General features: G+C 38.9%; 5 protein-coding genes across 13 annotated transcripts; 3 read left to right on the plus strand and 2 right to left on the minus strand.

Moving 5' to 3' along the window:
- Window positions 1-12456: 12456 nt before the first annotated feature.
- mettl25 (methyltransferase like 25) lies at window positions 12457-35002 on the minus strand. Of its 2 annotated transcripts, XM_036563835.1 has the most exons (12): window positions 34702-35002; window positions 33228-33392; window positions 33017-33135; window positions 32099-32776; window positions 28867-29014; window positions 22714-22808; window positions 22508-22537; window positions 21850-21923; window positions 19889-19982; window positions 18030-18104; window positions 15225-15296; window positions 12457-12614 (listed from the first exon to the last, which is right to left on the minus strand). In XM_036563835.1, the coding sequence occupies exons 1-12, from the start codon at window positions 34916-34918 to the stop codon at window positions 12516-12518; spliced, it is 1866 nt and encodes a 621-aa protein (XP_036419728.1). In that variant the 5' UTR covers window positions 34919-35002; the 3' UTR covers window positions 12457-12515. The 2 variants fall into 2 exon arrangements, with proteins under 2 accessions (XP_036419728.1, XP_036419729.1); XM_036563836.1 differs by lacking the exons at window positions 12457-12614; window positions 15225-15296; window positions 18030-18104; window positions 19889-19982 and adding an exon at window positions 21268-21421.
- Window positions 35003-35229: 227 nt separating this feature from the next.
- On the plus strand, window positions 35230-41762 carry ccdc59 (coiled-coil domain containing 59). Of its 2 annotated transcripts, none has more exons than XM_036563833.1 (4): window positions 35230-35451; window positions 38003-38348; window positions 39574-39685; window positions 40796-41762. In XM_036563833.1, exons 1-4 carry the CDS (start codon window positions 35307-35309, stop codon window positions 40958-40960), a joined length of 768 nt encoding a protein of 255 aa, XP_036419726.1. In that variant the 5' UTR covers window positions 35230-35306; the 3' UTR covers window positions 40961-41762. The 2 variants fall into 2 exon arrangements, with proteins under 2 accessions (XP_036419726.1, XP_036419727.1); XM_036563834.1 differs by having other exon boundaries at window positions 39577-39685.
- A 2933-nt stretch (window positions 41763-44695) lies between these two features.
- Window positions 44696-60523, plus strand: cracr2ab (calcium release activated channel regulator 2Ab). Of its 5 annotated transcripts, none has more exons than XM_036563790.1 (19): window positions 44696-45066; window positions 45413-45491; window positions 45976-46339; window positions 47973-48084; window positions 48320-48494; window positions 48593-48739; window positions 50621-50711; window positions 51436-51531; window positions 52254-52441; window positions 52563-52634; window positions 52714-52759; window positions 52861-52949; window positions 53097-53347; window positions 53432-53550; window positions 54028-54166; window positions 55199-55280; window positions 57799-58015; window positions 58243-58319; window positions 59492-60523. In XM_036563790.1, exons 3-19 carry the CDS (start codon window positions 46130-46132, stop codon window positions 59577-59579), a joined length of 2199 nt encoding a protein of 732 aa, XP_036419683.1. In that variant the 5' UTR covers window positions 44696-45066; window positions 45413-45491; window positions 45976-46129; the 3' UTR covers window positions 59580-60523. The 5 variants fall into 5 exon arrangements, with proteins under 5 accessions (XP_036419683.1, XP_036419684.1, XP_036419680.1 ...); XM_036563791.1 differs by having other exon boundaries at window positions 45976-46092; window positions 46177-46339; window positions 53097-53550; XM_036563787.1 differs by having other exon boundaries at window positions 53097-53550.
- A 37-nt stretch (window positions 60524-60560) lies between these two features.
- On the minus strand, window positions 60561-76708 carry prmt8b (protein arginine methyltransferase 8b). Of its 2 annotated transcripts, none has more exons than XM_036563793.1 (10): window positions 76568-76708; window positions 74053-74313; window positions 70917-71072; window positions 68869-68932; window positions 66238-66380; window positions 65783-65870; window positions 64503-64618; window positions 61915-62065; window positions 61630-61751; window positions 60561-61408 (listed from the first exon to the last, which is right to left on the minus strand). In XM_036563793.1, the coding sequence occupies exons 1-10, from the start codon at window positions 76634-76636 to the stop codon at window positions 61325-61327; spliced, it is 1254 nt and encodes a 417-aa protein (XP_036419686.1). In that variant the 5' UTR covers window positions 76637-76708; the 3' UTR covers window positions 60561-61324. The 2 variants fall into 2 exon arrangements, with proteins under 2 accessions (XP_036419686.1, XP_036419685.1); XM_036563792.1 differs by having other exon boundaries at window positions 74053-74316.
- Window positions 76709-86704: 9996 nt separating this feature from the next.
- On the plus strand, window positions 86705-120530 carry tspan11 (tetraspanin 11). Of its 2 annotated transcripts, XM_036563814.1 has the most exons (9): window positions 86705-86870; window positions 93095-93198; window positions 97942-98133; window positions 101985-102059; window positions 103826-103930; window positions 104774-104932; window positions 107977-108063; window positions 111656-111780; window positions 117198-120530. In XM_036563814.1, the coding sequence occupies exons 2-8, from the start codon at window positions 93112-93114 to the stop codon at window positions 111731-111733; spliced, it is 783 nt and encodes a 260-aa protein (XP_036419707.1). In that variant the 5' UTR covers window positions 86705-86870; window positions 93095-93111; the 3' UTR covers window positions 111734-111780; window positions 117198-120530. The 2 variants fall into 2 exon arrangements, with proteins under 2 accessions (XP_036419707.1, XP_036419708.1); XM_036563815.1 differs by lacking the exon at window positions 111656-111780 and having other exon boundaries at window positions 86707-86870.
- The last annotated feature ends 23649 nt before the right edge of the window (window positions 120531-144179 follow it).

A 144179-nucleotide genomic window follows, 5' to 3' on the forward strand; every position in this document is an offset into this window, starting at 1 on the left:
TTCACATGTGGGTAGGGCTTGTGCAGCCTATGTAACCCTCTGTAACTAAAGAGTAATAGAAAGACAATAAACATTATGGCACACAGTGACCACCTGACCCTGTAAAATCAATAAATTGAAATGGTGTGTTGCACATTCATTTCCTTCAACTGAAAATGACAATCTGTGTGAACCATGACTGTGTGAATTCCACATTTCATTGTTTATACCAATGAGCCATTTAAGCATTAACTTGTTTCATTGCCTGAACTAACAAAACCTTTAAGAATCATCTTTTTAAAAAATGTGTAGGGGAGGGCAATCCTATTCATTTTCTTTTTGATCTGTTACTAAGTTATACTGAGAATATCACAGTACCAATATATAGACAAGCCTCTTAAATCACAGAGTTGCTCCAACTTTACTTGTCTTCCAGGTCTCTGAGGTCTTCAGATGTACTGTTCATTGCTCCATGGTCTCAGCAGAAGCCCAAGGCGACCGGGCCTTGAGGGAAACCTAACTATTTAAACTATGATTTTTAAAACTGAGAGAGAGAGAGAGAGAGAGAGAGAGAGAGAGAGAAGAGAGAAGTGGACAGAGAGAAGAAGAAAGAGAGGGAGAGAGAAAGAGACAGAGGAGGAGAATATAGAGAGAAATACAGAGACAAAGAGAACAGAGACAGAGATGGGGAGAAGTAGAGAGAGAGCAAGAAAGATAAAAGAGTCTAAGAGACATAGGAGAAGCAGAGACAGACAGAAAGAGAGAAACACAAAAAAGACAGAGAAAGAGAGATGGGAGAGATAGAGAAAGAGAAAGAAGTAGAGAGTAAAAGAAACAGAGGAAGAAAGAGAGAGAGGAAAAAGAGAGGTAGAGAGAGGAAGAAAGAGCAAAATATAGACAGAGGAGACAGAGAGAAAGAGAGAAAGAAGGTGGCAAATATATAGAGAGAAACACAAAACGAAGAGAGAGAGAGAGTCAAACTTGAAAGAGAGAAAAAGAGAGAGAAGTACAGAGAGAGGAAGTAGAGAGAAGTGAACAGCGAGAAGAAGAAAGAGAGGGAGAGAGGAAGAAGAAAAAGAAAATGTGCAAATATATAGAGGGAAACAAAAGAGAGAGAGAGAGAGAGACAGATGAGGTGGGTAGATATAGACAAACAGACGGGAGGAAGAGTGACTGCGAGAGGAAGAAAGAGAGAGAGAGAGAGAGTGAGAGATAGAGACGGCGGGGGTAATAAAATGTCTTCACACTCTTTGGTGAGACATGATCCATGTGAGTCTAAAACTGTTGTGCAGCCCCATCGCGGACCAGCTGGACCACAACCTGTTCTGTGTGCACGTACACGTGTGTGTGTGTGTGTGTGTGTGTGTGTGTGTGTGTGTGTGTGAATGCACACAAGTGGGAAAAAAGGGAAAAACAGATGGTGCAAAATCAGAGAAAGCATGTACTCTCGTCCTTCTCATGAGCCATTCTTTGACCTCAAACTTCTGACCTTTCACTGTTATTCCCTTGGGAAGCTGAAGTGTTGTTTCAATGATCCAAGCCATTTAGGTTGTGCTTCCTGACCTGCTCTATCTCTGTGTACAGTCATGACAGGTGAATAAGCTGTTTATTAAAGTAAAGCAGATGATCTGGACATCCTGAAATGTAAAGACATAATATATAACTTGAATATAAATTTAAATTCGAAACTAATTTAGAAACATTCAGTTTGTTTTTTCACTTTTTACATGCCTGGGAGCTGCCGGCAGGTTCAGGGCTTCCATCCTTCACCTCTATAATTATTACTCAGTGAGTCTGTATTGTTTCTATGTAATTACTGAATAATAAGCCTTAGTCTGGGAATGTAAGGGTTTAATCAGAAAAAAACAACCGAAGTTCTTTTGCTCTGTAACTTACGAAATAGGAAATAAATGATGTGAGTGGGTTTTGCCAGTAACTACGAATTATTTGCGTCATTCATTTATCACAACAGTTTTTAATGTACTAAAATTAACAAAGAACAAAAGCGGCAACAGCACAAATAATATATTAATCCAATAGTAATACATTAATGTCCTGACATTTTAACTTTCTTTTTGTCTATGTGTCCTCTGAGCCTCTGAGCTTCCCTGACATCACAAGAGAGGTTTTATCACTTCATATGAAAATTCAGTCTTTTGGTCACATGGGATTACAGATTTGTAAAAATACAGCAAAAAATCCTAATCTGATTTTGGATTAAAGTATGTAATTTGCATTCCATTAAAAAATTCTAATACCTTTGAAATTTGAATTGCAAAATTGACGCAACACTTGCAAACCATTCCAAAACACATTCTGTGGCATTTTTGATTGTTGTACTAAACTGAGTTGTTGGACATAAATATAATAAACATTACCATGAAAATGTGTCACTATTACTTATACTGATATGCTAAATGTTAATAGAGCAATTAGAACTGATACAAATGGCAGGATATTAGGTTTTGTTTTGAGGGAACAGTAAGTATTTCTGAGTAACTGAGAGTTACTTAACATTATTATCTTAGCTTATCTATATAACATTGCTCCTATGATCCACTTGCTAATAGCCAACATGATATGCTTTCAGGTATTAAAGCAGCAAGGGTGATTTTAGGGATCAAAGAAAGCAAGGTGGGTGATGCAAGAGGCTGTCAGACATGGGATAAGAACAGCTTTAATGAAGAATGGACCAAATGAAATGACCCAAAATGTCTTGGAAAAAACTCTGGTTCCATTGACTTACATTAAAAGCAAAGTGTTTTTTCCTTTTACTGTAAAGTTACCATTTTGGAGATACAAGGTTTTCTTCCAACAACGATATATATATATATATATATATGTGTGTATATAAAAATAACTGACCACAGTTGGTCTTCTGACTATTTGCTCTTATATCATTTGTGAGGAGGTTCTTTTATTTAACCCCTCTAACTCCTCCAACCTCATGTGCCTCACCCCCACCCCCCAAGAAGGTCCTGTTCAACCCCTCCAATTTTCAGCCCAAAGTTACGCCCTTGTGTTCAGTAGAGGGAAGACTTCTTCAGACTGCAGTGTGGCCTAATAACCTAAAGCATGAACGATTAGAAAGAAAATAAATAGCTAGATAAAAAAAATAACCTAATAGATCATAATAGATAAATTGCATGATGCTGCAGTTTCAGCTGGCATGTAATGAGCTGCTATTACTAATTTCCATATATTTTTCATCTGAAGTGGTGTTTTCCATACAGGCTGATAAATGTCGTACAGGAAACTATAAATCATAATCAGTAGTGACGCGCTTTGAACCACTCCCAGTCAAAAATAGCACCATCTCATTCAAGCCAGTGTAAAATCAGTTAAGCTCAACCTTGTAAAAACAGCTAATAGCAGGCGACCCTGAAACTGCCCTGTGATAAGAGACCAAGACAGAAAATCAGTGTCTGGCCTTATCTCCCAACATGTGAGAAATGGCACACATGAAAACTATTGCGGGCACTGTTTGGCACCCTGGCTCATCTATTCTTCCTCTGAATCCTTCCCTTCGTCCTTTTTTTCCCCTGGTTCTTTTTTCCTGATTACTCAAAATGGTTTGTTGTTCTTCATTAATCATCGAAGCATGCCAGAGCGACTCTTTCAAATAGAGCAGAATTTATGGCTGTGTGTTTGGAGCCCTGAGCTTTCATAGCTGTCAGACAGATATGTGTTTGAACTACACAGCCTTTAATCATGGAATAATGGTATCCGTCGACTGATTATGGTGAGAGCAAACCATTTAGCGATCAGCACCACTAGCACCTATGCATGTTTAGAACAGATGACCAGGTTTCATTTGAAGGCCTTTGCCTTAGATTCTGCTACAGGTGTCAAGGCTTGTGTTTTGAAAGAGAATTGAATGGCCAAGTAAGGAGCTCTGATGTGAGAATTTTTTTGTAGAATAGAGCTGCTTTTCTATGGAATTCACATAGATCATTCATTTTTTCCTGGAATTTCTTATGAATACTATTAATACTGTTCTATCTAGTGTATTGAATTATGCAAGTTGTGTTGGTTGCCATAGTAATTTTACATCCTTTGTCCTGTGTGAATAGTCTAGAATAGGGTTTTCAGAATAAACGCTGAGTACCCAGACGATCCATCTAATACAGCTACTTTAAGGTGCACCCATGACTGACTTTAGCTTATAGAGCAGGGGTCTCGAACACCAGTCCTTATCGGCTGGTGTCCAGCACAGTTCAAACACACTCACTAAATCAGGTGTGTTTGAGCAGAGGAATCACCAAACTGTGCCGGACTCCAGACGCTGGATTGTAGAGCTTGTTCCACAGAAAGGCATTACCAATAGAATGTGACACTCTGGAGCAGCCACACATGAGCCTAAGGTTTCCAAGCATTGGGGAACTGTGTACTCTTGAGTGATTGAGCTCCATCCAATACATTTGGAATGCGTTGGAGAGGCATTTATGATCCAGAACTAATCATCCAACATCAGCAGTATGTGATCTCACTAATGTTCTCGTGGCTGAATGCAATCATATCCTCATAGCAATGTTCCAACATCTAATGAAAATCCTTCCCAGAGGAGTAGAGGCTGCTCTTGCAGCAAAAAGGGACAAACTCCCTATTAATACCCTTGATTTCAGAAGAAACATTGAAAGAGCAGATGTTTCCAACGTTTGGAAATATAGTGCAGTAGAAATGCTATATTTTAATCCAGAAAGCATTTATGAACATTTCACTTCTTGATTTTCTCTTTTCAACCAATCTTTCTCATTATAAAAATTGAGGAATCAGTAAAATCCAACAAATTATTGAAAAGCTCAGTAATGATTAACAGATCCTGTTCAGCCTGCTACTGATTTATAACACTTTTCCCCTAAGCTTAAATTCAGCAGGGTATAAATTAGTATAACTTTATTGAACAATGTGATATATTTTTATTTGTAGGCGTTTTGCCAGTGCTGCAGTGTAATAAAAGGGCAGAATGAAACATGGAAATAATTTAACTAGTGTTCTGCAAACAATCCATATCTGCTTTCTACACAAACAATATCTATATGACTGGAAAACTCTGACATGAAAAATATTTAGATTTGAAACAGGATGATGTTTGTCCACAGTGCAGTGCAATCATAGTGATTATTATTATTATTCTTTCGAAAAGTGCACAAGATAGGGTTCTGCTGTCCATCAACGAGAGGAAACTGGATCAAACCTGATTGTGGAAAATAAACAGGCTGAAAAATCGTGCTGAAGTGTTAAGTAGACCATTGACATTATAATGATTCATCAGTAAACTGTAACTTTGCCAAATGGAATTTTGAAGGTTGAACAGTACAGTTGTATGTAAGTCTGGGTATCCCTGGCTAAAGTACATATTTTTAAGTGAAATTACATAAACACAACCTCTGCAGTAAACTACTAAAAGGACATTTTCTGCAGGTGTTATTGCAAAGTTACTTTATATTTCCTGCAGGATGGTTTAGTTGACACAAGAGTGGTAGTGCACTGTTCTACTATGCAGTGTTGCTTGCACAAAAAAAGATCTGCTTGGAAGAGTCATCAAAAGGAAACCTTACCTGTGACCTCATAACAAAACATTGGAAGTTTGCAAAACAACATCTAGATGAACCAGAGACATTCTGGAAACAGGTGCATTGGACTGATGACATAAAAATGGAAGCATTGGCTACAACCACCAAATTTATGATTAGAGAAAAAAGGAGCAGCATGTGATGAAAAGAACACCTTGTCAACTGTTAGCATGGGGGTGTATCTGCTATACTTTGGGGTTGTGTGGCAGCCAGTGGCACATGAAACATTGCATGGGTAAATGGAAAAATGGATTCCACTAAATATCAGCAAATTCTGAAAGCAAATGTGAAAGTCAGTCAAGAAACTGGTGCTGAAAACAGGCTGGCATCTACAACAGGACAAGAATCCAAAACATCCAAAATCCACCATGAACTGAAGCTGAAGCTTTAGAAATGTTCCTCACAGCCCCCTGAGTTGAACATCATTGCAAATCCATGGGTGGACCTTTAACATGCTGTGCATGTAAGACAGCCTGCGAATAATACAGAACTAGAAGTCTTCTGAAAAGAGTGGGTGAAAATTCACTAAAACAAAAAAGAAAAGAAAGGTTTGCACCTAATCCACCTTAGAGAAGATAGCAAGATTACAGTAAACCGTGTTATTCTCGTTTCTGAGGGGGAGTGTTTATGTGGTGATTTTGCTGTTCACACACTGGACGGGTGATTGCTTTCAGATGGAACTCGTCATGGCTCCGTAGGGACCGGTGGGGTGTGTGCATACGGTGTGTGAGTGTGTGTGAGGGGATTTGTAAATAGCCTTTGCCTAACATCCCTGCATCCTGTTTGGCCTCACTGATGATGGGTCATTGATGGAAAAGATAAATCGCACCTCTCCTTCCTTCCAACTTCCCTCCTTTTCCCTCTCATTCCCATACGGTGCCTTTTTAAAGTCCTGATGCCTGATAAGAAGTTACACGGCTCCTCTAGACTTCCTCCTCCTCTGGTTCCTTCGGCCGGAAGCTTGACTGGCCGCAGTCTCTCCTGCTCTGTCCGGCTCCCCCACAGCGCTGCACAGAGCCAACCAATCAGACCACACAAGGCAATGACCACAATGTTTTTAAAAGTTTTAAATAAACATTATGAAGAAGTAGTGGTTCAACAAAAATCGAATTTACCCAATTTTCCTCTTATCCCGATTGTATTTGATCATATTAGATGTATTTGATGTCTGAAGTTTGCTTCTTTAGTCTTGTACTGAAGCAACACTCAAAGATATCAAAAGGGACTCTTTGAAGTGATGCGATAAAAGGACACTTTTGCATTCCTAAAGCAGTAGTTCTCAGAGTGGTCCTCAGGGACAATAAGAAGCTAAGAAGGACTACAATTTTGCTTGATCCCAACTCCCATAGGTATAGAGCAAAAACAGACTATCTGGGGGTCCCTAAGTGTGAGGACAACTTTTAAAATTTTTATTATTTATTTATTTCCTGGGAGAACCTCCACATACTCTTTTGGGCAACATAACTGACCTCAGGATAGCTGTGTTTTGCCCATAGACTTAACTGTCCACTATGTTTAGCTGTGCATGAGATGCTATGCTACATGACTTTGACTTCTTGACATGTACAGATAGGCAACAGGCTAATATAGCTAGGATTTGAATGTGAGAGTTTATGAAGGCAATTAATGGATTAAAAAATCTGTCTTGTTTTTGTTTATTTGTTTTTTCTTCCATTATGAGCCCAATCCCAAAAAAGTTGGGACAGTAGGAAAAATGTGAATATAAACTGACTGTGTTACATCATCTTTCCTTTTAACAATGTTCAGTAATCGTGTGGGAACTGAGGACACCAATTGCTGTAGATTTGAAAATGGAATTTTTCTCATTTTTCATTGATATAACACTTCAGCTGCTCAACAGCCTGTTGTCATATACTGCACTTCATAATACCCACATGTTTTCAATGGGAGACAGGTGTGCACCTCAGGTAGGCCAGTCTAGCACCTGCACTCTCTAACTGCGAAGCCATGTTGTTGTAACACAGGCAGAATATGGTTTCCATTGTCTTGCTGAAACAAGCAGGGACGTCGTCTAGATGGCAGCATACACTCTCAGAAATAAAGGTTTGAAACTGTCACTGGGGTGGAACCCTCCAGGGTACATCTCAGCACCTTTAGTCAAGGAACATAACTATACTATAATCCATTGAAATGATATTTTCTAAGTTGTACTGACTCCACACACCCCACCTCGTCTCCAGGCTTTATATTGCTCTGTTTTAAAAAATTAGGTTAAGGTACAAATACTTACTTTACAACTGGACCCTAAAACCACTGTTGTACCTTTGAGGGTACATTTACATTGTTTGTACCTTGATGAATGAAAAATGTACCTGAACAGAGCCTTTATTTTTAACAGTGTATGTTGCTCTAAAATGTGTACGTACCCTTCATGAACACTGACCTTGTCTGAGGCGAGCAAGACCTCCAGTTCCTTAAATGATCATCTAGGTTTTGTGAATATCCTGGATGAGACTTCGTTGTGCTCTTGGAGGAAATTTGGTGGACTGGCCATTTTCACCACTATTCCAATTTTTCTCCATTTGGTGAAATTCAGGTTTACTGAGGTTCACTGGAGTCTTAGAGCTTTAGAAATGACTTTGTAAACCTGTCCAGACTGGTATACTTCCAATCACTATTAGTTTAACTGATCTCAATGATCCACTAAATTTGGTTAATTGGTAGATTGAGCCATTTAAACACTGTATTTTGTGTTTACTTGGGTTCTTTTTTTGTCTTATATTAAATTTTGTTTGAAAATCTGAAACAATTAAGTGGACAAATATGTAAAAAACAGAAGAAATCAGAGGGAGGCAAATACTTTTTTCTGTTAGACCACAGGTAACTAGAGACAGTGGGTAAACAGGACTAATGTTGTAAATAATCCAGTTAGGATGGTGGCTGCTGCTTTGGAAAAGGAAATCAGCTCTTTGTTTTTGACTAAAAATGGAAATGAGTTATTTTCTGCTCCAAGCGGAATTCATGTGTGGTGCAGGACAGTCCGAGTGATGACAGAGAAGCATTAGCCTCTTTCCCTCTCCTCTCTGCTTCCTAAAGAGCCTTCCTCTCACTCTCCAAACACAAATTGAGAAAGATGAAGGAGATGGAAGAGCGAGTGCCTTTCCCATCGCTTTGCTATTTCAGTCACTGAGATTCTGTAGATTGCATTATAACATCATATCCTGGGCATGCTCGTCATACCCATTTTAGCCACGGTCCAGGAAACGGTACCACAGCCCTGCTGCTGGATGGCATTGACTTTGAACACATTGAAGTGCTTGTCCATGTGTGACAGACAGACATACATGTGCAAGGACTTGGCAGAGTGCGCACAGGCCCAAGATAGAACAACAGGATATGAATAAAGCCGTCTCAGTGTGATTTGCTGGAAGTGAGCAGTGAGAACGAGCACAGACGTCCTGAAGAGCGGGCAGAGTTTGGATGGTGCAGGTGTGATGTGTCAGAACTGAGCAGTAGTCAAGGTCTTTCTCAGCGTAGGCGTCCCACAGAGGCAGATACAGTATCTCTTTCTGTTCCATTCTCTCACTTTTGCGTCCGAGGGGCTTGTTGACAGATGTGTGAGCACGCAGAGCTTCAGCCAGCACTATAGCATGACAAATCATTATGATGATGGAAGCAGTGCGAGTCATCAAGGACAATAACAGCACGTAGTACAACGGCCAACGACCGACAGTGCATACACAGGCCAACAGCCATCAACACATGCACAGACCATTGACACTCAGAGCATATACAGCACTGTCTTAGCTCAGTCAAGCAAGCTGTTTAAAACTGTTTATCTGGGCAGTAGGTGTGTTTTTGATTGTAAGATAGCTGTACAGTACTGACAGTATGCATAACAAAGGGGAATTCCACCAAATCTTCTATATTTCTGCACTAATTAAATGGTTAAGATGAAAACAGTTATTCAGAGTGGATTGTTAACAGCGATGCTGATAGGAACCTGAACCTGAACATCTGGAGTGTTTAATGCTTCTAAAAGCTCCCTCACAGAAAGTTATTACAATGACGTAGCTATGAATACACTGCCTGATGCCTGAAACATTTTATGACAGTTTTGGGAAGACTTTGGCCTAAAATGCACTCGTTAAAATCCCTTCATGTCAGAGTGGTACACACAGGATGTTGTGAGGCCAAATAATACCCAAACTATTTTTTTCCCAGATTTACCACTATTTTACCCTCAACATTACATATAAAAACTCAGAAGACATGCATAGGTTCACTGGTCATTCCGGATAGCAAATAAAATGGCTTTATTTGTGTTGTAAACATCGTGACCCCTAGATCCTATCACCACCACTATAAAGACATCCAAGATCTATCAAATCACTCTGAATGACGTTGTTTATATCTCAATAGCAGGATTATGCAGAAATGTTGAAAAATGAGTAAATCATTCCATTTTAATGATCATTTTTGAAGACAATACTTAAAGTGACTCAAATACAATGAGATTTTCTGATATAAATTTGTGAATCAGACATAAATTGTAACTTTTTTCACAGTTCCATTAAAAACAACCCACTATGCTCTAAACACCACAAAAGTAAATAAAAAACTTTTCAGTACCTCAACTGAAACCACTTACATTTTTCACAATTTACAACTCATTTGTGTGAGCATTTAAATATATTTATCTTGTAATAAAATTGCTTGTTTTGTCTTAATGATGCTTACACCAGGCTCTTGTTTTGGCAATTAGACTTGGTCCAAAAAAGACAAAGGCTGCAAAGTGAATGTTGGCATTCCTTTTTCACTCCAGTATGAATCAACACTAATGAATGTAATGAAAAGTAACAAGAGTTCCTTATTTTTAAAGAAAAATTTATTGATATCCTCTTAGATGAGAAGACATTTGATTTGCTTTCTCTTTAATGCTTCCAACCATTGCAAGGACTTGGAATTTTAAAGGTAAGCCTAACTGTTACGACATATAAGCCTCAATTTTGTATACATGTCCCATAAGCTACTGAAATATGTTATGCAAACTAGACAGAACACATAATTTATTATGAAAAACAGACAAATTTCTTACTACTTGCATGTTACCATTTTTGTTGCAGCACCAAATAGTTGTTTTCTCTTTTCCACTGAGCAAGAAACAGCAAGCTGAAGATTAAATTTAACTCGAGCATTCAGCCTTTCCAAATCTACCTAGAGGGTGACATTACCCAAGAGAAAAACATTCTGTCTTGTTTCCTGCAGGGCAGGAAAAAGTCCAGTGCAAGCATATGACACGTCACAATGTGACCTACTAGTAGAGAATGTCTGCCTATTTATGATTTTTTTAATAAACAAAACATTTCCATTCCATCAGATTTTAATTGTGTTGGACATGTACACTGTTTTTAGGCGTACAAGGTTTAATTGCCAGGGTTCTCTTTAATTAATGAAGGATTTAGAAGCCAAATCAGATAACGGACTGTAGCTACAAATACTGTGGTGTCTTGAGAAGAAGTCTGGAAGTAGTTAACACACAGACAAACTTAAGTTCACAAGTTATTGTATTATTGTTTGTTTGTTTTCATTCTGCTAATGTTTTTCCAAGGGAACAAACATCTACTGTTCAGATAAACAGCTTTAAATTTAAATTTCTCAGGTGATTTCTACACACTAGGCCTACTGTATGTGTTTCTTTTTTGTTGATTGAAATCACACAATAGTCTGGCCCCTTCTCATTTCCATTTCAGTCACTAATAACGCAAGCACAGCCTTTATGGGTTTTATGATGCATTACTTCTAAATCAAGTAAGCTACATGATCCATATCATACCAATATGATAACGTCACACAGGCATCACTTTATATTTAACACAAGCCCGCTAACATATGGCCTCGTTATCTAGCAGTTAGACACAGACCTGCCAGTAGTGTTAAAACCTCCTTCACTCACCCTCTCTGACACCAATCACGAGGGGTGACGGGTATATATATAAAAATAATTAGGTAATGAATAGTTGTAGCATGTGCTTCCGACCCTGCACTGTAATGAAGATCCATGGAGCTGTGATGACTCATATAGGTCAATACAGTGACCTCCTTCGGGAGCTTATTTAAGTTATTAATAAGTCTGAATGTGAGGTATGTAAACAGTGCTCTGCATGCCTGAGTTAACTAAGAGTCGAGCTGGTAATTAACATTGATGAACCGGTAAATAAGCGACGCTTAATCACAGCTTGAGTGCAACTTTTGTTTGCGAGCTTTTTGTTTCCAAGCACACAGTATCCATGTGAACTCATGATGAGGTTAATTTACCAACCAGCCTCTTCTATGAAGAACACACTACACTGGATCCAATTCACTGCTTCAGAGCTTCTACCTGGACAGCTTTGTAATGCCCAGTTCAGCTTTTTTCTTCTATAGTTGATTAGATTTGTATGTTTATACATACTATTGGCACAACTACTTGCTCAAAGAGCTGCTCAGTATATGAAAATTGTTCTGAACATAGGGCTGTTTAGATTACGTAAAGGATCTGATATATATCAGACACGTGATCACATGTATTAATGTCTTACACATGTGAGATCTGCTCGGGCCGCGTGTCTGAATGCAGTGTTTGTGTAATCTTTGGGGATGTCACATTCTCAAATCTTGATTTAAATTTATAGCATAACATGGTTACATCTGATTCTGCTAACCGAGACTCCTCTAGGTGAACTAGTGTTTAACTCTGTTTAACTTGATGAATTTGATTCAGTCAGATGTTCTGGGAAAAGACAGAAACAATAAAGACAGTCAGAAAGGAATGAAAACCGCATCACTTGTTTTTGATTTACAATTTACAGTTACAGCACTCAGATGCAGATGTGGAAAAAATGTTTATAGGTTGGAATGCTAATTAAAACACAAAAGCACATGAGTAGATAAAGTGAGTCATTTAATTTAAAAGCATAAAAAATAAAAGGCATAACTGTGGTACAGCATCTTTGGGCTTTATGAAATTCCACATCTCTTTATTCCAACGACAGCGTAACATCTGGGTGACAGAAGTGGGTCGAAGAGCTGCACCAGAGCGGAGCAGGACACATTCTCCTGTGAAAACATTTAAGCTTTATTAGGGAACTCATATTTTGGAGATACTTATGGGCACTACAGGGCCACACACAGTCTAATTTCCAGTCAAGATGGCTCTTAATTAGAAGCTACTCATTTTCATTGTCAGGAAAAAACCTGAAAACATATTTAGCAGAAAAATCAACAATTAAATTTTGTTTAGTATTTATTGTGTTCATGCTTTGCCTTTATTGCAGCTTCCATTCTTTTCAGGAGACTTGCTTTGAGTTTTTAAAGAAATTAGCAGAGATATTTTTCCACACCTCCAAAGTTCAGTCTTAGAAGTTGTTTTTTCTGCTTTTTGTGATCCCAGTAGTTCAGAATGCAAAGTGATGTTGAGGTCTGGACTCTGGTGAAGTGAAATCAAAGTTTATTTATATAGCGCTTTTAACAACAGGCGTTGTCACAAAGCAGCTTTGCAGAAAAAAAAATCCGGGTCCAAGATTTTTGGATGAGCGTCACCAATGGCGACAGGGGCAAGGAAAAACACCCTAAGAGCAAGAGGAAGAAAGCTTGAGAGGAATCAAGACTCCAAAGGGGAACCCATCCTCCTCTGGTCGACACCGGATAGCAAACAATAACAGCAGAGAATGAGATTTGACCATAGGTATAAGATACGGAAAAGGGGAAAAGCAGGAGAAACAATGTCTATGATTTAAAAAATGCTCTGGGGTGGTCACTCCATCATTCCGAGCAGCCTGTTTGATTTTCAGATTGTCTTCTTATTTGTCTGTTCTTTTCTCTGTGAGGGCTTCTTAACAGCTTCACATGCTTTCAGACCCATAGCGCTGAATTGTCTTCTCACAGTAAAGGGATGGACAGAAACCCCTGTGATTTTTTTCAGATTTGAAGCAAGAGTGGAGCTCGATCTTCTCCTCTCTCAAACATAAAAGTTTTAAGTACTGTTTATCTGATGTGGACAGGTTTGGTGGTTTACCAGGTCTTGCACAGTTGTTAGGACTCCCATTTTCTCTGGAACATCTTATGTTTTCGACTCCAATTGAAAACTCCCGTTTTTTCATTCACTTTCCCTTTACCTTCCTCTTCCTTAGACAAGTGGATCATCTTATATCTAATCTTCTCAGAAACATCTTCTGAAAGCTGAATAACTTGTACTTAATGGCTGGTTTGACTGGAAGTTGTGTTATGTGCTATAATTCTAATAAGTCTCACTGCAGCTAGAATCCTCACACTTGTACACCAGGAATGATCAAAATCATTTTGATTATTACTTGCTTTACTGGGACATCCAACAGTGAAAAGACTGTTTGGATTAGGTATGAAATTCAGCTCAGATGAAAACAAACTGCTTTAGCTTTAATCCATAATACAGCTCTCCATAATTACTTATCAAAGCACATTCATATTTTCAGCAGCCTCGCAGGCGTATAGCTTAATGATTTATATAAGAAGGAATGCCACGAGGTCTGGTGTGACTCTAATTTCCATATGCACACTTGGGGCTCACATGTCTGTCATCAAGGGCCTTTAATGAGCAATAAGCCCTTTCAATGTCTGACAAAGGCATACCGCAGAGATCTGTAGGCAAACATACAGAGCCGACGTATCACAGAGGTTTATATGACCGCCAAGTGAACACAATAAGACCATACAGAAAGGATCCCCAGAGAAACCAGCAGTGCCGATCCTCACATATAATCAAAAATTCTTTCTCTCCTCTGTTTTCTATGTAAATCGCCCCATGACTGGCTTAGCCACACGCTCTTGACTGACATCCTTGCGTGGGTGGGGGGGTTTTATGTTCAAAGCGTGTTAGGGTAGGGGGAAACGGAGGTGTAACTCTAAACTACTGAACTCCTGGAGGATGAATAGACTTGTGGAATTAAAGTAGCCACTGCCGGCTGTACAGCAATACTTTATCCTTAGTCATGTAATAATACAACCATGCTAAACTTCACTTAAACTGTTCTGGAACTCCTATATGTCACACTTAGTGATGAGAGTACATATAGAAAGTTGGTTTGAGAAGAAAAAGCACTCTCTTAAGAGCTCCCTATTAGTAAAAACATTACTCCAGTTTAGAAAGTCATGAATAAGTACTTGAATCACATGTTTTATCTTAGTTAGATACAAGTACTGCCTTGTAACAGCTTTCAACAGCCTTCAAAATAGAAAATAGCATATTCTGTCATGGAGGAACTTGACAGTTTTTTGGTTTGTGCAGTGATTATAGACATATGTGCTATAATCCCAGAGCATGTAGATTCTGAAACAAAGACCCTTCCCAACAGTCCAAGTGAAGCATACAAAGGGCTCTTTTTTCCTCTAATTACAAGAGGATTAAGAAGCCTTTCAGTGTTATATTACACAGGCTGACACACACAGAGCCTGCACTTGGGGAGCAAACTTCATTGTGGTACTGAAACAGATCCCTCTCTGACAATGCTTCAGAGTGGCTAAGGCCCCAAGGGCAATGGACTAGCAGAGAGGGACTGGAAAATATAGCAGTGTGACTGGCATCTCTGCTTAGCCCACATGACCAAAATCCTTCAGTACGCAAACAGTCAAGATACACCAAGCAGATCTCACAATCTGTGTCTCTTTAGTCTGAGAACACAAGATAGTTACCTGCTCCTTCAAGTAGCACAGTCGGTCCAGCAGGATGAGACCTTCAATGCAGGGAGCTAATGTCACTTTCAGCTAAAAGAGAAAACAACAGTGTCATGCTGAATCAAAAATAGCTCCATGGATAGTTTTCCACCATGATACACAGTATTATCTACAGCTAATGTAGTCTTATATGTATGCTTTAGGCTGACTTTACACTGTGAAACTTTCATGCAACTAGTTGCATGTTGTGAGTTGCATGCAACTTCATGGTTACATGAAACAATTCAAAACAAAGTTGCACGCAACCCATTTCATTACTTCACTACTTAGCCATAGTAGTGATATCGTTACGCTATATTAAGTTATCTGTGATTTGTTACTTCCATTTGCATATTTAATATGTAATATAATTTTTGCAGCCATCTTTGCTGTTTTTTTTTTCTATCAGCTCTTTGTATGTTAACTCTTTGAAACTGTTTTAAATGCTATTTTGGTTGCACTTTGTATGATGTCTCGCTTATCCTGTCCTAGAAGTTTCTAGAGGAACAAACCACATTTGCCCATTATGTAATCATTTTCATCTTTTGGAACTCAAAAAAATCTGAGCTTTATGTGAAATTAGGCGGAACAAGCAGCCATTTAGACAGCTGTTAGCATTAGCTGGCTTGTTAATGCAGCTGGTTACAGAAACGCTAGCTTTGAGAAATTTGTTTGTTCGTTGTCATGGCTCAGGAAACTGACAAAATGAAGAACTACCAACTCTGTACAAAGTCGATCAGGGTCTCATTTTCAACTGCCCAACAAATCATCTTCTGTTTCATTTTTTTGGCCACTGATCCAGTGAAATCAATTGTTTGAAATGATGTCATTCGATATGATTGCATTAAGTGTTTTATACATTTTGATTGGCTGTTTCATAAAACTGGTTGCATGTGACACTTGCAACTGCTGCAGCTGAGCTTCAAATAAGTAGCAAGGCGCTTTACAATATGCAACTCAAGTGCAATTCAGTTTCATCAGGGGTTAACTAGGACCTGGAGCTGAGCTCCAGTACTCTAAAATTATAGACATGTAAATCATTTCCAATAAGGTCTTCATGAAACTGGGGTTTAAATTAAAGTTAGTATTCAGCCTGTATGTTATGCCCTGTCAACTTATTATTTGAAGTTCAAATAACTCAAAACTTTAAGGCAACCCGAACGCTAACTTTTTCAAGTTAAAATTCTTTTAACAGTACAGTTTCAATGAACGTCGCATTATACGGATTATACGCCGCATTATGCTTATGTCAGATGAGGGGGGCATCACTGTTTGCTATAGTTCCAAAACAGACAAACAAAGGTTACTAAAACAGCCAACTAAGTCAATAAATTGACTTGAGAAACAGAAACACACAGGCTATTAGTCTTAATTATATTCTCATGATGTCAATGCTAAAAACTCTCAGAATTATTCCCACGTTGGTGACATCCATGGAAAAAATAGGGCTCCCTCAACTCTGAAGACACAATTTATCCCCCTGGTGTTACTTTTACTCCAGCAAATTAACTGCTGATATTTAGGGACAGTTTTCCAAACCAAGATTAAACATAAAGCTACACTAAAAATGCTTTACACTGGTGAATCAGTACTGAGTAGAGATGGTACTAATCAAATACTGAGTAGTGGGATTGGGCAGATACCAGTAGAAAATGCTGGATCAGATGTTGGAAGAAAAAAAGAGCAAACCTGATGTGATTTTGTAACAAATTTAGACTAAAATAAAACAATGCTAGTAGCTCTGCATTAAGCAAAGTGAAGCACACAGCCACATAGAGCCTAATTTTAATTTAAAAATTTAACCTGCTAAGTATTATATCAGAATTACGACTCTTCTATTTTACATCGTCTTTTGCATCGTCAAAATTAAAAAACAGAAAAGATGTGCTTTTGTGCAAGACATCTTGTTGGCTATGTATTTGTTTCTGTAGGTTAGCAGAGTGTTTGTTTGAGGAGTGTTAGAGGTATTTAAGAATAAAGTATTTTAAATGAAAACGGCTCATTTTAAAACCTAGTAAATGTCAGATCAAGATCAGCCAATATTCACAAAGCCTTTTTACATTAACATGTTTTTTATCTCTGGATCATATCTGAATATACTTTGGCTAGATCCCATTTACCCTTTTTTAACTAAAATGCATTTGATGAGATTCAGTTTTGCTTTTCCCAACGTTAAAAGCACGTCCACACATTCGTCGCTCCTGTTTTACTTCTGTTTAATTTTTCCTTGTTATAATGCGAATCGACAAGCTCAGCTTGGGCATTTTCATCAGTCGAAAATGCAAGAAGGCTCTTGGTTTGTGGCTAACTTCAGCCTCATCTACCCTCCATCTTCCATTTCACTGTTTATTCTTGCACCTGCTAGTCAGCACATGGCAGACCCTTTTTCTGCTCATGTAACTGTGTATGGACAACCAAAATGCACCGTTTACATTTGTGTTAAATGCTTTCAAGATGCGTCTCGGACCAGCACCGAATGTGGAGTGATCCAGTCGTAATCTGAACATAATGCATCCTGGAGGTGTTTACACCTGGCTTTTCATGCACTCGAGTGAGATCTGAGTGTGATCTGATCACCAAAAACGCATGTTGCTGCAAGGTGGATTATATCAGCATGGAGTCCAGGACTAGACTTAACCCATATCGAGAAAACTGACCTACAGAGTTTTGTTATTACGCCTAATTCTGGAACAAATCGCTTGTTCCATATCCTCTGCAGTGAAACAGAGGGAGTCTAATATATTCGCATTCAGCTTAGACTGAGCATGCTGAAAAGGGGCTCACCATGTTGAATGCCACCATCTCACTCATCCTAGGGCTGTACAGATCATGGTAGCTCTGGATCACACTGTCGGAAAGCTGGAGAAAAAAAGGAGGAAGAACATGGTAGAGATGAGAAGACAGGAGGATACCTGAGTCTAAGACAAGCAAGAGACTCTGTTCTCAAAGTACAGTTGAGAAAATGACAAGAGATCATTATAAATCTGTCACAGAGGATTAGGATGTGAAACATACAGCAAATCCCTGCACTCACTGGTTGTTTAATGATGCCTTATCCATCGCATGTAGCTCTATAGGCTAATGCTCTCCTAAATGTGGACACACTAAAGCGAGTTTACATAATGAGTCCTACTACAGTGTCAGAGGCAATTGTGCAGTCAGTGCGAGAGCTCATTAAGGGTAACCTGAAGTGTTCAGTTTAGTGTAAAATAAACTAGGATTATCACATAATCCCTGTCATAATATGATACTCTGAAAGAAGTAATGCACTGAATTTATTTGAAGAAACAAGACTGGATAAGGCTAGTTTTACTGGACGGCCATCAGCTGCATGGCATTTCTCACACAAGTGTCTATGATACAGGACACAGGACATGACACAGGATATCGTCGCTGTCCAAAAAACTAAAGTATCTTCATTTTGTTTGATTATTTTATTTTTTTTTTTTTACATCATTTGAACACAGCAGCTGCTCTGAGTGGACCAACTGAAATGCTCCAAAATTACTTTGAATAAAATCTCTTTGCATTAATTTACAGTAAAAGTTGAGATTGAGTTTTTTTAAAAGTCACCAGTTGGAGATACTTGTGGAGAAATGATAGATTTTGATGTATTTTTAGAATAATCACAAGTTACATTTATTTGTCAATGTAACGTTAGCTAGTTTGATTTTTACAATGTTTAATACTGTTCAAGCAAATCAAATAATTTTCATTTAAACAATACAACAGGACTCTTATTATGATAACAGTGGTGCTCAAGGCACTATGTTATGCAATTGTCTAGAAATTTCTCTGATCCAGTGGTGGAAAAGGAGATAACCTTCTGTTCTGCATTAATTTGCTTGATAATTAATGACATGGTATGTCTACTCTTATGCCAGCAATGAATCCATGAAGACAGAATTAGCCAGCTGTCCAGCTAGGCCTAAATTTTCACAACAGACTATTGTTAGCAAAGTATCATGTGTAGAGTCAAGCAAAACGTACATTTGCTCTTGAAAGTGTAAAAATATAAGCAAAAACTTAAATGTCACTTTACAGAGTGGTGATTCTAAAAAAGGAGTCAACATATCAAAATATTTTCCAGTTCTTGTGCACTTGTTGGTCATGTACTATTGGTTGATGACTGCATTTTCACCTTGTTACAGGAACAGTTAAAAATATCTAATTATGGCTGCTTATACAGCATGATAAAAGAAAAAACAGTCCAACTGTACCCACCACTGTGTGTTAAGTTTTTAAAAGATACAAGATGCATCTGTTATATTAGAGTTATATTGATAGTATGGGGAGTGTATGAGGGCAACACTTGAGCGTGCATGTTTCAACAATGGACGTCAGTTGCTCATTTAGTCACTGACTGGCTAACTGTGGTCATAGATTGTCTAGAAAATACATCAACATAATTTTGTCTTTGTTCAATTACTTTTTTCAAAAGCTGAGCTGATGTATTTTATGTCTTGTGTATTTTATTCCTGTGGAAATTAAGTATACATTTGAATAATGCATTACTTTCCTTTCCAGGAAGCAGACTCAGACCAAACCAGAAGACTTTGGTGTCTTATGACTTTGGTGTCAGTACAAAGGAGAGGAAAAAACAGTTTCCTGTCCTTTGCAATTTCAGCGTCACCATCCCTCACCTTTGATTCATCCAGGTCCAGTTTCCTGAGTGCTCTTCTCACGTAGTCCACGAACGAGGACGCTTTAGAATAAACATTTCCGACACGCTTCTCACTGCAGAAAAGAACAACAGCAGCCTCATTGAAAGAGGTATAAAATAACCTTGTTTACAAATTGATTTCATAACAAGTCATTAATGGCTGCAATATGGTTACACACTGAGTACAAAAGGAGACGACGCAAAACTCAATGCCTCAGGTCTATTTTCAGCTTCACAGCTTGCAACCATAAGCATCAGTCAACACTAATTTAGGGCTCAAGCTGTGCTGTGAGGTCAGCATCAAATAGCCGGAATACTTCAGTGCTCCAAAAGATTTACTGCTTATTGCTAAATATTTGGATAGATTGAATGACCATCTAATGATCACTGGGGAAAAAAAGTAACACAAATGCAAACTGGAAAATAATGCATACATAGATCCATATACACTGAGAATGTTGGTCCAAAGTTGTCACCGTTACACAGTGTATAGTGTATACTAATTCTGTTATATAGCCTGTGTTATATAAGCGCACAAATGTTTCAAAGTTGAATGAACCTCCACATAATGTAAAGCACCACATGTCCAAGGCAAGAACTAGACATTTTGCATATGTATGTATATATGTAGTAATAGTCAAAATGTTTGGGCACAAATAGAAGTGTTTTCCTTATTTTCACTATTTTACACATTTTATAATAGTACAGAATGTATACAAAACGTGAAATAACAAAAATGGAATTATTCGGAGACAAAATACAAACTATGAGAGACGAACTTGAACATTCTTTCATTCATTGGCAATCTCTCAGCCAGCTTCATGAGGAGCCCCCTGAGAGGATTCCAACAGGACTGAGGAAGTAACACATATGCTGAGACTTTGTTGTTTAAATAAATAAATAAATAAATAAATAAATACACAAAAATATACACATAAACAAAAATATTTGTTGAGGGAATACAAAACTACAGTACTGTGCAAAGGTCAGAGACCATCCTTCGTGTATTCAATTTCCAGTCAAAACAGCCATTAAGCAATCAAATTTATTCATTTTTCAGCATCAGGGAAGCAAAAATAGAATATTATTTAGCAGAAGATATATTATATATATATATATATATATAATATTATATATATATATTATATATATATATATATAGTCAGTACTTAGTGTGTCAATCCTTTGTTTCCATTTATTTAAGGAGACTTGCTCTCAGTTTTTTAAAGAAACCTGCAAGGATATTTTCCCACACCCCCAAAGTTCAGTCTTAGAAGTTGGTTGCATTTCCTGCTTCTCACAATCCAAAAAATCTCAGGGGTGGTCAATCCATTGTTCTGAAAACAACAGCAGCTTCTTTATTTGATACACAAATGTTCTTCTTTTTGGCCCTCTTTGTTGTCTTCTCACAGTGGAAGGATGGACAGAAACATGAGTAGACTTTTTAGCACTGAAACAAGAGGGCTTGTTTTTCTCCTCTCTCTCAAAGATGAAAGCTTTAAGCACTGTTTATCTGATGATGACAGAAAAAGGATAATTTGGCTTAATGGCCATTTTGATTGGAAATGAAATCAATGAATATATATATATATATATATATATATATATATATATATATATATATATATATATATATATATGTGTGTGTGTGTACATATACATATATATACATATATATATATATATATATATACACACACACACACACACACACGTTCATTCATGTTTTAAATGTAAATGTACATTTTTTGTTTTGCAAATAACATCATACAAGTCACCAATTTCACTACCTATATTTGCCTTAGAAACAAATTTTGCCTTCAGATCAAAGTGTGTACGTATAACTGTCCGTTGATATTAAACATTTGTGTCATTTCCAAGTAGTAAACGTAATATGATAATATTATTACATACATAAATAAAATGCATTCTAATAGGTACCTCTTATGAGCATCATAGTGATCCCGTAGAATAACATGAAGGACTGCCCTGTAGAAGAGTGATTCCATAGGAAGCTGTGACAGACAGGTGAAAAAGACTATCAGACCACATTTGACATGGAACTACTCAAATAATTACGCATTTCAATTATTCTCACATGTTTAAACGTTCACATCTGTTTAGGATCATTTTAAAGGTGTCTCCCATAAAGATGATTTCCTTCAGACATTACTTCACTGAAAGCCCTTGACCAGCTTCATCCTACTTTGCGGATGTGTCCAAATCAGATCATGCAGCATTTCTCCATGACCATTATGAGAAATGGAGATATTCAAAACATACACACACAAATACAGATGTGTATGCATATGTGCACCCAGATAACAATGCAGAAAGACAGAACACGCAAACTGTTCTGGCTCTGTGCCTCTGTTTACTATCAAAAACAAGAAAATATCATGTAAAGAGCAAACCATATCAGCTCATCTAATCACAGAGAAACATTCATATTCCTCCCTCCTAAAATGGCAGGATTGGTATTCAGCATGGCCTCCATATCGCTGTCAGCTGTACAAACAGCTCTTGCACAAAATCTCTCTCTATATGCAAATCCAGGATGTTGAATGGAGGCATGAATATGACTTAATCATTCACTCACCCCTCCTCCGACTGACACCCTCTCCAGAGCCTATGAAGAACAGCAGGAAGAATAATGAGGAGCTGGAGACTGACTTTGACACCTCAGCACTGTCATATTATGTCAACTATGTCAACCTCAAGGACAATTACATCGGCCCATATGTAACACAATTGAAACCTCATACTAAAGTTTAAGCCAACAGTCTCATTTGTGTTTTTCCTTACCAGACATGCCGACATCCTGGCGTTTCTCCCACAGAAGCACGCTTGCTCTCTCAGATACTGACTCATGGGAAACCCAAACACAGCAGTCTCACAATCTGCTCAAGAAAAATAGAAAATGTGAAAAATAGCATTAATAACCAAGCTGTGACGAAAGCTGTGCTGAAATAAAGCAATAAGCTATAAGAGGCCATGAGTTACAGTGATTTTACCATGGTTAAGCGGTGATGTTCAGCACAAGTGAAGCCCAGTCCACTTGACTGTGGTAAAATCCCTGCAATGCATGGCTTTGAGCGTCTTACTGCTTTTATGAAACAGTGGCAAAATACAATAGGATAAAATACACCTATGTACAATGAATATTTTTAATATTTAATATTTTAATATTTTTAATATTATTTCAAGAGCAGCACAACAGCCTTTATATACCCATTTTATCTAATTAAAAAAATGTTCAAAATCTTTTAAAAGATACAGAGAAATGGATCTAATAACCATGCAAAACCTGGTAGTCCATCAAACCTGACACCTTCAGATAAATGGCATTTAAAGCTTTTATCTTTGGGAGAGAGGAGACAACCCACAGGTGTGTCCATCCTTCCACTGTGAGACAACTCAATGCTATGAGTCTGAAAGGATGTGTAGCTGTCAAGAAGCCTCACTGAGAAAAGGAAATAGACAAAAAAAAACAAAAAAAGACGCAAACAAAGAAACAAAGAAGCTGCTGGTGTTCACAGAACACTGGGCTGACCACCCCAAAGTCCAAACCTTAACATCATTGAATGCGTTTGGAATTACTTGGATGGCGAAAATGCATTTTCATTATACACAATACGAATGATCATATTTCATTTTGACAAGTAAAAATGCAACAATAATGGTGCATTTTTAAAACTGCTAACAAAAACAAAAAAAAAAACATTTAAGATTTTGCATAGTATGCTGCATTACATTCAATTAAATAGGACAAGTTATGCTCCTTTTATAATGAAATATGCAGTTGGTCAGGGCTCCTCAAGAACTGCCGATATCCACAATACACTCAAAAAAGTAATTAATCTCAATAAAAGTAAAATATCATATTGCACACTGCTACTAAAAACTGTAATGAAGTGTAACAAACTGAAAGCTGTAATGAAGGCAAAGGGTGGACACACTAAGTACTTAAACGTTTTAATAATATATTTATATAAGGCTATATAAAGCTTCTATGTAATTTAACATGCTTTTTAGTTGTTTCATGACATTGAAAATGAATTACGAATGAAAATGAATAATAGTTAATGGCCATTTTGACTAGAAATGAAGTAAAAAGAGTCTCTGCCTTTTGCGTGGTACTAACAACATTGTGCATGATATGTACGGTGATTTCACAATGGCATTGAATGTGGCTCTGCCAATCAGATTTCAGAAGTGAAACAATCCGTTTTATAATGCAAGCTAGATCACGATTGCTTCACTGCCTCAAGAACGGCCACTGCAGTGGAGCGCAAGCCTGCGCACCACATGTTCTAGTCAGGCTGCCAGTCAAAAGAGCTTGGGCTGGAGTGTTTAGGCCTTATTCCTAATGCAACAAAAGCTCTGTTTACACCAGCCACCATGCTAATCCAAACCCTGCCAGGCTGAACAAGAGCCAGAGCCAAGCACAAACCCAGAGTGTGTGAAAGAGTGTGTGTATGTGTGCGTGGGGTAATAGGGTGTGTGAAAGTTGTGCGTCATGCTTAGCAGGACACAAACACCAGTGCTTTTACTTGGACTCGATAGCGTGCGAGTTTCTCACACTCTGTAGGGACACACGGTCGCTGTGGGGCCTGAAGTTGGATTCTCTCCAACATGCTTGTGTGTGTATTTGTCCACTGACCATCACGTCATCATACAACACTTTCAATTATGTGAAAATCTGGTTACAAGTTGACTCAAAAGGGGCTTCTTGAGGTTGGAAATGAGAGAGGAATCTGAGCTGAAACTAATACCAGTGGCTTGTTGCTCTGGAACAGCCTCATTAATTCTGTTTGAGTCTCTTCTGTTGTTGCTGTTGGCTCTTCTCAGGAGGAGCGACTCTGCTCTGATTGGGGGTAAGTGGTGTTAGCGTGGATGAGGCTGCTGTACTCCTCTCAGAAAAGGACGGCTTTACTAAAAGCTCTCATGTCACTGTTATTCTGTGACTCAGAAGCAAACAGAAGGGGATGCTTGGCCAGACACAGATGAATCCTAATCCAGGACTAACCAATTGGGAATGCCAATTAAGGGTGGGTGATGCAGCAAAAACATATATCGTGATACTTTATCACAATATTTTGTTTTCTCAGTTAGAATGGACAAAAAGCACCATCAGAAACAGAAAAAAATCCTACACTTAGAATTTACAATAATCATTTTCAAAAATAAACTAAGAAGGAATGTGGAGAAATTAAACAGCTGGTAAAAAAGAAGTGGCTAAAATCAGACAATAGTGTACTACACTAGCATACAATCAGCTACTTATTACTATGCAGTTTATGCAGTTGCTATACATTGCTTGTTGTTCATAGGCTCTCTATAACGGGTCTAAGTAGGGGTTTCATTTCTATGTATCTTTTGCATACATGGTGCTTTTTCCACATTGTTTTCAATGACGGAGATGTGTTTTGCATGCTGATTTTGCACGCTGGGTGCCTCACATTATAGGGGCTGTTCAGACGATGCCTTTACAAACTCTCTCAAGCGTGCTTCTTTTCACTGAAAGAGTTTACTGAAAGAGTTCTATATTTTTTATTATATATGTCAGTTGTTTAAATGTTTATCAACCATCTTCCACATTCTCTCAAATCAGTTGCATGCATTAATCAAGCGCATTAACGCAGCCCTCAGAATCGATCACTGCTTCTTTTTAAGAATGAGACACATCCCCTCATGCACCCTGCACAGCTGTGCTCAAGTAACCTGAGTCTAAAGCATTTTTTTCTATACTGACCAATCAGTTTAAAAGTAAGAGGCCTTCAGTAACAGCTGTAATGGGGGAGGGACACCAATACGTAAAAAAAAGAATCATAAAATATGACATGAAATAAAAAAAGTTTTATTTTAGTTTACCCTGTTTTTTGCTAGCAGCATCACACTTGCTGGTTTAGAGCAGTAGTTAAACGTTGCGCCTGGACATTTAGAAATTACAGAAAGGTAGCACTGCTGATTGACAGTTACGATACTGCTGTTGTTTATTAACAGGGAGACGATGAGCAGCATTAAAAAATTTGCAGTGAGTGAACCTCCAAAAGGATAAAGTCTGTGCAGTGCACCTCACATTTTACCGCCGTCTGAACCCTTCCTAACTCTCAACAGTTGGTCTTGATAATAAATGCACTTGTTTTGTGGTCTAGAAGTATTGATAATACTTGGGATACAGAAAAGTATACTGTGATATAATTTATTACAATAATAATAATTTATTAATATATTGCTCTCCCTTACAATCAGTGCAGCATTGAATTGGGAATCGCAATTAGTAATTAGTAGTATCCTTCCAAAAATGCACTGCATGTTGGAGAACTACTGAGAAGAACTTTTAAGTCTTCCATCAGGCTTTTCACCATGTTATATTATACCTTGGTATTACTCCGGTTTCGATCTAATGATATTCTATAATGTTATGAGAACATTTTACTGGGTAAACAGAAACGAATATCTTCACGTGCTCCATTGGAAAGGGCTTGACCTTATCCACTGCAATTACAGGGTCAGATACATCACCTTTCTGCTCATAAAATGCTATTTAGATTCTATAGGTCTGCTTTCCTTTCCCTAAGTGATTTTGAAGGGAGCACCTTTTTTGGCGGTCCACCAGTAAGGTCTGGTATTTCTATTGCCTGTCACATGTAATGTATTGACCCCTTTAAGGGTGCTTATACTTCTTTGCTTGGCTGGGAAAATAAGTAATAATCCCTCCCCCACGGTCTAGCGGAAAGTGACAAATGAGCCACTGGTCTGGGACAGACTCATAAAGCATACGAGAGCACTGCTGAACGGCCTCGACTGTCGACTCTCTCCAAGTCCCCACTGAGTGACTCTGTGTGTGCGTGTGTGCATGTGTCAGAAACCATATGTTCCCTCGGGGCTTGCTGGAAGTCTTTTGGGGAGGTGCCATGCTGAGAGAGATATGTGATATCGAGGCTCTGTGTTGGCAGTGGACTGAACTGGGCTTTAAAATGCATTACATGGAGGGAAGAAACACACAGCCACACATGTGGGTTTTCCATCCACCTATTTTTGGAAATATTGAAAAAGTGCAAAGAGAAACCTGGATGGAAAAGCCAGAAATAAAAAAAAGTGCAAAAGTGTTTGCTTGGATAGGGCTTAACGATTTGTGGAAAAAATCTAATTGTGATTTTTCTGACCAATACTGATTTAAAATGTGATTATTTTCTTGAAATTAAACTCCAAGCTTGTTCTTTTTGCCAGGAGGACTAGCACATTGACTTTGTCATGAAAGCTGAATGTAATGTGCAAGAATGACAGTTCATAAGCTCTACATTATTAGGTTATATTGTGTAGAGTATAATTAAAATAGCAGCTCTTGTAGTTTAAAAACTGCACTCCTCTGAAGTGCAATTTTGACCTTCACGATTCATCATTCAGCCCTATGCTTGAATGACATGAGAAAGTTGGTTTATCAATAAAAGAGAAATGGGAAAAATGATGATGGATTTTTCAAACGAGTGATGACATAGTGGGAACAAAAGTCACATGTTTGGCACTATGTCCAATTAAAACTGCAGCTGTGACGTTCACAGTGGTTCGGTAGGCGGCAGTGAAGAGGGACACCAACTTCAGGTCTCATTAAAGAGGCTAATAAAGGTTCAAATCCTTCCGTTGTACGCCATGTTACACATAACCACAGCTGATAGAAATCATGATTGATTCGTATTTTCTTTTACTGACAAAAAATTGTGAAATGCTTGAACAGAAATCCAACCACTGAACGTCTACACATACTCAAGTCCGTTCACATTACCAGGCTGAAGGCTTTGCTCTCACAGGAAACTCAAATCCAATTTTTGGGCACTACCAACTTAAGCAAGAAAGATTTTCTCCAGTCTAAACAGAAAAAATAAAATAAAATAAATAAATGAATTAATTAAATAAAATAAAAATAATAAATAGATCAAATCCAACACTTTCTTCAGTCGGATTCAAGTCACATTTGTACAACCAATTTGATCATAAAGATTTAATGCTCTTCCGTCATTCGGTGCACGGCACTGTCAGAATATACGACATGAAAATCACATTTTTACCTGCCCTGCCTAGGTCAGCATATCTATGCATGCATTGTTACTGCGACAACGAATGTGGACTGGTTGAAACTACAGCCTAACCACACAGATCAGCTTTAGTCCTCTGTAGCATCTGAGAACAAAGTTGAAGTGGCATAAATCTGATTTTTTTGAGCTGTATGAGCATAAAAATTTAATCAGATTTAAGCCACTTTTATATATAGTACTAGATCAGATACATATCTGATATGTAACCATGCAACTGTATGAACAGTCACATGAGACTGATTTTTTTTCACGTTTTGTGTATGCACACATCATTGTCATCATCAGCTTCAGAAGCAACCTGATAACTAAATGTGCACACGTGGGTCCTTTCAGGACATATGACTCGCTTAAAAACATATGTGCACTGTCAAGGCAAAATGATCTGATCTGAGCACATAAATAATCAGAACTGAGAAGTAAGGCCTGTAAAGTGAACATATCACTGCTGTCGGAACAAAACCTTGTATCTCCAAAATGGTAACTTTACATGAGAAGGAAAAAACATACTTTACTTCTAATGTAAGTATGGAACCAGAATTTTCAAATTATGTCAAAAACTGAAAAACGACAAAAATGGAAATACGAGGTTTTGGACTGACAGCAGCGATATGAAAAGTCCTACTTCATACATGCAGCTAGCACCATTTCAATGGGGGAAAAAAAACCTTAATGTGACACATCTATTCCCCAACGATTTCAGCAATTAAACATCACTGTAGCCTTCTTGGCCAGCTAAGATGATGTGTCCCTCATTATTACTTAATCTGTGGTGAAAGTGACTCAGCTCCTGCAGTAACTTTGAGGGTCTTTTATAGAAAACAGCCATGGGTGTGTGTTGAGGGGCTGGGCGTGCACTCACCCTGCCCGCCCTGATCAAACTGCTCAGACAGGAGGTGGTAGCAGCAGCCTACGCTGCAAACAGCCTGAAGCTCCGGCTTGGCCACGAACATTCGCAGAGTGCTGGGAGCCAGGTCTCCGCATGTATGCAGGCCAACCATGACCGCATCCTGAGACAGAGAGACAGAGAGAGAGGAAGAGAGAGAGAAAAAGTAGAGTATAATTTGGTGAAATCTCTCTGGCAGCACAGAGCATAATGTAAGCATCCACTTAGTCTCTGACAAACTGCTGCCATTGATCATGCTCATCATACGTCACAATGGAAACATCTCATGCACCAACAATGCCATTCCTAATCCTAAGCCTAATTTCCCATAATCAACATAATTAACATGATTAGAATAATTACTGCGATCGTGCTGTCACGTCAGGGGAATGAAGCAGCTTCAAGCTGCTCTCTATTAGAACCCCATGGCTGCTGCGCTCTCATATTACACTTGTAGCCTAGTTAAATGAGTGATGTACATGCGCAGCCAAGACTCATAAGAATACATTCAATACATTACTTCAAATTAACCCTCTTAGAAAAGAAAATAAACACTAGAAGTGACTCTGCACAAAAAAATGTAATACAGAAGTGACCAGTCTGACAGATCATGATGTGTATATTAGCCTTAGAATCTTAAGTTTTATTAAGAGCAAACATCTCATCAGGGCTCAACCAAATTACTGCGTGGTCAAGAAAACTGGCCGATGCTTAGACCCAACAGATTTAATGACATTCCCAGTGAAATCTCAACAATAAAGTGTGGATAATATCTCTCTAAATCAGGGGTGAACTCCGGTCCCGGAGTGTCGGTGTCCAGCACAGTTTGGAGGTTTCCCTAGTCAAAACACTCCCACTAACCCTGGCCATTAACACATAAGTGTAATCAGGTGTGTTCAAGTAAACACTTAAAAATGATAGTTCTGCAAGGGTTCTTTACTAAAGAAGATGGTTCTATATAGAACCATGAACACTCTTTCCATGAATAAAAGGGGAATGTGTTGAATATGGTTCTATTTAGAACCTTTATAACACCAAAAAAGGTTCTTTACTTGTTACAGTGTCAAGCTTGTAATAATAGAAGAACCCTTTTTTGATGCTAGATAGACCCCTTTTCAAAAAGAGTCATTATTATTGAACGATTTTCTTTACTAAAGAACCCTTGTAGAACCACGTATAGGTGAAACATCGAGCTGTGCTGCATGCCTGTCCTCCAGGACCGGAGTTGGCACCCCTGCTTTAAATATTTTATAATAAAACCACATTCAAGTATGTGTCACTGTGTAGAACAATCAAACATGGCCTACAGCTCCACGCTAAGAGAACTCATATTTCAGAGTTCAGCACTGTGAGAGCTGATACCATTTAACTCTTTTAAGGTCTTCATTTTTAAGGTTACGCTTTAAGGTTAATCTTAAGCAGCTTGCTTTTACCTTTGCATTGTTATAGTTTGTGAATAGACCAAAAACTGACATACAGGGTATATAAAGTAACAGAAGCATCACATGAAATACTCATACTTACTGGGTGTTTGATCAAAAACACCTTCCATATACAGTGGTGTGCAAAACTTTGGGTGGCCCTGGTCAAATGATGTTTTGTTGGTTTTCTAAGTGAAAATAAGTTTTTACATTCACACATACATACATTTTAATACACAACTACTATTGATTTGCTAAACATATTGGGAAAAAAACATAAATGTGGCTTGTGCAAAAGTTATAACACATTTTACATTTTATGTTTTTTTGTTCAATATGTTAAATTCAGCAAATAAACATTAATTGTGCACTAAAATGAGCAAAAAACGGCATATTTAAGTTTGTTCCCTGTAGAGCATGTGTTTGCAATTTGACTAGGGGTGTCTTTTGCATACAACTGTATGTGCACTTTGTAGGCTTACAATTACTGACTGTAGCTGCAAAATTTGTTAGCCCCTTTTACCATGTCTGTCAAATTAAACAGACCACCATAGGACCACCACTGACCAGATATTATTTGAGTGATGGGCCTTTCTTAGCAAAGCAGTGACACTGACATGATACAAGTGTGTCAAGCACAGCAGTGTTGCTGGAGTTTTACACACATCAGTATCAGTGCCGGGATGGCAATAGTCCACCAAACAAAAAGACACCCAGCCCACAGTGGTCCTGTGGTCAGAATCTGCCCACTGAAGAGGGGCTAGAGGATGACTGACACAAATGGAGTGTGGAAAATCAGAGTTACACTCTCTAACTGTACACCTACAAATGAACCAAGGTGTTTCTAATAAAGTGACCAGTAAGTGCATACAGTGTTCAAAAACTCCAGCAACACCACTATTCCTGATACACTCGGACCAAACAACACTAGCATCCAGACACTGCCTACTTCCCAGTGCCCACATTTGGTTTTCAATTCTAAACAAAATCGAGTCTCTTGACCAAGTGGTCACTTCCCTTGGAGAAACTTTCCCTTTTAATAAACCTGTTTGGCTGGACGAGCTGTTCGAGCTGACCTGCGTGGCCTCATAGATGCTGTTCCATCGGCTGATGTTTGCTAATATCACTCTATGAAACATGGTTTTACATATAATAAGGTGCTAAATAAGCTGTTATTGCACCAAGAGGCTTTTCCTGCAGTACACAATAACGACCAACGACCAAACCTACACTGGACGACGTCAGGGCAGACCAGATTAGCAGGTGGAACACAACGGTCACAAAAATAGCAATGTTCTTATTAAAATAAAGTTTTTCATTTTACAGACATTTGGTACTAAAGCATGCTTATTAATTGTAAATACAATGCGCATGCAATAAACATGTTTCCATAATTCTGGCCACAAGATTCATTAGCTCAGTGGGCCGAGTGGCTAGTGCAAAATTTCTATTATATGCCAAGACCATGTTAATGTCAATGCTGTCCTGAGAATGGTCAACCATCCAATTAATATCTGGTCAGTAATAGTCCTTTTCCAACAATGGACAGGATAGAGGGGAGCTGAGAAACTGCAGTAAAAGATTAGCTACTGTCTATAATTGTAAAACTAGAAGGTGAACCTATATGGTAGATGTTTCTGATAAAACGACCAGTAAGTATAAGTATTTCATATGGTGTTTCTGTTATTTTGGACACCCCCGCGCATGACAAGTGGCAACAATCGTACTACTTACTAATGCATAAAAACTACTGCCATCAAACTGGTGTAGTATTCCTGGCCCCTCACCTCTAGTTCTGAAATCAGTGTCCTGAGCTCTGTTTCTGCTGTAACATAGGAAGTCAAAGGTGAGAAGAGGTTGCTGTTGTCAGTGTTTCCTCTCCCATTCCGTGCCTTCCTCTCAAGGTTATCCCTCTTCCTCCTCTCCCTCTCCTCCAGGCTCAGCTGGCTGGGGGGAACACGGCGGGTGGCCTGCTCCATGATGTCAGGAGACAAGGCAGTGAAGAAAGTCTCCTCTGAATCAGCATCTGCTGAGTCCAGTGCACAGTCTCTACGTCCATTTGTGATTGAGAGAACATTAACGGCTGGTTCCGCTGATGCACCATACTGGACTTCAGCCATATGACTCTCAACATCAGTGCTAGCGTGGTTTTCCACCTGTTCAGTGCTCCTCTCTTTTTCACTGTCCTCCACAGCTGTCCCTTCATGTTCTGTAGGAGCTCTGTGCCACTGATTGGCTCTCTCTTCTTCTTCATCTCTACTGCTTGTGTCTTCGGGTGAGACTTCTTGGTTACTCTTGACCTTGCTGTGTCTTTGATAGGCTCTAGAAAACTTCTTGAGTTTCCTGTTCCTCTCCTGAGCACCATGTGTATTAACACTGGAACAGTCAATGCCAAACACCTGCAGGTCATACTGCAAAGTGAGGAATGAGCACAGGTAACCTTTACCTGAGCCCACATCTATAACCTGAGAGAGAGAGAGAGAGAGAGAGAGAGAACAGCACAGCTGGTGAGAACAACATCTAAAACCATCATTAACCCTTTAAAATGCAAGAGCCTCACTTTCATAACTACATAACTTGTATATTAATTCTAAAGTATCTACTGAAAAATGTATAGAAGTCACTAAAAATAAGTCTTAAGATCAAAAACAATACAAGATCGAAAGGTTCCTGTGATTGTGACAGCAGTATGAGATGCTTCTTACTTGTTTGACTCTGCAGCATTTGGCCAGACTGGCCACAACTTCAGACATAGCTGGCACCTCATGGGCCTTCTTAGAGTTCATGAACTCATCAGGGAACAGAGCTCCATCAGAGATCCCATCTGAAACAAATACACAACTGAGAAACAGTCTAATCTAGCAAATAATAGATATTACAAATGTTTGTTACAGGATAAACAGTCACCATGCTGACCTTGGGCATCTGCAGACATCACTCTCAGAGTGTCCATCACTGCCTCACGCTGCACACACACCCCAAGTCCTGGTAGTGAGTGGGTTTTAGCTGCCCTCAGCAGAGCTTCTACATCCACCAGCTTCTTTGTGGCATCACAGAACCCAAAGCTGATGTTTTCATTCACTGCAAAAAAGGACTGTCTTACATAAATACAAGAAAGGGAAGTTTGCAGCATAAATTATATAGTTATGGTACTGAACTCTGCCTACTTTATATTGTACTACTGTAGATTGGCAGATCACAGCCAACCCTTAGGGTCCATGTTTCATAGAACAGTGGCTGCATCTCAAATAACTTCATACTTTCTACACAGTGCACTACACTGACTTCTACATCAAAACAGTCCACTTTATAAAAATAATCGTTTTACAGCACCATTCATACTAAGAACCAGCTCAAAGATCAAAGTGCTTCACAAAAGAAAAATAATACATAATGACATAAGAGACATAAAAACATAAGACAGCAATAGTGATTAAAAAAAGACAAGAACACACAAAAACGATAAAGTTAAAAAAGTAACTAAAGCAGTGAAAACAAAACAGCAATTTAAAATATTCATTTAAATAATAATCACAAAAGAAAGGATAAGAAGAAATTGTTAAAAAAATAAGTGGAGATGCCAATTATAACTCATATTAGAGAATCTCCGGTGTCCGTTTTATCGGTTCCACTTAATATGTAGGTACACTTTGTAGTTCTACAATTACAGACGTCCATCTGTTTCTCTGCATACTTTGTTAGCCCCCTTTCACCCTATGGTTCAATGGTCAGGACAACTACAGAACCACCACAGAGCAGGTGTTATTTGGGTGGTGGATCATTCTCAGCACTGCAGTAACACTGACGTGGTGGTGGTGTGTTAGTGTGTGTTGCGCTGGTCTGAGTGGATCAGACACAGCAGCGCAGCTGGACTTTTTAAAGTGTCCACTCTCGGTCCTCTCCTTTAGACACACCTACCTTGTAGGACCACCTTGTCAGAAACAGCAGTTCATCTGTTACTGCACAGTTTGTGTTAGTCATCCTGTGGTTGGCTGGCTGGATATTTTTGGTTGGTGGACTATTCTCAGTCCAGCAGTGAGACATTGAGGTGTTTAAAAACTCCAGCAGCACTGCTGTGTCTGATCCACTCCCAGCATAACACACACTAACACCCCACTGTCACTGCAGTGCTGAAAATGATTCACCACCCAAATAATACCTGCTCTGTGGTGGTCCTGTGGGGGTCCCGGACACTGAAGAACAGGGTAAAAGTGGGTTTATAAAGTATGCAGAGAAACAGATGGACTGCAGTCTGTAATTGTAGAACTACAAAGTGCACCTATGTGGTAAGTGGAGCTGATAAAATGGACAATGTGTAGAAACAAGGAGGTGGTTTAAATGTTATGGCTGATCAGTGAATGTGAGTTTAATCTAAAACGCCATTACATACATTTTAATTTGTCCTCTGCTGCCCCCGTGTGGTCTCGAGCGGAATTCAACGCCGTCAGAACCTCCTCGGGACTCACAGCCACGAACGACTGCCAAACATCGCGCGTGTAGAAATCCACCGTGTGCGCGTTCGCGATGCTTAACGACACCGAAAGAAAGCGCTGAACTTCGTCTATCTTCCTCTTTAAATCGTCAGCAGAGACAGAAGAAAAAGCCATCACGAATCGACAAACACTACAGCCGCTGCTGACACGCCGCCCATACACACAAACACACACACACACACATCAGGAGAGTGACGACTGAAGTCCCGAGGCACAGCTAGCTGCACCAAGAGACATGCTTTACAAACTCTATTCAGCAAGAGACCGTCTTTAACCTACCTTCATCCTCAGAAACAGCTGCATTTTCATTAAAGCTAACTATGTTTTATTGTTCTGCGTGAATGTTCCGAAACATAAAGATTTATGCGAAGCGATAGCTCAAGTTGGATTAGTAATGCCTGCAAGCCACTGTCTACGTACTTAACTATGCGACGTCACGTGGCCTGCTGGAGCTGGAGCATGTGTGTTTGTGTTTAGTGTGTGACTTTTACATTAATCCGAAATGGCTCCTAATTTTAAGGCTAAAGCTTCGTTTAAAGGTAAAAACCAGAAAAGGAACTTTGTAAAGGGTCCGCCGTCAGCTGCGTCACATCATAAGAGGAAATGGATCCCGGGGAACAAGTTTTTCGATGGGAGTGTTCAGGAAGGTGAGCTCGCGGACCATGAGCGCTTAAAGTCGCGTTGCCTTTGACTTAGTTAGGTTACCTAAGTTAACTTAGCTGTGTGGAATATTACGAGGCTGAGTTTGGCTTCCTATTCGACAACTTCTCGTCCGAACTTTCCCGATCCACCTTAAATGATACAGTAGTAACTGCCTTGACTGTACATATTGCACTTTCTGTACCCCCTATCGCGCATCTTGCACATCTGGACACTCCACACCTAGACACTTTATTTCAGTACCAATATATACACATATTTATTCAGTACTGTCACTATATGCCGTTACCTGCGCCTCCTTGTACAGTCATATTGCACTGCCTTTCTCATCTCAGGTTACAGATCGTATTCCAGATTTTTGTATATTTCTATTTGTATAACTTATATTCCTGTATATAGGATTTTTTTTAAATTTATTCTTCCTTTTTTAGTGTTTCACCCTTATTATTATTACTGTTCTGTGTTGTGTGACTGCTACTGGCTGTTAAATTTCCTTCAGGATCAGTAAAGTATCTATCTATCTATCTATTTAATTATCTATATATCTATCTTGACATTCTCTTCCAGATTTTCTCTGCTCAAAGACTCTAACGTTACCAGAGGTTTGGTGTTGTGTTAAAAGTAGGGCTGAACGTTTTGGAGAAAATATCTAACTGCGATTTAAATTGTGATTATTTTCTAGAATTGAGGCTCAGACCTGTGTATACCAAGAATATCACTTTTTCTTTTTGAGGCTTGACCCCTTAATGTAGTGTGCCAGAAAGCCAGTAAGTTGTGGTTGTGATGTCACAACATATGCAGGTAAATCTTTCAGATAGATAGATAGATAGATAGATAGATACTTTATTGATCCCGAAGGTAATGTAGCAGCCAGTAGCAGTCACACAACACAGGACAGTAATAGTAATAAGGGTGAAACAATATAAAAGGAAGAATAAATATAAAAAATCTTATCTACAGGCATATATACAAAAATCTATGACTGTACAAGGAGGCGCAGGTAATGGCATATACTGACAATACTGAATAAATATGTGTATATATTGGTACTGAAATACAGTGTCTAGGTGTGGCGTGTCCAGATGTGCAAGATGTACGATGGGGGGTACAGAAAGTGCAATATGTACAGTAAGGTGTCCATATGTGCAGATGGATAAAATAAACCTAAGATTTAGCATGAGATAAACCTATGATTTAACATGAGATTCAGTTCAGTCCTTGTTAAGTGTTTTTCTTTTACACTTGATTGTGTTAAGGAGAAATTCTTTTTTTAAACTGTTTTATTCATAAATAATAAACAGTTTGTGTGATTCAATTTGAAATGGTGAATTGTAGAAAAATACAATGATCCATACTTCTTTACAGTGATGGTGATAGGAACCAGGGGTTGCAGTGTGTAAATCTAGCCATTTTGTCACTATCCAAAATGATCTGTAAACCTATACGTGTCTTCTGAGTTTTTGCACGTAATGTTGATAAAGGTAAAACATTGTAACGTTGGCTTAGAAAAAGACACGGAACATGCAGTGCATATAGACGTATGCTTTTTAGGCACTTCAGCAGACAGCAAGGAATGCCCAGCCTAGCACTAACCCAACACGTAACATGGGGAGAGGGTAATGTGGAAGGATACAAAAAATGAGCAGGGTAGAAACTTCTAGCTGCTAGTAAAACCACAAAGCCCACCCTCCTCGGATACAATTACTTTAATGGACACAACTACAATAACAACTAAACCTCACAACAACAAGAGCAGAAATACCTTTTAAACAGGAGTAAGGCATGCTTTAAGAGCCACTCTGCATTGCCCCACCCTCTAATCTCAGCATGGCCATGCTTATCCTGTGGCGGAAGGCACACAATCCCCCCCAAGGGTCCTGGCCTCTCCACGGTTCCGGCTAGCACAAGTGCTGCGGGGGTGACTGCCCCTTGGCAGTGGGCGTCCACAGTCCTTTAGTAAATCTAAAGAGTTTTTTTGGGGACTATTTTTCTTTACAATGCATGAATGATTATAAAGTGTTTTAGGCCAGTAACTTATCTCAGAACTGTTGTGAAACATTTTTTCAGACTTCAGGCATCTTTTTTGTAACCATTTCATGTAGTAGCTATCTGTGATGTAGCTTTTAGAAATATGAAATCCTTAAGACGTCCGGTTCCTATCACTACCAACATGAACAATTCTGATTCAATAGTTTCTTTTAGATGGCGCATTTTACAGCAAACTACTTCTAATTTCACATGATTAAACTGTCAAGATGTAAACAAAGTCATTTTTGTTTACATCTTGACAGTTTAATCATGTGGAATTTCCCTTAAAACGTTTTATGAGGTATTCTAAAGAACTTTGCTAAAGTTTACCAATGGTTAAAATATCCAGACACTTTTCGAGACCACTGTATGGGGTATGTGGTAGATGCTGTGTGCGTGGTAAACCACTGTTTGTAAGCAATCTCAGAAAACAATGTTAATTCGTAAATAGGAGGCAGACCTAGCCTAGTGAAATTGATGTCAGATTTTAACACTGCCGTATGTCTGAAGGTCAGGGATTTGCCTTCGAAAGGAAGCAGAAAATTCAGCATGAATACAACAAACTCCTTCGAAAGGAGAGACGAAGAAGGCAGGATTCCAAGCCGCAGACGACAGATTACCCAGAGCATCTGAAGCATCTCTACATGGCTGAACAGGAGAGGCTTGACAAAGAAGAGCAAATGCAAATGAATCGCAGGAGGAAAGGGAGAGCTGCTGATGCTGAGGACGACGAAGGAGAGGACATAGCACAAACTTCCATCCATTCCAGCTCTGTCACAGGGAATGCAGGCTCACTGGAGAACTCTGCTGCTACTGCCTCATCTAATGAACTGCCACAGAGCTCACAGACTGACAGGTGTGTATATTTCCATATCAGAATCCTATATACACAGTATGTCCAAAAGTATGTGGACGCTTGATGATCACGCCTGTATGAGCTTATAAGACATCTCCATTCTCAAACAATGAGCATTAATATGGAGTTGGACTCTGCTTTGCGACTATAACAGCCCATTCAGTTAAAATAGCATTTGTGAGGTCAGGCATGAGTGTTGTATGAGTAGGCCTGGCTCGTGATTTGTGTTTAATTTCATGCCAGAGGTGTTCAGTGGGGTTGAGGTAAGGGATCTGTGTAGACCACCACAGTTCCTCCACATCAGACTCATGTCTTTATGAAGGGCACTTTGTGCACAGGGGCACAGTCATGCTGGAACAGGAAAAGGCCTTCCTCAAACTGCTGCCACAGAGTTGGAAGCATATAATTGTTAAAAATGTTTTCGAATGTTGTAGCATTAACATTACCCTTCACCGGAACTAAGGAGCTAAGCCCAAACTCTGAAAAACAGCCCCAGTGCATTATCTCTCCTCCACCAAACTTTACTGTAAGCATTATGCATGATGGTAGGTAACGTTCTCCTGGCATCTGCCAAACCCTCATCCATCAGACTGCCAAGTAGTGAAACGTGGTTCACCCAGAGAATACTTTTTCACTGCTCCATAGTTCAGTGACGACGTGCTTTACACCACTCCAGCTGACACTTGACATTGCGCTTAATAATGTCAGGTTTGTCAGCCAGATAAATCCATTTCATGAAGCTCCTGATACTCAGATTTTTGTGCACATGTTGCTTCCAGAAGTAGTTTGAAACTCTGTAGTGAGTTATAGACAACAGAGAATATGCGATTTTGCGTAAAAGCCACACACTTCAGCACTCTACAGCCCCACTCCACTGTTGTTGCTCCATTTCACAATAATAGCACTTACGGTTGACTGGGGCAGATCTAGCAGGACAGAATTTTCACAAACTGACTTGCAGCAAAGCGGCATCCTATGACTGTGCTACATTTAGTCACTGAGCTCTTCAGTACCTCTCATTTTACTGCCAGTGTTTGTCTGTGGAGATTGCATGGTTATGTGCTTGATTTGTACACCTGTTAGCAATGGGTGTGGCTGAAACGCAGAACTCAGTATTAAGAAGGGTGTTCACATATTTTTAAGTGTATATGAGACTATAGCAGGAGTGTGTGTTCTACAAAACAATTTATGTTGCCATTTGCTAATGCTTGTTTTCATGCATCAGCAGTCCCGATAAAGGCTCACTGAGACAAAGAAAGCAGAAAAAATTATCTTCTTATCAGAAGACGAAGAAAGAATATGAGAGGTTGAAGGAGGAAAGAGAGAGAAAGAGAGAGGTGAGTGAGAACATTGGTTTACTTTGCCAGTTTCCATAACAAGCAAAACATTACACTTCATTACTCACTTACATTGCACTCCATAATGTTAGGGACGAAGCCACTATTGTTTATATATGTTTATTTATATATATATATATATATATATATATATATATATATAGTGTGTGTGTTACACATGTGTAAGCTTTTGGTCCAAACATTATGGAAGGCACTAGGTATGTGTGTGTGCGTGTGTGTGTGTGTGTGTGTGTGTGTGTGTGTGTGTGTATAGGCACAACATAACAACATGCTCATTGTCCATTTTATCAGCTCCACTTACTATATAGGTGCACTTTGTAGTTCTACAGTTACAGACTGTAGTCCGTCTGTTTCTCTGCATACTTTATTAGCCCCATTGTACCCTGTTCTTCAGTGGTCAGGACCCCCATGGACCCTCACAGAGCCGGTACTATTTAGGTGGTGGATCATTCTCAGCACTGCAGTAACAAAGAAGTGCTGGTGGTGTGTTCATGTGTGTTGCGCTGGTACGAGTGGATCAAACACAGCATTGCTGCTGGAGGTTTTTTACACTGTGTCCACTCACTGTCCACTCTATTAGACACTCCTACCTTGTCAGTCCACCTTGTAGATGTAAAGTCAGAGACAATAGCTCATCTGCTGCTGCACAGTTTGTGTTGGTCGTCCTCTAGTACTTCATCAGTGGTCACATGACACTGCCCACAGGGCGCTGTTGACTGGATATTTTTGGTTGGTGGACTATTCTCAGTCCAGCAGTGAGACACTGAGGTGTTTAAAAACTCCAGCAGCACTGCTGTGTCTGATCCACTCAGACCAGTGCAACACACACTAACACACCACCACCACATCAGTGTTACTGCAGTGCTAAGAATGATCCATCACCCAAATAGTACCTGCTCTGTGACCCCATGGGGGTCCTGACCACCGTCTGTAATTGTAGAACTACAAAGTACATATATGTATGTGTGTGTGTGTGTGTGTGTGTATGTATGTATGTATGTATGTATGTGTGCATGCGCGTGTGTGTGTGTGTGTGTATGTATGTGTGTGTGTGTGTGTGTATACTCACACTTCATTGTTTTATTGCAGGAATACCTGAAAAACAAAGCACAGAGAGAGGAAGCTCTGAAGAGGTACAAGGACAAGAAAATGGCAACATATCAGTTGTTGAAGAAAAAGACTAAGAAAGGTCAGCCCAACTTGAACCTGCAGATGGAGCTGTTGCTTCAGAAGATCCAGGCTCAGCGCAAATGAACAAGGTGGACAAATTAAATGCCTGTTTGGCACCTGGCAGACAACAAAAGAAGCCTTGAAATTTAAAAGTGCTTCCCAGAGTGAAATGCAGAAACGTATGTTTAAGAAACTCTATTAATACACTCAGAGTCGCTGTTTCTGCTGTTCTTGAGACTTTTGTTGTAATGAGGCACTTAATGCTGCCTTGCAAGCCTGGTGTTTGCTGTGATTTGTGGATTAATTGAGTGAACAGGTTAATCTATGTATAGGAGTTATTAAGATAGTCATGTTGGAGAGAAGTTCTTAAATTCTACGAAAGTACAAATTTATATTGTGCTTGTTTATTGCATTTATCTGACCTCAAAGTGGTGTTTATTGCCAAATACTGTGTTGTTATTTGTCATTTTTGCCACCTTTATAAATAAAAAAAAGAGAGAGTTATGAGACATACCCGTTTATCTAGCCCACTCTATTGCTGTGCAGTCAGTTGTAAGTCGTAGGGTGCACATTTCTGGTCTGTGTAGGAGAGTGTGATGCATTACTTAATGCGAGGTAAAATATAACACTGACTCACCATGTATTTTTAGTTACCCTATTGGTGTTAACAAAACTGCATATAAACAATTCATAGGACAGCCTCAACCCTGTGGGTAAGTTTTAACACAGTGAGCAAATAAGTACAATCAAGATTTCTAAAGTGAAGAATGAGAGAATCCATTTCCTCTTACATGTTATAAGACTTTTTTTTATCTTTTTGTTGACCTTCTCATCAAAAATGTACAATAAATTTGATGTAAATAAAATATATTTCAGAATTACTGTTGCTAATATTTGCTTCATTCTTTATGGTCATTTAATACATTTGCTGTTGTTGGACAGCCTCTTTTCACTTGTTCATGCATATACACCAATCAGGGATAACATTATGACCACCTCTTTGTTTCTATGCTCATTGTCCATTTTATCAGCTCCACTTACTATATAGGTGCACTTTGTAGTTCTACAATTACAGACTGTAGTCCGTCTGTTTCTCTGCATACTTTATTAGCCCCCTTTTACCCTGTTCTTCAGTGGTCAGGACCCCCATGGACCCTCACAGAGCCGGTACTATTTAGGTGGTGGATCATTCTCAGCACTGCAGTAACAAAGAAGTGCTGGTGGTGTGTTCATGTGTGTTGCGCTGGTACGAGTGGATCAAACACAGCATTGCTGCTGGAGGTTTTTTACACTGTGTCCACTCACTGTCCACTCTATTAGACACTCCTACCTTGTCAGTCCACCTTGTAGATGTAAAGTCAGAGACGATAGCTCATCTGCTGCTGCACAGTTTGTGTTGGTCATCCTCTAGTACTTCATCAGTGGTCACACGAAGCTGCCCACAGGATGCTGCTGGCTGGATATTTTTGGTTATGGACTATTCTCAGTCCAGAAGTGACACTGACGTATTTAAAAACTCTAGCAGTAATGCTGTGTCTGATCCACTCAGACCAGCGCAACACAAATGAACACACTACCAGCACTTCTTTGTTACTGCAGTGCTGAGAATGATCCACCACCTAAATAGTACCGGCTCTGTGAGGGTCCATGGGGGTCCTGACCACTGAAGAACAGGGTAAAAGGGGGCTAACAAAGTATGCAGAGAAACAGATGGACTACAGTCTGTAATTGTAGAACTACAAAGTGCACCTATTTAGTAAGTGGAGCTGATAAAATGGACAATGAGCGTAGAAACAAGGGGGTGGTCATAATGTTATGCCTAATCGGTGTATGTGTGCATATAGTAATATTGAATAAATTGTCCATCTCCATCTCTAGGGTAAGTTACATTTCCACTCGCCCTGCTTTCCATAAACAGTAGATGCTCGACACAATGTTTAAAGAGCCTGTATCCTACATTTCCTTGTACTTTATTTTCTTCCTACTATGGTCTACTTGTGATTTTTTTATTTTAAATATTTTTGAGCCTCTGTTTATCCCTTAGAATTTAAAAAGGCATTTTTTAAACCTGTACTTTTAACAATCATGTCACTATTGTTATTGGTTGCCCTGTATTGTGCCTCATTTAGAAAGCAGTCCAGGCTGAACCACTCCTAATAACTTCAATGTGAATAGGCGGGGCTAAACTGATGTAGGCCGAATATGCTGTTTTTTGATGAAGTCACATAACTATTAATCAAAAACATGCTGTTTTTTGAAGCTCAGTTTCTAAATATGACAGATTAAAGATTTCTAAGTGGGAAAATAAAACTAACCCCTTAAACAAATAAAAACATAAACTATACCTGTTAAACAAAAGCAAGTAACACTCTACTTGAACACTGACATAACCATGTCATTAACATGCCATGGCACATATCATATACTGTCATGAGTCATCATGACAGATTATGTCTAGTAATATAACAGTGTCATGTTGCCATTACAGCTTATTGTCATAACAGATGTCAAAGTGTGATGTAATGATGGCGAACTAGAGTACATAGCAGAATTTTGCATGTGGCATAAGCGGTCAAAACATCAAACATTATGGCATCCATCATGACAGTTAACTGCAATTTTAATTTGACGTGGTTATATTAATGAAGAAAATCATGTCATGACAACTCGTGACAGCATATGACCACTGCCGTGACATGCTTAAATCAATACTATGTAGCAGTAGAGTTCATTTACTATCTATATACAACATTAACGCTTCTATAGTTATCCCTTAAAGGGGAACTCCACTGGTTTTTCAAGTCGACAATAGCCATAGGCTTCCACCATCATGGTGCCCCACAAAAAAAACACACACAGACAACCTGCACCCCAGACATAAAATAACACACAACGCATTTTTAACTGACAGATAACCAGATAAACAACAACAATAAGTCCCTTTTTCAGAGGGTTCCATGAGCCTCCTTGCATGGCCACGCCTCCCGGGCTTCTCAGAAGCAGTGTGGCCAGTAGACTATAATCCTTTCATGGAAATATATTTTCAAGTGCATTTTTAACTTCATATGACAAACACAGAGGTATTACTTTTTTGTTGCCAATTATGAAAGAAGCTCAGGGGTCAAAACTGTAGTACAGTGACAGCTGACTGGCTCTGAGTACTTTAGCATAATTACATAATTTATAACATAATTTAACAACAGAGTTAAAGGGAAACTCCACCGATTTTTCAAACTTTTTCAGAATTAAATGGTTAACATGTCAACAAAATCATGTAGAGTGGTTTGGTGTAAAATGGTTAATTCTAGAGAATCTTACAGAATTGTTCATAGTGGTGGTGATAGGAACCAGACATCTAAAGTGTTTAATGCCTATAAACACTTGCTCACTGAAAGTTATTATGTGAAATGGTTATGAATACTCAGAGTGACTGTTTTATGATAAACTTTGTCCTGAAACGTGTTCTAATCAATTTATTTTAATGTGTTCATGGTGGAGGGATACATGAAGGGTGTTCTAAGGCAAATAGTCCCCAAAGAATTTTTTTTTTCAGATTGACCGTTATTTTACCATTATTTACCAGGGTTGTATACATTGTGACCCCTGGTTCCTATCACCACCACTGTAAAGTAATCTGAGTTGGTAAGTTTTTCTGCAAATGAACCATTTTACACCAAACCACTCTGAATGACTGTTTGTACCTCAATCACTTTATTATGGAGAAATTTTGAAGAATCGGTGTGATTCCCCTTTAAGAGCTGCTCGTCAGAAGGTGGACACGAACTAATGTTTTTTTTCTTTACTGACTGTCACCGCAGAATGAGTGTTCCTGTTCGAGTTCACTCAGCCCGAGTTTGCGGGATGTTGCTAAACAGAAAAGGTTACCAGCACACCGCTACGAGGGTCGTTATCGTGACTCACACAATACAGGCTGGGGCCGGGGGCGCCAGTGAGGCGCTCTGACCGCGAGCACAACTTCTGAGAAATAACAGCTCGCGCAACTCTGACTTTTCTCAGAGCTAACGTTAACTCTACAGCTTTAAACGTTTAGTGATTTAGAAGGTAAAGCTGACTCAAAATGCTAAGAAGACCAATATGTTGATACTCTTCGTTGTTTTACTTAAAGTTATGTGTCAGTTTTCCGACAACTGAGCGGGTTTAGGGAGGTTTTATCTTCAAACAGCCCCGAGGTAAGTTAAACTAAGTTTAACGTAACGTAACGCTACGTTATAGTCTTTGTTCGAGGAGACGTGTTGAGGAGCTGTTTGGTTTGTTTTGCACTGTTTTTTTTGTTTCAACAGTTATGTGTTATAACTGCAAAATATGTCTGATTTTAGGTTAATCTAGCTAATCAACTTGGGCGATATTGCCTTGTTTTGGCTGAGGTGGCTCAAACAAAGCTAACTTTACGCCTCCACCACCTGTTAACTAGCTAACGGTTTAAAGGGTAGGTTAACTGACACCTATTGTGAAAGAATGAGGGAGCCCCATCGCTCTCTAAGAGTCTGTCAGCCTCTTCTTCTTGTGACACTGCAGGAAATTTAGCTGCTGCAACCACAAAAGCCTCTTCCTGTTCCCTTCGACCTTATGATGAGGTATCTAACTGTGATGAAAGGTAGGTTTAGGGTTTGAAAACTAGATTAATGAAACACTTTGACCACGTAGAGTATCAGACACACTGGGATACATTTAGAATGACAATAGAAACTGCCATTTCGTTACAGTCACATTAGCCTGTTTAAAATTTTTTTTTGAGAAGCCTGAAGAAGGGGAAGGAAATATAAGTAGTGTTGACAAGGAGCTCACAGCATCTACTGATGAATATGTTGATTGTTGCTGTTGTTTCTTTTTAACCAGTCACTGTTTTATAACTTTGCTAAAAACTATCAAGAAGACAAATGCATGTTCACATGGTCTTAACAATGGAAACTGTTGATCAGAGCTTGGAAGAATTAGTGAGGGGGGTTTACACTACTAACACCACACACCCACACACAAATACTCAGGAAAAAGTTACCGGTGATTCTAACTTCATGTGTCATAGCATGACGAAATAATACTTTGACTCAAACTGATGCTCTTTTCTTTGTTCCCTACAGCTTGCAGCAAAGAGAGGAATGATGTTCTTTAACATCATCCAGGGGTTCCCTGTTATCCTGTGCTGTGGATCCAGTAACATTTCTGCTGTCACATCTTCCACCTGCAGTCTCTCGCAAGTAGGCAAAATTTACTGGATTGGACAAAACCAGAGTCATGTCTGAATTCCCACACAGCCAGACTATGAATGTTGTCTGCAAAAGCTCAGACGATGAAGAGAGCCAGGCCCAGCCAGAGCTGCAACCAAGGAAGGACGAGAGAAAGGAATCAGGCTTGGCATCTGCTGCAGTGCTGGAAAAGACCCAGGAGTTTTTTCAGATCTGTGACAGCGAGAGCAAGGGCTACATAACACGGACTGATATGAGGGTGAGGGTATCAGATTTTCTTTTTTTTTGTATCATATTTTTCCACATTCTTCTTTGTAATTGTTTTTTTGTACTGACGACCAAAACATACATAGATATGTTTTTAAATTTGTCAAAACAACCTTGGTTGTTGGGACAGTAGGTAAAATGCAAATAAATTTGATTTGTAAATCTACTTTGACCTGTATCTGAACAAAAAAAGTACAAAGACGAGAATTTTAATGTTTTCTATTATCATCTTCATTGTTTTTTGTAAACATAAGCTCATTCTGAACGTGCCTGCAACACATTCCAAAAAAAGTTGGGACAGGAGCAATTTAAAACTAGAAACACTGTGTAATGTTCAAAAAACATCTTAAACCAGTGATGCAGTCATGCTTGAGTATTAAAGGATCATCCTGGAAAGGCCTAGTCCTTTACGAGCAAGGATTAGTTGAAGCTCATCACTTTGCCAAAAATGCGTCAGTAAAAAATCCATCGGTTTGTGAATAAAGGGCCTCATTCACCAATTAAGTTCATGAGATAAAACAAAGTATTGTGTTTTTGTACTGTTTGAAATTTAATACAGAACCCAACTGAACTTAATAATCACTTTTATTCTATTTTTACTTCCTATGCTGGCCCAATTTTTTGGAATTGGGTTTGTAAACTTAAATAACCTGCCATAGACTGAAGAAAGCTTTCTCCTCACAGATTTATATTTGAGTGGACAGTCATGCACATATTTGTGGGTTAGGCCACATTCCTTCAGCTCAGTAAAGCTCGGAATATTAGTGTTGATCCTGTTGGTGTGACAGCCTCTTCAAATGTTCTCAATGGAAACTTCTTTGTGTCTGAAAACTTTGTCTGCTCTTGGTTAAAGTCTTCTTTTTATGTACAGTACAATGTGCTGAATATTAATTTTTTAAAAATCTCTGTGATGCTGCCAGTATTAGGCTAAGGAATAAATATGTAATTTAAAACTTTGTGTTGGGTAGGGAAGTAAAAAGTAGGTTAAGTTTGATGTGTGTAACATAAGAGTTGTTCAAGTTGATTCTGACTCCTGGTGACCATATGGCTACTGTTTCCGCCGAATATCTTGTGGGTCTTTGGACTTCTTGTTTCAAGCATGATTGTCTTTTCCAGTGAATTGATTCTTCTCATGTCAGAAAATAATATGGCTTCAGTTACGGTTATCTGGGCTTCAAGTGAAAGGAGAGGCTTGATTTGGTTAACAATGTGTTTGTTTGTTTTCTTAGCTGTCCAAGATACTCTTAAAAATCTTCACCAGTACCAAAGTTTAAAGGCATCTCTAATTTTCTTATTCTGTTTTTCAATGTCCAGCTTTCGCATCCATAAATAACCACAGAAAGGACTGTAGCTTGGATAATTATGATGTTTTGTATAGAGACACATCCTTACATTTGAAGATCTTTTCAAGTGGCTTCATCCTTGTTCACAATGCCCAGTGCCAACCTATGTCACCTATTTCTTTTGCGCTGTTATTAATTCCTGTGGCAATGATTTCAGGACCTCACTGCACTTATCATTATTTTTGTGTCACCTTTTTTTAAACTGTGATGACTTTAGTGCATGCAATGTGTCTTGTTGAAGTTCTAGTGCTATGTTGACATATCCTTTGGTTCATTTTTCAGAAGTTGTACAGAGAGTTGCCGCTCTCTTCAGAGGAATTGGAGAATGTCTTTGACTCACTGGACTCAGACAGAAATGGCTACCTTACTCAGACAGAGTTCTCCTCTGGATTCAGTGAGTTTGCATACAGAACTTAGACTGTATACTACTGGAGATTCTGAAGTCATGAAGTCATGCTAATTCTAAGTCATGCTTAAATGTGGTTACTCTGATAATTTCTAGTAAATGTTCTCTTTTATGCTCACAAATATCTTCAGTGGGATTAATCTTTAATATTTTGATTTGAGGTCTGTCTGAGTCTTAAGAAAGCCTTGGCTGAGCCTCAAAATGTTTCCCCATTTTGTCCCAGGTAATTTCCTTCACGGACGCAGGATGAGTGAAGTAGAGGATCAAGTCATAGGTTTCTTACAGAAGGTTCCAGAAGCTCTGTATCAAGATGAACCACAAGCAGAGAAAGAGGATGATGAGGAGAAACACTTTAGCATGTTGATGGAGAGTCTGGGTGCTAGCAATGTCTTTGAGGAGTCAGTGCCATTTGTTTCTTTATTTTTGAGAGTATCAGGCATGAGTATGTATCAGGACATAGACATCTTTCTCTTTGTGTCTCTCTCTCTGTATCCAGTCCCAGTGAAGTGCGTGAGCTGTGGGCTCAGCTCAGAAAAGACGAGCCTCACCTACTGTACAACTTTGAAGAATTCCTGGCCCGTGTCACATCCCAAATAAGAGCAGTCCAACAAGAGAGGAGGGAGATGGAAAGTGCCCTCAGAAAGTAGGAGGCCATGTTTTCTTGAATTTTCAGACCTATGAATTACAGATGGCAAAGATCTGATACTTCTTATCAGTATTGGCCTGGTATCAACAGAAAATGATGGGTCACATATTGTTGTAGAAAAAAACATACACTTGATTCAGTCCTGTAACAAATATAACCTGAAATAGTACAGAATTGCTTTAAGTACATAAGAAAGCATCACATAACCACAGTAATCACGTCGCCCACTGTTAACTAGGAACAACAAGGAGCTATGCATTTTAACCATTTGTCAATAGATTTATGAACTTTTTAAATGAAACTTTTGTCACATAATCATTTATGTGTGCTAGCATGCATCACAGTCTTTAATGTAGAACACTACAGTTTGTTTATTTGATTACAACTGTTACAATAATGCTAATTTCCACAAGCACTTCTAGGGCATTAGAAATGTTATTTTAGCATCAAGCCAACAGTGGTGTACGTTCACTTACTCTCACAGGTTTTAATAATAATTATGGCAGTTTGGCTGACACTTGTACTTTGCAAACATGCATGTAACACATTATTTACCTTGTGTGAGGTAGTATTTAGTGAATCTTGTAGTAAATACCTCATCTTAAAGTCTAACTCTTAACATTGCTGGAGGAGCTGGTTAGACTGTTAGCTGTCTGTCGAACTGGTTGTTGTGTTCTCTTGTAGATTGTGTTTAGAATGGTCTTGAGCCTTTTATTTCATGTGTAAGTCCCAACACCACTTGTGTTAGTGAATGCAGTCAGATCCTCACAGCATTGTTCTAATTTCTAATGTAAAGCCTTTCCACAAGACTGGAGGCTGTTACTGCAGCAAAGCAGATTAAAACTCACTATATTTAAATTTTCCCTTTGAGAAACATTGGGCGAAGAGGTGTCTGCAAACATTTGGACATATAGAGTTGGTTTTCCAAACAGGGACTAAGCCTAGTCTTGGACTATTTTTCTTGTCTATGGAGAATATCCACTCAGAATGCTGTGTAGTTCAGGACCAAGCTTAATCCCTGTCTGGTAAATAGCATGAAACTCCTTGTAACCATATGAGGTGACTATTAGCATTAAATAGACATTTACAGCAGAATTATTTAAAATCGTTATAGGGTTAAGATTCTCTTAAATGTTCAAAGTGATATGTGATGTACAATTTTGTCATATGTTTTATGCTATGATGCTTTATCAAATTTGAATTCATAGTGTTTCCCTTTTGTAGAAAGAATCCTCCAACTATGGTATTTTTGCCGTGTACTATGATCTACTTGTTCACCATGAAAGATTATTTCAGATTATTATAACACTCTATAGAATGCTTTTCATCTGTGTCCAGTGACCCTTAAGCTCAGGAATTTAAAGGAACTTTTAAGTATTTTAAGGAGCTCTAGCAACAGACACAACTGAATGAGCTATATGTCTGTAATCGTGTATTTGCTTTTAGATGGTGAGGTATGTAATACATTTTATTATCTAATTTAGCAGTTTTAAAAATAAGTGCTGCTGTTAACTCCACAGCTGGGTAATTTCCATTGATGGTTTGGATATTTTTGTTAACCATGAATGAATGCTCACGTTGTTTTGTGTGTGTGGTGCAAAGCTCCAAAAAATCTTTTTACAGAAACCCTTGAATTGTTGGTTATTTACATCTTAGCATGCCTTTGGATATGTAAATACCGTGAAAAGTGTGTCAACATGATTTGGCCTGAATTACCCATTTGTTAAACATTATGTGTGTGCATGCATGTGTACACATTGGATGCTCCTGTGGTATAGAAAATAACTGTAGTAACCTTTTGTTGCTATTTACCACAAATGAAGCAGAGAAGACGCAAAGAGCCAAATGAGCAAAATTGTCTGTTTCCTTTTTTTACAGGAAGGCTGCAACACATGATAGTGAAATCCAGCGGTTATATGAGGAAATGGAGCAACAGATGAAAAATGAAAAAGATCGACTTCTTCTCAAGGTGAAATGCACCTCTCTAACTGTACTCTGCATTCAAAGTTAATCATTTTATAGCTTTAATTGCAAAATTTAAAACAATAACTTTTGAATTCCATAATAAAATTACTGAGCCTTTAAAAAGACAGAACTGACATACTGGCCTTCTTAACCTCTTATACTCCAGGGTATATTTTGGTTGGCCCATCTGAAAATGTAAATGTAAATTTTATTTATTTATTTATTTATTTATTTATTTTAAAAGCTCCCTTCAAATGAACAGAACATGTTTTATGATCATACACATATTGCTATATGCTTACAATTTACTGCTGAAAGCCAAAAATCTTAGACGCTCTTTGTATTATTTTATAATAATAATTTTTACAGAGTATATCACTGAAGAGACACCCTCTGTTTATAGTTTATAGCCCAGATTTGTGGAAAAATGGGTCAACTTTCAGTAGACAAAAAAAATTGTGAGTTCAGCTATTTGACTGGAAAGAAGACCCACCTTTTGAATGTAGCTTATGAAATATGAAAGTTATGAAGAATATGACAAAGTGTGTCTTGGAACCACCGGTGGTCTCAAGGAGTTGAAGAGATCTGAATTTCTTAGTTCAATTCTATTTCTTCTAAGATCAGCCATTATCCTCTGCAACAGGTTATGGAATGTTCATGGTAAAAGAAACATTTTCAGTGTTCATTTTGTTTAAATAATGGCCTCTTTTCTCTTTTTCTCTCTGCAGGACTCAGAACGTCTGCAGCTGCGCAGTCAGGATCTGCAACAACAGCTAAGCAGCAAAGAGCAGGAGCTTGAGCAGCTCTTTCTCAAACAAAGGAGGGTGAGTGCTGTTGAGACATTATTGTAGATTTTGGAAAGTTTAGGAAGTGTCCAAAGTGTTTCATAGCCTATATTTTAAAACATATATGTGTGTGTAATATATTCCTGTTTTGTCATCAAGAGAGGGTAAACATTTTAACCCTCTGGGGTCCACAAACGCACCTGCACTTCAAAATCAATGTTGCTGTATATCTTTCTCTTTCTTCGCAATAATACAGTTCAGAAATATCGTTCAAATATATCCTGAATCCGTAGTCTCGTCCTTTCGTTTCCATCTTATTACAAGATCATATGTGACTCACATCCGGAGTTACAAGGCTATGAAGAGGGGTTGAGATACATTTCATCTGCCTCTCACTGTGTGTAAATGGTGGATTTTTTTGTCCGTCTACATTTTGTGTAAAACTGACTAATGGACAGTCAGGAAATCACTAAGGACTTACCTATCATATCGGAAACCCTTCATTTTTCATTCAGTTGACAATGGAGACACGTGAAATGGCGTGCAAAGAATTTATAGCCGCTGAAGTTGCTGCAGTGGTTTTGGAAAGTAGTAAAGATAATGAAGCATTTTGATATGAAACATATGGGTATTGTTATATGCAAGTGTCTTTAAAGGTGAATATAAGATGTGCAAAAACCGAGGAAAATGCGCTTAGACCCCAGAGGTTTAAAAGATGTTTCTATAGTAATTACTTGAAAATAACCTGTTGTACCCGCCAGTTGGAGCATCAGTGTCGAGAGCTGCACAGTGAGCAGCAGGAGAGTCGGGTTGAGAACATAAAACTGAAAATGACCAACGAGGAACTCTCACGCGAGCTGGAGCACACATGTCATGAGCTCTCATTGGCTCAAGAACAGCTAGCTTTTCTACAGGAAAAGGCCTCAAGGCTACAGCAAGAAAGAGAGATGTAAGCCGCACACAGAAGACACATGCATGTGTGTCTAATTTATCTCTATGTTTCTTCCAACACACCAGATAGACACATATACATGAATGCACACAACCATAAGTACACTTCTTTCACACAGGGAGATGTACAGAATCACAGAGGGACTCCAGAGGGAGAAGCAAAGCCTAATGAAACAGTTAGACCTGCTCAGGTAAGCCCCTGGAAAAATATATAGATTCAAGATCATATTGTCTGTAACTCTGTCTCACAGTCTGTGGGTGTTCTTTTAGAGAAATGAATAAACATTTAAGAGACGAGCGAGACGTCAGTTCTTTAGTAAGTATACTTATTTGTTTCGCATAATACAATGTTCATCTATTTGCATTGTATTCTACATTCTTTATAGAACGCAAACTGATTCTGTTTTTTTTTTATAGAAACAAAGTAACTCGTGGAAGAAACTCTCCCACAAACAGCGACCAGCCTCAACCCTAATAAAGCATTCTGACAAAAAAAATACTCAAAGGTAATAGATATTTGTCTGATCGTTCTCACTATCAGCGTTCCTTACTGGAAAGGAAGTGAAGGCCTAAAATAGATGTGTTGGCTATAAGTTGGCATAGACCACATTGTTGTGGACCACATCTTCACTTTTTCTTTCTCTTCAATCAAGTGAGGTTGGCACAGAAGAATTGACTCAGCATTCCAACAAGAAGACTTCCACCATGGTGAATGGCTGTGGCCCACACTTAACATATGAGGCCCAGCAGACTGCAGATGGGTGTTCAATGTCTGGGAGTCCAGGGCTGGATGTGTTGGATGATCCCCCAGAAGGCTGGCCTTTGCGCAGGGTTATCTCCATCGAGGAGGACCACCTCCCACACCTGCTACAAGGAGAACCTCAACCTTTACTCCACCAGCTGGGTGAGTTACAAAAGGGAGGAGGAGAAGAGGAAGCCCAGATTGAACTGAACATGAGCCCTATTTATTCCTCAAACGTTTCCCTAGCCTCTGCACATTCGCCTCCTCCTGCCCAAGTGAAACCCTTCTTGAAACAGAAAGGAGGGAGAGCGGGTGTGCCCTCCTCAGCCAGGGGCCAGCCAGTGGGCAAAGAGACTTTGCAAAAGGTGAATGATCATTCTGCCTAATAAATGAATTAAAATAGTCAAAATAAATTATTTATAGAGTTATTCACTCTCTGTCACAACACAAGCATACGTTATTTTAAATGATACAGGGAGATTCACTCAAAAGAGGCCCTGAATATTCTGTTATTACTCCCGTTAGCATGAAGCAATCTGAACCAAAAAAATATGCCACATACCGTGACATGCGATGCTGGAAGTGATCTCTGAGACACATGAAAGGGTACGGGGTTGTGCACCCGAAAGTTGCAAACGGAGGTTAAACGTCACAACGGCTGTCCGATGCCCACCTCACCACTCCGACTCAGGCGCATCCCGGCTTGTTCGAAGCTCCATATACTGAGGAACACATTGCACATTGTTTCGTTCAGAATGCTTCGTCCTAGCGAGAGTTATTATAAAATATTCGGGGCCTCTTCCGAATGAATCGCCCTATATTTTTTGTATTTGTGTTTTCAGGGTCCAGTGGAGAGTGCTGTGGCTGCCCCCGAGCGCCTCTTTAAGGTTGTTCTTGTGGGCAACTCAAGTGTGGGCAAAACAGCTCTTCTGCGCCGCTTCTGTGATGGACATTTCCACTCAGCTACTACAGCCACTGTGGGTCAGTTTCATTTTACATAATTCACACAGTCTCTTGGCTGCTGCAGATCTCTTGGGATCAGGAAAGAGGTCAATATATTTAAAATCGATCACTCTTAGATATTAGAAGATCATACTACATCTGCTTCATCCTAATGACTAACACAAAATAGTCTGGTCTAATGCTCGGCATCTACATAATGCAGGGATGTAGTGGCAGTGTTTTATCAGCTATTTGCATGGTTCAAAAGGTAGGCATAGTTCATAGCCCAATTAGCACTCAAAGAGGTGTTACGCATTTTTTTAAGTGGTTAACCACTACCCAAACTTTCTATCTCACTTCTAATTTGAGAGCTGAAAACACACTGTGGCATTTTAGCATGTGCATAAATATGTCAGAGACAAACAAGAAGACAGACTTGGCATATTAAAGCTTATTATTCAGTAACTACAGCGACTTCAATGCAAACTGTTTGAGCTATTTTATTGTAGGTTATAGAAGTGTGTAATACAATTTTAGGCCTGTCAGTGGGCCCTGGCCATTTAAGGGGTAAAGTAAGTGTTTAAGTTTGTATATTTGTTTGCATTCAGTACATTTTTGTGTTGCTTGAACGTATGCTTTGACTGTTGTAAAAGAAGGTGAAAGAATGTTATCACATGAAATGGCTTGGGAAGTCACACACCCTCCGCCTGAGTTCTGCTACAGCAGATTTCACAGCAGATTATGTCAAACCCCATCAGTTTAACTCTTATGTGGGTTTTTCTGTTAGTCCCAAATAAAAATCAACACACAATACAAGCTGTTGTAGTCTTACTAAATAATGCCTCCTTGTGGCCTTTGGTTGATACTGCGGTTTTAAAATGGCCATTTTTAAACACATGCAGCCAGTTTGTCAGATTAAGCCTAAAGCTGATTCACTGTTAGCATTCCAATTTAGTCCAAGATTAGGCTTAATCCTTGTGTGTGTGTGTTTGTGTGTGTATATGTGTTTGTGTGTGTGTTAGAAAATTAGATGAAAAGAGGAAATAAATGCTTTTCTATCTCAATGTAAAGGTATTGACTACAGTGTGCGGACTCTTAATCTGGGAGATAGTCATGTGGCACTTCAGTTGTGGGACACAGCAGGTCAGGAGAGGTGAGTGCTTTGAATAACTAATTAACTAACTAACTAACTAATCAGTTGTGCTTTACAGACTGTTTTTTAGAAATTCTGCACAGTATTTCACAATATTAATTATTTATATTATTTGACTGTGGAATGTAGATGTTTCCTTTGTCTACAATCAACTTGTACAGGCTGGTGAAGCAAAAGCTTTCTATATGTTTTGTTAGCATCTTTAACTCATTGATTTTGATTGGCTGGTTATAAAGGCTGGAATTGTCTGACAATGGTAGCTATGTAATGCCTGTCTCTGCCAAACACAGCCATACTACATAGCTTGTTGTTAACTAATGATAACCAGCTAGTAATTCCAACCTATATTGGTAAAGAGGCCTAAACTGTTAATAATTGAAGCACTAGCTCAAATAAAGATTATTCTTGTTGAATGTCAGACTAAAACATGACAGAGTGACAACGCTTTACATTTGCCGGGTAGATTTGCTTCCCCCACCTGAAACTGTAGTGTGTTACCTAACATAGGCTGCACTTATATTGTTGAAAGTGAAAATAAAGTGATGTATTCAATATGAACTATTCAGAGGTAAACTTGAAAAAGCATTGTGAAATGAAATATACTTAATGTGCAGTAATGTCTGTGAAATTTAATTTTTTAATTTTTACATTTGAAAGTGCCAGCTGCCCTGAACACACGCTGCACCAGGCTAGGGATAGTGGAGTGTGCTTTCAAATAGGAATTAGAGAGTATAATACAATATAACCAGTGTGTTTAAGAATAAAACATGAAAATGAATTTTTTGTAAGTTTGAGTACATCATTTCTTTGTTTCTTTTTCCTCTCTCAAGCCCTGCAGGTGGATTTGAAACCCTGTACCTTTTGCCCTTAATCACTCAAATTGTGCATTCTATACACAACGGAGTTACTTTGAAAAATATTCAGCATAGTCTTTTAACTTAAAGCTGAACTTTGTAAGTTTGGCAAATTTGGCAAATATTAGAAAATTTAAGAAATATGTAACTACATGAAACATGCAGAAGAACATTTTGTAACATAGGTTGTGTTTAGATCCCAGAGTTTTATGCTGTATTAATAATATGCGCATGCTCAGTAGGACCACTCGCTGAGTAGGATAAACTGTTGGAACCCAAGCCAAGCTTGCTTCAGTTCTGTTTCTTTTCTTTGACCACGGGTGACACCGCAGAGGTCGACTGGGTTTACTGTTCTGATGTCTCTAGAGCTGGGCCATATGGCCAAAAATCTTAAAGCAATAAAAATTTTCATATCGTTCTATATCGATACATATCGCGATAAATGTCAAATTATTATTTCTTGCAAGTTTGAAGGCTGATTTTTGCTCTTGAGTGGTCAGTTGCTGTTTTAAACTATCATTTATGGTTAGAACATGACAAAACACTTGCCAAACAGAAGAACATTTCACAAATCTGTCTTGGGAGAAAGTTTCTGGTGAGCTGTTTTTACCAGCTGGAAAAGCATGGCCGCAATTTTTGTAATAGTCATAATTTAAGAAAGAAAACATTGTTTTTAGCTGTCTGGTGATGAGTGCTAGGCTATCTGGGTACAAGTGCTAAACTGTTTAGTTTCTCAACAACGTCAACTTAGTACGGACAGCAAACATTAGCTGGCTCGGTACATCAGTGATGGATCACACCGCCTTACTGCCATCACTCCTACCGCATCCATGTCAGAGCATATCATAGTATTCAAACACCACCAGTTAAGAAAAAGTAACTAAGCTAGATGACAGATCTTTATTAATAGTTTTCACACTGAACTGCAAGTGTGGTATTCCACGTAATGTGAGATAAATCCAAAACTTCCAGCTTCAGGAATGAAACACCACCAACCAGAAGATTAGGATAGCGAGTGCCTGAATTACATGTTTCTTAGTAACACTTTTCATCTTTTAGCCTAATGATTCTGACTAATTTACAGCCCTTAACATTCTCACAGAGATTTATTCTGAGGAGTTCCTTTGCTTGACAGAGAAAGTAGCACCTAGAGATGGCTGCGACTGGCTGAGAGGCATGTCAATCATTGTTTTGCAATTGGTTATGATATGAACTGAATTATCAACAAACTCAAAAAGGAGGCAGATATATATAGTCTCATGTGCCAGAAGAAGACAATGGCTGGATGATTTCTTGCATATAGAAGAGCAAAAAACCACTGCTATCGAAAGTGTAAAATAAGTTAATGTACTAAAACATTGAAAACAATTTAAATGTTTTGCCTATTCATTATTATTATTATTGCAGTTGTCGTTATTAGTATTTTTATTATTATTTTTTTAATAATATAGGAAAAATATCTATTTACTGTTAAAAACGTCTAGTAAGAAATCTGAGTGGCTGGTAAAGTTTAGGCATCCACCAGTTATCCACTTTGCATGGTCGATAAAAAAGTTTATGAAAAGTTGTACCCTGTTTGAATATCTTATCATCAAAAAACTGTAACCGCTCAATTTGAAAGAACTAAAATAAACAAATGCAGTTTTGTCCCCACCTTCTTGCAGGTATCGAAGTATTACCAAACAGTTTTTCCGAAAGGCTGATGGTGTGGTGGTGATCTATGATGTAACCATGCACAGCAGCTTTAGGTCAGTGCGCCCCTGGCTTGCCAGCATACAGGAAGCAGTGGGGGACCCTATTCCCATCATGCTTCTTGGCAACAAATCAGACAAGGAGAGTATGAGAGAGGTGCCAGCTAAAGAGGGGAAAAGGCTAGCTGAGGTAAAGTCCTAAACACACTACAAAGCACAATATTCATCTATAGATACAGTCCATGTTCGTTGCGTTGATGGAAGCACAGTATAATACAGTAAACTGAACGATTCAGTAAAACAGTTCAAAATTTATCAAAGGAGCCCCTAAGTAGTTTACTCATCACACTGTACAGATAACACACATTCCTTCAGCACTGATTTACATTCAGATTTGTCTTCTCTCATGTTTAACAGGAAACAGGTCTGATGTTCTTCGAGTGCAGTGCTTGTACAGGTTGCAATGTGCTAGAAGCCATGTTACATCTAGCCAGGTAAGGACAGTAGCTTTGCAGTGACACACCATCTGGTTTTCCCACTATGTTTAATTGTAAACAAGACATCACTTTGTTTTTGTAGAACCTTTATCTAGAACTGTAACCCAAATCAAGCATTGAAACAAGAAACCGCAGCAGTGCGTCTGGTGGCTTTGACAGGAAAGTGGGGGTGTGGGGAATTATTTATTGTGGTTTTCTTTGTTGGGTGAGAGTCTCTGAGTAGTTAATTTACTTATATTGGTTTAGTTAAGAATGATTCTTGGAGCTGTAGGGGATGGTGTATTTGGTGCAAATTTGTTTCATTGAGAGTGAGAGAACAAAAAGAAAGAAGAAATCAGTTACCAGTGATTTTGTCAGTAACGGTATTCACGCTGCAACAGAGAGTGGTATTTCATACTGTCTTTGTTTTTCATGCTGTGCATAAAAGTTTGTAGGCCTAGCTCATCCAAATTCTAAGGTTTTTGAGTTCATTCTAAAGGGGCCGGAATGATTTGGCCTTAGGAATATATTGCAGTGTAAAATTTACCTTTAAATTTCTTTAGTTCAGATTTGTTGTATTATAGTAGAAATGATTTTATTATCCAGCTTTCATGACCCTCAAGCTGTGAGTATTCAGGGAAGGAGCATGGCTTGAGTCTTTTCCTCCCATGGGTCTGGAAGGGGGTCACCCTGACCATCAGCTTCAAAAACAATTTGTACCCTAGTCCACACCATTAACACTTTAACATTGAAATATTGCGCAAACAAGCACCTTCACTTAATGAAGCAATTACCAGTGCTAACAGTGTTAAGGATTATTTTACTATCAGTTTCTACTGTCTCTCTGTGGTATTGCACAACATCTTGTTATTTGCACAACGCTTGCTATGGTACGACTGAATGAATAAGCATTCCAGGGCTTATATTCAATATGGCACATAAAAATCTAATCTCTAATCTAATCCTAAATCTCTAATCATAGATCTTAAACAACACAAAAGACGAATTAAGAAGGAGAGATGGAGAATGGAGAATTGTTTAATTTACAACAAGATGATATTAAAGTTAAAAACTTCTTTACTATTTTTACTGAATCCTATTTGTGTATGTTTACTGAATGGAATGCTGCAAATGGGCATTCTACTGACTCTTGTTTGTCTCTTGTTAACTGACTGTGTTTGTTGATTCAGAGTGCTGAGGGAGCAAGAGGACAGAGTGTGGGAGAGCACAGTGCGGCTGGTGGATCAACCAGTGAAGAAGAAATCCTGCTGCAAGTGACCACACATGCACATGCATACTCCTTGCATTGACTTCTGTGTAACTATACTTACATGCTGCACTACTCACAATTAAACCCAACCCTAAACCTAACTTCGGAAACCAAAAGGAAATCTTTTGACTCCTTTTTCCAATAAAAACTGCATTTTTGGGGGATCAGTAATATTTTTAACAGTGGGGAAAAAGGCTATATACATGGGCACACATACATAAACCTGCTGCTGTTTCCTAGTTCTTATGCAAGTGTAATGAGTAGCACATCAGTAAGAGCATGTTGCCATACAACAGTTACTTGTATAAGGTATAACGTGACTGTTACAAGAAGAGAGGAACTTTTGTTTATAAGAGAGAGGTACTTTTGCTTGTAAGCTGGTATTTGGTTAACAGACTGTAAAAAAACACATTTCAGAGCCTTTTCAAGAGAAATTGAAGTTGATTTGATCATATCAATCATGAGGATACATGCTGAAAAACTGTGGTCTGCTCATGGAAATTATATTAAGTATTTTATATGCTATTAAAAATCAAACAAACAAAATCCAGTGTAGCACTCAATGTAACAGTAATTGGTAAAAAATAAGCTACAGGGATGTCCCGCAGTTGCTCCTGTTTACACCCTAATAGGATGTGCAAGAGTTGCCCATAGCAACATAGCAGCAGTGAAGAGTATTTTGTTTGTGTGCTACAAGCATTAATGTCCTGTGTCAGCTTTGCTAGAAAACTGATTTTAAGCAAAAATGTACCATCCCTTACACATTTCTCCCAGGTCCTGGGAAGTTACACTCCTAGTAAAACCTTTGTTTAAAGATGGATACAAACTGAGTTGTAAAATGTAAAAACATTTCTGTTCATTCAATATTTTATGTTGTTCTGTGTATGCATATTGTTATCTGAATGACAGTGTTATATTAAATAAAACTTATTTTTGGTTATTTGTAATTCAATCTTGTGATACTGAAGTCAATTTAGTAGAAATAGGACTCATTTACTCATCTCTGATTTATTTACCCATTCTTACCCCAGAATTCCAAGAAACTTAACAAATGATTGCTTAAAATGTTAAAATTATGTGCCAAAAATATTAAACATTGACCTTAAAAAAACAACAAAAAGAAGCTTCAAACCAGTATTGTGATTCTTGAAAAAGAACATCTTCACTCATTAAAAGCAACAAGTCAGAAAACATGCTAGCCACAATATTAAACCGTTCAACCACCAAGCAGTTAACAAAATTAACAGTTAAATACATTTACTCATGAGGAGTAAGTTAAATTATTTGAAAATAAGTAATAAAATGTCTTGCTCTTAAATACTCATCTTTCTCCATGCTGTTAAAATAATCATCCTGTAGAGCCTAAAATGTGCACATTAAGTGTTTTTATTTAAAGAACTATGTCACCTCTTTTTGTGTCACATTGCCTTATAGATTACTGTTCAACAGTGTACTTTCTGCCATGCTTTCTTTTCTTCTGGTTAAAATAAAGGACAACTAAGACATTCTCAAGCTCATTGACAAGTACATTCAGTGATGCTCTCTTACAGCCTTGTGTTTTGCAGAGTTGGAGGACTGATGACACTATTGCTCTTTGCGCTGGTTTTGCACTGATGATGACATCATGTTGCACTTGTGTTGTCCTCTTAGTCTCTCCTGTTTGGTCAGAACATGTAGCAGCAAGTGATTCAGCCTCCTCTTGCTTTCTCTGGTTAGCTCAGTTTTTGGGGAAATGTTGCCCCCTGGTGGAGCCCTACCGCATCTTGTAGTCATGGGAAATGGCTGCGTCACAGAGCTGCCCTTTGAAATCCAGCTCAAAGGTGAAGTCCAAGTCACGCTGTAGAAAAAAAAAATTGAATGGGGCTTCAGTGACTGTTCCAGTAACTGCAACATTTACTATTCACTCTGTCTTTGTCTTCCTTTATCTTTTCTATTTTACAACACCTACTCTCATCCTGTTCTTCTCTTGCCAGTCTGGCCCTTGTTCATTCTCTCTCTGCTTCTCTGTCTCTGCCAAGGCACCCACTCTCTTTTCTCTCTCCATTCATTGCCTCTTACCTCATTGTTCTCATTGGGCTTCACAGCGATGCTGCCTAGGATTTCCTCTCCTCGCCGCACGGTCAGGTAGTCCTCCAGGTAAAATACTGTCTGCTTCCAGTGAGTACTGGGACCATCAGGGGCTGAGAATATGAGCAGAAAATGAAAAATCTGTATGCTTGTAAATGTCATTGGAATTATGAATTAGAAAAACATTGAAAAACAAGATTTGCATTTTGTAATACACATGAGGTTTGTTTTTAATGGTCATTGATGTGTTCTCAGAGTTTGTCAGTGAAGCTAAACCTGTGGAGAAGCCCGTTTTCTTGTGACACTTGGTGAACTCTATGTTGAAGTAGGTGACAAGAGCATGAATGTAGTCATTCCTCTGGATCTGCAGGCAAAAAGCTGAGGTGAAGGTCAGGTCCTCTAGTTTCACTGTGTAAATGTCCACCTCCTGCAAGGTACCAACAACAAAAAACTAATTTCAGTGATTCAGAGGTTTTTATTATGTACCTTTGTACTATGATGAGTGAGATGGGAGAAAATAACTAAAACATAATTTGCACTTGAAAGTTTGAAGACTGCAGTTACACATGCTTAACTTCTATGTTTTACACACACACACACACACACACATATCATCTAAATCGCTTATCCTTCTGGGCTGTGGCGGGGTGCTGGAGCCTATCCCAGCTGTCATTGGGCGGAAGGCAGGATACACCCTGGACAGGTCGCCAGTCCATCGCAGGGCAAACAGACATACATCTATGTTGTATAATAATAATAATAATAATAATAATAATAATTTTAATTTACATAGCACTTTTTATGCCGGTGGCAGATGGTGATAAAGTTAAACAGCAATACAAGAAATAAGTATTAATTTAGAATCATATAAGAAAATGACACAGATCAAATTAGAAAAGTTAAAGAGATACGTTTTTAGATGGTTTTTAGAAGTGAGCACTGAGCTTGACTGTCTAATAAAAGGTGTATTGAATTCCACAGTTTAGAGGCTGAATGAGGCCTCTCCATGTTTTCTGTATTTTACAGAGGGTGTTTGCAGAAGGTCAGTATCTGCAGATCTAAGATCACCTGCTGGAACATAAACAGACAGACACTCTGTGATGTAAGCGGTGTTTTAAGGTCATTCAGAGCCTTAAAAACTAGTGGCAGAACTTTAAAATCTATTCTGAACAATGCAGGTAGCCAGTGCAGTTCTGAAATGCATGTTTCTCTGCATCACTCTAAGATAGAAAAGGCCTGCTATTTAGCAATATTTCTCAAAAGATAGAAAGCTACTGTAGTGACTGCATTTACATGCAGAATAAAACAGAGCTCAGAGTCCAAGATCACATCCAGGTTTCGTACTTCAGGTTTGGTGTATGAAGCTAAAGAACCAAGTTTCTCATAACCAAGTTTCCTCAACAAACGTACATCTGTTCTGAAAACAGTTGTTTTTTTGGGGGGTGGGGGGGTTAGATTATATTTCAGACTGTTCTCAGTTATTATTGTAAATGTTGCTGCAGATATTTTAGACAAGGATTAGCTACTCATCCTACTCATACTCTCTTATCATATTGTCTGTGTCCACAGAATGCGAATCAGTGCTGAATGGACAAAGCTTCCCCTGAGCTGTTGAACACTGTGTTAGCAGAAGATCATTAACTCCATTCATCGATCCATTCGTTCATCTCATCTTTTCATTCAGAAAATCCAACAAAGAAGCAGCAGGCCATTCTTCAGTTCAAAGAGCCTTATCCCCCAGGTGTTTCGTGAGTTCACCAATAGAAGAGTCAGTGAAGTGCACACTGATACTGAAATCTCTCTCTTCTCTCTCACTCTCATCCGCCTGGCTTTATGTTTTCTCTCTGTCCTTATTTGGATGCCTCTTTTTCTCTTGATATTTGCGGCGCTGAAAAGGCTTTCAGAGAAAAACAGAATGTAAAATAGCAGCCATTCCATCTCAAGAACTACTTATAATAAAGTGGATGTATATGCCATTATCTCTGTAGTCTAGACTATTATCTTCAGTCATTAGAAAGATAATAGAGGATATTTTCAGATCTTTCCTCTTTCATAGACATTGTGTCTGCTTCCTGCATTTGATTGGCAGGTGGAGACCTTGAGAGTTCACAGTGGCAGTTGATGGAAAACATGCAAGACTCATTTATGATGTTTTTTTCGTCTAATGAATAAATAAGACTGGAACACTTTCTTGAAACCCTGTATTGTATTGACATTGCAATACTGTTCAGTAGTTTCATATTCACTGCTTATTAACTGTTTTCATAAGTCAGTTGCACTTGTGATATAAATGCCCAAAGTTATGATTATCAATTTCCCTTTGCTAATAGACTAGTTATAATGGATCTATTCCCCAAATGAACTAACAAATGACAGCAATTTCCACTTTGGCATCAAGTATAAGACATTGCCTATAAGACAGTCTGTACAAACGCTCTGTGAGTGTTCTGACAAATTACAGAGCGGTTCTATTCTATGATAATCATGCAATTATTGAATGAATGCAGCTTATTTAATTAACAGTGTTCTTACCTTTTTATTCTGAAAATAATATTACAGTCACAATATGTAACAATGAAATCGCAATATGATATTTTGGTTCCATCATGCAGCCCCAGTATGAGATGCACGCAGAGTCAGTTGAAGTGATGAAAACAGTTTAACACCTTGTCACCAAACAGCCCCTTAATGATAATTAGGTCGTTATGTAACGCCCACACAACATGTGTCCTGAGGTAGCGCCTAGTCAATCTGCTCTATGAATCAGAGCAGGGCTTTCACAAAGAGCATGCTCAAGCACTCACATTCACATTCTCATTCTCCGCCTGTCAGCCCACACACTCACATACCCTCTGTGTCCATACCTTAATAAGGCAGGAGTTGGTCACCACTTGTTTGGGATCCACAATATCAACCAGTGGTTCCATCAGAGCAACGTTCCGTATGCAGGTCATATCGAAACCATAGACGTTCTCCCACCCTAGAAGAGAGCAGGAGACTAGATTCATTTCTGTGGCTCTATTATAAGCAAATCAAGTAAGGTCAGACACTTAGATGTTTTTAGTTAGAAAGGGAATGTAGAGTGGAATTTTATGGCAGAAAGTCAGGCTACTATTTAACAACACAACCATTAAAATATAAAAGAAAGAAGTACAGTTGCTAATTGCTAATCAGTATCAGCTATGATGAATGATTAATAAGTTGGTCTAGTGCTACAGTGTGAAACATAAAACCAGAACCACTTGCAGTGAGGTGTTCTGGTCTCTCTTTGGGTCACATATGGAAAATCAGAAGGGCTGTGGGTCAGTTGCTTGGAGTATTTGACATTGTGTATTCTTGTTTAGCCGTTTGCCCTGGAAAGTCTGTGTTGTTAAACTAAGTGAGTTAATGGAACGGTTCTGTTAGGAACCCCTCTGCAAATCTCATGAGGCATTCTGAGAAGGAGAAGTTGTGATACCATCTGTTGTGTGTGCTTACCGAGCTGAGCTCAGGCTGACTGACTATGAATGTTATGTGGCATCGCTCCAAAGAACTCTTTTCTCTTTTTGGTACCTTCATTTTTAAGATTATAGAGAACTATTTTTGACCCAAAGCAGCCAAATGATCTACTCTGTTATAGTCTTAGCCTAACATTGGAGATCCAAATGCACAAGTGAACGCAAAGAGGCAGATGCTGGATGTCCCTGTCCTCCACTACATAGTGTATAACAGAAACAGTTGCTTGAAAAGATCAGCACCAGCACATCACACAAAAAATATATGCATTCACAAAAATTAGCTCTGTTTTATTTTCACCACACAGTCTGCCTGTCCCTCTGTGTCCTTATCTTTCTGGTTCTCTTTCTCTATCGCTTTCTGTTTTGAAGTCTTCCCATCCCTTCGGGCCTGAAATAGATTCATCCCTGTATCTGGCAGCCTTTGATTACATTGAGGCAAATCACACTCTTCCATCCAAAAGAGAGAAAAGGGGATTGAAGTAAAATAGACTTTTGCTTCAGCAAAATCCAATAGGGATCTCTCTCTCACTTTTCTTTCGATCTCTTTCTTTCTGATTCAAGGCATTTATACCATTTGTAGTTCTTTGAGGTGTATGCACATGTGCTTGTATATGTCTGGTTGTGCATGCATGTTAAAATCTACTTACAGTGGATTTTAAAATCTTTGTATTGTCTGTCCTCAATGGCCACCACGTACAGTGTTGCTCTGTCTGGGAACATAAAGCCTCCGGGCTTCTGAAAAAGGCAGGTATCACATCTCAGAGCAACTATCATATTCTACGTTCATTTCAAACAGCCTTTGTCTGCAGAGCTGGCAAAAATATCACTTATCATTTTCATTCTCGCTGTCTGTTCCTCTTATGTGCAGAGTGCACACTCGTCCTTGTTATATATAAGCAAATGTGAATGTGCTAAATATTCCTACTCATAAACACTTATGAACTACTTGTCCTGTGTAATTTACAGTGAATCACGACTCCATCTCTGTACTATATAGTTGTCTGCAATTTGTCCAGTAATTATTAACAATTTTGAGCCTCTGTTTGTTTTAATTGTCTGAATGACTTTGGCCTTGTCTGAACACATGCAAACACTCACTAACCAGCCACTTGTCCCTGGCATAGATGACGGTTTTCAGCATGGACTCATAAAAAAGACAGTAGCCCATCCATTCAGAGACGATAATGTCCACCTGATCCACAGGCAATTCTGTCTCCTCCACTTTCCCCTTAAAGATGGTAATAACTGCAAGACACAAATGCGTACATACTACATAGTGCAATGGTCACCAGCCCTGCTCCTTGAGCTGTACCTTCTTGCAAAAGAAGTCAAATCTAACACAGCTAATACAACTAATTATGTGTACTGATGATCTGAATAAGATGTGTACAGTCAGGTTTGGAAGTGAACTCTTCAGGAGCAGGGTTAGAGACCTCTGGCATAGAAAAACAGTGTGGTGCTATAGAAAGTATATAACATACAATAACATTCAGGGTTGGGATGTAATGGAATACAAGTACTCTGAATACGTATTCAGAATACAGAAATCAAATATCTGTATTCAGTCACTTTTTAAAGGCTGTGTTCAGAATACAGATACATTTTACATTTTTAGAAAAATATGCTTAAAACATCCACTATTTAAAAAATATACATTCACAGTTTAAAAAAATATATACCATCTTTAAAAGAAACAATTCTTGTATATAATTTTAAAATCTGTGCATGGCATCTAAAGATCTTCTCTAAGGAAGAACTCAAAAATGGCTTAACAAGTGCTGAAGTTCCTGCTAAAGCCTGAGTAGACTGATAAATCAGTGTAATGAGCCAGTTATTAATCTCAGTTTTACTTAACTCCTTTGAGAGACGTTCAAGCTGAACAGTGTCCTCCGTAGTTGACTTTCATGAATGATAAGCTTAGCATCAGTGTCATACCAGACTTGTGCATGCATTCCATGGCAAGTTACATACATGTCTTTAACTGAAAATCACACAGCTACCCACCTAATAGTCAGATTTGCAAGATTTTGTTATTGGGATATGACAAATTGTTTGCTTAGTACATGAGAACAGTGGGATGGCGGGAACTGCAGTGGACTGCAGCAAGTCATGACAGCCAAAATAATACTGAGAATAGTTAAACATTATTTGATGAAACATTGTGAAACATATTAACAGAGAAATTACATGAAGAAAACTGCCAACCAGTAATAGTAAGAAACAGTGAATTACAGCAATCAGGCATAACATTATGACCACCTTAGAGTCAGCAGGAGAGGAAGAGCAGGTACTATTTGGGTGGTGGATCATTCTCAGCACTGCAGTAATACTGATGTGGTGGTGGTGTGTTAGTGTGTGTTGCACTGGTAAGAGGGGATCAGACACAGCAGTGCTGCTGGAGTTTTTAAACACCTCAGTGTCACTGCTGGACTGAGAATAGTCCACCAACCAAAAATATCCAGCCAACTGTGTCCTGTGGGCAGTGTCCTGTGACCACTGATGAAGGACTAGAGGATGACCAACACAAACTGTGCAGCAGCAGATGAGCTATTGTCTCTGACTCTACATCTACAAGGTGGACTGGCAAGGTATCTAATAGAGTGGACAGTGAGTGGACACAGTGTTAAAAACTCCAGCAGCACTGCTGTGTCTGATCCACTCACTAACACACACTGACACACCACCACCACGTCAGTGTTACTGCAGTGCTGGGAATGATCCACCACCCAAATAGTACCTGCTCTGAGAAGGTCCATGGGGGTCCTGACCACTGAAGAACAGGGTAAAAGGGGGCTAACAAAGTATGCAGAGAAACAGATTGACTACAGTCTGTAATTGTAGAACTACAAAGTAAGTGGAGCTGATGAAATGGACAATGAGTGTAGAAACAAGGAGGTGGTCATAATGTTATGCCTGATCAGTGTAAATCAGAAATCACAACAGCAGACTTACCAATATGTTTTCTAAGCGTATTCTAAATATATTACATTTACATGTATTGTGAAGGAGTACGTTACTGAATACTTTTAACACTTTAACACGGCTGAAGTTTAGCTGGTTTTATCCTGATGAATTAATGACACATAAACGCAGCAAGTATAATTACATGAAAAGATTGCCCATGAAATTAGATCTCCTGCTTTGAAGGTGAGGTTTCTTAGCTGGGAGTGATAATTTGGGGCTATGATGATTGATGTCTCTTTTTCTCCAGTTTTTTTTTTTTCTCCACCCATCTCTGCTTCTCTGCTTCTCTCTTTTCTTTCAGCGGGGTGAGCTGCCAGTCTCCAATTACTGATTTGAAAGAGGAAGGGTGTGCTGAGAGAGCTGTGTGTATGCCTGTGTGTGTGTAAGTAGTGATTCCTCTCCTGCTGACTCTAAGCCCCCTAACCACCCCCCCACACACATACTGATTTCCAGTGTTAATCAGAACTGTTGCGGACTGATTTAGCTAAACAAGAACTTCTGCTGTCACACCACAGGAAGCAAGAGTCATAGAACAGGAAGTGGGTGTGCTATTTCCTGTGAGATGGAATGCTTCTTGCAAACTGGGAAATGTGTCACTCTTTCCTGTCCATATGCATATAACATAAACAAATGCTGTGTCCTCAGGGAACCTGAGACCTTTGCAATCCTTTTATCCAATGCTTTTTCTCTGTTGGATATTCTGTGGTCTGTTGGATATCAACTTTTTAGCAGGTTGCATACGCTGGACTTTTTGAGCTGTAGGTCTTACCGTTGTCCAGATGATTTGATTTGATGATTTTCTCAGAATACTCTGATATACTTGAGCATTCAATCTGCAAAATAAACACAGACATGCAGCAGAATGAGTGCTGTTGATTATAATATGGTACTGCAGATTTTGTTCATCTGTTGCTGAGACCCATAGTCAAATTAGGTGTCCTCTTTCTGTTAATGCAGGCTTTCACACCACCTCTGTGTGATTTTAATGTGAAATGCCTCGGTGGTGTTATCATCACATTTTAGCTCTGATATCTGACTCTGACAAATGTGTTGTTTGATACATAATTCATGCTTAATGGAAAAAAGGGTGAAACTAAAAGGACAGGGCCTTTATTTTGACATCATCTATTCTCTCTTGTTTCATCTATTCTCTCTCCTTTTTTTGTTTTACCCAATTTTGTCAGTTGTTGCCATGTACTTTCCTGTACTGCTTTAGTGTGCTTCCATGCAGTCTTTGACCTAAATGCACTTAGAAGATAGTGCTAACTGCACAGTCCTGGATATTTGACCTAGCACATGCCCGTCATTGGCTACACTCCTAAAAATAAAAGTTTTTTTTTTTTTAAGAAATAAAGGTTATTTGCGTGATACCATAGGTGCCATAGAAGAACTTATTTTGGTCCAGCAAAAAAACCCTTTTTAGCGGATTGTTTTTTTAGAGAATTATTTTTGGAAATTAGATGTCTGAGTGTGAAGAACCTTTTTTAAACCTTAGAGAATATCAACATAATGTAAAGGTTCTAGGACGAACCCTTAAAAGCATTTTACATTATGTAGAAATTTAAACATTCACAGATTATCACCAATATTTTTTCTTAAATTTGCTCTTCAGAAAGGTCCTAAAAAAGCCCACATCGGATTCATGATGTGTTCTTAAACCGCAGAATTGTTCGCACCTTTGTGCTTTTGAGTGTACATAGATTCAGTTCTTACCTAAGAACAAATAAGAAAGCAATGGTGAATGTCAGAATCTTCGTGAAAACTGTGTAAGTGGGTTTAAGAATGAATTGCTTCTTAAGAATGGTTGGTGAATGAAGCTCAAAAGTTATTCCTCTATGGCTTCACTCAAAGAACACTTTTTGTTTAATTAAGGCTGCACAATATATAATTTGCTAAAGGTTATCATAATATTGGCCTTGGCAAATACAGATATCACAGAGGCCTGCTATATGCATTTGAGCCATCTAACCAACCAAATTGTTTATTGTGAGCTGTGAGCGTCCTGATCAACCTCAGACATGCCTTGATGAAATTCTATGGGTGTTTTGATGAACCAAGGCATTGATGTGATCCAACAAACAGATCAAAACCAAATATTTTGGTCTTTAACTATGTCACATCAGGGGTTTACAACAGTCTTTTTAATATACTGCAAAGCATATTGCAATTGTAGTATAATACTTTGGCCTCATCATACAGCTCTGGCTTGCATCATGCCCAAGTGACAAAGAGACAGACTAAGCCATCCTTCTTGTGGAGCCCACTGAAGGCTGATATGGCTGTGGATCAAACAGGAACAGAACGCAGGTCGCATTTGATTGGCCATCTGCACCGCGTCAGAGCTCCCTTGTACTGATTCTTAAAAGCAGTGATGACCATCTATAAGGACCATCTGTTATTTTAGGACCCACCTGATGACTATCTTTAAGGACCCACCCCCATTTGTATATGTTTTCCATTAAGTCATGACCACTACAAAAAAAGCAGAGGCCTTTTCTGCTCATTACAAAGCAGAACAATGGCAAAAATGAACTCTCTGTGAACAAAATAGAGTAGCCTTCATAATGATGTTGTGGTACAGTTCTTGTACATTGTTGATTTGTGCTCTCTCTCTCTCTCTCTCTCTCTCTCTCTCTCTCCATCCTCTCTCACTCTTTTCCTCTCTCACCCACACTCTTCCCCAACGCATGTGCATGTGGTCTACAAAACTGCGAAGGAATGTCCTGAAGTCTGCAGATAATGACATTGCAGGCCATTCTCTAATATAAAGCTTTGTCTCCCACTGTGCTTTGTGTTGAGTTGAAGTTGTGTTCTCACCCCGTACACATGCTTGGCTCCTGCCTTGGCAGCAAACATGGAGAGGATTCCTGTCCCGCTGCCCACATCCAGAACAATCTTGTCCTTAAAAATATGTTTATTGTGATACATGGAGTTCCTGTAAGTCAATGTTCTCACCTCATCCTTCAGCATCTCCTGTTAAGAGAGAAGCACAATCCAGGTGTTTTGAATGTGTTTGCACAAATGTACCATGTCTATGAGAATCTATGAACACATTCATAACACAGTACTATGCGTCCATGAGGCACCATAAACATAGCTATAAATATTTTTTAAATATTTCAAAAGCATCGCACTTTATAGTCATGCATTATGAATTGTGAACATGCATTATTAGTAGTGTTCATAACACGTAATATGGTCAGTGCCAAAAAAACCCAGTCCCAGACTTGCATAGTGGATTATGACCTGCCTAAACACATGCTGAGCTAACCCTAACCCTAACCCTAACCCTAGTTTATAGTGTTTTTAGTGTGTTATAACATGTCTTTGCCAACTTCAAGTAAAGTGAAGTAAAGTGATATTAAAGTTCCTATAGTTACTGAATAATAAGCTGTAGTATGTAATAAGCCTGGAATTTTAAGGGATTAAAAACTTTGCCTTTCCAAATGCTTAAAGCAAACTAGTACTAAAATTAAAACTTTTTAGATTTACTTTACTTTGGAATTTGCAAGATAATGTGTTATGAACACTACTTATAATGCATTATGTCAACAATTCAGAATGCTTAAAAATGGCTGTAAAGTGTACAGTATTTTTATAAATACTTATACCAATGTTTGCAATGGCTTATGAATGCATTATAATGTGTTATGAATGTTTAATAGATGCTTATACACATGGTATTTATAAAAAGTTAGATTGTCCTTCTTAACTAAAAGGCATTCCAAAGTAAAGGGGGAATAAACGTATAACTATCTAGTATTGTGTGTCCAGCTCTTTTTGTTCTTTTGCGTTAATTTGTAGACCAGTTACTTTAATGTGACCAGTTAGCTATAATACTTTGACCAACTACTATCTATATATTTTTTAGCCAGCCAGATTAATACATATTAATGCAAATGTATACAAATTAATACAAATGTATACATTTCAGAGTAAGATGCTAAGTGCTAAATCCTCAAATGATTAACATCTGGTGTATTTCTTCACTGCATTTTCACCACTTAATTTCCCACATATAATTATGTATTTTTTGCATATAAATGCTTCTATATAAAGCACTTTAATAACAATGAAGAATACAATTTACTGCATCATGTTTAAGACTCACATAATCCCAGTCATCCTGTACAGCCTACAACCTGAAAGATCCGTCTATACCTTTGGCACTGCTTTCAGTCAGATCTTTGCTGCAGGAGTATGGGGTGATATGTAGGACACAAAGAACAGTATCGTTGGCATTCTTTTTATAGAGACAGGTCTCCATTATAGCCCTGTAGGGATTAACCGATACATATCTCTCTTTCTCTCTCCTTCTCTCTCCCTCCATCTTCCTGCTATTCTCTGTTATCAGGAACAGTCGCTTTATCTGCAGACTGCTGAACCTGACCCACATACTCAAAATGTCCCAGTATCAAACTGTCTCATGGCCAAGGCTTTTTTGTAGGAGAGATGCTTTCTCCAATTGAATGAGCTTCCAGGAGGTTAGGTAACTTGTGTTTTTATTAGATTCTGTGAATACTGGACTACTGCTAATGAAAAACAGCAACTCTATAACCTTGTTCTATGAGTATTTGCGGATGGACAGAGATGAAAAAAAAATGGTTCACTGGAGAATCTTATATCATCAGTGTGATTTCGTTCAAGACTAGGCTGAACCCCTTTGGACTTATTATCTGGTTAATCTTGAGATTTATTCTTCAGCAAGTACTATGACATTCTGTATCTACTACATAACTATATATGAAGAGCCGGAACTGAAGTATAAGCTCACATGGGTCCTTAAAGTTTAAAAGGTTGCAGAAAAATAGCTCTTTTTGTACAATAAGTTGCCTTCTGCCCAAGAATAGGCTCCAGCACCCCCTAAGCGACTTAGATGACAAGTGAACAAGTGTTAAGTTAGCCAGTATTAGCTTATAGAGTACATACAGTATACACTGTTAGAAATAAAGGTCCTGTGCAGGGACATTTTTTGTTCATCAAGGTACAAACAATGTAAATGTAACCTCAAAGGTACAAAAGGTCCAAATGTGTACCTTAAATAAGTTTTTCTTTGTGGAAAAGAACATATTTGTACCTTTTCATAACCTAATGTTTTAAAACAGAACAATAAAATAAAAAAGCCTGGAGACGAGACGGGGTGTGTGGAGTCAATACAACTTAGAAAATATAATTTCAATGGATTATGGTACAATTATGTTCCCTGACTAAAGGTACTGCTATGTATCTTTGAGGGTACCCCACCAGGGACAAGAGGGGCACTGCCCCAGTGACAGTTTAGTACCTTTATTTCTGAGAGTGTATATGGGTTTATTTGTGGAATCCAACACAAATATGACTGCAGATCAATTGTTTTATCTTATGAAGTTACCTATCCATGCTCTGCCCACAAATACATTCTTCTATAAATGCTTTACAGAACATTGGCTAAAATGTCATTCAGCCTAATGAGAAATGGTAATGCACAACTTAGTTTTGGTCAGAATACGTACACTGTTCATATTGGGCTGTTATTTGTTCATTTAGAGTCCCTACAAAGAGTTTCCAGTTTAGAATGTTACCCAACCAAACTATGTTGTAGTAGCTACACGATGTGACCTTTCAAATGCAAACAAAATGAAAAAAAAAAATGAAATTATTACTCAGTCTAAATGTAGATATTTTACCATGCTAGAGTTGTGTACTACAGTTTTCCATTAGGCTGAATGGGATTTTTGTCAACATTATGTAAAGCTTGTCCAACCTCAGAACAACTACTATGAAAGAACGCTTTTCTGGGCAGAGCATTGATTGGTTAATTAAGTGATCAAGTATGTCAGTTATGTTGTACCCTTTTATGACACCATGCTTCTTACTTGGATCCATTTCAAAACCAAGTGTAAAACTGATCTCAGATCAGACTATTTAACCCTCTGCTACTACCATATGCACCCACCCAACCCTGCCAGCGTACCTCATGAATGCCAAAGTGGGCATAGGAGTCAAAGTAGTAGTCCCGTGATGTCATCTCCTCTGGGTTGAGGAGCTTGGCCATCTTGCCCCGTCCGGGACAGGCAGACAGTGCCGAGACATGTGGGGTGTGAGGGGGGCGAGGGACATGATGGACCGAGGGCACAGGCTTAGGCACGGTGGATGACTGCAGGGACTGGGACGAGGGGGCGGGATTACTGACCGTGCGCTGCTGCTGTTGCTGCTGAAGCTGATGCTTCTGCTGCTGCTGGCAAAAAGAGGTGAAACACAAACCTGTTAACATACGTTGAAGTAATTCATAGACCATTCACCTGGTGACCTCAGCTACTAAAGCCTGTACGCTCTTTTCATGCCTAAAGGGTTTTTATAATGATGACACAGAAGAACTACATTCAGTTCCCTAAACAACCTCTCAAAGGAAACGTGAGTCAGTTTTAAAAGTTTTAGCCTCCACATTATGCCACGGTTCTACACCAATGAAAATGTTTCTAGAACTGCAGTCCAAGCCAAGGACAGTTTAGGAACCTTTATTTTGAATCTAGTGACTTTAAACCACAATGGTTTGAACGGTGCAGGTCTAAGCACCCTTAAAGTTTCAGCGAACACAGTGTAAAATATTTGTTTGATACAAAAAGATACTCTGATGATATGATACTTTGTAAGATACTATTAACCAGCATCCAGCAAAGTTTGAATAAAATATGAATGAAATATAATAAAACATGGCTTAAAAATGCTTATCAGAACTGACTGGGTGGTGTTGTGGTAAATTAGTTATGCTTTTAAGGAAGATTTTGCTGGGTCATTAGCTTTCTCTGTACATTTCTCAGACTTGAACAGAGAGAACAGGGCCACAGAAGATCATAGTTTTGTTAAAGCAACAGCCTTATAATTGGTGAGGGTACTGTTTACGTAAGTGCTACCCAAAATTAGGACCACATAGTTTACACTGAGAGCAGAGAATGTTGGCAAAATACATCAGCCATTAATGACTGATGTATTTATGGCTCAGGTGTAAGTATTTGGGCCAAATCATGCCCACAAGAAAAGGATTAACCTAATTAGAAAGAAAACACACAGATTTAGGTTCCCTGGAGCCTTAAAAACAATCATTTCCCATGGGTTCGTTAGTAAAGGCAATGGTTATGTATATAACCCTGTTAAAAAAATTGAATGCATAAATGGATGCTTACATGGTTAAATTGTTCTTCTCTACACAGTTAAAATATACGTCAAGGGTTCTTTAGTAAAAGCAACAATTATATTTAACGTTTGATGTATTTATAGCTCAGGTATAAGTATTGGCCAAATCGTGCCCACAAGAGCAAGATTAACCTAATTAGAAAAACACACACAGATTTAGGTTCCCTGGAGCCTTAAGAACAGTCATTTTCAAGGGTTCTTTAGTTAAGGTAATGCTTATATACATAACCTTGTCTAAAAAAAAAAGAATGCATGAATGGATTCTTGCATGGTTAAACTGTTCTACACTGTTCTTCAGGGGTTCTTTGATAAAGGCAATAGTTCTATTTAGAATCATGAGTTACATGCTTAAATGCATAACATGCTTAAATGGTTCTTTGCCTGTGAAATGGTTCTACAGATTGATGAAGAATGTGTGTATATAATCCTTTACAGCACCGTTTTGCAAATGTTTCCTAATAGTACCAAAAAGAGTCAATCTGAAGAACCATTTCACCATGCAAAGAGCCATTTAAGCACGCAAATGTGTCTATGTAGAACACATGGTTCAAAATAGAACAACTGCCTTTACCAAAGAACCCTTAAAGAACCAAGTGTGCATGGTGGAAAACGTGTTGTATATTTAAATAACCTTCAAATGGTTCTGTGCAGCAGCAAAAGGGGTTACACTCAGAACCTTTTTTAGTGCTATACAGAACCTAACAGTTCCCCAGTGACTACTTGTTTATTATTGCATCAAATATCGGTCGGATAATCGGACTGATCTCTGACTCGTGCGTGTTGGAGTCTCACGCTGAGTTACAGCGCACTAATGGACCCGTCACTGCAGCACCACGGACAGCGCTCGTGGAAACCGGGCTCTCATCGCTGTGTGGGGATTGGCTCTCGCGTGCACGAGAGGGCAAAGAAATCGTGGAGTTCCCCTCACATGTCTTAGCACTGAAACGGGCAGGCTGCGGTCTCAGGGCAGCGGTCCAGCGTCCTTAATGACCGCAGTATCTCCGCTGTTCTGATTAGCGTGACGTTCGCGGATGCTGGTGCAGAGGATCTGCTCTGTTAGTGAACCAGCATCCAGTCTGCAGCTCGGTAATCGGCTATTTCTCGCAGCACTAGCCTACAGAGGACACGGATTTGGAGGACTCAGGGGGCGAATTTAGCGCTACAGCGCTACAAAACAAGCGCACTATCAGCGTGTGATGCTCAGTAATGTTAAATGCGTTCTTATCGTCTCATCAGACGCGGCGGGAGCAGATCAGGTGTTATGAAATGCGTTATAAAACGGGTCTTTAACTCACCTCCGATCCCTCAGCCTCCGCCATCTTCCTCCGCAGGAGCAGGCACCGGGATGAGTGCCTCAATCCCATACGAGCCCGCGGCACTCAGATTAACTCGATGAGGGAAAAAGCGTTCCAGTAATCTGGGAACAGGGCTAAATATCTCCTCACAGAACTTTGGGGCGCATCAAAGTACTCTATGCATTACAGACGACCTTCAGTTCGGTTAACTCTGACTAAACATTAATATTTAAATCAAAAAAAGATGCAAAACTGGTTTGTCAGAAGCACTTTTGTCATGACCAAGTCAGCTCCCCGCGAGAGAAAGCTCCAGAAAGCGACAGCAGAGTCCTGTGGTCCATCGTGCACGAAGAAAAAGTTCCTAGAAAGCTCCCAGGCGAGGTCCCAGAAAGCGCCGCTTGGGTACCAGTTGAGCCAAAAGTGCTCAGCATGGCCAGCGCCGCGGCATGTTCCCAACACTGCTGAGGAACTCCACTCCGCCTTCACTCCGCCAGAGAGGCTCCTGCAGGCTCCTTCAGGACTGATCCCTGCAAAGACGCCGCGTCTTCGTCGCGCCCGCTCATTTCAGCCGCAACTTCGCGTGGACAGAGCAACTTTCTTCCCCCGGAGTTGAAGCGCCTGAATCAGCGCCTCCTCCTCCGCGCGCGCTGCACCTCCACCTTCCCACACAACCGCACGCGGAGCACGGAGGCGCGCGCAGCCTCCAAGCTCGCTTCAATGGAGCTGCGAGATTTTATCCCCACGAGCCTGTAGGACAGCAGAGTTACGTGTGCGTGCTTTTTGTGTGCGTGATGACCTGCGTGGCACTGAGTGAGAGGGTGAAGAACCACCAACATGATGATTGCAGTAGAAAAAACTAATTTCATGTCATTTTTAATGGTAAAAAGTATCTTTGGCAAACGTTTCACTGCCTACACAGGAGTCTATATTTAAACTTAAGAAGATTATTCTTCAAGGTTTCTTTAGTGATGGCAACGGTTTTGTTTAGAACCATGAGCTCTATATAGAAGCATTTCATTCTTAATTGGTTCTTTGCATGGTGATGATTCTTCAGTTTGGTGCAGAATGTATTGTATATGGTTCTATATAAACACCTTAAGAAGTCAAGCTTGTAAGAATAGGAGGGCCCTTTTTGGTTCTATGTAGATCCATTTTCAGAAAGGTTCTATAACCGTATACAGCATATTTTCCATCAATGTGAAGAATCATTTCACCATGCAAAGAACCATTTAAGCGATTGAAGCATGAAATGGCTTTATTAAAAAACTCATAGTTCTATGCAGAACCATTCCTTTACTAAAGAACCCTTGAAGAACCATCTTTTTAAATGTATATATTGCTGCTGTCGGAAGGAAACCTTGTATCTCCATTTTTCAGTTTTTGACATAGTTTGAAAATGCCTGTTGTCCTTTGGATTGTGTGTGAATTTGTACATTTCATGAAGAATGGAGAAAAAGAAATGGTACAAAATGACTTGGAAATAACTCTGGTTCCATTGACTTACATTAAAATTAAGTACGTTTTTTCCTTCTCCTGTAACGTTATCATTTTGGAGATACAGGTTTTCTTTTGACCAACAGCAATATATATATATATATATAATATATATATATATATATATATATATATCGGTTTCTTATATAGAGGTAAATCAGGAAATTTAAGCTTTCTTTGAGTACTATTTTGCCTTATAGCACCCTTCATGTATCATTCTGGATTTACAAAATACATACATTTTAGGCCATAACTTTCGTAAAATAATGTCTCAGGCGTCATGCAGTGTATAGTGTATTTCTACATATTTTATATAACTTTCAATGAAGCAACTTTAAGAGACATTACACCCATCAGACGTCCGGTTCCTGTCACCACCACTGTCAACATTTTTGACTTGGTAAGTTTCTCCAGGATGGAATTTCATATTAAAACACTCCAAATGACTTTGTTTACATCCTAATGATGAAACTTTGAAAAATGAAATTGTGAAATTTTGAAAAATGAAAAATTGGTGGAACCCTTTAACCAACCTATATTTAACAACATATAATGTTGGATGGCTCAGCAGGCTGATATAAGCAGGTTGTGCAGTGAACCCCAGCTGCTCTGCAGCTTTATGTACTTTCACCTCAGAGTCCAGTGTGATACAGTGTTGGTGTGATCATGTGGTTCCGCTGCTTCAGTGGGAATCAGCTCCAGTCTGCACCATTTTTAGCACTGCGTGTACACACAGAGCTGCAGGGTTTGAGTTTAGAGCTGCGACCCCCGCACTGGTACAGTGGGCCGCCCACTCTGCTTGTGTAATCCCTGGAGCTGATGTGGGAAGACACAAACACACCGTATTTTGTATTTCTAACTTTGTGGGGTATCCCCATTGCCCTCTGCAACTAAATTATGCTGTGCCTACACAACTCTAAATCCATCTCTACCATTTTTCCTCATTTATTCAAGAAAAAAAAAAAAGAACAAGCCAAAAAAGGTTCATTAAGAGACTCCATAGAAGAACCACTTGTAAAAGTTTGACTTCTTAGTATGAGGAACATTTTCACATAAAGTAAAGGGTCAATTTAGAGGCTTCTCCTAGAACTTTTACATTGTGTGAGATTCTTTATATTTTGAAAAGGTTCTTTGCACTCACACATCTTATTTGTGAAAATGGTTCTATTCAAAGAATCATCCATTGAAACGTTCTTTTAAGGAACCAGAAGTGGTTCTTCTATGGCATTGTGCAAAGAATCTTCATGTGTTGGACCTTGTGCTGGAAATTTTTGCAGGATTGCAAACTTTTCATGTTTTCCACCTGTGGGTTCCTCGATGTTTCTTGCGTTGGACCTACGGTTCTAGGAAAAACCTTTATATGATGTGGAGGTAGGCCTGTCACAGTTATTCCAGAATTGCCTGATAGCAGTTATTTGAGCTGGCTGCAGTTGTTTTTACAGCAGATAGTTTTTACAATCATGAACTTAAGATGAGCACAGTTTGCATTTTCAATTTGCATGTCAATAAAAAAAGCAGGCAACGCCACATCATGGGTCTTATGAACACAACAATTGTAGCGTCTTTAGAGGGCAGTTGTGAGTAATGTTTGTTTATTTGAGCTCAGACTGTTCCTGTCATCAGTTAGATGCTACTAGCTAGGAAGCAAAACAGCTAATCATCCAACTGAGTCACTTTAGGCTTGTACTTTAATAGTTGCGTACAATAGAAGAAAAACAAAGTGGTAATCACAATCATTTCTATACCAATTCATTGTCAGCTTAACCCCTTTTAGCAGTTCTGTGAGAGAGTATGGTACCCACAGATACATAAATACAAGGCCACACATACACTCGCACGGCATCATAAAAAGCTTGAATTAGTTCAGTGTCAGCTGTGTGTTCAGATGTTGCAGTAAACTTTAAAACTGACTGCCAGTTTGATTTTTAATGAATTAGCCCCTTAAAACTCAAGCACCTTCCCTTCCTCACTCTCAACTTTTTTTTCATATTATTTTTGTAGTTACTGAATAATAAACCTGGCTTAGAGCAGTTTAAAGCAATGGATTGGCAAAAAAAAATAATTAATGCATTTTTCTCCTTACAATAGGTGAACTCAACCAGCCAAGACCTGTTTGGAGCTAAAATTTAGCTTCTTTATTTTAGAACCAGAGCTACATGGCTAACATGACTAACAAACACTAGAACTGAATAGTCACCCAAATAGCCCAAATTGTTTCTGTAAAATGCACCCCCAAAACTTTCCTCAATCCACTTCAACCACATTCAGGTCTTAATTAAGGTGGTGCAGATTGGCCTATGTGCTTTAGGACACAGAATGACTTACTGTGAGCTGTAAAAATAAACAAAACTGGGCTGCCACTTTAGACAACAAGGTCTGTTATTCACAAACCACCTCAGCAGTAGGAGTGCTGATCTAGAAACTAGTATTTCTGACACTGATGATCATAAACATGGAGGAATCTGATCTGAGATCAGTCTGCTTTGTGAGTACCATCACTGGTGTTGTCTGAAATGACTGCCTGTAGTTTTGTTTTTGTTTATTTTTTGGATATGTACTGGACTCTGAACCACACCAACAAGTCTGAACCACCTTAATGAAGACCTGTATATGGTTGGAGAAGAAGCTGAGAGAAGTTTTGGTCATATTTGGTCATATTTTCACTGAAACTATTCGGGCTATTTGGGTGACTATTGAGTTCTAGCATTTGTTGACAATGTAAGCCTTGAAAATCCAGTTCTGATTTTTTACCGAACTTTTCCTTCAACTCATGATATACCTCACTGTGATTAATAACTTTTATATTTACACCTGTGGCTAATAGTCAGATAGTGTTGCTTTGGGTTTTGGGGAGTCTTAAAGCAGCTCAGAGTCTACTGGTGAGAGGATTTCCACTGCATGTCCTGCCCAAGAACTACAGTGAAGGACTGCTGCCCACGCACGCTGTGTAACACCACGCATAGAGTAACGCGTTCACACACCAACACCAAGTGACAGGCTGACAAGCACACACACTTTTGTAAAGTGTCCAAGGGTATGTTCTATTCATCTGGTCGGCGTCTGTGTGTAACCTATGAGAGGACGTGGGCGGCGTGTCCTATTATTCTCCGAATTCAAGCATTTCATGCTGGAGTGATGTATTTTTGTCAGAGGTGGGCAGAGTGGCCTAAAGCGATTCTTAAATAAAAGTATTGTTACTTCAATGAAGTACTGACTCAAGCATAAATAAAAAGCAACCTGAGTAGGAGTAAAGAAGTATCAGGTCAATAGTCTTGAGTCCCCTGTAGAACTGAAACAGTTACTGCCTCGAAAAACAAACTCTGCTTTGATTGGTCAAGGTTAGTTATGTACATGCTTTACTTACACTTGAAAGAGCGGACTGGAGGTGCCTTTCTCTACTGATTTAATTCATCAACGTTTCAGCCAAGACACTTTTGCAAGAAGCAAACACCTCACTACACTGGCACTTGTAAGCTCTGAGGCATTACAGACCACAGCCTGAGGCTAGCGGTACATAACCACTGGTATGTGCCTGAGTCAGTTAATTTGTTTTGTCCTTTCTGTGGCACTTTTTGACTGTGTCTACTGGACCGTCCCCTCAAAACACACACTACCCCCATCCCCCCGTGAGAGTGGCATTTAAAGAGCTTTAGGCCGGAGCACAAAAGAGCAGAGTGATAAACTAACGAGGAACAGGGAGGGAAGGCCAAACAGAACCAAGCCAGAATCACAATGAGGGATAAAAAAATATCCATTTAACAGGCTTGGTGTATTTTGAGATATCCATTCTGTCACCCCTTTTCAGTTTATTTGATCCAGTTAATTAGTTGATTTTTCACCCCTTTTGTTGCTTTGTTTGTTTACTACCAAGTCACGTCCCACACTGGATGACTTTCAATTTCCGTTCCACTGTGGTTTGCAAATGATCTTCAAATTGAACACCCCAGCTGGTGGTTTTGGAACATATTCTCTCATAGAACACATTTCCGTGTCCTGATCTGCCTATTCTAGTGCCTGTGAAAAGCAATATCATAATATCATAATAATACCCAACTCTCTGCCGAATGAAACGAGCTTTAGTTTGTATTTCTTCTCAGACAATGTCGCAAACTCCATTAAGCATCTCATCCGCATGTCTATCAGTGATGACATCTCTCGCATTAACTGCCGTTAGGGCTGTCTCAGTAGACTCCTTCCACTGGTTCGGAAATGACAGATGACATCCTCTTCCCTAATGCTGAGAGATCATGTCGGAGGCAGGTGTCCGACGCCCATGGCAGTGCATCTTCTCCTAATGGAGTTTTGGCTTTATTGGGTTACAGGGAAACAGGCTGAAAGGACAGAGCCGTGTTTGTGTTTGTGGAGAGGACAAACCCAGCCTTTGTCTCTGGCTTCGTCTTTCTTTCTGAGCTGTTATGCTGGTTGGGTGCTGGGCAGTATTGCTAGCAATCAATATCATCATGTTTTTAAATACAATGATATTTTTAGTTTGCATTAACAATATTAATGGACCTGTGCTTGTGAACTGAGAACTGGTACATTATGCTAAAAGAAAGCCTTGCAAACCAGACACAGTTTGTTTTGTTCTGCTCCTCTTTAAATTACACCAAAGGGACCCCTGCACTCCTACACTGTATTATAAGCTACTGCACGCATTAGGAGAGCAATGTTTAACAAAATGTTTTATTCACATTTTCTTGCATAAAATAGGCCTGTTAACTAACATCAAAAACTATTTTAATAAATAATACATGCAAGGGTCATTTTGGGGTATGCTGCCTTGAGTTAACATTATGCAACAAGGAAAGTGATACAGAACATTATATTTGAAAATGTGTTTTTTAAATCTAAATATTTGGAATAAAACGGACTTGAGTAACTGACTAAACACTATAATGCTAAATAAAAAACAGAGAATTTTTTTTTTTAATGTTTACACAATAAAACCTTTTCGAATTCTTGGACACCAAACAATCATTTAAAACCACAAAAGTAACAAAAAAGAATCAAATCATCTTCAAAAAAGGGAATTGTCATTCATTTTGTAAACCAAACTAATGATAAAATATGTTAAATGCTGAGAGCTACATGACATAATTGACCAAAAGGGACTTCTAGCTTCTAAAATTGCATAAATGTTAAATATTTTACAAGTTGGTAAAAAAAGTAAAACACTAAACATTTTTATTTTCTAAATAAAAAAATAATTCTAAATGAAAAATAATTGCAATAACTGCAATGCTCTCTGAGGTGGCTGCGTAAGTGGCACCTCACTTGCTACTGGCTAAATTCATTCCATTGTCACACAATGTTGCTTCAAGGCAACAAACATTTCAGCAATTTCAACATAAAAATAGTTTATATGACACTGAAAACTGTAAATACTGAATAAACGTGAATGTATAGGCATGTAAACTTCACACTTGTACAGATGCGAATCATATTTTTGGAAGAATGAAAAATGATGAATATTTGCTTTTCTAAAAGTGATTGGCTGGTGCAGTAAAGTGTATCATTCACCAGCTACACCAAGCTAAAACCAGCTCCAAAACACCCAACCAGGAGAAAGTCTGATCACATACAAGCTTTTTTGGTTTATTCAAACTTATCCCTTCTTTATTAATCATTTCATTATCATTAAATATATATCATGTTATTGTAAATGAGGAAAATGGGTTTGTTACTCTGAGGCAATATCATGCAATCCAAGAATAAACATTAACCAGAAAAAATAACACATTTATAGAATGAGAACTTACTATTCATTAAGTTATGTATTTTGAATTGTTTCTTCAAAACAATTTAAAGTGTCCAGCAAATGACGTGCACTGCAGTTAACTGCCAGGTCACTGTGTGTTTATAGTATATCAGTATTAACAAAATATCACTCAGCATTCGTAGAAGCACATACCTTTCTGTGATGTGCTTTTTTTTCAGGACTCTTTTCACACCCTAAGAGAGTGTGCGGCTGGATGCAACGTGCTCAGTGTGCGTCCTGCTTTTCTGTAATAAAACCCTTCGCAGCTATTGACAGGCATAAATAAGAGCCGAACAGGCCTGTCTAATCAACACGGCCCTGCCTCGCTGTTAAAAATACCAAATTAACCTCAGCCATGAGGGTCGGACAAGCCCTAGCACTTCATCAGCAGATGCTGTACTTTGCATAATGAAAAGGACATTTTATGATAAATCCCCCTCTTGCTTCACCACCACTTGATCGGGGTGTGTGATTGAGGTTCTTCTTGGGCCACCAAAAGGGGGAACCTTATAATGTCACCTCATGGATTTGCATAACCACAGCAAATTGCTTATGTACACAGTGAGAGCTTGGTTTATTATACAACCAATGGTTGAATGTTGGTTGTGCAGTGTTGGTTGAATGTTTCAGAATGAATGTTTGTTTGCAGCATTATGTCAATGGTACATAGCCATTGTAAACGTATTCTCTCTTTAGTTAAAGAATAGGTATCTATTAAAAAAAACAGAAAACTGAGCTGTCTATAGAATTGCAATGGAACCTTGTACACATTTCACCTATCAGCATAGGAACTGACGTTTCTTAGGTGGTGTTTTCCTCTTTTTTTGGATTCCTAAAATGCTAAAGCTAGAAAGTAAGAGGTGTGAATGACACATGTTCCATCACAATTCTAGCTCAGTAAAAAATGAGTACATGTCGCTGTCGCTGTCACGTCGCTGTCTGAACAACACATTCCATTTTTATCTTAAAATTATAATTTGAAAATGGCAACAGCAATTCCTCTGTCATAATTTAATGACAAATGAAAATGACTCAATATCTTGTTACATTAACTTACATTGTAATGTTTTCTCTCCGTTAAGCTTTCTTTTTAGAGATATGAGATTTTATTCTAGCAGTTCATACAATTCTAATTGTTCTAACTATTCTAACAATATGTAAAATGCATCCAATCTGAAGGTGGTGATTCATCTGCACACATTGTGGAATGTTAGAACTGAATATAATAAAATAAAAAAAAAGGAATGCACAGATTTTTGGGCCAAAAAACGCAGCTCATCCATGGCAACCATTTTGAAACAGGTCCTTCACAACCTGCAACATGATCTATTCATTATTTCTCAGTGTAAAATGTCTAAAATAGGTAGTCTAATGTAAACATTTAGGTTAGATGCTGGTGGGTGAAGTGGCCTTAAGAGCATCAGCCTGCATTACTGTGTTTTATTCAATGTGTAATTTTCCAATGGGGGGTGGTGGGTGTTTTTTTTGCTCTGAGGCACATGAGATGCTAGTTATGCCACTATTTTTTTATTGTCTGTATTAAACTACTATGTAAATAGTTACTGCAGTCACACTTGTGTATTGAGTGTATTTATATATAACCAAATCAAATTCAATTCAATTCAATTGTGGTGAAATCTGAGATTTGACAATGCAATTAATCGATTCTTAATCGATTCTCTGTTTGCACTATACAACCTTAGCACTATAGCAACTCCGACTTCTGACTTCTGATTTGTTTTCTTCTTTAGCGTGGGACCAGTGTGGTGCAGTGTCTGTGTCCGGAGGAACAGAGGAAGCCCTTCCTCTTGGAGCTTGGAAATGGGAATCGTCAATATTTTTTGCTTTGTAACATGAGACCATCCTTCAGGCAGGTGATGTCAGTTTCAAATCTTTTTATTGTTTTGATGTGCTGATAAAAGAATACAACAATTTGAGTAATTGTTGAATTATAAATAATAAAGTCATGTGTCAATAATAATAATAATAATAATAATAATAATTATTTATTATTATTAGTAGTAGTAGTAGTAGTAGTATGCATGGATCAGCTGGGGAAAAAAATCCATGGTAAAGTTAAGCATTGTAAAAAAGGACTCCAGAGTTGGGTCATTGTAACAACCTAACACGATCGTTAAAGGGGACGTTCACCAAATTTTCTAAATTTCATCATAGTGGTTGAGATGTAAACAAAGCGATTCAGTGTGGTTTGAGGTAAACTGGCTCATTGTGGAAAAACTTGCCGACTCACATTTCTTTCCTGTGCTGGTGACAGGAACCAGGGGTCACAATGTTTACAGCACAAACATTGTCATTTTGTTATTTTACCAAAAGAAACAGTGAACCTACACGGATCACAAAGTGTTTTTCTGGGGAGTATTTTGCCTTATAACGCCCTACATGTACCTCTCCGCCATGAATTGATTTAAAAAAATACATTCACACCTAAATCTTTCTCAAAACTACAGACATCAGGCACCGTATTCATCATGATTTTATGTAATTGTCTTACTGTGAAGGAGCTTTTAGAGGCATTTAACGCAGACCTCTGGTTCCTATCACCACCACTGTGAACAATTCTGACTCGGGAAGTTTCTCTAGAGCAGAGCATTTCACATCAAATCACTCTGCATAACTTCGTTTACATCTTAACCGTTTATGTAGATATTTCGGTTGTATTCCCCTTTAAATTACTTCAACCAACCATTTGGATAAAAAAAACACGCATGTGTTTGTTCAATATTTACCCGGCGCTGGGTTGCCAAATAACCCAGGCTGGATTGTTTTCAGGCCAGCATTTTTAGAGTGAATCGTTGTGAGGCAGCAAGAAGTAGGGAAGGAGTTGGTGATTAGTTTGCAGAGCAGTGTTAGTGGGAGGAGCAGTGTGCGCCTCCTCCTCCTCCTCCTCCTCTCCAGCCGCAGTGACCCTGCGCTCCTCCTCTGCTGGACAGGGCGGCCGCTGCTGGAGCAACAAGCAGGCAGGACTCACTCACACACACGCTGGGGGGACGGTGAGCGACGTGCTAATCCCTGAGAACGAGCTGCTTCTGGGTGAGTGTTGTTTTCCCCCTCTTTGGCCTCCGTCGCTGAAGTAGCGATGTTGTGAACGTGACTTTCTTGCACTTTCCTCACTCGCTGCAGCGGCTACACGCAGGTGTTCTGGAGGAAAGCAGAGCGGAACACCCCTCACTGTCTCTGTCTTTAGCCCCGTAACTCTGTTATCTCAGGGGAGGAAAGTTCGGCTATCGTTTATCGATCTACCTGATCTAGTCTCGATAAAAACACAGCGCTAAGTCCGACGAAAAGTGCTTTAGCCTCCGCGGATGTGCTCTGGTTCTCCGAGGGTGCAGCGCGCTCGTCTGTGGATGTGACAGACATCTTAGTGGTCAGGTGGTGGCGGTTGCGGCTGTTTTTCCTTCGCGTGGACAAGGAAGGAGCAGTCCGTGTGATTTTAGAAACCACATCACCCAAATGAGTGAAAGGAGGGTTTCCGTCACTAAACTGCCGCTCAGCATGGGCTACCAAACCAAAGGCCTGATCATCGCAAGACCCGTTTAAGGGGAGCTTTAGCACCACCACTGCACGTTATTTAGACTCACTTCCCAAAAAAGTGTATCTTACTAGTTTAAATTGTTTGTAGTTTATTCTCTGTGTCAGTATACTGTGATAGCAGGTCGCGCCCTGGGGGAGGCACTGTTGCTGCTGTGTTGCACAGCTGCCTCTGCCGTGCTACCAGAGATTTACTAAAGCAACTTGAAAAGTGGAACACCCTGCTCGGCCAATCATATCAGACCTCCTAAGTTGTAAGCCAATCATATCAGACCTGGGGAAGGGTCTCTGGTTTTACTCGCACTGTAAAGTAACTGACTGGTAACTTCAGTCAGCTGAAGCCAGGATTTTAACGGAAAGCTCACTAAAATAAAAAAAAAAATCTATAATATACAGAGTGAAAGAGTGATTACTTACAAGAGTGAATTATATAGATTTGTGGCAAATTATGGTCAGTATAGCTGGCTTTCGGCTTTTAACTCAGTGGCTTGTTAGCTGGATAACCGGGCTTATGTGAGGCAAAGAAAATGGCAAACACTAACTAGCCAGCTAGCTGACAAGCCAGCCAGTTTAACTTTACTTCATAGTGAGAGTGTGAGAATGTGAACGAGTGAAAGAGACAGAAATAATGTTATTGACAGCTGTTTATATTTTATGTGTTTTTATTTTTGTTCAGTGTTTGGAAACAGTGACACTAGTAATTTCCATATATTGTAGTTTACAGTAAATTAATGTCAGTGAAAAGGTCATATAGTGTTGATCATAATGCAGTTTTTTATCCCTCAGTTCCTCAAGCTATAGGTAGAAATTAAGAGGCAGCTCCATTGAAGGCCAGTCAGTTGTGAAGATTTTTTACCAGTTAAAACTGCTTTCAGTTAAGATTAATACTGAATGTCATTAGTGGACTTCAGGGAGAAAAATAAAAAATAAAACATTTAATTTAACTCAACTGAGAAAATAATTATATATTTATCACTATGACCATGAAATTCTGTCAGCTTATTAAACATGCCTACAGAGGAAAATCACACTCTTTCTGATTGGACCAGCTGAGGCTGAACTGATCTAGAATCTGTATTTGAATAATATATTTAGGACCTTGCAGCTTACCTAAGAGAGAGGAAACTTCAGTACCTTTGCTCGATCTGTGCTTGTTGTAAGTGGATGAATAGTGTTTAAGTCATACCAGCTCTGTGATTAACACAATCTACAAAGAGACAGATCTGTTGTGTGCCAGTTTCACCAAATAACTGTTTTTGATAATTTTCAGAGTTGTTATTGCTCTAAAAGTTAATAGTGAACAAACATTTTAGGGCCATTAAATAAAGTTCTCCCAAGGGACCATGCCCCCAGACCCCTCTAGTACAGGCTTAGCCCCCTATCCATAACCTGTAGTGATGCCCCTGGCCTGGATTAGCCTACGCTGTCAGCTCCTCCACCAATCAGAAGCTGCTTGTCAGATTCCTCTTTCTGACCTGAGGAAAACAGTCTACTCATTTACCTGTTTACTGACTGTCTCTCTTCCTCCAGACCTTCTTTGTTTCTGTTGGCTTCAACACATCAAAAAACGGTGCAAAATGCTGCCCACAAACTGAGAGTTTCCTGTGTTTGTGTTCAGCGTCAGTAGCTCAGAGTTCCTGCTGTCTCTCTCAGCAGCGTTCTCACTGCACACTTTCACAGAGGAATATCAATAGCACTTAATGGCACCTTGTTCAGCATAGGCATGCATTCTGAATGAATATTGATTATTTATGAATTAATCATACTTTCAAACTGAGTGTTGTTGTCAGATGTCTCGACCATTATCACTGCAATAAAACCATGTGAAAGTGAAAAGTCTGGCAGAAAAGTTGCTAGTAGAAAACTGTTAAAGGGCCCATATTCTACATTTTTGTGTTTTGTTTTTCCTCCTGAGGTCCACTAATGACATTTCTGTGGTTTTATGTACCAAAAACAGCCATAGTTAATTTTTACATGACTATTTTCCAACCTCTGTTTAACGCTCAGCAAACTGTAGGAACTTGAGTTTCTTGGTCCTCGACGACAGAGTCTTTCTTCTGGCAACCACCCCCAAAAACCTTATGGTTATATAGGTTGTGTTTGATTGTAATTTGGGAGACATTCTGACCCCAAGACCAGACTAATGTCTGTAGTTCCCAATCTGTGATTCTTGGAAATTCTTTGTCCACTCCAACCAACCTCCTTACTGTGTGTGGGGTCAGTATACACATACGTCCTTCCTGGCAGATTCTCAACATCTCCGGTTGTTTTAAAATTCTTAATTATTGCCCTGATAGTGGAAATGGGCATTTTCCACTGTTTCAACAGCTGTTTTCTTGTAGCCATTTCCTGATTTGTGCAGCAGAACCTTTTGTCATACATCACTGCTGTTTTCTCTGGTCTTTCTCATAGTGATGGATGACTGAGGGAATTTGGCCTGTGTTTCATCTCATATATATTCCCCAGTGAATCAGTAAGTCATGACTGACTCCATATAAAAGTTAGATTTTTGTGACATCACAAAACCAGTGAATTCTTAATAAGCTGTTTGTACAGCTTACGTTCAGTATCTGGACCCTGGAGTGAACTGTATTATGTTTTGAAACTTTAACCGTGTTTACTTATTACATTGAACTTTCTGAATTTTATTTAGCTATTTCAAAAAAAGGGAGGAAACTTTGGTTTTCTGTGAACAAGCCCTTTATATTAGCATCCTTCTGTGAAGGCGATTGCATTGAAGTCTTTAAAATTGAAATATTTTGCATTGTTTTATGCCCAGTAGTTTCTCTTTTTGATTTATTTACACTTTTGTCTTTATATATATATATATATATATATATATATATATATATATTTTAAATATGTATATTAGATATATCTCAAAGGCAGGTTCCCATACATGACACCCAGACACCCAGTAGCTTATCTTTCTTCTTTTTTTAATTTAGTGCAGTTTTAAAAATACAGAAGATCATTTAGAATTCACAGCACTTTGAATGCAAAAGGATATTTTTACACTGTACAGAAAATCTATATAGTTGTTCTTCAGAACAAGGTACTCTCTTGAGGGAGCACTCTCCCTGATTACTTCAGAGAGGCAAGAATGGCTTTCTCCACTGTTCAATAACAATCTGCAAACGGATCATCCATTTACTCTCAGCGTAACATGTAAACATAGATTATATCTGCAGAATATGAATGTGCATTCTGCAGTAAGAACGCTCCGGTGTGCTCCTGCATGAGCCGTAATGGAGCATAATGCTTTATTTAAAGCTACTGTAGATGTCAGTCAGCATCATAATGACCTGCAGCCATCTGTCTTACCTCAGATTCGAAAGCAGCTGCGAGTGTGTGTATTTCCTCGTGTGTGTGTGTGGGTGAGTGTGTGCGTATTTCGGCGTGTATTTTTGACTGTCTCCCCCAAACACCCTTATTTGCGAGCCATTATTTGGCTGTTGTTTTGACATGCACTGCTTCCACACTAAGCACTCAGACAGTCCATGTCACTCACATGCAGAGGCAGTGCATGAGCCACAGCCAGTAATTAAAGTGTCACAGAAAACAACAGCATTTGACTGCTGTCTCTCCATTAAAAACCTTTGAGCGTCCTCTTGGTGCTATTGTCTTTGTCCTTAGTCGCCCCCCAACTCCAATTTCTCTTTTTCTGCAATGCAAGAGCTTTTTTAAAGGAATACTCCAGAATACTCCAGCTGACTCGGTCTGATTCATCTGTAGCAAACTGTTGATTATCACAGAAAATAATTTTGTTGCCTTTCCCTGTACTTTGAAATGAACACAAAACCTGTTGACTTGAGACTGACGTATAATAGAAGCAATTAGACAGCTGCTGAATTCTGAGAATAAATAATTTAAATATGTGACTACATAGTGCAAATTCAAAACAAAAACTATTACACTTTTACATTACATATTCTTGTATAAGACAGACATGAGAAAATGTCTTAACAAAGCTCTACATTTGAAGTTTTATTCAGCTTTCTAATACTGGAGTAACACAGTGAAAAAGGAGTTCCGGTTACTTTTACTTTCCACAAGATTGTCTTGTGTCCAGGCACCAACAGGCAGGGAGCCTGTGAAAACTCCACCCATACCACTACCACTGCTATCGTATCACTTGGGGTGAATGATTAATAGATTAATTAGATACTTATGCTACATTAATAACTTAAGTGCTTTTCAAAATTTCTTCATAATTAAGTCATTGAAATGTAAGCAAAGTCATTCAGAGTGGTTTGATGTGAAGTGGTTCATTGTAGAGAAACCTACAGACAGCTTTTCTTTACACTGGTGGTGATAGGAACCAGGGGTCACAATGTCTGTGACACAAATATAACCATTTTATTTACTATCCAGAACCACCGGAGAACCCATACACTTATATGTTTTAAGTCAAAACCTTGTCCCAAAACTCTCATAAAACAATGTCTAAGGCATCAGGTGGCATGTTTGTAAACATTTCACGTAAAAACTTTCTGTGAGGTCTGTGAGATTTTTTAGATGCATTAAATGCTTTAGACCACCAACACCTCCACTGTGGACAATTCTGACCCTGTAAGCTTCTCCAGAACAGAACGTTTAACATCAAACCACTCTGAGTGACTTTATTTATATCTCAACGATTTAATAATGTAAAAATTATGAAAAGTATTACATGTGATGTAATACTGGTTTCATTCAGTTCACATTAATACTTTGCATTAATGCAAAGCGGCATTTTTGTTTTAACATTCCAGGCTTATTACATACTAAGGGACTTCAGTGCAAACTATTGGAGCTTTTTTTTAGGTTGTAGAAGTGTATAATAAAATTTTTGCTTGGTAAAAGGTTAACAAAAGTAATATTATATGTCAATTCAGACCTCAAAAATACTTCAAATCAACCACATTTTACAGTGTAGTAACATAGAGCGCATGAACTGGTGATTATTTATAGAAAATAATCACATTTAAGTCACAATATCGGTCGAAAATTCAGGCCAAATTTCACAATTACTTATTTTCCACAAATCATCCAGCACTACAGCCACAGATTCCTCCTTCTGGAAAACTAGTAACTATATAGATTTACAGCTTAAGTATCAAATACATTGGACTGAAGAATCTGTATAATACATACAGTCATATGCAAAAGTTTGGATGTCCCTTTCTAAGAGAAAAAGTTAAGACATCTGTAAGAAGAACACATCTCTGCACATTTTAAAGCACAATCACTGTTTATTTGCTGAATTTAACATATAGGAAAGAAAATAAAACATCCACTGTAGCCTGTGCAAATAAATAGAAATTGTGCCCTAAAATTATATTCGCTAATATAATTGTTAATAATAATATATATTATATTTGTTTTTTTTTCCCAGCATTAACTTATTTTCCCTTAGAAAATCAACAAAACATGTAAACTGATGTGTTCAAACATTTGCATATGACTGTGCATATTGAACCTAAATGTTTACTGATGGAATTCAGCAAAAGTGTTTAGAACGAACAGGTTTTCTGTGCTTTTCTGTGTATTGAAATTATTGTCAGTGGCTATTGATGGTGCGGTACAGATGCAGAGAGAGGCTGGAGGTTACTTAACCACCTCTTCAAATGTGCCTTGCATGATATGTTGTGGTGGTTAAGTTCAAAGGAATACTTTTAGAAATTCTTTCTTTCTTCTCATTTTGTCTTCCTCTGTCTGTCACTGTGTCTCTTTACCTCTCTCAGGTTCAGCAGGAGAAAAGATGGGGAGCATGTATAAGGACGAGCAGGACGACTGGGTGACGGTGTGTCTGAAGTACCTCCTCTTCGTCTTCAACTTTCTCTTCTGGGTGAGTCTGCATCGTGAGCACTGCAGCCTTCATAGCTTCATCTCATGGTGACATTTATGGAGTTTGGGTTGTCTTATCTTTTCATGCTCTACAGATGGAGTAGGGGGAATATGTGATGTTCATACTTTTATCTGGCTCAGTAGAGTTTTGATCTGTGAGACATGGAGAGAGGGAGAGAGAGAGAGAGAGAGAGAGAGAGAGAGAGAGAGAAAGAAAGAAAAGACAGAGTCCAGGATCTAATCAGAGTGTGCAGAATCTCAGTGCAGGGACTTGTGCCTATAGTGTGTGTAAGTTTCTTAAACAATGTTTAGTAGTAGAGCTGAGTCAAGCCCTGATGCTCTTCAGAGCCTGGGGCCAGTAGGAGAATCACATTTAAATTGTTTTGAGTATTGCAAAGGAGTAAAGAAGACGTGTGTGTGTTTACTGTGTGTGAGTCACTGTCAGTAACACTGTAGGGGGCCACACTCAGAACCCAATCTTTCCACCTCTCCCCTCCCTCTCTGCTTCTCGTCCTATCCGACAGTGCAGCAGCTCATGAACTGGGACAGCACCCTCTAGAGTTGAATCTGTTTGTTGAGTGGTTTTAAAAAGTTTCTTTTGTGAACAGAAAAGAGAGAAAGAGATAAGCCCGCATCTTGGCTTGAGTCGCAGACGCGTTAGCCTGCGTGTTGTGTACTGATTCATTCTCATTGTCACGCAAATATGTGTATAGATTGACTTACACTTTGACACTGATCCTTGGTGTATTTTGACAGCGTCAGGAAGAGGCTTTGCATAAATCCAAGAGCCAAACCCCGGGGTCTACCCTCAGGAAAAGAATGCAGGCACTCCTTAATACACAATACAGAGCAAAACATGCATGTTTGAAACAATGGTCAGGAAAAAAGGGCCGTTTTTCCTTCTGGTTCATTTCCTTCATCTGGTTCATTAATTTGTTCTTTTGACATTTATTAATAATGACATTTTGTGAAAGAGAAATTCAGTTAAAGCTACACACGTAAGATTTTTTGTTAAAATGTAAAGAAATGATTTAGGAGAAATCAAACCATGCCAAGTTATGGTGTGCATGTACTGCTGCGAGTCACCCTGTAAATCCTAAATAAAATATTTAAGAGTGCGAGGTGTCAAGTCGCATTTCTTTTCTTATTAATATCAAATGCAGTCAAAATGAAGCTCCGACTTGATGTTTAGGTCTCAAGTGCAAAATCAACATAATACTGATGAAGATATGACAGACATGACAACAGTGGATAATTCACTGACATGCTCAGAACAATCATCCTGCGCCAAGTTTTGACTGAGTTCTCTTTGAATGCTCTTTCAATTAGCTCGTAAACCTCGTCTGCTTGTGGGGGTCCGCAGCTACTGTCACAAAGCAGAAATCTAAGTCCAAGCCCCAAATGAGCGTCGCCAAGGGTGACCGTGGCAAGAATATCTCCCTAAGAGCAAAAGGAAGACACCTTGAGAGGATCCAAGACTCAAACATGGAACCCACAATTAATGTACAATAGTGAATATAGACAAAAGAAATGGATTTAGGTTAACCAATGATAACTGATTACCACTGTTAGAGGCCTATCAGAGAAGCAGAGAAATAGATCAGAAAAAAAGATCTATGAAAATCAGGGACTTCTGTAAGAAGTATATCACAAAGAAAATGAGAATTAAATTCATTAATTAAATCCATGAAATCAACTAACACCAGTGGCTACTGTCATATAATATGCAGAATATACTAGTTCATATTAAAAAATTAAATAAACCCAAAACATTATTGGATTTTCCGTGCATAATTAACCTGCCTGTTTACAATGTCCTTGATAGCATTGAGGCTAGAGCTCTAGCATTGGTAGAAAACAGCTGACTGCGTTCTGTGTGATGTAGCTATAAACTGAGCACATCTGCAATGCAGGGTCAAAAACGGATTTCCAAATGAAAAAAATAAGATGCATAAGTAATATTTTTGTAGGTTAACAGTGGCTTATTATTCTGGAATATTACTTTTTAATTAGAAACGTTTTTAGCAACCAATATTTATTTATTGTGCAAAAATAATAAAAACAATACGTAGATAAACCTGTGTCGATATTGCCTTCTAACGCTAACACTAGCCCCGCAGGCCTGCCAAGAACTTAAAAAAGTTTAACGCTTCAGTTTCTACAAAGCTGAAGTTGGCTTCTTATTCAGCAGTCCTGTCTGTTCCACCTTAAATGGAGCAGCAGTTACAGTCTGTAGAGGTGCCTGACAGTAAATACTGAACAGGAAATTTGAATAAGAAGCCAACTTCGGCTTTGTCTGATTTCTCAGATCATTTGTCTCATATGTGCATCCCACACACTTGTGCCTCTGATCGTCAGAATATGCTATAATTTAAAAGTTATTACGGTCTTTCATGCTTAAGTACCAGCTGGTACATGGCTTGTTGCGCCGACGAGGCCCAGACTACGGCATCATCTGACACAGCTGACCGAGACGGGTGGCTTCTCAGGTGGAATGAGAGGAAAGGTGTCATTTGGTCTGGTGTTCGTGTTAAGCTAAGGCTAACCCTAAAAGGCTGATTGTTCCCTTATGTCTCAAAAATGCTTTATTAGCGCTGTTTGTATGTTGTGTTATCTGTGCTTATTTGTGGCATACTGGTATAACAGTTATGACAAAACTCATACCAGAGGAAAAAAATCAACCACTCACTACTACATTAGGATTTTGTGGGTTTCTGCTGTTTATTTGTTAGAATATTGCATTTGTCCCCTGAAAGTCACCAATTTCTTCTGATTGAAAGCATGTGAGTGAATACAAACTTTGTCTGTTTTCAGGCTATACAGTTTTGCTGACATTCACTGGACATAAGACCCTTTGTGTGGTGTGTGAAACCCGAGACTGTAGTTGTTTTTCAGAAGGCACAGTAAGATCAAACTTACAGCCTTTCTTGCAGTTGAGTGGGCAGGACCCCTACAGTGTGTGGTATGTAGGGCAGCTCCCGTACAGAATCCCCAGAGGGTGTATGAGACACTGGCCTGACTTTTGTTCAGGCCTAGGAGTAGAGGGAATAGAGGACTGGAATTACTTCACAGGTATTTCCTCACAAAACTTACAAAAGAGAAAGTGGATAGGCCAAAAAAGAAAAAATACAGTAAAGCTTCTCTGGATCACCTTAATGTGAGTATGTTAGCCCTCAGAAGTTGAAAGTCATAACGGTCCTGTTGCTACACAATCAAAACATGATTACACAATTACAAGATTAAATAGATTAATTTTATATTAATGTTGTATATTAGGCTTTTCATTTTGTATGAACAGGTTTGAGACTGCACTGTTTTTTTTTTGTTTGTTTCAATGTGATGTTGTCAAATGACAAACGTGGCAAAAGTGTAAATTCTTTCACTTTCCACAAAACGAGGCTGTACACTCAACAGTATTTTTTTTATAAAATGCAAATCATAATAAAATGTTTCCTTTAATACTTACAAACACAAACGCAGTCTCAATTTATCGTGTAGAATCACCACTTCCATGAACTGTGAGTGAGAAATAAATAATATCAAATTACACCATGTTTTAAACATTGCAAGGGATGACAGCTTCTGAAAGTTAAATAGGACTGTACTGTGAAAATCAAGCTCCACTCTTGCTTGAAATCTGAAAAAATCCACAGCTGAGAAGAACTCAGTGCTGTGGGTCTGTAAGGATGTGCAGGTGTCAAGAAGCCATTATTAAGTAAAGGACTGCTGTCAACAATTGACTGACCATCCCAGAGTCCAGATGTCAGCATCAGTGAATGTGTTTGGGATAACGTGGATCATGAGAAGATGAAAATGCAACCAACTTCTGAGACTTTGGACAACAATATCCCTGCAGATTTTCTGAAAAAGCTGTGTTATAAAGTGTGGACACACTAAATACTGAAAAAAAAAATAGTTGTTAAGGCTTCTGTGTAATTTCTTGTTAAATATATATTTTCTGCTTAATGGCTGTTTTGACTGGAAATTAAGTAAATAAAATAAAAGTAAATACATTAAACTTTTGCGCAGTACTGCATTTATGATAAGATTTTACTGATTTTTAGTGCAGTCTATCTGCACTGCCTTGATTTACCTCTGCAGCAGTTCGAGCTGCAGTTGAAATGTGTGGAAAGTGGCGTATAAATAACTTAGACTTATTGTCACATATCAGGCTCTACTGCATCTTAAATGTTAGATGCACTGGGATGTTCTGCAGTAAGAAGCGGAATGACTCAAAAACACTTGAGTAAAGATTCATGATGAGCATGTTGAATTATGAAAGAACTCATTCATTTTTGGCTAGAATAAGAATAGAAATCTGATCTGTAATATTTTTCTTCAGTAGTTTAAAATACTGAGGAAATTACCATTTTCGATGAAAAGGACAAAATATCCATTTATGAAATAACTATCCAGAATAGATGCGCTTTTAAGGTTTACAGTTATTGACTGTAGCCCATCTAATTGTTGTGCAATTTATCAGCCCCCCCTTCACCACATCCATCAGTGAAAATGGACCACCATTGGACCAGCACTGACCAGATATTATTTTGGTGGTGGACCATTTTCAAGGCCAGTGGTGACAGGGTAGAGGGTGTTGCATTAGTATGGTATATATTACATAATGGGCAATGAAAAATTGTTTACTAAGTAATTGTACTTAGTAAATTGGCAACATTGTGTAGATTGAATGATGATGTTGAATGAATTTTGTTCTCTCTCTCTCTCTCTCTCTCTTTTTCAGATGGGTGGAGGTGTGGTGATGGGCGTGGGGATCTGGACTCTGATTGATAAAGGAGACTACCTGAGCCTGCTGGCCTCCAGCACCTTCGCTGTCTCAGCCTACATCCTCATCCTGGCTGGGGCACTGGTCATGGTCACTGGATTTCTGGGCTGCTGTGCGGTCATCCGCGAACAGAGAAGCCTCTTGTCCACGGTAGGGGTGGCTTAACTCTGATGGCCTGGTAACACTTGTAAGAGTTCAGAACTAAAGGTGCATGACATATCGGTGGCTTATGTATTTTTTGCTGATGAATGGAAAATTTTAATTATTATTTAGTGGAGAAAGCCTAGAGAAGCCTGTACTAAGAGTTCTGTGAAGTTCAGAGGTGGAAACGTCAAAGGCTGGGAATGTTTTTCTTACAAACAGTGTCAGTGAGCTTGTGACTGTATATGAGATCATAAGCTCAGAAGTGTGGAGATGTCTACAAAGGAACAAAGACTGGCAAAGAGTGGTGAGACCAAGACAAGAATGAGATCAAATTAAGATTTTTTCAGATTATAAAAAGAAACTATAGAAAAAACTAAAATTTGTTTGTAGTTCATTGTACATTCAATATTATTAAGAAATATCATGTATAATGAATGACCAATTACACATATATAGGAACATTTAACACTATATAGCCTGAAATGTTATACGATATTACTATTATGGTCTTGTTACAAAAAATGTTACTTTTTGGAAGCAAATGATGGTGATGGTACTCGCTGTCCCTTCCTCTGTTGTTGACATTTAATAATGATAGAAAAAGTCTCATTTCCAGTTAACTCAGACAGAGACATCACACTCAGCTGGTCTTGAGAACAATTTCTGAGTCAACCTTACCCCAGGTCTGTCAACTTTACCCCAAGACCTAGACAAGACAAAGTCCAAATGATGTCAGGACCGAGACAAGTTCGAGACTGAGACCAGACTCGAGTACTATAGCACTACATATTGCAGCTTTGGTTTATTATAAAAACAATGAAGTGATACTTGCAGATTTGCCAGTGTTCAAGAAGCTGCTCCTTCTTCACATGGTCACACTCTCTTATTGTCTGCAGCCTGACTCACTCAGTTACAGCACTGACCATCTCACTGTACAAGACTCGTGCATGTTTTCAGTCATAAAAATCAAACGTTTGAAAAAATCGGAATGCCTCTGATCACTCTGGAGGGCTAAATGTTGACTCATTTTCCTCACATTACCAGATTATCAGTGCCGTCACTTATGATGGTGAATATTTGTCAGAAGAAGCAAGTTGGGGGTACAGTTGGACTCAGAATCATGTAGTTTATGGCTGGATTTAGCTATGACATGGCTAAATTGTAAATTCACATAACGATCCGTTATCAGTTTTAACCTGCCTTTCACTCACTGCACTTCAAATATTGATTATGGAGTTACTTTTTTAAAATGCTAAAAAGATAACATTATTCATTATTGGTAATGTTGTAATAAGGTGTTAATTATTGGTTATTGTTATAAAGGTTTTATTTATCAGTTATTGTTATCAATCTAGAAATTCCATATTGGTGTGACTCTGTCCAGAGCCCAAGCTGTAAATTTTCACGCTAACATGACTGGCCCTGTTATTTGTGATAGAGCAGTTAATGGATATAATTACGTGGAGGCCTCTCTTTTTAGGCACTAGTTTCCTGTCCCCTGTGTTGGCCTGCTGCTGATTCACCAGCTTCACATCTGCCCAGAAAAATGAGCTATCAGACATCTGTTTCTTCTACATTTTTAAATCTGAAAGAGAGAGAATCAGACAGAAAGAGAGAAACAGAGAGAGAGAGAGAGAGAGAGAGAGAGTGAGGCAAGGTTGTGACTGCCACTGCTGCAGTGCTATTTATAGCTAGCCTTCACTCTGATGCATGACACTCAGGGAAAGGTAGGGCGCCACCTCTGGGTGTTTCTGTCTCTGCGTGTTTGCGGGTTTGTTTTGCTGTGTTTAGATCAGAATGATTAATGAAAGCAGCACATTTTACTTCTGAGAAAGGTGATCTGAAAGTCATCTAGTGAGGGAGGTGCATTTTAATATTCCCCTCACAAAAGGGAACTGTTGTCCTTCCCTTACATCTGATCATTAATACAGTCACTCTGGACTCAGACTGGACACAGCCAGCAGCTGTTCTGCACTGTTTGATTGGCCTTGAGTTTGCTACAGCCCCTGTAAAGCCTTTGTCTCCTTCCTGGCTGACAAGTTGACTTAATTAGCCTTGGGAGTGCGTGTGTGTGCTGACTGTTGTCTTGTCATGACAGTTTCCATTTATTTACCAGGAGCTTCTTTGTTTGATTTGTAAATGTTGTTTTTTTTTTTTTGTCTGTTTCCTTTTCCCAGTAAGGGTTTCTTCACAGCTGCACATCCTTTCAGAGTCATAGGCCCAATCCCATTTCTTATTTTACCCCTGTCCGTTGTTTTCGAGTGTCACTTTGCCCATTTCAACTGAGTTACAAGGGGTAGTGGTTGAAATCTTCCCCTACGAAATGGAACAACCCTCAAATAAAAAAGAACATTACTTCATTAACAGGCTACTAGTGGTGCTCTGCTATCACCCTGCAATGATAGCCGAGGAGGGTAACGTTCAGCTCCTCACTGCTGGGCTTTAGTTAAATTTAGAGCATCATATGCTTTTAAAGAGGGGGGATACGACAATTATTTATTATCACCCACCCCTAATTCTTCAGTGACATGAAGCTGAAGTCAGCTATTTACCCGCTTCTCATTCGAATTAAATGGAGCAGCAGTTACATTTTGGTGCTTCAGACGTCAAATAGTTCAAAATGCTGAACTATTTAAGGTGGAATGGGAAAGTTAGCTAGCTAGCTACCGAGACATCAGCATACCTCTAGTGAAAAAAGGACCACAATACATTGAAGCAACATTAAACTAAGACAATACAGTGGTTATCGTAATTCTTTAACAGAGAAAATACTCACATTTGTGGGTTTCTTTGGTCGCCACCTGTGGATGTTTTCAGATCTGAAGCAGTTTGATTTTCTGCTCTCTCTCAAAGATGAAAGATTTAAGTGCTGTTTATCTGATGGGGACAGTTTTGGTGGTCTGTCAGGTATTGCACAGTTGTTAGGAGTCCTATTTTCTAAATAGGTTTTTAAAAATAACTCTGGAGTTGTGGAAACTCCTGTTCTCTCACTAATTTTTGACTCTCTCCTTCCTTAAGCCAGTGGATTATCTCATAACTAATGTCCTCAGAAATATCTGAGAACTGATTAATTTGTACTTAATAGCTGTTTTGACTAAATGACCTAAATGAAGGGTAGTTTCTGACCTTTGCACAGTAATGTACTGTGTTCAGAACGGTTATGTAGTTCTGAGAGTGAAGAATTGCATTATGGACATTGAGAGTTTAAAGGGTTAATACGTGTCTGGTTTGGCATTCCCTCCTGATCCCGAATTATTTATTATTCTGGAATCATACTGAGCGAGAGTGGTTTCAGCGCTCTGTAAATTTGCATTTGTGGCTAAGATGTCTTAACTTCCTTTCATAAACTCTCTGCATTCTGAAAGCGTGATATTTTGCAACTTATTCTCACACTGAAAACATTAAACTGTCATTTCCAAAGGCAGGCCATGGGCTGTTATCACCCTGCTCTCCCCCTGCTCTCTGTCTCTCTCTCTCTCTCCCTCTGTCCGCCTCCTCCTTTTTTTCTCGTAAATCCTGACGGCTTAGAGGCTTCTGTCATTTACTCTAGTTCATTTTCCTCCAAGAAAAATGTCACTTTGTCATTTTCATTTCTATTTATCAACATTTTCTCCTTCTCGGAGCTTGAATTGTGAGATTATGTGTGTAAACAACTTTTTTCCTTTTTTCACTGAGGAAGTGTAAATTAAGTTCCTCCATGGTGTTGAAATGTTTTCTGGTCTATATTGGGTTCATGTGATGTGAAACATCTGGAAGAGTTACATCATGATAGTCAGTCAGATGTCACATTGGTTTGTAATAAGGACTTTATGTAATACTTGTGTATTTATTGCTGTTTTGTTTTTATCACTCTGCAGTACTTCTCCTGTTTGCTGCTGATATTCCTGATTGAGCTCATTGCAGGAGTTCTAGCGTACGTGTATTATCAGAAGGTGAGCCGTCTTACTACACACACACACACACACACACACACACACACACACAGTTTATTTGCATTCACCCCTTTTCTGATTTTCTCTATAACTGCATATGTTGCAGTGAGTGTTTTGGATATTCTAGAACATAATGTAATAGTAAACAAAGAGGCCCTTTTCAAACACAAAAAAGCGCAATTTTAAAATGATCATTCAGTTTATTTAAGAAGTTATCAAACATACAAATAACCAATGTGAAAAAGTAATTGCCCCCTTAGTGATTCAAGTTATTCATCTGCATATCACTCGTGAGCCTTTGCGGTGCACCTACCGTTCATGTTTGGGAGATTCTAGATACTTCCCAGTAGTTCTGTTAGTATCCGAGGCATCTGGCCAACCACCAAAAATCCAAGTAACATTAGGAAAAAAAGCTGTGGAAATATATCACTATGGAAAGGGTTAACAATTTCTAGGACATCATCAAACCACAGAGAGAGCCATTTTCTACAAATTGAGAGCCCTCGGAGCATTCATGAATCTTTCCAGAAGTGGCCGGCCAAATCATCCTAAGGCTCCGCAGTAAGAAAAGTACTGGACAAACAGTGGATTCATGGAAGTGCACCAGTGCAGAAAACACTGCTAGCCAAATAAAACACCAGTGCGCATCTCACATTTTTTAAAAAGCACTGGGACAATCCCTAAACCATTTAGGGAGATGTTCTATGGGCAAACCAGTCCGAAGTGTTAAGTTTTTTGGCAGCACAGATGTTCTGTGCCAGAGAGTTCTTAAAGAGAATCTCTGTTCACATATATATGACTACAACTTTGAGAAGGCCACTCCAAAACATCAATTTTGCTTCTTTTCAGCCATTCAGATGTTTTTGTTTGGCATCATATTTATTATTTGTCCTGACTTAAACCGAATATAGATGCTGTGGTAGAACCTTAAACAATCAGTTCATGCATGAAAACTTAGTAATACATCTGTATTCAAGAAGCGTGGGCTCAAATTTTTCTACAGCAAAATGAAAGGCTAAAATCAAATGATAGGAAATGCTAGTTGCAGTTCTTGTGCTACAGGTCAAGCAAAGCAAGTTATTAATCTAAGGGGACAATTACTTTTTCATGTGAGTAATTTGCATGTTACATATTTCTGCTCCTTAACTAAATGACTAATAATAATTTAAAAATGTTTTGTATTTGAAAGGTTCTCTTTCTCTATTAACGCATCTTATTTAAAGATCTGAATGCATTGTGTCAAATAGAGTACAATAACAGAATAAATCAGAAGAGAAGGAAATACTTTTTCACAGAACTGTATTTAGAAATAAGCAAAATAACAATCAGCAACATTACAGAGTAGCAGACTGTTGGAAAGGTTTTAGCTGTGTACATTTAAATGAGTTATGTATCATTCATTGAAATTATAAACCTACATTCTTAATTTCAGCATCAAAATAAACAGCAAAGCTAAGACAATGACTTGCAGCTGCTTGCTGCAGATGCTCAGTAATCACAGGCTCATTATTCCTCAGGCTCCTGGAGGCTTTGAGAGAACACTGTTCTTTTCCACACCTTATAAAAACTGCTCTTGCTGCTGTGATGAGATCTATTTAGGAGATATGACGGCTTTATCGCTCTCACACTCTCCTACCCCTCTTGACTGTCTCACACCCTCCTGTTGCCACTTTCTTGCCTATTTTCTATCTTAATCTGAATCTCTTGCTCTCTCTGACTTCTCGCTTTTATTTGGTGTTCTTTTTCGTTCTCATTTACTCCCCCAGTTGAGCGACGAGCTGAAGCAGCACCTTAGCAAGACGATGACGACGAACTATGCTCAGCCAGGGAAGGAAGGCATCACTCAGGCGGTGGACCGACTGCAGCAGGATGTAAGAGATTCTGCAGTCCAGCAGCTCTTTGGGCCTGACCGCTGAGGAGTTACAAACAGTGTGCAAAAGAGTGTTAACGGCATAGTTCCTCTAAGTGTATACAATGTCCCTCTTTTCTTCTATGTGTTAATCAACCAAGATGCATTATAGGGCAAAAGGTATGTGGACCATGACACCTGTGAGAGCTTGTTGGACATCCCATTCCAAAACCATGACCTTCAGCTGATACTTGGCATTGCACACCTATTGATCTTAGGCTTTCTGTGCAGCTGCTCAGCCATGGAAATGAAGCTCCCAACACGTAGTTCTTGCAGTGATGTTGCTTTCAGAGACAGTTTGGATCTTTGTAGTGAGAACTTGGTGGCCCTGCTCAGTGAGTTTGCATGATCTAACGCTTTGTGGCTGAGCTGTTGCGCTTACATACTTCCATTTCACATAAACAGCTCTTAGAATTGACAGGGGCCGATCTAATGGGGCACAAACTGATCTGATGGCTTTCTAAGACAGTGCCACGTTTAAAGCCACTGAGCTCTCAAGTACAAACTATTCTATTGCCAATGTCTGGTCTGTGAAGATTGCAAGGCTATGTGCTTGATTTTTTTGGCTGAAACACCTAAACTCAATAATTTGGAGGGTGTCCCCATACTTTTGGCCATGTTGTGTATATTAGCCACATAGCTCCAATAAATAAATTAACTCAGTCTGAGGTGGGATAATGGTGCGTGGGCATGAAGTATGTACAGTTAAGACAAGATTCTCTTTCCTGTCTATACATTGTTATTGTTTTAATTTCTCTATTTTAATCCTCAATAAGTCAGTCACCCCCTTCCTTTCCCCATGCAGTTCAAGTGCTGTGGGAGCAACAACTCCTTCGACTGGCAGCAAAGCGTGTACATCTTGTCCCCAGAATCGGAGAAAAGGGTGGTTCCTGACAGCTGCTGCAAGACCATAACTCCAAGTTGTGGCCGAAGAGACCACCCCTCCAACATCTACAAAGTAGAGGTGGGTCTTGGAATATAAATGCTTTTCTGATTCACACAGAATCTCAAGTTATGAAATAGGGTAAAAACACGGTCAGCTTAACTCCCATTTTATTGTGTATTGGAACTATGGTATCCACTACGAGTACTGTAACTCCATACAACACTTAATACATCACTAGGGAGTGGATTGGGTTAGGAAACCTCTGCTGTAACACTGGCAGGTGCATATATTAACATTATAGTGAGTCCAAATGGCCTAAAAGGGGATGATGCTAGGGTTAACCCCAGCAGGGCCTTGAACATTGCATTATAAATACCTACATACTCATCTATTTTATTTGCCCCAGGGGTAAAATTTCACAAAAGTGGGTGGTCTTTAAAGCTGCACAGTATGCACAACATGGTAGTATTTCCTAGTATTGGTTATATTTTTAACTATTGTGATTGCAGTGTGCTTTGCTGCACACTGTAACAGTGCTGTGATCAGTTAGTGGGCTCATTTGGATGTTGCAGCCTTCTGTGAGATCAGTTCTGCAGTATTGCAATGATGATAAACAATGTAAACAATAATAACAAACAATATATATATATTATATTATCTGCCAGGAGGCATTCATCATGTGTATATATATATATATATATATATATATATATATATATATATATATATATATATTTATATATATATATATAAACATTCGCTTAAAAACTGTAAAAATTCACTGATACTTGTGTAGTATATTTCTGTCATATTCCTCTGGTAATCATATACTGCCATGACAAAGTATATGTCCCATTTTGATTTCTTCTGTTTTTGCATATTAGTCACATTTAATTGTTTCAGATCTTAATTGTTTCAGACAAAATGAAAAGTAGCAGACCCTCGATCACCTCCCGCTGTCTAGTCCACTGCATCTGAATTAGTCCACTTTGTTTTCAAGGCAGCTAACACAAAGGAATGGCCGATGTTTTGGGGTTAGCCTTAGCTTAACATGGATACCAGACAGATTTCTATGATTCCTCTTGTAAGGCCTGAGAAGCCTCCTAACTCAGTTATCTCAGTCAGTTACGCAAGTGAGCTGCTTCAGAAGATGCCACAGCTAATAAAAACAAGCCATAGACCAGCTTGTACTGATACCTATATAACTGTATTATTTTCCTGTTTCCAGCAGTATCTGACAGTCAGAGGCACATGGGATGCACGTATGAGACAAAAAACTTGAGAAATTCAATAAGGCATCTTACTCAAAATGATTGTTACACTTTAAATGGTGCAGCAGTTCCATTCAGGTGCCTGTGCAGGTCTGAGAATGCAACTGCCGATCCATTTAATGTGGACGTGAAACAACATTTAGCACCATTTCTGCTGTGTTTGCAGGGCTAGTGTTAGAAAGCAGTATTGACAAGCTTTATTTACGAATTATTCAGTTTTCTATTTACTGTTTTGCACAATATAAAAATTTCAAGTTTACTTTGGTTGTTAAAAACAGTGAAGGGACATTCCAGAATAACAAGTCACTATTAATCTATTAATTTGAATATATATACCGAAAGGTCAGAAATTCTATGTGTACTGTGTATACTGTAAATATAATGTAAATACTGTGATATACAATTCTTGGCTATTCTGCACACGATTAAGACAAAGACATCCTATGTAAACACAAAGTACAGTTTTTAAATAATCATTTCATTTAGTGAAGGAAAATGCCTCCTTTTTTTCTGTAAAGCTGCTTTGTGAACTTTGACTTGACTTGAGTTGACTTATTCAACACCATTTGGCCCTGAGTGAAAAAATAAATGAGAGCTATTGCAATTTATCAGTTTGGAAAGGGTTACAAAGCCATTTCTAAGACTCTGGGAGTCCAGTGAACCACAGCGAGAGCCACTATCTCCAGATGGAGAAACTTGGAACAATGGTGAATCTTCCCAGAAGTGGCCCGCCTCCAAGCAGACAGCGACAACTCATCCAAGAAGTCACATTTAAGGAGCTGGCCTTGCTCGCTTTAGATTAAGTCAGCATTATATTAGACTAGATTTCTACAGGGAGATTCACTCGAAAGAGGCCCTGAATATTCTGTAATAACTCTCTCTAGGATGAAGCAATCTGAACAAAACAACGAGCAATGTGCTCCTTAGTATATGGAGCTTCAAACAAGCCGGGATACCCCTGCGTCGAAGTGCTGAGGTTGGTGCCGGACAGCCGTCGCAATGTTTAACCTCCATTTGCAACATCCAGGTGCAAACCCTCCATACCCCTTCATGTGTCTGGCAGAAAACGGAGATCACTTCCAGCATTGCATGTAATGCAATCAATTACACATATGTCAATGTGTTTAGCAAATTGTTTTGGTTTAGACTGCTTCATTTACAACAGGATATTCGGGGCCTCTTTCGAGTGAATCTCCCTGTAGTGTTCCAGACGTATAAAGCTGTATACCTTCAAATTTGTGACAAAACTGTGTTTTAAATGGGAAATCATATGAGTTGTGTGTAATGTCCATGAAATGAATTTCAAAATCTCAAATAACGAAAGATTCTGTGAAGGTAAAAAGACACATAGTTTTGCTCATACGCTATCTGACTATCTTTCTTGTTGGGTTAGTATTCAACGCTTGCTTGTCTGGAGCGTTCACACACACTACGCAAATGCGGCTGCTCTGCTCTCAGCCGTCTGCCTCCAATAGTGAATGTCATCTATAATTTAGTTTGAATGATGAGTGTAGCATAAAAGTACAAAGTTGCTGTTGTGTACAGAAGCCGTGCTCTGCCGGTGGTTTGATGGGATAAGCTCCCTGGAGTGAACGTGGGATAGCAGGTTTTTCGCAGCCTTTATCTGGTAAATGCAGGAGGGAGTATCTTAGCTGGGCCTGTTCTGTGCAGACTTAGAAGCAAACAGGCTGCCAAGCTCGCTGAAAACACTGAAGCAGTCACCAAAAGTAGGTTAGCGTTAGCGCACGAAGCAGACCTGCTATCACCCACCTACAGGCCAGCACCAACACAAACACACTGGCTATGGCGTCTGTAGCTGCCTGCAGGTTAAAATGATGTTGTCTCTTACAGGGCGGCTGCATCACTAAGCTGGAGCACTTCTTGGCAGACCACCTGCTCATCATTGGAGCTGTGGGGATCGGCGTGGCCTGTCTACAGGTATCCCTTTACTCATTCGCATCTGTTTCAGTTTAATGCTAGTTTCTGCTAGCCTTTTCTTGATGTACTAATGCTAATAGTCTTAACAGAGCTTTTTTGTCTTGGAGGTTTTACAGGTACACATTATACAGGTAAAGTGATATTACTTTACGCTAAAGTGATGTACATACACTTTGTCGTTTATGACCACACATAACGGTTTTGTTAGCTTTTTGCGTGTGTTCTAATGCTAATGGCTTTAAAAAGCATAAAGAGGGGCTCTTTTGTTTTGTAGTTGGTTTTTATGTGGTCACACTGTAGAGGAAAAGTGGATTTTATTTTAGATCCAGGCTGGTACAATGATAATGTATGTGTACTTTGTTATTTATAACTCTTATTATGAATCATGATCCTAAATTAAGCTGCTGGAGCAGTTCAGATCATGACAGCAAGGTCTAGCGATTTAGTTTGATGCTTTTAAATTCTTCTCAAAATAGGTTGTTACATATGTCTGTGGGTCAGTGTGAAATGGGGGACTATTTTTGCCCCAGTCCTCCATTATGGACTTCCTATTACAGAAAGATAGATAGAAAGAGAGAGAGAGAGTGAGAGAGAGAGAGAGATCTCACAGCTAAGTGCAAGTTTAGTCCCTGTATACACTGTGGGAGTGCTATTGATTTGTTTGCTGTGAATAAACTCTAGTGAAAGGTGATGCTCATTCAGATCCTGCATTGATCTCTTTCTCAGCTGCATTGAGAGATGCAGCCCTCATAACCAGATCTTTAGGTTGTAAATTTGCAGAGTCTGGGGAGGACATGGCAGCTTTTATTCCCTTCAGATCCTAACAGGAAGAAGGATTGAATAAGTAAAAAACAACAAAAACAAGTCTCTCCATTTTTTATAAATTAGATTTTTCTACATCATTTGAGCATAGCAGCTGCTCTTTACATTGTGTGAAAATTTCATGATGAATGGACCAATACAAATGCTCCAAAATTGCTTCGAATATAATCCTTTACATTCATTTACGTTCAGAACGAGGACTGATTATCCTGCTAATCATTCTGATCTTGATAATTCTTTCATTAAAAAATAAAGACACCAGAAAGGCTTCTTTGGAGCAATGCCATAGAGCCCATGTGTCAAAGACAAGGCCCAGGGCCAGATCAAGCCCGCCACACAATCCTATCCGGCCCGCAAAAGTATTTTAATTTTCTGTTAATATCGGCCCATTTTACAGTGCACTGCACTTCAGTCCCCAGCATGCACTGCAACATAATGTCCCCCGATTCTCCTACCCCACCAACAGTCTATGGGATAGCGGTTACACCTAATTTCTACACAATTCTGTGCAATTTCACACCAGTCATATCACCAAAATGCATTTCAGTTGCAGTTCAACCAATATAAACACTTAACATCAGCTCAGCAGCCCAAGTCTTAAAGAACTTGCAAAGGAAAGATGCCAGGTGTCTAGTTCAAGCAAATAGGTAGGTTTTAAAACATCGAGCTCCTGGGGACATTTAAATTTTGAATATTTCAGGTTTCCATGAAATATTTCGAGGTCCTCTACAAGTGTCTGTTAAAGTTTTTGCATATTTTGAATAAACAATAGGCAGTTTGGGTGTTATAGCGCAACATTAATTAAGAATGAAATAAAAGCATTTTTCTATGGCACACAGATTTGAAGAGATTTTTAATATGGACCTTTAACTGGTTGAATTTGACACCCCTGCCCTAAAAGAACCAATTTTGGTTCCACAAAGAATCGTTGATAGATAGTTCTTCAAAGATTTTTTAAATGAGTTGTGTAAATGTGAGGAAACCCTTTAAAGAACATCCACATAGTGTAAAGATTAACTACCAGTTAAAGGTTCTTCCTAGAATTGCACGTCCAAGAGCCAGGAACATTTATTCTTAAGAGTATGGGTTGATGAGGGCCACCTACTTATCAAGCTCTTTTCAGTCTGTTAGGTGTCCCAACATTATGCAGCTTCTAGGCCAGCACTGCTGCACATGTTTGTGCGAATAAGGCTGTAGTAATTAGCCTGAGTAAAACTCGCATGCCTAACTACACTTCCACTGTCCAGGTCCTTCAGTTCACAGCAAAAATAAATCACGTGATCAAGTCACCGTGGAAACGTGGGGTTTGGCAGTTAATAGTGGGCTAAAAATAAAGCCTTCAGCGAATTAGTGAAACGATTTTACAGTAAAAAGCCTCCAAGTGGGCACAAGCACCTCCCGAGAGAGTGCACTAATTAAATTGATGCTCTTCAGTGATCTGTCATTATTATGCTAATAAAACACAAGTACTGCTCCACCGAGGTCAAACGCATTTGTGTTTCATTTCAGAAAAACTGGGATAACGGGCACACACAGGTTTTGCTAGTTAATCTTGGATGTTTAGTTTTATACTAAACATTATGGGTTTATATGGTTATGGTTGTGTTGTTAATCTGTCCGTTTTCTGTGTAGATGTGTCTGTCTTGTTTAATCTCTGTATGTGTTTGTATTGTACAGAATTTTTTCCTTTGTCTTTCTTGTAGGTTAAAGAGTAAATTGACTGCTTAGGTGCAAAATTCAATTGCAGAAAATTTGGGACAGTATGTGAAATGCTAAGAAAACAGGAAGTAATGATTAATAAATTCTGTTTATTGAAAACAATAAAAGACCAAACACCAATGGATCCAGTTTTGCTAGCAGACTTTTTTGCAATTTCTGTGTTATACAAGTCTTCAGCTGTGCAGCCACACAGGGTCTTCATTATCATATTTTTGCGCTTCATAATGCACTTCACATGGGAGACGTGTCTCAACATTGGGACACAGGTCTGGACTGCAGCACCCATATGCTCTGATTACATAGCCATGCTGTTGTCACACATGCAGAATGTATCTAGGCACTGTCATATGGAGATAAGCATGGATGCCCAAAAGACGTTGTCTAAAAGGCAGCATAATTTGCCCTAAAATGTGCTCTGTCTTTCAGCATCAATGGTGCCTCACAGATACCCATACCATGACAGACCCCTGGCTTTTGAACTTTATACTGGTAACAATCTGGAAAAAGTCACAGACATTCAACCTTGGCCTTTACACACAGAAGATTCCCTGAATCTTTTGATGATGAAATTACTACAGTCCTTGCAATTGCCTGTTATTGAATTATTCGCTGATTATTCACTTTTTTGCAGAGCTTTGAAACTTTCTTGCTCATAAAAGACTAGGCCTCAATACCCAAGCATTTTATAAGCATTTTTTTCTTATCTTAAATTGCCCAGTCTCACCTTTTTTGGAGCATGTTTTTAGAGCAACAGTGAAGTTGATAATGTAAAACATTGTATATCTGTTTTTGTTCAAATACAGGTGAAAGTAGATTTACAAATCACTGCTTTCTGTTTTTTTTGTATTCCACATACTGTATCAACTTTTTTATAGTTGAGGAATATATTATAGTTGTTCTTAAAGTCTTATAGATGTTGATATAACGTCTTCATGTTGTCTAGTTTCTTGTTCTCATACTGTCTGTCTGCCTGTCTCTCTCTATCTGTGTCTGTGTGTTTATGTGGTGGTTTTTGTTGTCTGTGTGTGTGTGTGTGTGTGTGTGTGTGTAGTTAGCGGGAGCACTGCTGACTGCATGCTTTATTTATCTGCTTTATAAAGAAGAGGAAGAAGACTTCTCTGACGTTTGATTGACTAGTGCCACTATTTGGCTCCTGAACAGCCAAGAGGGGACAAGGTCTGCATTATACATGTGTGGCTGCCATGTATGTGTGTGTGAGTGTGTGTGCGCCGTGCATGGTTATTGCAGCATGTTGTAATCACGTCATCATGGCTGTGCTTTCAGAATGCAAATGCAGGAATGCAGAATGCCTGCTTGCAAGCCTTTAAGCTCAGGCAGTACACTGACCAACATTACATGGCTTTAACATCCCTTAACGCAGTTGAAATCAGAGAACATATGTAGTGTTATGAGGAAAGTTACTGTTTCTTGTTTGAAAACAACACCTATTTTCATAGATGCTCCTAAAGTGTACATCTTCCCTGGTTTCTGCAGGTCTCCACCCTCTCAGCATTTCAGAGAAATGCACAGTCAGGAGTGGAAGGCAAATATATGGATGTAGGATGTAGGGTTTGATGAGGGTAGATGTATGCACTGTCCACAAATTAGCCCCACAAAATTAGCAAAATAACGTAGTCCACAGATTAGTCCCTAAACAATGGAAAGTGACATTTTTCAGACTCATTTTTATTTCTATACTGTTGTTTTATGAACACTTACAGTCATGTGCTACATTCAGAGGTCACCCTTCATTTTAATTTCCAGTCAAAATAAACATAAATACAAGTTATTCGTTTTTCAGTTAGCTCTGAGGAGGTTAGATATAGTATAAGGCATGAGGAAGAGGAAAGTCTAAAGAAAATAAGAGAAAAAAACAAAGTTCAAAAATGAGTAAAAGATACAGAGAAAATGGGACTCCTAATAACTGCAAGACCTGACAGACCACCAAAACTCTGCCCATTAGATGAACAGAACTTATAGCTTTCATCTTTGAGAGAGAGGAGAAAATCAAGCTGCTTCAGATCTGAAAACATCCACAGGTGTTTCTGTCCATCCTTCCACTGTGAGAAGACAACTCAACACTATGAGTCTGAAAGGATGTGTAGCTGTCAAGAAGCCTCACTGAGAACAAGAAAATAGGAAGAACATTTGCAAATCAAACAAAGAAGCTCCTGGTGTTCTCAAAACAATGTACCAGACCTCCGACTCATTGAATGCGTTTGGGATTACTTGGATTGTGAGAAGCAGAAATGCAACTTCTAAGACTAAACTTTGGATGTGTAGAAAAATATCCATGCAGGTTTCTTTAAAAAGCTGAAAGCGAGTCTACTGAATAGAATGGAAAGCATAGAGTCACATTAAATACTGGAAAAATCATGATTATATTTAGTTTGAGGCTTTTATGTAATTTTCTGATAAATATATGTTTTCTCTTTTTTTCCTGAGGCTGAAAAAGAATGATCCTAAATGAAGGATGGGCTCTGACTTTTGCAAAGTACTGTATGTGAAATACATATAGTGTTGTCTCAACTTTAAACCTTTCACTTCTGTCCTGTGAGGTGTAGCTTGATGAATTTTCAGCCGATTTATAGTTCCGTCTCATATATCTGCTCTACTGTTTCCTCTGAAAAGCCCTGACTCAAGGCTGGGACTCAGGGGGTCGTTGACAGACACGTTCTTGAAGGCCCCTCTGATTTAACACATATCAGCACACTCTGAGCTGTCTTGCCTCTATTTTATTCCCTCACTGAAAATAATATTGCTTTGAATTGACTTGACTTCTTTTCAGTTAGTTATATAATAAGCATTAATGTAATAGAATTGATTAATGTGAAATTATTATGCAAATTTGAATTAAACCAATTCAAAGCAAAATACCTTTTTCACAGCTCTCAATGCATTGAAAGAAACAGAAATGCCTCATTTAGAAATGCCTGACTTACAAGGACATGACTTAGCATTTAAGTATCTAGCCTCTGCTTGCTTTCATTCATTATTTTCAACCTTAGCTTCTGTGGGTGAAGTAAGGCCAGTAATTTTCCTCTTCAGTCTGTAAAATGGAGAAAAGAGGGAGTCACATGACTGAACAAAGCCTCTTTGCCTCACAGACAGGAGATGAGATCTGTTTATTGTTCTAGATCTGGGATCTTAGCTTTGACAGCTCCTTCACAAACTGCACACATAAGTGCTTTGTGCTTCTGGCCAACCGGTTGTAGATACGCTTGCACATACACATAATACACTGAGTTGCCAGTTTACCTTGTACCTACAGTCATTGGCCAGTTTATCACGAGCATGTACCGTACAGGTACACTTTGCAAGCTTACAGGTATTGACCCTAGCTTACGTGTTAGGTCTCTCAGTTAGTACATAATCATCTACTGGCAGTTATTTAAGCAGATTGCCACAGTTGTTACTATATTTTTTATTGGCTGGCTTGAGGCAAATAGATGTAAATAAAAGAATGCATAAGACCCATTTATTGAGATATGTCATGAGTCTTAAAAAAAGGGCAGCGGTGAATACTGTTTGTTTACTTGAGCTCAAGCTCTTTCTAATCACCCAACTTGATGAATAAACATTTTAGACTTGTACTTTTTGTAATATTCGCATATAATGAACAAAAACGACAGTTACATCTTTAATCACTATTATTATTTATATGGCAGTTAATCTTCAGCTGCAGTTTTATGATCATGACAGGCTACTGTCTGTTACTGCACAATTTGTCAGCCCTCATTCAGTAACTCTGTCAGTGGAAACAGACCACCATTACGCTGTAAAAACTGGTTTGTCAACCCAAAAAATTTACTGAACTGTTTTTATTCAACACTAAAAACACTTAAAAGTAGAATTTTACTTTAGATGAACAAAACCCCAAAGATCTTCTTTTTATAGGTAATAGTATATTTAATTTACTTGTCAGCAGTGTAATGTACATATAGAGGTGATAGAGGGAATGATTCCTACTGAATGATTTAAAAAAAGAACTGTCCCGTTCAACTTTTTGACAGTGTAGGACCACTGGTGACCAGATATTCTTTTGGTGGTATTCAATTTTCAGCACTGCAGAGTTGCACTAATATGAGTTTATCAGACAGTGTTTGAAAAAAATGAACTATAGCCTGCAACTCTACACATACAAGGTTTACCAATGAGGTACATGTCATTCTTCAGCCCAGTTTCTGACCACAGGACCACTGTTGGCCTGATGTTTTTCCTATCCCAGGTTTTTAAAAACTCCAGAAATCCTGCTGTATCTGATACACTCATATCGATTTGACATTCAGTAATATACTGCTAACTTGTCTTTGTCACTGCTGTGCTAAAAATGGTCCACCACCTAGATAATATCTGGTCAGTGGTGGTCCCTATCATTGATGGACGTGATAGAGAGTGGCTGAGACATTGTGCAGCAACAGATGGTCTACAGTGATTAATATTATGCTTGTGACATTATACATATAGGCTTTGCTTAGCACTGTGCTGCATAGTGCATATGAGTATGTTTCCGTCTGGATTTCAGTGGTTTCGTTCCCAGATTTCTCCTCTTTCAGGTCTGTTCTATGTCTGTATTTTCCGGGTAGGAGGGAGCTCCATCACTTTTATAGAAATGATCGCCCACTAAATACTCCCCCGGGATGCAGCTACAGCCTGCTCGAAGCCTGCCCGGCTCTCAAAAAAGCACAAGTTACTTTTCCCTCCCTCTCTGTGATATGGATACAGACCTTTTACACGCTTTTAGAAAACATTGATGGCTCTTTTGATCCTTCTTTTGCTCTAAACTTCTTCTAAGTGTCACTCTGTTTGTGTGCTCTGTATGCTGAGCCTTTTGATATTTTGTTAGAAGGCTCATAGAGCTGGGGTGCATTTCTGCTGTTTTTAGAGAACGGTCACTGTTTTTCTCTTCTGATGAACCGTGCAAGTGTCCTAACATCTTCCAGTTTCTTCTGTGCCAATTTTAAGACTGAGCCAGTCCACAAGCACTTTGAGAATGCTACAAAAAGAACTGTTGTTTTAAGTCAGTAAATTAATGTTTACACCTAGATTATTATTTTTTTTTCCATTTTAACAGCTCTACAAGCGCTTACACTCACATACACATGCACACGTACTCACAGACACAGACTCCCACACATGCTAATTGACCCAATTACAACACTACTGCCATAACGGCTGCTTTACGCCTCGGTTCCCATAGTAACCGTATGCTGCTCAGTCTCCTCATCACAAGCTTCCATCAGGAGAGCTTCTGCAACTGCAGACGTGCACATGTAACCAGTTTGAAGCACTGTTTAAGGACTACCACTCTTTTGCTAATGAAATGCACAGCTAACATCAAGCATTTTTGATATTTTTTAGCATTTCACTAATTGTTTTTCCATAAAAATGTTTGCTGAACTAAATCGGTTTGTTGTGGTTGCTGTTCTGTTTTCACATTTTCTCCCTTATTTAAGTTTTCTTATGCCCTAAACCTTTCATCCAGTCACTTACCTCAAGTTCTTCATAGGCCCATAGATGAACACGTCATTTTTCATTGTATTTGTGTATGTATTTCACCAAATGACCTCCATGAAGTTCATCTCCAGCTCTACTATTGTAATATGATACACAAATGCAGTGTTCAAAATTCTCTACCTGTAAGATTCACCTATGGGCTTCTGTGATAAGTGTGGTTGTTATTAACCCCTTCAACTCCAAGCAGTTTCATAATGACATGACTTACATATGAGTTTATTATTATTATTAGTTTTGTACTAGTTACTGAAAAAATTGAAGTAGTTACTGAATAATAAAAAGTTTAATGGAATGGTTCAGCAAAAAAATCAGACTTTCCCTCTTACTCCAGATGTAGCTGATTAGCAAGATATGTTAGTGTCTAAATGTTGCCTGTTTATTTTAGCATTGGCGTCATGAGGCTAAAGTTACGAACAAGTCAATAGTCACCCAAATCTTTTCTGCAAATACAGACCAAAACTTTGCTCAACCTGCTCAAACCACATCCAGTCAGGCAGACTTGATGATATGGTTTAGGACACAGGTGAACTATAAAAACTAATAAAATTTCACTGTGCATGTCTATACACAGCAGACAGCCATTTTAGTCGTGTGTCCCAAATTCTGACTCTTTGCGTGCATGCATGTCATGCAGGCATATGGATGTTATAGAGTACATTCCTCATCTCTGTTGTTTCTACTTATATGCTATCTAGTCTTGGAAACAACATAAATTGCAAACATACTCTATTACGTCCAAATGCCTGCGTGACGTGCCTCCACGTGAAAGGGAGTTGGAATTCACAGCACATGTTGTCTAAAATGAATTTAGCTACATTGTGAATTTTTGTTTCTAAACCACATCAACAAGTCAGCATAATCTTTATAAAGACCTGGATGTGGTTTGAGAGAGTTGAGAGGAGTTTTGAGGGTGTATTCACACAGAAAGGATTTGGGTGACTATTGACTTTTAGTGTTTATTTGCAACATTGCTGCAAGATTTAAGGGGTTCATTTGTAGTTTGACTTTTCAGTAAACTTTTTTATACTTTATATAAACATATGCAATGTTTCACTTTGTGTATGTGTTTTTTTCAGATATGTGGGATGGTGTTTACCTGCTGCCTGCACAGACAGATAAAGCTAGACCCGTACTGACCGATCAGCACGACTGCTACGGGTCACCCCAACTGCCTGCTGCCAGCCTGCACAGCCTTTCCTTTTTCTTTTCAATGCCTAAACTGCATGAATGTGCCCTCCGCTCCAGAACAGACTCAAATGGAGAGATCCTCTCCCTTCTTTTAACACTTTGGCTCTCTATTTCAGTCTGGTGGGTGAAGACACATCATGAAAACGTTTATGGCCAGTTTTTTATAATGTGGGAGTCTCAGCAAGGATGTAGCGGAATGAACCGATTTACACATTAAGGAGGCTTTCTAGTCTCGATTTGGCCAAAAATGATTTTCGAAAAATATGAAGAAGTCTATTTTTATTCAGTATCTCTGTAAGCTGTGCTGTGTATTCTTATTTAAGTCTATGTGTCTATGTTGGTAGCAGTTTTAAGATATTTAATCTTTATGCTGCTAGATGTCAACTGTCAACTGGGCACAAGAACTGGACCAATGTAGTATACTTGTTAGAAGAATTCACTGTGGTATTTTTAGTAATAATAGACATATACTTTTTAAAACGTATTCAAGTATTTTCACATCAGTAGTTTCACAAAACTTGTAATAATCTCTATATGTAGTTCTCTTGCCAGATATGTGTTGCAAGGAAAGCAGCTGTGTACAGTGCGTACTCACATTTTCCAGAACGACTACTGAGAAACTGCAAGAGCAGCTTCTATCCCATAATGCATTTCAAAAACGCCCTTGATTCAGACAAAAGTGCCCCAAAATGTGTCTGCAGAGCGCTACTCACTGATTAATGGGTTAGTTTGGCAAAAAATGTGATATATTTATACCTTTACTCCAAATGTTTGTCGGCCAAAAGAAGATGTTTGCTTCTTTAGTTTTTCTCTAGAGCTATAAAGCTGATGTACCTAACAAGTAATGCAAACTTAGCAATTTAGCAGCCCTAACTTATCTCACCTGTCTCTAACTGTGTCAAGTTAAGTCATCTCAAACAGACTTGCTGATATTCTTTCTGACACCACATAACATATTGATATCTCCAGTAATGGACAACATGCACCATAGCTAAAACCTGCAGTGGCAGCTATCTTGAAGCCTGAAGTCTATCCATCCATTTTTATAGACAACAGTATGTCATACAGTGTCGGAAACCACATACGTGAGTCGTTTTGAGATTAAAAAACTCAATGCAGTTTGAGGCAAGAATGTGGTGATGTAGGCTTGCAGTTTGTATGATGATAATTGATGGGATGTCATTAGCTACATCAGCCTCGTAGTGCAAAATTTAAGAAGTAAACCTCAGACACTGAGACCCTATTTACATCGTTTACTATAGCATACAATTATGAAACCTCTTTCGTGATACTCAGCAAAACTCGTCTTTGTCCTATTTAAACGTGAATTATGACCACTTACTGTTTAAATGTTAGCTGTGTTTACTAACTCTGGAGCCTGAAGCGTTTGATCAAAGAAAATATAGCCAGTCGTTTTAAAGCAGTGGGTTAATTTTGCCTGGTAGTGGTCACTCAGTTGGCCAAGGGCGTTTTCTCCAGCTCCCTGAGCCAGTGTTTTTCTGTGTAGCTGATTGGCTTAAGGCTGCTGCACTGAATCTGATGGAGAGTTTGGGATCCCTAGCACAATGGTGCAGCACAAATAGAGACCATAGTGAGATTCTAGTTGTTGTAAATATGATTTATAGACTGGCATTCAGTTTTCGACCCGCCGGCTAGTTTTACCAGTTTTACTTTAAGTATTTAGCAGAAAAATAGATATATTTTTCAGTAAGGTATATTTCTTCTATTTGCTTGTTGTGATTGGTAGGGTGGTGCCCCAGCACCCATAATGGACAAAAGAAAACGTCCCACCTCTTAAGTTAAATTTAGTAGCTTTGAGCAGCCCAAGCTAATAAAAAAGGGCTAGTTTGGTTCATTCACTGTCTTGCTGCAGCGCATAACATTTTAACGCACGTTGTCCATGACCACCATGACTACAGGGGGCTAATTTCTAAACAGCTTATTGTTATGAACATTGGTGTAAAGCAGAGTTAAGGAAATGAATAATGGCATGCAAAATTGTGATCTTTTGAACAGAACTGGAACAACAGGAGCAACACAGGTGATTGGTTATTGTATACGAGCTGATTTGTATATTAATTGAATTCCTGTCCGACTAACCAGAGGTGCACATGAAAGACCAGGTATAACCTAATTTTTGAGTAAGAGAAAAATTAATTGTAATTGTAAGTTAGACTGTTTGCCAAACACTGGCTATAATGAATGAATGAATTATAATGAGTACTGTTCTGTAGACACACTCACAGAACTCTTGCTTTCACTCTCATTTCATGCTTTGGTAATGTCAAAAGGCACCATGCCTTCTTTAAAACCTGTGTCGTGATGCTGGTTCTTACTGGCTTTCTCATGTCATGTTCCATGGTTTTGTGCAGTGTATGTTCTGTTGGTGTACCTTTATTATGTTCTAAGGCTTTCAAGTCACAATCTTTCAGTCATGTCAATTGAAGCCGCGCTGCGCTATGTGGATGCATTAACCTGCAGAGTACACTTTCCTTATCTGTCAGAGAGGCCTTTAATAGACCACTGCCTTCGATATTATTAGACCTGTTATAGCTGCAAAGGTGCGGAGGTGTTAAAGATGCGAAATCTTCGTACTCCAGGTGTTAAACTCCTTCCATTTGGATTGAATCTCTGAATTCACATATTAAATCCTGTTAAGGAGAAAATGTGCACCATGGCCAGAGATTAAATGCAAATATTTTCTGCCAGCTCATCACGAGGTTACCACAGCAACCCAGTCCAACTGAAACTCACTCTCAATACCACTTTTGCCTTCTGCTCCAAGCAGATGAATTTATTACGTTTAATTTGGCCAGCATGCACTATTGTCTTATGTACTGCATATAGCTGAAGCATGCTTGGAAACCAGATCTCTGTAGTCTCAGTCATACTGTATAATCGGATATAAATGGAACTGTTAATTACAACTTTAAGATGTAGATCTGCACTTGATTTATAGTTCCTGACTTGGTGCATAGAGAATTTCAGTTGGGTACTAGTATGTGCTTTATATGACATGGATATCTATTTTTCTTGCATTTGAATATGTGCTACATCTGTTGCCTAAATGCCTTAAGATAAATGTGTGCTTTTTGGAAGGGAATAGTAGGCCTGCTTTATGCAGATGCTGCAAACGCATGTACTATAAATGAATATATATATGTGCATTTTTGATACTGAAAGTAAAATGTATGTTTTGGGTAAATATAAGGAATACCTAAGTACTGTGTGACTTTTCTCGTTACTGTTGACTAATGGGATGTAATGACACACTTATGCCAACAGGTGGAGACAAACACAAATTGATTACCAGCTTCCAGGGTCAGAAGGTGTATTGATTCAAATGCATGCATGTTTGACTGGTCATAGAAGACAATAGGTCAGCACATGAAAGACATCTAACATAATATTAAAGGGAAATTCCATCAAATTTTCAAAATGTCTGCATAGTTCAGCCATTGAGATGTGAACAAAGTCAATCTGAGTGGTTCGATGTGAAATGGTGCTTTGTAGTAAACTTAAATACCCAGAATGGTTCGCAGTGTTGGTGATAGGAACCAGACGTCCAAGCAGTTTAAAGCTATTACATGTAATGATTATGAATATGCTGCCTGATGCCTGGGACATTGTTTCGGATAGCTTTGAGATTTTCGTTGTAAAATGCCTTGAATTTGTTTACACTAGTGGTGATAGGAACCATGAGTTACAATGTCTAGAACACAAACAAAGCCATTTTATTTACTATCAAAAACAAACAGTGAACCTACAGGTGTGTTCTGAGTTTTATATGTAAAGTTGATCACGGTAAAACTTTAGTAGTATTCTTTTATGTTAGCATGCTCTTCATGTACCTCTCCACTGTGAATGGCTTTAAAAAAAGCACACATTTTAGGCCAAATCTCAAAATTATCGTAACAGTATCCCAGGCATCAGGCAGCGTATTCATTATCATTACTTGTAATAGTTTTAAACTCTTTAGAAGTCTGGTTCCTGTCACCACCACTGTGAACAATTCTGAGTTGATGTTTGCCTAGAATGAAGTATTTCACATCAAACCACTCTGAATGACTTCATTTACATCTAAATGATTATGCAGAAATTTTTAACTCCCCTTTGAATAGTTTAATGGTTTTGAATATGGTTGGTGTCACAGTGTAGGCCTGTTCCTAGAAACAGATGTTTATTCAGTGGACAAGGAGAAACTGAACATGGAGATGCCACACTTTCTACAGAGTGAGTATTAAAGGAGACTGTTTAGGAGAGCTGTAATGCACGTGTGGGTTAAGGGGATTGGAGAGTGATTCACACACATGTGGGTGGATGCGGCAAACTGCCTCTCCTGCTCAACCGCATTTGTAGAGCAGGTCATTGCGTTTACATGGCCTGCATAAAAAATAACTGTCAGGGTGTGGAGCCACTGCAGAATTTCACTCGTGAGTGAAAGCAGATGAGAAAGTGCCTATTTTATGCAGAGACGGGAAGAGCAGAGACTTGTACTGCAAGTCAAAATATTTAGATGCAAACTGACTTTTGACATTGAACGTATTAGACTTCAGTACAACCCTCGCAAAATTATTTACAGACCTTTATTATACAAAGACAGTTTCAGCTTTCTGCACTCAGAAAGATGTAGAATACATATATATCAGATATTTGCATGTATTATATACAGTAGTATGCAAAGGTTTGAAAACCCCTGAACAAATCACAGAAGTTTAGAAGTAAAAAAGAGTTAACACATCTTCTACAGAGAACACACTTAAATAAGCCATTTAACATATTGGGGAAAATAAAAATATAAAATGTGCTATAACTTTTGCATTGGCCACATTTTGTATGGTTTATTTATCTTCCCAATATGTTGAAGTCAGTAAATAAACAGTTATTGTGCATTCAAATGTGTAGAAGTGTGTTCTCTGTAGAGGATGTGTGAAAAGCAACAAAACGGCCAGGGGTTTAAAAACTTCTGCACACAACTGTAAATCCTAACATTAGCTAAAATTACGCAGTCAAAGGTTTACATCCTAATATCATGCTGCCCCTTTTAGCATTAATAACAGCCTGCAGCCATTTGTTATAACTGTGAATGGGTCGTTTTATTTGGGTAAAGCAGTTAAAGCTGCTGACTCATCTTGGAAAAAAGTCCTGTAAATTCCTTAATTGCCTTGCACGTACTGCACATTTAAATTCTCCCCAAAGTGGCTCAATGATGCTGAGGTCTGGGGTCAGTAAGGACCACTCCAGAACCTTCACTTTACTGCAGCCAATGAAGGGTCAACTTGGCCTTGTATGGAAACTCCAAGTGCACCCCATGCACAGCATCCAGGCTGATGCGTGCTAACATTCGTCCAAGATTTTCTGATAAACTGCTGCATTCATCTTGCCATCAGTCTGAAGCAAAGTTCCTCACACATACCCAAAACAGCAGAGATCCACCTCCACGCTTCATGGTAGAGTTGGTGTGTTTTTCTTTATGGGTTTTGTGACCATAAAGTTCGGTTTTTGTCTCATCGCTCCAGTTTACTCCCAGAAGACTTGAGGTTTCTCTAGATGTTTGGCACATGGCAAGTGGGCTGTTTTGTGGTGTGTCTTTTTTTTTCTGGCAACTGTACCATGAAGCCCATTTCCCAGCTATCTACTTATTGTACGTTCTAAAACAGCCGCACTACTTTCTTTCAGAGGGGCCTGTATTTTAGTAGAAGTTTATATGGGTTTTTTAATTGCACAATTTTCCATCCGGTTGTCTCAGAAATCATTCTTGGTCTACCTGCCCTTGGATTGATTCTACAGAAACATTTGTTTTCCACTTCTTAGTCAGACTTTGAGCAGTTCTAATGGGCATTTTCACATCGTTTTTATAATCGTTTTCTAAGTTCTTAGAAAAGTTCTTATGCTTTCTCCATACTTTAGTATCCAGCAAATTCAGTGCAGGCATAAACCAAATGCCCAAGGTTTCTCTAAGAACTAAGAAACACGCTGATTATTTATACACATACACTAATTACAAGGCACAGTTGCAGATTCTTAACCTTCACGGTGATCTGAATGGTTCTGAGTGTGTATTAACAGGCCTGGCATAAAACATATAGTGGTATGTAAATTTATGACAAGGGTATGTCATCTTTTGACTGTTACTATATTTGTCAGTTATTATTATTTTGATATACAATATAATAAATGTACATGTCTCTGATGATATATATTGCACTGAGGAAATTACATTCTTACATAAAAAGCTATTTAATTGGGCAGAAAGTGCTTATTTGCTCACAAAAACACAAATATTAGAATAAATAAAAAAGTGATTTTGTGTATGTCAGTGTCTTTGTTTAACCATTTTCAAACCTTACAGCCCAGCATTATTTGTATTTATCCATCTAATATCTGGTTTGGTTAATCGTTGCTCCATTATGTTGAATGAAGTGTGTGTGTGTGTGTGTGTGTGTGTGTGTGTGTGTGTGTGTGTGTGTGTGTGTGTGAACCAGAAAGTGTGAGTGAACAGGCTCCTTTGAGGTGGACCTTGGGACCCCTGACCCCGCTCTTTCAGACTGCATTATTCTCTGCAGTAAATGTGCTGGACAGATTTAGGATGGGGATCAAAGCGTGGAGGAGATTGCCTTTGAGGTAGCAAAAGCTTTGCATGTCAGAAGGCCCGGAGGCACGGCCCATCATCACAGCTGCGTAAATCTGCCCCTGTGTTACTGTCGGCATGTGGACATGTGTCAGAACCACGCAGGCCCACTGAGAGATCAAGTGCGCCAGATGTTGGTTTTGCACTCAGGCTTTCTCAAGATGTCCACCAAACTTTTAGTGTGTTCTCAAGTGAACCAGAGTATGGAGCATTTGCACTGGAGAAGCACTGGATTAGTTTGTTTAAGTGGATTAACTCATGCAAAGCAGCATATTTTACCATAATATATTAAAATGACTATTCAAGTCCACCAAATGTTGGCTTTCCAGATCAGAACTTATTGTCTTTTCAAGCCCAACAGTAAGACGGTTCTCAAGTGAGCCCAAAGGCAGAGCATTGTGTAGAAGCACTGGATTAGTTGTCTTAATTGGATTAAGTCATTTATTGCAGCATATTTTGTCAGAGCGTATTAAAATGACCATTACTCCAGCAAGAAAACAGAGGCAGGGAATTGAGGGAGTCTTTTCTTTCCCATTTTGTTTACTTCTACATAATTTCTACAAAGGCACTGAACAGCATTTTATGTTCCATTTTCAATTCTTGTTCTTTTTTTATTCTTGTTTCTTTACAGTGGTTGCTACTATGAGAAAAATGCAATAGAAAGCATCTACACTGTATGTCTAAAAGCTTTGTATGCTTAACCAGTGTTTCTTCTGAAATCTGGAGTATTGTTAAGGAGTATGTCCAGCTTTGCTTCTTTCTACTCTTCTGGGAAGATGTTACACTAGATGTGGGAACATTTTAGGATTCAGCCACAGCATTAGTGAGGTCAGGTGCTGATGATTGATGAATAGTTCTGGATCACATGTCATTTCAGCTCATCCCAAAGGTGGAACTGCATTGGAGCTTCATCACTCCAGAGAATGCAGTTCCACTGCTCCACAGCACAAAGTTGGGGAGACTTAAGCCCTTCTAGCAGGACACTTGACATTGTTCATGGTGACCATCATGTTTCATCCAGTAGTCGGCATCATGCCCATATTAAGAACTCTGGGTTTAAGCTGGATTTCTCGATGACAGAAATTAACGGTGTTTTGGAAAAGTACTGCTGTCGCCTGCTGTGGCAAACTAAAATGTTCCAAAGGCAATAGTTTTACTTTACAGACATCTTTCCACTGAACATGAACCTTAAAGTAGCTGAATTCACTCATTAGACAGGGTGTCTGGATACTTTTAAACACATAGTTTGTAATAAATAGCCCAGAATTGTAATTAAACAGAAGCACAGTGACAGAACTAACTGACACCTCAGCTAATGAGACAGCGAAGAACAGTGAAGTGAAGAACTCACACTGACACATTCTCTGGTGATTCAGTGAAGTGTATATGTGCTTGGAGGGGCTGCAGATAGTTGTTGATTTTCTCTTAAGCAAACCCACTGAACCAGGGATATCTTGTGTTTGTCAAGAACTACCATGCACGATTCAGCTACTGTAGTAAGCTTAAAAGATTTATTGATTGACTAATTGGTTCATTTGTCCAGTTAATGCTTGCCTAGAACAAAAAATGCATTCTCTCTAGTTGAACTCTATTGATTTTAAGTGTTTGCAGTTCTTCATACTGTAGTGTTGTGTACATTCAGGTCCAGGTCTCCTGTAGGCCCTGTGCACTCATGTTGAAATACGGACTACAGCACAGCATTTTAATGGGACTGAGGTTGGAACTCTGGCTTGACCATTCTAACATACATTGTGTCCAAAATATCCAAACAGCCCTTCTAATGTGTGAATCCAGGTACTTTAAGGTAGTTGCCACAGGTCTTCAAATGCACACATACAGCAGAATGGTTATGCCACACATGAGCCTAAGGTCATCACATCACCATGCCAAGCATTGGCTAGAGGGATATAAAGCCCCCCGCATTGGGCTGTGGAGTAGCAGAACTATGTTCTCTGGAGTGATGAAGTTGCACCCAACAACTCTGGGATGAGTTGGAGTGGCCTCACTAATGCTCTTGTGGCTGAATGCAGTCAAATCCTCATATCCTCACCACAATGTTCCAGCATCTAGTGTACGTCTTCCTAGAAGAGTAGCAACTATTACTACTACTACTACTTGCTTTTGAGAGTTAGATTGCAGGAAGAGGTCCTGGCATTTTTCTGTAGAATTTCCAGATTCAACTTGGAATCCGTCCATTGGTCATTGATTTACTGTAAGCCATCATTGGAACTGATGTGCAGGGTTTTGTTTTCTCCAAACACAACAGTGTGTGCACAAAAATGTGTCCCTCATCTTTCTACAGAACATTTTTCAAGTAGTGTTGTGGAACATCCAGGTAGTCTTGTTTTTTGGAGAGTGGTGGTTTCCTCAACACATTATTAACAGTCTTGTTCAGTGTTTTTCCTGTGGTGGAGCCATGAACACAAGCATCTCAAGATATTTAAGAGATGTCTGCAGATCCTTAGTTATCACCATAGAGTTGTTTGTTACGTGTTTGAGGATTCTATGATGATTCTGAATTTGGAAGAATGGCCACTCCTTGGGAGAATAGCAGTAGTGGAGAAATACTTCCATTTGTAAAAAAGATCCTCTTTTTTTCTGAGATCTATCTATTTTGATCATGCTATATTGCATTTGAGTAGAATTCTGACTAAATAAAGTTTAGCTTACCTTAGAGTCAGCATAAATCCACCTGTTCTAACAATGAGCTGTCAGCATGGTCTTCCACAGAGTTTAATCCAAAATAGCTCCAATTTCCAGATGATGATTATTGCATGTGCCAGGGAATATACGGTCCTCAGTAACACTTTTCCACCATTTGTTAGTCTAATAATTCTAACTAATTTACTACCACCATTGTTCTCACTGCAGGTTTGTTTTAAGGAGTTCTATCAGAGGAAAGAACGTTTGGAGATTGTGATTGGCTGAGAGGTGTGTCAATACAAATTTTTTTAAACAGTCAGTTATGCTTCTGATGAGACCTGATCTCAGATCAGTGTTCTTACACTGAGGTGCTTAATAAATATGGGCCCTCAAGGAGCCATTCATACAGACAGTGGACCTATGGTGAGAGTAAATAGATTATTGAACAGGAGCATTGAGGAAAGGAGAAAGAGGAGAAGAATAGTAAGAATGTAAAAAAGTTTATCTCACTGATGCAATCTTTAGTCTTTAAATGCAAAGTAAAGACAGTCATAAAAATACAATAATAAAATTCACATGCATACATACACAGTATAAGAAACTATATGTGCTTATGTCTTAATTATGTACACCTTTGCATGACAACTACTTTATTCATCACCCCAGCATAACTGTTACTCTCCTAAGTGGTTATTTCATTTATTTTGGAGCTTTATGTTTGTCAGGCAGTCACATATTGTCTGCTACACAAAGAGGTTTCACTCAACAGGTCCAGTGCATTACTCAGTCCACAGCTCCTCGATGTGGTTTACATAATTCTTTTATTGCGTCACACCTTCGTAAAGCTGGGTAATATTTTTAGTCTCCAACACAACAGCACTGTGATAATATTTTGACACTTATAAATCCTGAACTAAACATTGCAGAACATTCTCTGGGAAAACAAGGGCTGTTGAAAATATTAAAAATTTGGGTGTCAAGACCAGCTGCTGTTTCTCTAATGCACAAATACTAGAGGAGGAAGCAAGTGCCTGACAGCATTTCATATTCATATATTTTTAACACTCTCAATACAACAGTCTGTTTATAAAGTATGTATCTCAACATAATAGGACTGATCTCATTCTGTCTGTACTGTATTACACTAGGGTCATATTAGTTCAGCGCTCATGATATCATTATTTGTGGGCAGGTATACACTGGACCTCAAAATGACAGGTGTTTGTTGTTTTGACTGGAGATAAAGTCGATGATTTTTGTCTTGCTGTCTTGTTAAGGACAATGAGCCTCATTCACCAACTGTTTTTAAGAAGCAGTTTCTTCTTAAAACCCACTTGTACAGTTTTCATGAAGATTCTGACATTCATGAATGTTTTCGTAAAAAGTGAAGCACAGTGGCTACGAGAAAAAAAAAAAACATTTCAAAAAATTGTCTCATCATGCTTCATGGCTAATCAGCAAGTTTCAAAGCCTTCAAACTTCTCCACCAATTTCACTGTTATGTTTCATTAATTGAAACAGGAATATTGCAGAAAACATGCTACATGCATGCTAACACTCCTGCACATTAAACTGACATGGTAAGACTGACCACCTTGCCCAAATACCACAGCAAGGTTTGACAAGTGTGGTCAGCTGTGGCGGTAGCAGGCAGCATCTTGAATATAGTTGCCACCTCAGCTCTGGAAAATTCCTTGACACTCAATCGGTGTTTTTTACTAAATTTGGTGGACAGGTCGCTATGCTAATGATGCAGTCAAAAGTAGATAGATGCCAGCTACAGAACCTAATCATCCCAGTTATCGTGTAGAAGTGCTGCCCATTGCCTAAACATGTCACCAACAGTGAACCTTTCCCACACTGTCCCTACGTTGAGGTTAATCTGAACTAATCAAACCCATTCTTTTCAAAGAACTGGTTAAAATCATGCTAATATCATAATGGATTTATTTTTTTCCTGAATAGGCAAACAAAAAACCTGCACAAACCAAATCCTGGACAGGTGACAACCAAGGTGCGAAATACAGGGGGCCATGGGGGGGGGTCGGAACCCCTAATTAATCTCTTGGACCCTCAAAAAAATGTCTCAAAATCAAAATTCTGGGGGGTCCCTATAAACAAACTTATTATGCTGTCAATTAGGGGAAAAAGGCACTCAAATACAAATTCAGAAAAAGGTCATTGTTTAGCTGCTTCACCTAAAATGTGATGCTTCTGTCTTTGGTATTCTTAAATACTTAGAGCTGCAGCACTGGTCTGCCTCAGGATGGCGCTGTAACAATGTGGTTCACCCATTTGGTCCTTCATAGCCTAGCAACTGTAACAATGCCTGGGATACCACTGAAAAACGTTTAAACATGCGATAGCATATTTGTAAGTCTGAAAAATTTCCCAAGAGATCAGAAACCAAAAACAACTGCATTACCAATCTAGAAAATAGCATTTCCAATAGAAGAATTGTTGAACCAAGCATTTTGTCACCACTGAAGCATCAATGCTGGTATGGTGAGTGAGTTAGCAGCCAGCCAACACTGGAGTATCCAGCCAACATGGGACTCCCAGAATACCAGGGGGTATTTCGCACACTGGTGGCAACCCTCATCTTGAAAGGCTGTTGTTGCTAAATGAAAATGTTGAAGCAAAGCAGTAGCCTTGCATAAATTACAACATGCACAGGAGTGTTAGGTTGCTTGTAACATGCAAGCAACGACATTTATGAATTGAATATGAATATGAATTTTTGTGAATAACTTTTATTACTGTAACTCATTCAGAGAAAAAAAGAAATCAGGTTTGGGATTCATCAGTTAACCACAGGGTGTAACAGGGCAGTTTTTGAAAATGCCATTCATTTTGCCACAGACTTGGAGGCCTCATGAGACAATGTCTCTGACTCCAAAATGACGCACGAGTTCTGACTTTCGGAATCCTCTTCTGGCAGCTGAATAGCAGTAAACTGTAGGGAACCTTCCTCAGTACTCTCTTGCTCTCTGTCTCTCCCTCTCTTTCGTCCTGGATCGAGGACTGTGGTAAAAGATTTCTGCCCAAAGGAAGAGGAACGAAGCCGTTTGTGTGTCTTTGTGCAGAACTCTGGCTGACTCGGAACTATGCATACCATTACACTCACACAGACACTGAGATCCTTTCCCCAACCCACCACAACCCTGCCGAACACCACAAGGCCTTCACAGGGTCTGACACACACACATATTACAACTGGCACACTCACCACTGCTCCAAGAGGCATCACTCTGTGTGTGTGTGGAAATGAACTGAGTGAAATTCATGCTTTTAAAGTGTGCTGTATATCAGTGTTAGTTTTATTAGCTGTGGTTGGACATTCAACAAAATGGCTGATCTGTTGAGTGGAGCACTAGATGTAATGCTCTAAATGTCCAGCAGAGGGCAATGTTGGCCCAAAATCCTACAGTTTCAAGTACGCTGGGTAAATTAGTCGCTGATGGCATTTGTGACTGTATCTACCCTGGGAATAATTGAGATTCCTCCAGATTTTTTTGTGATATTAGTCAGAAACATGACAACTTGTCAACTGAATTGCTCAAATTGAACACTGAAAATAGTCTACTGATCCAGTCCCACCTCCCATCTAAGCTTATTTAGACTGACTTTAGACCTTAGTATTCAACTGAAGCTCTTGGAACCTTTACTAAAACTCAGCATGGAAATGTTCAGTTGCTGATAAACACCCCACTTTGAAACATGGCAGTGGCGAGGGATGAATAATTAATGATAAATGATTACGCAGATTAAAGAGAGGGAAGAGAAAGAAAAACAGATGCAGGGGGCGAGGTCACACGGGCGTTAAGACAAATCACCATGACGACAAGCCTTTAAGTCCATGGATCCCAGCCACTCCTGCCAAACTGTGGTCCAAAAACATCTAAGAACAAGCGTGCCTTCCTGTGTGCTTCCCCTGGAAGAAAAACGCTTTAGCGTCATCTTGGGAAGAAAAAGTGCAGCCATTACGGCAGTTACTAATATTTCTAAATGTTCTGGTGCCAGTTAATAGCTTTAGCACAGTCAGAGTCCTGGATTCTGTAGCAAGGCTGTCCATTCTCAAAACGACCCTTGGTGCAGTGTGGTGTTATTAACGAGTAATGTATGGCCGTATGTAAGGACATGGAGCATTATTCTACTGGTACAGTAACCATCAATTATGAGATTGTGTTTTAACCACTTCTCTCATTCTCTTACTCCAAAAAATGCTTAATTCCAATGAACAATTTGAAGCATATCACTTGTGGAAGGCTTCACAACTATGTACACTGACCAAGAAAACAATCTGTGGCTTCCCAAAGTGTTCCAAGTGTGGCTGTTATGTAATAGAAATCAGTTTAACAAAGTACTTTTAATTAGAAACACATTTTGTTGGTGAAGAAGTGGAATTTTTGTTCTGGTAATGTCTGCGCAACTGTATGTGAGTAATGGTTTTAGCCTCCCAGCTTTGGAGCCATTTTTTAAGCCCTTGACAGAACGGGGGGACTGGATGTTTTGCACATGCACGCTTTAACCTGTCTCTCAAGCTCAACCCTCATGGGCACTGAAACCCAAGGTATTAGGAAGATGAGAAGAGAGAGGGAGAGAGAGAGAGAGGCTGAGATGGGGTCCCAGGTGAACAGGGACTTGGAGAAGCTGACATCATGGCAGACTTTCTTCATCTGAGCTTTGGAAGGCGTTTGGCCCACTGCCCGGACCGAGTCTGAAGGCTTACGTATGATTAGAGTCAGTCAACAGTTCACTTTCCTCAATGTGTTTCCGATAACTCCAAATACAGGCTCCATATACTGAGCTCCTCTCACTCACACTAGAGCTGCAGCTCATGATTATTTCTATAATCAATTACTACATCAACTATCAATCCTTAAATCCTAGTTAAAGAGTTACATTTTCTCTCTGTCTGGTTCCTCCCTTCCTGCTGTTGTTTAGCCTGATCATGCTCATTTCTCAGTGACTGTTTCGGTAGTGACCCTTTTAGCTAATTTTGAGTAGAACTCAAAAAACGCTAGCAAACCCAGCTTTGAACAGTTGTAAAATATAAAATCATAATATATTGATTAAAACATTTTTTTTCTTAATAGCAGAAAATGTGTTTCAATGGTGACAATTCTTAATGTTACTTAAACTATTGACCAAAACTCTTTGGTAGTGACATGAAAATGTGGGATTGCATTTTTTTACTAAAATGTGTTTATTTAAAAATAAAAGAATACATCTAAATCTTCCAACTTCATCTTAAAATAAATATAAAATACAAAATACAAAAATATACCCTATAAATGCTGATTTCATATATTTAGCTTTTTCCAATGTCTATAAATGCCTTGGGTTTAAATAGATAACATAATCCTTGTAATTAGCAAAGGTCTAAATACTTTTTTGTGTGTGAACTAACACAGTTTGAACTAACTTTGTAGAATGGCCCATATATCAACTTGCTGTCATTTATACATCTGAGCCTTTCCACCTGGGTATTGCTTTTGCTAGTTTGCTGCTCGTTCATTTATCTATAGTTCTCCTGCGAGCACTGTACTGCATAGTCTGCTGAAGGGGTCGAAGGTATTTCTTTAAAAGCCATTTAAAAGCTGTGTTTGAATGAGAGCTGCTGGGCTTCAGTCTGCACTACTATGTAGGAGTTGTAGGATCTATCATTCTAAGAAAATTAGTGCCATTAATATGTTATTGACACATTATTAATTTAACCACCAGAAAAACAACAACAACCACAACAATAACAACAACAACAAAACAACAACAACAACAACAACAATAATAATAATAATAATAATAATAATGATAATAATAATAACAAAAATAGAAGTTATATTGCCCCCTACATTTCCTGTAGTGTATTGCAATCTGTCAGAGTAACATGTATCATATGAACATTACATACCACTTTTGTTTTTAAGTAAACAATCCTTCAATCTGTCAACTTCTTTCTGTAATCAATGCATCTCTGACTTATCTTTACAATAACATTAGACTTTATCTACGTCATCTACTGTATGTACTTTTTCATACACATACACACAGCTATTCTGCATCACTGGGAGTGCCGCTGACGCAGTCTGACCGTCTCCAGTGACAGAAAAAATAAAACACTGTTCTGACCCTTCATTTATTAGAAGGCTACATGGTTCTGCTGTTGCTATGGTCACAGTGGTGCTGAATGATTTAGCCATTCATTTTCCCTTAGAAGAAGTGATGGAGTATAAAGGTTTGGAGCGCCAGCATATTGACATGAAATATACGCATTCATCTCGCATTTAATTAATTTATGAATAAATCTGCCAAGAACATATAAATGCTTGTATATTATTTGTGCAGAAAGACAGACAGGCAGACAATAGAGGGGGCTATTTTTATTCATGCTAATGTCCTTGCAAAGACGTTTTAGATATTTTAAACCCAGAACAACAGTCCAATGTTATTTTCATATCACAAGCTGGACTTTGGTAGAGTTGCCATTGTTATAGCATCGTATTCTTGAAATAAAGTCTCATAAAGCTGCAGGAGCAACCTTAAACTTAGGAGGGAAGGAAATTGCTGTGGCATTTGAAACTTGGCCCAGGGCTGTGCTCTTCTCCTTTCAACCAATGAGATTCAAGTGTTGGTTTTTGGGGCAGATGTCATAGACGTAACTACTGGTCATCAGCCGTGTCACTCAAATGGCTACAGTTGAGGGTCAGAGGAATAAATCCCAATTACGCTTCCATTTGCCAGCTTAAAGCAATGATGTGTGCAATGTGACCCGGCCTCAGAACCCCTCAGCAGTTTCACACAGTTCCTAGCGTGTCTCTGTGATGTAACTGAGTCCAGTCCTCAATGGAGTGTTTGTATAGTGATGTCAGATTGTTTTTTTTGTTTGTTTTTTCAAGCCTGAAGGACATTCTCATTTGTTCCTGTTTATAAGATATCAAATGTTGGGGCCTAAATGGCTCAGCTGGTTGTCATTTATATCACAGTGAAGTGTTACAGAGCATACACATACACGCACACTGGATTTGGTTGATTGGGCCTTTTTTTTTTTTTTTGCAGTGGCTGTCTTGTCACCAAGTGGTTGAAGTTCTCTTCTTTGTGCTGCCTTTGACTGCAATGGCACGGATGACCAGCACCATAATGCGCCTCATATTTTCCCACTCGTACCCCTGCTGCTGAAGGCTCGCCTGGATGAAAAATGGCCTCACACAAACACCAGTCCCTTTCTCAAAACCTGCCAACCCCTAGTCCATTGGGGCGTGAGCCAGCAGACCCCGCAAAAATCGGTTTGTGTTGGAGCCGCTGGCCAAGGCCTCATGGAGATTAATGCATAGAAAGAGTGGGGTGACATTTATGAGGAAGGGGGAGAACAAGAGAAAGGGATACAAGGGGCAGCACAGTCTATCAATTCAATTGCTTTCCCTCCGTGGCGCTCTCCAAGGAGTAAGACGAGAAGACTCGCTGCGGTGTCGGAAATAACTTCCCTTTTGTTCCACTGCATGCCTGCGGTCGATACTATCGATGAGGAACTTCGTGGAGAATCAAGCATTAACGCTGGCCTAATCGAGTTCTTCGTCTTCCGACCGCTTGTATTGCACCCACTTAATTGGCTCAGGGATGAAGATCGCAGGCCTGTTTTTCCTATAGAGCACATATCTGCTCTCCCGCTTAATAAAGAGGGGGCCCTCCAATTATAAAAGGCCTTTTCAGGAAGATGAATAGCAGCAGGCGGTGTGAAAGGCCACTTGTTTGGTGTGCAGATTTTACGCAGCACTGGGGCGCTGGGGGTTATCAATACAAGCCAAATTAGAATGGATTAGACACAGATTAAAGCATGCAAACAGCTCTGTCCTGGCCCACGGACCATCGCTCTTTCTGGCTCGTGATCAATGTGCCTGAGAGAGCGCCACGGAGGTGCTATCCATCCTCATTACTGATGCAGCTGCCCCTGTGTATGGGGGGGGACTGGACAAAGCTTGCATCTGCACAAAAATATAGCCTCTCGTAGTTTTTATGCTTTCCAAACTCAAAGTCACATTCCAGAGAGGAGCACTGAGCTCATAAAGTGAACTTTTCTCTTTGGCCTCAGCCTCATAGTCAGAGGTGGCTATATTTAATAAATAAAGGTTGCTAAATGGTTCTTGGGTCAACTGGAATAGAAACCATATGTGTCCAGAGACATGTAACCCTTATATTCACAGATTCCAAACTATATACATTTACCGATAACCACATAAGAAATTTCTATTGTTAAAATCAACAATTAAACCTGTTGATTTTCCTTAAGGTGATGCATTAAATCCATAAATATTTGGTGGTCAACAAAGTTACAAAATACTGGAGTCAAAATTAAATAATACATAAAAGCTCCAGCTTTAGCTTTAATTTAAAGGTATTTACATCCAAATTGGGTGAAGGATGTGGAAATTACAACCATTATCATACATAGCCCTCCTTCTGTATTCACTCTGGTAAAGTGATTGCTGATGCAGATACGCCTACCTCCTGAAGGGTGTTGTCCATCTGGCCAGTTGTTGTGAAGAGGTTTTTCTTCACCAGAGAAAGAATTCCTCTGTCATCCACCACAGTTATTTTCTGTGATCTCCAGGGTCTTTTGGTGTTTCAGAGCTCACCACGGTGTTCTTTCTTTTTGAAAATGTACCAAATAGTTGATTTGGCCAAACCTAATGTTTTTGCTATCTGTCTGATGAGGTTGTTTTGATTATCCAGCTTAATGATGGTTTGCTTCACTTGCGGTAAAAATCTTTGGACTTCATATTGAGAATTACAGCAATAGATTCCAAATGCAAATGCCACACTTAGAGTCAGCTTTTAATTTAAACTCACCTTTTATCTGCTCACTAGCAAAAAATAAGACCAGATTAGAAGTTGCCAAAACATCTAAAAAGGCCTATACAGTTATGATTCAACTTCATATGGACATATAACACAAAGATCAACTTTTACCAGAATGATGGCTGGAGTATGGAGAAGAGAAAGAACTGCTACTCATGATCCAAAGCATACCACCTCATCTGTCAAGCATGGTGGAGGTAGTGTTATGGCATGGGCATGTATAGCTGCCAATGGAATTGGTTCCCTTGCATTTGTTGATGATGTGACTGATGAAAAAAGCAAGAGTATGAATTCTGAAGAGAAAAGGGCCAAGTTATCTGCTCATAATCTGCTTAAACTCATTGCACAGTGCTTAAAATTGCAGATGGTCAATGACCATGACCTTTCACTTACTGAAGGCAAAATTGAAGGTTTAACACAGGAAAAACCAGCAGTAACTGAAGACAGCTGCAGTAAAGGCCAACAGAGCATCACCAGTGAAGAACCCAGTGTTTGCTGATGTGTATGGGTTCCCAACTTCGGGCAGTTGATTGCAAAGGATTTGCAACCAAGTATTAAAAGTGACAATTACATTTATGATTATCTTTGCTTGTTCAATTACAAAGTCAAATCAAAGAAATCATTCCTACATCATTCACCTGATTTGCACTTTAAACCATTATGTTCATTATATAATTTAAACTCCATTATTCTGTGATAGGCAGCTAAAATAATGAAAATCCAAATATATATGGACCTAACTGTATATTCATTTGGGCTGGGTTGCACCAGTTTTGTGAAAGCTTGTACTTAAGTTTGTACATAAAGTATAAAGTCCTTTATGGTTAATAATAGTTTCAAACTGTCCTTTTACTAAATTCCACCACAAATCCTTAAATCATGTCTTAGCTAGTAACAACTCACTGATGCGTGTGTCGTTTTAAAATAATGATAAAATAGACAGAACCAGTCTGTAAACATGCTGTCAAAGAAATGCAGTGGTGCAAACGGATAACCTATAGTGCCATTCTTTGTTTATTTATTCTTTAATTTTTTTTTGTGACAATTGAATGTGCAGCTTTTTTAAACAGTGGTTTCTTGCCAACCGACACAACAGCAGCATCAGTTTAGACATTTCAGCAGCTGCTGCTTTTTATTAAACTGGCGCTGACCTTCAAGTTTGGAGTTCAAACCGATGTCCTGATACATCCGCAAGTAAAATCACAGCACACAGCAGAACTTAAATTCTGGCAAGTGATTTGATGGCTCACGGGTGGCGCTATCTGTTTTGTTTTGTCTGTATAACATGCTCATGACTACAAAATTTCCCATAAATCAGTAACATTACATCACCACCCACAGTGTGAGCACATTGCTTTGGCTACCAAGTCTAAAACAAAGTTTCAGACAGATCTGGAGAGTTATTGATGTTAACTGGCTAAAGTTTTTGTGGAAGCTGTAGACTACATTTCCCATATTCCAGTTATATGCACAGGCCTGGATCATCCCATGGGTTTTATAGGTGCATTAGCCACGAATTAGCCAAAAAGAGGCCCCCGTGAGCAATTATGACAAAACATAAACAGCCATTATGAAAGAGTATTTTATTACTACTATTTGTTACTTATTAGAGAGTAGAGAATACCCACTTCCAAAAAAATGTCAGATTAAAAAAACCTTGCTGCACTGGTGTCAGCAGCCATGGTCTCTGAACTTTCTACTTCCATAGATAAAGTCATCAAAAGTAAGATATAAATATTGCATATAAATGCATAAACGTTTGTCGTGGCAGTATGCTTTAGCTTGCATTATGCTTGATGGTTAGGGTTTTAAGCTTGCTGGTGTTTTTCCTCATCTTTGTCGTTATATCTCAGCTGTCTGTCAAAGCGTGCTTGGAAACTTCATTGTCTGGCAACTTGCTATTGCCTTTATGAAACCATGGCAGGTCAACACAGTGCCTTCTAGATGAAATAATAATAGCATGATCTATGCCATGCAGTGCACGATGTAACTTGGCTAGATTTTAATGTCTGCATTTTCTGGCTAGTGCAGTTGAACACAGTTTAATTATTATTTTAAATAAACAATAAATAACTTATGAATGATGTAACTTTACATTAGGCCACAATAGAAATATTTCACTCAAGAGGCTTATTTCCAGAAATGTTCTGAAGATCATACATTTTCAATCCATAATACATCATATACACAAACAGGGGTTTCAAACTATGTGGGGGACCATGGAGATGGGGATGGAGAGAGAGAGACGATGATGAAATATGTGGATAACCTGATCTACAGCTTTGTAGGAACAATCAACACTGCAGTTCGTATGCTGGTATCATGGTGCAACACATGTAATTTGCTATGATTTAATTAAAAAATAGGTACTGGCTACTAAACATTTGTGATGATCTAGACCTGTTCCACAATCCACTCGAAATATATATATATATATATCCAGTTAAAGGTTCCATATCAGGTGCTTTATGAGAGTAGAGTAGTCCAAACCCAGGGCTGTAACTTCAATGAAACAATGGCTCAAGTAGATGTAAAAGTAGCCTAGCAATAAGCAACTTGAGTAACAGTGAAAAAGTACCAGGTTTAAAAAGAACTGCTAAAACTAGAAAGTAATTGATGTGAATAACAACAAAGTAGTCTGAACCAACAGAATGTAATGAAAAAAGTTTGACACAAAAAGGGAATTTGGGACTAAATGCAAAGGGCTAAAATGGAGCTAAATAAACTGTAGCTTATTTTCTTCAATAATACAATTGTGTACAAATAAAAGTATTATCATGTGAAAATACTTTGGAAAAATACCTATCCATCAACATTTTCCCTAAGGTAAAGTCACTGAGTAAACAGAACTAGTTGCTAGTTCTGTCATCCCTGTAGGTAGAACTAGTTATACCTCTGCTACCTGTATGTGGAAAGGCTTTGTAGGTAAAGGCTGGTCATGTACTATAAGGTGAAATAAAGATGATATTTAAAGCATACACAATTCCAGAACTGATTTTCACATGTTTTCCATTGAATGTCTCCATGTTGCACTATAGAAGCAGGTTTTCGTGTCCTAGTTCAGTTGGAGTAGTAGGCTATTCAGATTGCCTTTGTCTGTCTTCACTTGTAGGACCTTTCCAAGAAGTGTTGTCAGTAGTCCATACTCTCTCCATGAACCTCCTGTCTACCCAAATCAGAGCCTTGTGTATCAGATGTCCCAGGACAGGAAGACCGCAGGTCTTGGACCATCTCCTCCTCACAGCACTGGAATTCATTAAGATATGACAGGCAAAGAACCAATGCTATACCAGTGCTCTTCTACAGGTTTGATACATGCAATCCCAAGTGATGTTCTCTGATGGAGAATCAGTTTAGTTTTGAAAGGCACCGGCAACTTTACGGTAAATATTTAGTTTCGAGAAACATCTTGATTGTTGACGTAGGGTAACTCATGGGCTGTTTATCATGAGTGAATATCAGCTTGATATTTTCCTAGGAACTCTTGGTATTCAGTAAAAATACTATCACCCTGATTCCCATTCGCAGAGAGGAGCTGCAGACACCTTGGAATCTCTTAAAAAGCAGAAATTATGGCCGACGCTTATGGCAGTCAACTTCTCTACATCCGTTAGAAATCCCCTTTTTCTCCATATGGGAGCTTTGAGCATATCATATAATGTTGTATGGTGTAAATATTATGAAAGACCTTGAGGAATAGGGATTTATGGCCCTCAGGTTGATGTTATGACCAGGAGCTGCTGGTGACTTCTCCTGGGTGTGGGAGCTGAAAGTTGATATTGATTAGGTGGGTGCCAAAAAGTGTTTCTGGCGGAGTCAAACACTTTGCAGAGCAGCAGCAGCGGTGGAGTGTCCGGTTTCTTTATTTGTAACTGTTGGGGGACGATTGTGCTTTTAACCTCGTCCGGCCGCTCTCCGGGTTGGGGAGATCCGTGGTGGATTTAGCAGTGGCGCTAACACACAGACTGTGCTGCTTAATGGGACCGCAGGGAGCTGGAGATGTGAGACATCAGTCAGAGAGCTGGCACAGGACAGAGAATAACGAGCACGTGCACAGCTACTAGAGTGTTACTGTCCCCATGCTTTTCCTTATTATGTTTCTGTCCTCCAGCATTTTGGATTTGGAATAGTACTATGACTGTTTGAGCTAAAGTACAGATGGTAGGTTTTCATTTAAAAGTGTTTTTACTGAACCAACAGAGTTAAAAAAGCACATTCTGGAGACATACCAAAACAACGTGCTCTTATTTCTAACTGGTTGGTTTGAAACTGTTCACTCATTTCAAAAGAACCGATTAGAAATAAGAGAATATTCTGAAACATGCACAGTACTGTACGAAGTTTAGAGACCACCCTTTCTTTTATTTTATTTCCAGTCAAAATTGCAAGTGTCAGGGAAGAAAAAGAAACACATAATTAACAGGAAATTACCCAGAAGCCACTACATCTCCAAAGTTCATTTTTATGTCTATCTCATAATCCAAGTGATTCCAAACACATTCAATTACGTTGAATTTTGGGCTCTAGGGTGACCAGTCCATTGTTCTAAGAACATCAGCAGCTTCTTTGCTTGAGTTGCAAGTTTTCTTCATTTCTCCATTTGTTTTGGATAAGAAGGCCTTGCTCGCAATCAGCATTTGAATTCATCCCAAATGTGTTGAGGTAAGGGATTTGTGCAGGCCACTGGACTTCCTCCATACCAAATTTGTCAAACTATGTCTTTGAAGACTTTGTGCACAGGGGCACAGTTATTCTGGAACAGGAAAGGACCTTCCCCAAACTTTTCCCAAATAAAATGTCTTTTTATGTATGTTGTAGCATTAACATTACCTGAACTAAGAGGCTGAGCCAAAACCATGAAAAACAGCTCTAGACCTTTATTCCTTCTCCAACAAACATTACTGTTGGCACTTTGCACTTTGGTAAGCAATGTTTTCCTGGTGTTCACCAAATCCAGATTTGTTCATCAGACTGCCAGATAGTGAAGCATGATTCATGACTCCAGAGAACACGTTTCCAGCATGCTTCACACCACTCCAGCCGGCACTTGGCATTGTGCATAGTGATCTTAGCTGTGTGTGCAGCTGCCCAGCCATGAAAACCCTTTTCATGAAGCTCCAGACACACAGTTCCTGTGCTGAGATTGCTTTTAGAGGCAGTTTGGAACTCTGTAGTGAGTGATGCAACAGGAGATTTTTATGTGCCTCTGTGAATTTATGTGGTCTGCCTCTTCGTGGCTGAGCTTTAGTTGTTCCAAGATGCTTTCATTTCTCAATAATAGCACTTATAGTTGAATGGGCCAGATCTACACTTGTGGTCTTTGCACAGTTCTGTATACATACTGTGCTTTTATTTCTAATTGGTTTGTTTGAAATGGTAAAACAATGAATTTATTTCTCACTCATTTCAAACCGTCTATAGTGCATGTTTGATTACAATGCATTTTAAATAACCCAATTAGAACATAATGGAGCATTTTGTACATATCCAGCCCTATTTTAGAGGCATACAAGTCCTGCACTTAAGCAGTTGGCTTTGCAGCTGTTTCTATCCTCAATCAGAAGCTGGCAGTGTTCAATAAATAATGAGCACAGAGACGAACCCACAAACACAAATGCACACAGCCAGCGAATGTATACAGTAAGTGAGCTGTAGGCATAGGTAAGCACACATTAGTATTCAGGTCTTTCCTCATAATCTGGGCACACAACAGATGTCCTGCTCAGCGCTGGTGTGTAGGAATCAGGCCAGCACCATGCTAATGAAATGCCTCTGTCAGCCGGCGAGATGGATGCCCATTATCAGAGCTAATGTGTGTGAGGCGGGAGCGCCGTGTGTGTCTGAGTGCTTCACTTTAGCTCTTGTCAGATGCACTCGTGCTGTCACTTTCCATCCAGTCTCACACACACACACAAACACACACACACACACACACACACACACACACAAGGGGAGGAGGGCTTATAAAAGGCAAATGCTTTAATGCAATTTTGCACCCAGAAGTAGGGGATTTCTCAAAGACTGTGTGAGATGTAAAGATATTAGGCTACAGGCTTAATCGACATGATTGCAGTCACACCTCTTAAAGTAACTGTCCTACTTGATTGCAATGAAAACCTGCCACCACACTGGTCCTTTGTGGTTGCTTTTTAGATTGGTTAATGAAATGGTTGGATGAAAAATCGCATTTTTCCAATTAACCCACATGCAGTTGATCAACCAAGACATGTTTGACGTCCAAATGTTGCTAACATCGTTAACAAACACTAGACGTCAATAGTCACCCAAATCTTAAATCCCCTAAGTGGTTCAGGACACAGTATGACACACTGCAAACTATACAAAAGAGCAAAACTTCACCATGTGGATGAACGTTGTGGTCACACACTTTATTCAAAAGATTGTAGGCAAGTTCCTTTGAGTTCCTTTCAAATGAATGCTAGAGATTACATTCACATAAAGGAATAGTTTGATGAAAAATCAAATTTACACAGTTTTCCCACTTACCCCAGATGTAGTTGATCAACCTTGACATGTTTCATGCCCAAATTTTTCTTCTTTCATTTAGCGCTGTAGCCACAGGGCTAACGTAGCTAACAGACACTAGAAATCAATAGTTAGCCAAATCTTTTCTGTAAATACATCCCCAAAACCTCTCTCAACCTGCTCAAACCAAACCAGGTCTTTGTTAAGGTTGTGCAGACCTGTTGATGTGGTTTAGGACACAGTGTGACATACTATGAGCTATAAATATGAATGCTACAACCAGCCACTTTAGACTAAAGATGGTGTGCTAAAATTATTTCCATTCATACTGGAATATAGATGCTATGGATAATGCTTGGATTTAAAAAGAGCATCCATCCTAGTCCTTTATGAGCAAGTATAGGTCAAGACTTGCCACTTTTTGTCAGTGTGTCAGTCAATAATCCAGTTTAAGAATAACAATTTTTTGGTGTTCAGGTATTTCACTCTTTAAAGTGGATAATATCATCAAAAGATTCAGGGAAGGCCAAAAATCACGATTAAATTGCCTGTTGTCAACATACATCGAATGTCACTGCATTCACAAATGCAAGACACAAGTCAACATTGTCCAGAAACGCTGCTGACTTCTCTGGGCTTGATCTTATCTTAAATGGATTGATGCACAGCAGAGAAGTACTCTTTCGAGTCAACTTTTCAGATAGTTTATGGAAAAAATGTCTTGTTCTCTGGAAGTCTTGTTCTCTGGGCCAAAGAAGAAAGGGATCATCCAGTTTTTTACCAGTGTAAAGTTCAAAAGCCAGGGTCTGTCACAGTATGGGGGTATTAGTGCTTACAGCATGGGAAATTTTGATGTTCACTGCTTTCTATTTTTATTAGTATTTATTAGTATACTGCGGCAATTTGGAATTGAGGTTTGTACAATTCTTTAATGATTTTTTTATCCTCGGTCCATGGCAATCGGCTGAATGCTACTTACGTGGCAGACAGATATTAGGTGAACAATACTTAAATGTTCCCTTAATATGGTGAACAAGAAGCATTTCCTTTATCCACAAGCTTTATTTTCAGAACAGACAGCTTAGATCTATAGCTCTGAGCTGAGGTTATGTTTAAGGGAGGATGCGGCGAGGCTTGCTTTGACTCTCTGTGCTGTTGAATAACTTTAGACACTCACCTTTAGTGTCAGAGCATGATATTAAAGTAGGACATGGGGTTTATACAGGTCCCCTGGGCCCCAGCACTGAACACTCCGACCTTGAGGAAGGTTTTCAAGAGTTTGCCTTAGTTTGTGCTTTGCGTATGTGTGTGTGTGTGTGTGTGTGTGTGTGTGTACATGTGTGTTGCTGAATCGACATAGTAGTGTCAGACAGAATGAGTCATTGATCCACCAATGACACCTTCACTCCTTAACACATGCACACGCACACGCACACACACACACACACACACACACACACACACACACACACACACACACACACACACAGACGCGCACACACACACACACACACACACACAAACACACACACACACATACTTAAACAATGTCAGGATGTGAGGTCACACATTTGCCCCATATGTATTATAAATTGTTGTTTGTGTAACAGAACTTGGTTTTTAAAATGATGACATTCTTAACTTTATTGTGTTAATGTACTGAGGTTTTATTCAAAGCACTTTTGGACCTTTTTTTGCAAAAGTTGGTAACATTTTACTTAACCTCTGTTACATGACATTGACATAACCGTACCATGAACATGTCTGGCAGATGTCATATCATTGCTACCAAAAAAATATATATATTTCCATTTTTGGTGATTTAAAATTTTTTATATACAATTTATTCATTTTTTCTGGAGATTTCTGTGAAGATTAGACATGATATTTCACTTGCATAAGGAAAAGGAAAGTCAAAAGATACATGAAATAACAGGAGTTTCCAAAATTGGAATAAAAAAAAAAATATATGGAAAAATACAGAGAAAATGGGACTCATAACAACTGTGCAAAACCTGGTAGACCACCAAAACCATCCCTATATATTCAACACTTATATGGAGACCACCGAAACAGTCTCCAGATAATCAGCACTTAAAACCTTCATGATTTCAGGATAAATTTAAGCTGCTTCAGATCTGAAAAAATCCATAGGTGTGTCTGTCCATCCTTCCACTGTGAGAAGACAACTCAGCGCTATGAGTCTGAAAGGATATGTAGCTGTCAAGAAGCCTCACTGAGAAAAAGAAACAGA

The sequence above is a fragment of the Colossoma macropomum genome, unplaced genomic scaffold (genome assembly GCF_904425465.1).
Source record: "Colossoma macropomum unplaced genomic scaffold, Colossoma_macropomum, whole genome shotgun sequence".
NCBI classification, from domain to species: domain Eukaryota; kingdom Metazoa; phylum Chordata; class Actinopteri; order Characiformes; family Serrasalmidae; genus Colossoma; species Colossoma macropomum.

Excerpts from the sequence above, each read along its gene's own strand:
- ccdc59 (XM_036563833.1), top strand. The coding sequence starts at position 35,307 with ATGGCTCCTAATTTTAAGGCTAAAGCTTCGTTTAAAGGTAAAAACCAG. Across the intron at positions 38,349-39,573 it reads CAGAGCTCACAGACTGACAG|CAGTCCCGATAAAGGCTCAC; the intron begins GTGTGTATATTT and ends TTCATGCATCAG. Across the intron at positions 39,686-40,795 it reads AAAGAGAGAGAAAGAGAGAG|GAATACCTGAAAAACAAAGC; the intron begins GTGAGTGAGAAC and ends GTTTTATTGCAG.
- mettl25 (XM_036563835.1), bottom strand. The coding sequence starts at position 34,918 with ATGGCTTTTTCTTCTGTCTCTGCTGACGATTTAAAGAGGAAGATAGAC. Across the intron at positions 18,105-19,888 it reads TGGACCTGGATGAATCAAAG|CTTTCCGACAGTGTGATCCA; the intron begins GTGAGGGATGGT and ends TTTTTTCTCCAG. Across the intron at positions 15,297-18,029 it reads AGATGGTGGCATTCAACATG|CTGAAAGTGACATTAGCTCC; the intron begins GTGAGCCCCTTT and ends TTTCTCTTTTAG.
- tspan11 (XM_036563814.1), top strand. The coding sequence starts at position 93,112 with ATGGGGAGCATGTATAAGGACGAGCAGGACGACTGGGTGACGGTGTGT. Across the intron at positions 102,060-103,825 it reads CGTACGTGTATTATCAGAAG|TTGAGCGACGAGCTGAAGCA; the intron begins GTGAGCCGTCTT and ends TTACTCCCCCAG. Across the intron at positions 108,064-111,655 it reads TCGGCGTGGCCTGTCTACAG|TTAGCGGGAGCACTGCTGAC; the intron begins GTATCCCTTTAC and ends GTGTGTGTGTAG.
- prmt8b (XM_036563792.1), bottom strand. The coding sequence starts at position 76,636 with ATGGGATTGAGGCACTCATCCCGGTGCCTGCTCCTGCGGAGGAAGATG. Across the intron at positions 68,933-70,916 it reads GAGCCAAGCATGTGTACGGG|ATTGAATGCTCAAGTATATC; the intron begins GTGAGAACACAA and ends TTTATTTTGCAG. Across the intron at positions 61,409-61,629 it reads AGCCCAATGAGAACAATGAG|CGTGACTTGGACTTCACCTT; the intron begins GTAAGAGGCAAT and ends TTTTTTCTACAG.
- cracr2ab (XM_036563788.1), top strand. The coding sequence starts at position 46,130 with ATGTCTGAATTCCCACACAGCCAGACTATGAATGTTGTCTGCAAAAGC. Across the intron at positions 50,712-51,435 it reads AAGATCGACTTCTTCTCAAG|GACTCAGAACGTCTGCAGCT; the intron begins GTGAAATGCACC and ends TTCTCTCTGCAG. Across the intron at positions 52,950-53,096 it reads GACAAAAAAAATACTCAAAG|TGAGGTTGGCACAGAAGAAT; the intron begins GTAATAGATATT and ends TCTTCAATCAAG.